At 40.9% G+C, this 144179-nt stretch overlaps 3 protein-coding genes across 13 annotated transcripts; all 3 read left to right on the top strand.

The window, feature by feature from the left end:
- Positions 1 to 822: 822 nt before the first annotated feature.
- LOC130073089 (oocyte zinc finger protein XlCOF15-like) lies at positions 823 to 1829 on the top strand. Its single transcript, XM_056238522.1, has one exon. It carries the CDS (start codon positions 842 to 844, stop codon positions 1535 to 1537), a length of 696 nt encoding a protein of 231 aa, XP_056094497.1. The 5' UTR covers positions 823 to 841; the 3' UTR covers positions 1538 to 1829.
- Positions 1830 to 7025: 5196 nt separating this feature from the next.
- On the top strand, positions 7026 to 91563 carry LOC130073050 (zinc finger protein 239-like). Of its 11 annotated transcripts, none has more exons than XM_056238456.1 (7): positions 7026 to 7066; positions 13391 to 13507; positions 42975 to 43103; positions 59021 to 59149; positions 75073 to 75201; positions 90080 to 90208; positions 90665 to 91563. In XM_056238456.1, the coding sequence occupies exons 2-7, from the start codon at positions 13450 to 13452 to the stop codon at positions 91519 to 91521; spliced, it is 1431 nt and encodes a 476-aa protein (XP_056094431.1). In that variant the 5' UTR covers positions 7026 to 7066; positions 13391 to 13449; the 3' UTR covers positions 91522 to 91563. The 11 variants fall into 11 exon arrangements, with proteins under 11 accessions (XP_056094431.1, XP_056094436.1, XP_056094435.1 ...); XM_056238455.1 differs by lacking the exons at positions 7026 to 7066; positions 13391 to 13507 and adding exons at positions 33695 to 33735; positions 42759 to 42875; XM_056238457.1 differs by lacking the exons at positions 7026 to 7066; positions 13391 to 13507; positions 90080 to 90208; positions 90665 to 91563 and adding exons at positions 33695 to 33735; positions 42759 to 42875; positions 75638 to 76620.
- A 33016-nt stretch (positions 91564 to 124579) lies between these two features.
- On the top strand, positions 124580 to 126630 carry LOC130073125 (uncharacterized). The gene has a single exon (XM_056238556.1). It carries the CDS (start codon positions 124580 to 124582, stop codon positions 125960 to 125962), a length of 1383 nt encoding a protein of 460 aa, XP_056094531.1. The 3' UTR covers positions 125963 to 126630.
- The last annotated feature ends 17549 nt before the right edge of the window (positions 126631 to 144179 follow it).

Raw genomic sequence — 144179 nt, forward strand, 5'->3', positions numbered from 1 at the left:
GAACAGCCCGAACATGTGTAATAATACCGTTTACAAACTTTTTTATTGAAACCGTTATCTATATAATCTACAAATCATTTAATATCTTAAATATGACGCATATGTAGCTATGATTTGTGTGTTCTCATCACTAGAGAGTGGAGAGTCACTACAGTTTAAACGGTGCTGTATCAGGCGAAAGTGTAAACAAGGCTTACGGCTAGGCTAGTATGCTAAAAAGGTTAAGCACCACACAACTATTGACCTATTAAAATACTGTTGAACATGCATGTCTTCCCACAGGAGAAGAAGCAAGGAGGAATTACTGCAGGAGAAACTACTGACATACTATTGAAAATATGGATTTTGAGGAAGAATCCTGGAGAATAAAAGATGAAGATACAGAGGAACAAATAACGTTCGGTCAGTGTCCATTCTTGTTTCTTTATTAATAACTGCTGAAGAACATTAATACTATAAACCCTCATTTACTCAATTATATAAGCAGTAAAATAACATTAGGCTAACTAGGAACAGATATGAAAATACAAGATGAGTTTGGGAAAATGGATTTATTGGCAAAATGTTGTATTGTAGATGTATTTTCCTAAACTCATCTTGTATCTCTTCCTAGTTAATGTTATTTTACAGCTCATATAATATCTTATAGTTTGTCTTCCTAGTTAATGTTATTTTACAGCTCATATAATATCTTATAGTTTGTGTAATTTTAAAGTAGTTGCCAAGATTTGATGACTTATAATTTCAGAAGTATGTTTAGCACCCAATAAATAGCCATAAAGGAAATCACATTCTGCTATTAAACTATGGGTTGCTTTTTATTTTAATATTGAAATGTAATATGTTCGTTTTAGGTCTGATGGAACAGAGTGAAGTGGAGGAGAAACTCCATCAGTTTCAGAAACCTCAACAAAACACTAAAAGAAGAGGAGAGAAATGTCTTTGCATCTGCTCTGAGTGTGGAAAGAGCTTCACAACTAAATCAAGCTTGAAGAATCATATGAGAATCCACACCGGAGAGAAACCCTTCACATGCCGTCAGTGTGGAAAGAGCTTCACATGGGAAACTAGTCTCAAAACTCATCTGCTGTTTCACTCAGGAAAAAGATCATTTCGCTGTGATCAGTGTGACAAGACATTTATTTTGAAAGCGGAACTGAAAAGACACATAAAAATTCATGCAGATGAGAAGCCTCATGTGTGTTCTGTTTGTGGAAAGAGTTTTTCACAACTCCAATATTTAAAAATTCACCATAGTATTCATACTGGTGTGAGACCTCATGTGTGCTTGGACTGTGGGAAAAACTTCACTAGATCCAGTGACTTAAAATCACACCAGAGAGTTCACACTGGAGAGAAACCGTACACGTGCTCACACTGTGGACAGAGTTTCTCTCATTCATCATCCTTGAAAGATCATGAGAGAATTCACACTGGAGAGAAACCGCACCAGTGCTCTTTATGTGGCAAGAGTTTCAGCCAATTATCTGGTCTACGAACTCATGTAAAAAAGCATTGCCCAAAGTTGTGTAAGTGAGCAAAGTTCACATTCAGATCCATCACTTGAAAGAAAATTATTTGATATTCAGATTTGGCAAAAGGTGGAATTTCAACAGAATGACTTCATTTAAAGGGCACCTATTATGCAAAATTCACTTTTACATGGTGTTTGAACATAAATGTGTGTCGGCAGTGTGTGTACACAACCACCCTATAATGGTAAAAATCCACCCACTCCTTTTTTTAATCCCCATAAATCATAAGCAGTGTTTCAGAACAAGCCATTTTTAGATTTTGTAATGTCACACTACATTATTATAGGGTCTATTTACCATGACCTCATGTCCTCCATGTTTATCTCCTTGCCAGAGCATTTAACAGTAGCATTCAAGTAAGAAATGTATTCTTATTAAAGCTATTACATTTTTTTCAATCAAGAGCAGTGAGTGATTTTCTGTTTTTCTTTTGTTGTTTGATTCATATTAACAGCAGATATTGCAGTAGGTTCTATATATTACTCTGCTTTAATACACAGATCTAATATACTCATCTGATTTCTTTCCCCGCTGTTTACACACACATAACTGACTGTTTATGAGAACTTTGAATGTTTTTGACATAACCTTGTGTGTATTTGACAGTTTAAGCGCAATAAGTCCTGAAAGAGAGCTTAGTTTAATACTCACGTCTGACATCCAGCTTTCTGTGCTCGTGCTTCAGATGTGTGTACTCAGAAAACCATATTTCAGAAGTTTAGACTGATATGGCTTTAAAACACATGCAGATAATAAACTAAAAAACTGCAATGTCACTATGACCTTGATAGAGATGAAAATCAAATCAAATAGAAATGATAGCTTTTTGCAGTGTTTCAGAGACAAGGTGGAATGCAAAAGATGGTGTTTTATTTATAGAGGTGCGGACTGCGGAGTATATACAGTTGTGTCCAAAACTGTAGAAAAATAACTCTTCCATTGGCAAAAATATTCAATAAACAAAAAAATATATAAAATGTTAACACGTATCCCCACAATTGCGTTTTGAGCTGAATATCACAACCACTCCTCAAGCCCCAGTTGGCCCACTTTGGACCAAGGTAATCGGTGGGCCAAAAACCCCTGACCATTGGACCATATAAATGCCTCATTCATTCAAAAACACCAGACCATTGGCCCAGATGAGGCCCGATCAAGCCCCGGAAGTGACAGTGGAAAGGCGAGTAGCCCTGGCACGCTCGCTTTTGTCCCGACAGTGCATGGAAACACGGCTGTTGTCTGGGCCTGATCTGTTTCTGGAAGAGCCGACACAAACTTTACACAGATTCTAAGGGCAGGTTGAGTAGGAGTATATATATATATATATATATATATATATATATGCTCATTCAATATATATGTGTGTGTATGTGTATATATATATATGTGTGTGTGTGTGTGTGTATATATGTGTGTGCAGGCCCGGATTGGCCATCCGGCAATTCTGGCACATGCCAGAAGGGCCGGTGTGATTTTCTATTGTTTTGGGCCGAGCTGACCACGTTGCTGCACCTTTATCGCAAAAAAGTTTTTACGCTCGCATGAGGAGGTTTTTCAGGCAATTCGAAAAAGGAATATTTCGCAAAACTGCAATGGAAACAGTTTTTGCGCATTTACAGTCACCCGAAGACGCGGTGTGTTTGGGGTCCGTGATATACGCAAATAATAGGCTAATAAATATCATCATTATTATAACAGTTATTAGGCTACATATTTAGAAGACGCTTTTATCCAAAAAAAGGAACAAAGCAATTCGTCAAATGTCATTCATAATGGTTAGACAATAATAATACAGGGCTAAGATTATCACAAATAAACACAAGATTTTGACGCATATCCAAGTGTTTGCTGAGCGCGCATGGCACGGAGGCGCGGCCGCGAACACTTGCTTTTTCCTATCAACAGTAGAAACAACTTAAAATAGGCCTACTCTATAATTTCTGGTCATACAGAAAATAATAATACATTATTCGCCACTATGATTTTATTTGTGTAAACTCACAATAACAAGAAAACGTTGTGCTTTTGTAAAATAAAATAAAACAATCATGCGCGCTTTCATGATCTCCGTGAACTGGAGCGCGAGAACTGAAACAAAGTATAGCCTAGGCTAAAGCTTGAAGTGTCCACTTTAAAACGAACAAATTCGAATCGAAAGCTAATACATTCTGATGATGTAATCCTTATGAAAGGTGTATTTCTCTCTAAAGGTGCATTCGCGCGGCGCGCCTCAGCGGAGATGGAGATATGTTTTTAGCCGACACTGATTTAGAAAACAATAGTTTATTAATAAAGAATTAAAATGCCTCGTTATTTTTTCAGACAGATTTATTATCATTAGCCTATAACTCACCTAAATCACCTTGTGGTTCCAGAGGCATAAATATGGCTCTTCTCATTCAGCACTGCGGGAAAAATATAATTTCCAGGTTCTAATTTGCCCTTAGAAAACCATTAAAATCTACATTTTTTTCGAGTTGTGAATATTTTAAATGTTTAATAAAGGGGCAAAAAGTCAAAGAAACGTCTGAAATTTAGTCGATATATTATTATTTTTGCACAGCATTTGTGTACAGTTCAAATTTAAAAAAAAATTGCTGGTTAACTTTGCATTTTAAATAAAAAAATCACCGTTCATTTTTCGTTTTGCAATACGGGTTAAAAAAGGAAAAACGAATGGACACAAATGTACACTGACCGTTTGGACAGAGTTCTTTATTAAATTCATAAAATAAACAATAATTAGGCTTCAGGAATACTGGATTCTAAACCTCAAAGAAATGCCACAATCAAGACCTCGGGGCAGAAATGAGAGAGAAACACAGAAACTCCTTAGCAGTATGCGTCTTTCCCTGCCATTAATGCTTGGATAACACACCACGTCTCATTCCATTAATAATAATAATAATGTCTAGTGTGGTGGTGGCTGATAGACCCGTTGCCATGATGTTTAAATGACTTATCGCGAGAGAAAAAAAGGACGTTGTATCGCATAACATCAGTTAATGGAAACGCCGTCATTTCGCAATAGTTTTTTATCGACATTTAGAAAAAATCGCAAAAGTTTTGCGCAAATCTGTAATGGAAACGCGCCTAAATTGCTGCCTTGTATGGTGTGTCTCAGTGGGAAAAATGTTCAGATTCTGGGGACGTTTTTTAACGTCATCAATTAGTTGGGCCGGTGAAAACCACAAATGCCAGGGCCGAATTTTGGTCCCAGTCCGGCCCTGTGTGTGTGTGTATATACATATATATATTTATATTGAATATACAAGCTACAATATAGATTTTTTTTCACAGCAGCTTCACATAGTAACAAATTTAAAATTGCATGAGAAGCAGCTTGGCCAACAAGCCAAAATTATCAATATCCATCAATTGTGCATACATACACTGTCACATATCAATTTGTGCACATACATGTACACATGTAACAAACTCCTGTACACTCCACTGAACACTGAACAAGCAAAAGACACAAGAGATAGTGTTTTACATTTTTCACATCCGTGTATAGTTTGGTGCGTATGGAGCTAATCATAAAGCTATGTTTGTTTCTACGCAAAAACACAATTTTTGGAAGAGTTAAAATAGTTTTGAATGATGTGTTTGCTTTTGCAAAAGATGTCTGATGTTTTGCATGTTATGTGTGTGTTTTGTGTGTACAGTTTCAAGAAAATGAGCCATAGTTTCAGAAATTGTGTCCAAGCAATTTGAAAAAACTGTAATGTTTAGAGTACGATTATTCTTTGTGCACGACACCTCCTCTCTGTAGGCGTACTAATAACCTCTGGTGATCAACCCCAGCACAGTAATGTCGTCCGCAAATTTAATGACATGTTACTGTCATAAGATGGTATACAGTCATGAGTAAACACAGAGTATAGAAACGGGCTCAGCACACAGCCTTGTGGTGCTCCTGTGTTGAGTGTATAGAGTGTAAAAAAAGAGGGATTATGCACCTTCACTCTCTTCCATTAGTGAAAAGTGAAGCCACCAAAGTCCCAATATGGCGCTGACATCTTGCGCTGGTTTGGGACCCAATTCTGCCCTCACTACATTGTCCAGCATCTTTCAGAAACTGAAATTTTTAATCAAGGTTTAATCATTTTTAATCTATCAAAATAAAGTGCCTCAGGACAGGCAAAAATGCAGAGAGAAATGCCTAGTTATCTCAAAGTAATAGGATTAAAAATAGGATTTAAATTACACTTTTATGTTATGTTATGTGTAGCATTCCCGGCTGAACAGATGCAAGGTACTCTCAGGGACTGATGTTTAAAGAATTTTATTCCCAAAAACACCGTAAGAGCTAAATGAAAGCAAACAGACAAATATTAGTCATCTCACTAATCATTATACATGTCCATAACAAACACATGAGAATGCACATGAACAATTTAATTGGCTTTAGTAAATAGTGTCACCTCAAGTGTTTAGTGAGCAGGCTAATGTAATAACCTTGCCTTTATTCTACTATATAAAACCTGAATATGCATTATAAATTGTTTTAATTACAACAATCTCCTTTTAGAGTGCTAAATGGACTAAATGACAACTAAATTAACTGAATTATTTTGTACAGCTGACGATCTTCATTCAGAGAGAAAACTAAAATATATGAAATGACCAAATAAAGGCCTAATTTCCTGCAAACAATCTATAGACGTTCAAATACGAAAAACGAAGCAATAATAGAGAGTTTTGCATGTGACAGTAACAATCAATCACGCACACATTACATAACATATCACTGATTTACACTATTGTATAGTTTAACCTATATCCTAACGACCCACTAACAGCTTCAAACGAGAACGAAACAACACTTTAGTCTCTCAAAATGTAGCATACGACAAATTAACACGGTACCTTGTGCCCTTCATCAGCCAGGAGCTAAGGGGGTAGAAAGAAACCTTTTTTAAAGCTATAATTTCAGAGTTCGGAAAACTCTCGTCTCACTTCTCTGGTAGCTTTGATCAGAATGACGCGTCACACAGAAAGTGCGCCAACATACACACAGCGCGCGCGCCACTGCACTTCCTTTTCACGGACTTCAAAATAAAAGCATGTGAGGTAAGTGACAGATGCTCTTGAAAAACAAAATAAAAATGCAATATCACCATTATGTATTCAGCGAAAATTACTAAACCAAAACAAACAAATAAAGAGTTTCTTTTAGCTCAGGTTTAGCAAGAGTCCCTTTTTAGTGAAAACCTTCAGTTATTCCATGACCACACCGCCCCTCTATGGCTGGAGGTAAAAGTGATGGCCCATTTTAGAGATAGGGAGATTTAATGGTCCTTTACATTATGTTATGTTAAACATAACATGTTAAACGTTATGTTTTTTCCTTCCCCGTTGATGCTTCACACTCCAGTCCAGTTGATGGCGGTAATACACCATAAGTTGGCTTGTCAACCGCCATTATACGCCAGAAGAAGAAGAAGAATCAACAATAGAAGAAGACGTATGGTGCTCGCTCAGCCACAAGTAAAACATCTCGGTGAAATCTTCAGCTGGAGTCTAACGTGAGTTAGTTTTTATGTTGTACCAATTCATGCTCATTTATAATTTCCGGAAATTGTCCAGAAACGGTGCTTTTCTGGCTGTTCACAACATGTCGCGTCTAAAAATACGAGGAAAAAGACGGCTGGGCAGTTGAAACAAATTATCAGCTCTCCGATTCTGTCAATTGTATTACAAAATTCAAACAATAAATATACCGTTTTGGTTTCGCTGTAACGCCTCAGTTCAAGCAGCACGTGAACCGATTATCTCTTACTCTTTACTAACGTTAACGTTACTAGTAGTAAGTTAACTTAAATAAACACGAATCAACAATAGGTATGTTGAAGGATACAGTACAACTTACCAAAATGTATGTGCCACGTACATAATATTGATTAATCAGTATTTTTCAACCGCGGAATGAGGTCAATTAAACGAGAACAATAACGTTACATTTACCTCAGGAAAAGCCATTTGATGACCATAGCACGTAAAATTAGCTATAGAGGAGTATTTTGCTAAATATGTGCGTTTTATTACATATTTATTATAGTTTTACTTGGGCTATATTATTAAAATATACTAATGTTGTTATTATAATAAAAAATGCATTATATTGAATTTGAGTTCATATTTTAACATTTAATAATAATACCAGGGCTCTCTGTACGTTTACAGCATTAGGTGAGATTTAGTTTTTCTTGCGAAAAAATAACATGTAGGCCTATCTGTACCGTAATATTTGTCCAAATGAATCGATATTGAATCAAGATCGGAATCAAATCACAATAATTGATTTAAATTGAAGTTGTGAAATTTGTGTCAAGCTATAATAAAAAAATAGTAGCCTACCAGTAGAACTGCATGATTAATCGTTAAAAAATTGCGATCTCAAATCAAACACCCACGAGATCTCATTCCTAAGGGACTGTTCGTTTTTTATTTAAGGGGCCACCGGAGGAGATTTGAGATCTGTAGTCAAAAAAGACTTGACCCTCCCTTCGCCAGCAATAATTTTTTCTATGACCCTCCAAAATGATTGTGAAAAAAGGCATGACCCTCCCCGATAATTTATTGATTACTTTTGTACTGGTTTTGGCAAAGATGTTCAGATAACCATTCCACGATAAACGACTAAACTCCTGCTTTCTCATCTTGCGGCTGTAACGATAGACCAAACCTACAATTCGGTTCGTATCACGATTTTTGATTTGAAAAAAATAAAAATAATTTAAAAAAAAATCATGTTTTCGGTGCTGATGCCTTGGTGACGCGTTCATGTACGTAAAATGTAAGGGTGGCGCTGCCAATACAGTATCTTAAAGCTGCCACAAAGAACCGGCAAAAGTGATGATTATGAATAATTTCAAGGGGACATTTTAATTGTTTATTAATAAACAAGTCTTTGTCAGTGTGGCTGCAAATATAAAGGTGATGATGCTGACTCGCGATCTTCGCAGAATCGCAGTAGTGAACGCGCCAGAGAGAAATGCACATTTACGGATTACAGAAGCAGAGTCTGTAGTCTGTTTTCTTTCGTTTTGAATTATTCTGTTAAAAAGTAGACATGTCAAGCTTTCTATATATTTATCTGTAAAAGTTTTAAAGTCACTTTCAGAGCGGTCATGTCCGTAACGGAGAACTGTCACGTCAGTAAAAAAAAATTTCCCTCATAAATGCGAACACGAAAAAAATAAAAAGAATATTTTGTGTTATTAACAGTCTCAAACCAGGACAATTCGATGATTGTTGTGGTTATGTCTTATTTCGACATATGTGTGCTGCATGCAACAATGAAGATGTGCATTTGTAAATCCAGCTATATTTGCTTCTTATTAGGCTAATTCAATCCAGGTAATTGGTTGATGAAAAATTGATTAAAATTAAGATACAATTTATACAAAACGAAATTCACTTTAAAGAAAGGCTTTCTACAAAAAACACTTAATGAGGTGGTCAAAATCATGTCTGGCCATGTCTCCCGATATATTGCGTATAGGCTATACTTTTCATAATAAACAGAAAAAATACATTATAATAAATATGAAACTAAATGCGCTTATTACGGCTACAACACATAGGCTAGACTCTATTTGTACATATTGCTGCACATTCATTTAATTCAGAATTTTGCACACAAGTTGAAAGGCATTTGTTTGTGCATAGTAAAACATATCTGCAACATTTATCAAGTTCACTGATAATTGTGCGTGCATTTATTAATCAATATGATACTAAAATCATAATAAAGTAGTAGGGTTCCCGTTCAATAGTCCAAATTTGCGCGCTGCCATTTTCGTCTTTCTTCTGTGGATTTCTTCAGCTCCTGATTGGTCAAATTCAGATAGATCGACAAATCGGCTCATTCAACTGCACAGCGCACACACCTCACGAATTCAAGCCTACTTCTCCTGAACTTTTTAGACATGTTTAAAAATTATCGTGAGGTCGAGAGGTTCGGCTCGGCTCGTATCTTCCTAGCACACACGAGCCGCAACATGCGAGCACAACCGATTTCCACGCGATTTCTCCAGAGTGAAAAAAATCATCTGCGAGCTCGTAAAACAGCAAAAAATCGCACCGTGTAAGCCCGCCTTAAGGGAGTATGAATATATAAACAGACGTTTCAGTATTAAATGCATTTTCTGAGAATTTATATTTCAAGTTTTGACTGCAAATGTCACGTCCACAACGCTGGAATTGCCCAATTTTAAAGAATTTATCCTCAAGTTTTTTTTGGTGTAGGTCTACGTATTGTATTATGTTAACTTCAAATAATACGAATAGTAATTTAAAAATGTGGTAGCCCTATGCAGGCACGGCGCCAGGATTCCAGGTTTGGATGGGCCAGACCAATTGTGGGTGGGCCTTAAATTAAAAACGTTATCCAATCACTGTTTAACCTAATAAAAATTACTGACTAATATATCTGTAGGCTACCTAGGCTATACATAATATAGATTTTAATAGCTTGATGCTCTTTAAATATTTTGTTGCATTGTTAAAAAGTTTCGGTGCATGTGGAGTCAGGACGGACCTCGCGATCGCTCTCCTTGGTTCTGACCAAAAGAAGAGCGCTTTTGGAATCTCCATTACGCATCATAGCTGGGCTGCGTTTCCCGATAAAAGAAAAAGCGGTGTTCTTTATAAAAGAAGCACTTCAGAAATAGTTGAAATTGCATTTATTAGGACTCATGGGATATAGGCAGAGGCGCTGGCGCCCTCCTAGCAACGGCGCTGGTCGCGCTAGCTGCGATAGTCGCACTATATCGGGTGGCAGAGACGAAGATGTGCTAGGTGATGTGGATCTCAGCTCTCCTTCATCTCCTGGTTGCAGCGATGACTCAGAGACTGTACGTGCGCGTTTAAGGTAGGCCTAACAACGACTGTTGCAACATTGTCCTTTACTGGAAATTATTTTCACACTTTCACAAGCTAATGATAAGCGCTGAAATATTTCTGGAGACATGGAGTGGGTAAAACATTATTTTGACCACTTGAGTTTTGTTTTGTAGAAAGACATTTTTTAAAAAGATTTTCGTTTTGTATAAATTGTATCTTAATTTTGATCAATGTTTTATCAACCAAATGCCTGTATTTAATAAATAAGAAGCAAATATATAGCAGACAATGTAATAAGGCCCCGGCACGATCACTTGCATTGCACGACAACTGGAGCATGTTTCCGCCACAGAGTGAAAAATAAAACATGTAATTGCGATTTTTTTAATCTCACAATTCTGACTTTTTATCTCAGAATTACGTGATATAAAGTGGCAATCGCAGGTTAGCTATAAAGTTAAAATTGTCTGATATAGGCCTAAAGTCGCAACTGTATGTTATTAAGTCAAAATTGCGTGATATAAAGTGCGAGAAATATAGCTTGAAATTCTGACTTTTTTTCACAGAATTGCATGTTTATATCTCGCAATTCTGACTTTATAATACGCAATTGGGAGATATAAAGGCAGAATTGCATGATATAAAGTCGCAATTGCGTGTTACAAAGTCAGAATTGAATTGTGAGATATAAACTATTCTGGGGTAAAAAGAAAAAAGAAAAAAAAGAAGCAATTGCGACTTTATTTCACGCAATTCTGACTTTATAACACGCAATCGCGGCTTTATTTCACGCAATTCTGAGAAATAAAGTCAGAATTGTGAGATGTAAACTCATTGTGAAACTCGAGATACATCTCACATTGTGAGATGTAAACTCACAATTGTGAGATAAAGTCGCAATTATCTTTTAAAATGTTTTATATGGCGGAAACAAGCTTCCATATAGCCTAGGCTATATATAGCCTGCCCTTTTTAAGTAGCCTAATTAAATTAATATAAAGGGGCGATTGCCCACTAATGGACAAATGAACAACTAGTCGACTAGGGGAAAAAAAATAGTCGGAGGCCTTATTCCACATATCTTCGAAGTTCGAACCAGCAGGCCACTGGGTTGACTGCGAGACCGAGAGAGCTGTAGCTACATGGAAAGAAATATGCACCAAACAAGCCACTTTGAAATTTAGCTGTTTTGATGAATACAAAAGTTGGATGACCCTCCCCTATAGACTAAAAAAAGTTGGATGACCCTCCCCTCAACAAAGAATAAAAATACATGACCCTCCCCTATTTTCCTCCGGTGGCCCTTTCCATAAATTCCGAACGGTCCCTAAATGACAACGATTCTCCTGTGTCTATTAAACCTTTACAAAACTGTTTCCCCTAGGATTTTTTTTCAGGGGAGGGGGGGAGGGGGGAGGGGGAGGGTGTGTGTGTGTGTGTGTGTGTGTGAAACTGCTAGTATTGCAGAGCGGGCGTGTTACGGATACGTGGTGTAAATTTTTTAGCAATCAAAAAGAGTGTCTAATTAATTGAAATAATGTATTATGAATCATTAAACTTATACAACATTTAAAAAAATATATATGAAAAAAATTTCACACTAACTCTGTGTTGTGTTTTTCTGGTAATAAAATGAAGACATAAAACACAAATTTTATCATTTATCATCAATTTTAATCATATGAAATTAAATAAACTTTTTGTCAAATAACGTGCTGCACAATGAGCATTTTTACTGTTACAATTAAAACATGAATTATTCCTTAAATTCAGTTTTGATGATAATTTATTTGGATTAGTGTTAGTATTATTACATTGGGACATATCTAAATTCTACTGTACAACGGTAATATATTTCTGTCAAGTTAAACCGAACTTTTATTTTGACGGGTTGCCGTGAAGACCTTTTGAGTTTCTGTGTGTTTATGTCATGATGATAGTTTTTCTCAAATGAAGCGGTTAAATGATCACGAAGTGACTTTCGGAGTGGATCTAGAGCCTGGAGAGGAAGTTCATGCATTTGTGTCTTCATATAGGGAAAAAAACAGCGCAAGCGTCACACGTGCTTCAGTGTGTGTGTGTGTGTGTGTGTGTGGTAAATGAAACTACGCGTCGGCGGCATCATTCATTCACACAGAACAAGCAGGATTCGTATTTAAATTGTCTTTGTGGTTTAATATCCACACACACTTGTCTACATCGCGATTTGATTTCAAGTGTACTGAACTGCTTTCTATTTATTCCTCAAAAGATGTACAAATTCCGCGTAAATTCCTTTTTTATGACTGGATTTCGTCAGCATTTTAGGGGGGGCGGGGGGTCGTTTTGGGGGGGCGGGCCGCCCCCCTAAAACAATGGTAGGGGAAACACTGCAAAATCAGAACCAGAGAAAGCAGTTGTCATGTATAGGTATGAAACAGCTTTACAAACAGTCTTTTCAACCACACAGTGTCAGGAACTACTGGGATAAAAGTTTATAGTTTGATATAAACACTGATGTCCACGGAAGCGATCAAAATAGAGTAAATCCCCTATTGAGAATAACATGGTGCTTCAAATAACGATTGTATCAAGTACGTCATTAAGCCGCCAGATGGTGAAAAGTGACTGTTAAAAAAAGTATTTGTTATTGAATCATTCATTCAATTGATTTGTTAAAAAAAAAGCTAATTCATCCAGTAAATAAAACGAAAAAACAAGCGTGTGAGTACTGCCACTGTTTGAAAGTGCAAAAGACGTGACGTGAATGCTGAGACAGCTTTAAAATATTGTTCAACATTTTAAGGCAGTAAGATCATGATCTATGCTAAGGACACAAAAGGCACTGAATCCCAGGAATGACACACTACACAACAGTTTAAATGTATGTTTTCTGTCAGCTGTATCAGGCGAAAGTGTAAACAAGGGGCTAGTCTAGTATGCAAAAATGTTAAGCATCTGTTAAATGACCACACAGCTATTGACATGTTAAAATACTGGGGAATATTCCCATCTTCCCACAGGAGAAGCAGCAAGCAGGAGGAATTACTCCAGGAGAAACTACTGACATACTATTGTAAAGATGGAGATTAAGGAAGAACCCTGCAGAATAAAAGATGAAGATATAGAGGAACACATAGGTTGGTGTCCATTCTTGATACTTCATTAAAGGTCCCCTGACATGGGGTTATTTTATTATTTTATAATGTTTCCTGGGTTTCCCTTATAATGTTAGTATGTTTTTTAGATCAAAAATAGTCATAATTTAGAAATAAAATGCATTTTTCCTAGCCTGATTTTAGCCTCTGATTTGAACGCTCTGTTTGAAGGGGCGTGTCTGCTGTGGGATTCAGTGTAACCGCGGCCACTGCTGTGATTGGCTGACATGCTTGCATATGAAATAGCTACATATTACATGTGAAACTCTCTCGAATACTTTTGCTACAGCTATTATGTTTTTACTATTACAGCTATCGAGATTAACGAATCGTGAGATGTTTTTAAAGTATTTAGATCTATTCCCATTAGGGCTGGGCGATAAAACGATAACGATAATTATCGCGATATAATTTCTCGATAAAACGATATCAAGAGGTCGATAAATGTTCGATAATGTTTATGCGCCAAAAGCGGAACGAAACTCATTTGAACCGCGCGCCACACGGAGCATTTATCCGCTCGGCTCAAAGTCCAAACGGCACAACGGCAGCGCGCGCGAGCACACTAGAGCAGACAGACGCGTTTACTCTCTGATCGGCCTCGCTCACGAGATCCAGTGAGAAGCGCTTGAGTTCAGCGAAGAACACAAATGTCCAGTTTAAACCAGTTTAAAGGCAGATGAAACACCGCTGACAAAAAGGAGAAACACAGCACGCAACGATACAGTCTGAATCTGAATTGATACTGAATCCATTTAGCCTACCATGGATTTACTGTAACGTTAGCGTAATATTAACTGCACCATGAAATGTGGGATATACATATTAGGGGTCAACCGATATGTGATTTTCAGGGCCGATGCCGATACCGATTATTACAGGTCAAATAGACCGATAACCGATATTTTGAACCGATATATATATATATATATATATATATATATATATATATATATATTATAGCTATGTCTGGTGTAAAACTGTAAATTAATGTCAAAATTAAGAATAACAAAGGGTTTTGACAAATACTTTCTTTAAATGATTTTAAACATATCTTTGAATCTGAGAACTGTTATTAATAATAATAATAATAATAATAATAATAACAACTTGTAAAAAGTGCAGGGAGCACCCAGCAGCATTCTGTAAACATTTTGTAAAACTTAAAGACTCTATTTTAATTTTTAAATAAAATTTTAGTAATCAAAAAGCATTTCTAATTAATTAAAATCAAACTTATTCAATTTATTTACAGTTTAACAAAAATTTAATTTTTAGGGCCTTGTGAAAAACCGAACTTTTATTTTGACGGGTTGCCGTGGAGATCTTTGAGTTTCTGTGTGTTTATGATATGTCGATAACTTTTCTCAGTTGAAGCATTAAAAAGCTCATGAAGTGACTAAGCGGCTCTGGAGATGATGTTTATGCAATCATGTCCTCATATAATGATGCAGCTGAGGCTGAAAACAGTGCAAGCGTCACGCATGCTCCAGTGTGTGTGTGTGTGTGGTGCGTCTCTGCGCCATTCATTTAACGTTAGAGACACCCAGGATTCATATTTAAATAGTCTTTTTGCGGTTTGATTTGTACTGACCTGCTTTTTATTAATTCATCAAAAAGTTGACAAATTCCGTGATATTCCGCTTTATACAGTAAATTCCGTTTTTATGACTGGATTCCGCGACTCCGTCTGTTCTGCATTGCGGAAATCACAGGGCTCTATTATATTGAGGTATTTTGCAACTTCAGTGTAGTAATCTATTGCTTCTTCAGCAAAGTCTGCTGCTGCCTTAACTTTGAGAGACAACTGAAGCGTGATCAGTGAAGCAGCTCTAGTCAGCGAGTGCTCTCTCGGTGTGAGAGTGCAACACTTTCAGTGCCTCAGCTTTCCGCGCTGATTGGCCGGACTCGTGACTCCCAACAAATCAGATGTGCGGGGACATTAGTCTAGTCTACAGAGTGGTGAGTTCCGACAAAGGTGGCTGCGTCAGAGCCAAATATAGCGCATTTCAAAATAAAATTATTTTATCGGCAAATCGGTTTTGAAAATGGCCGATACCGATAACCATAAAAATGCTTAATATTGGCGCCGATAATCGGCCAGGCCGATAATCGGTCGACCCCTAATACATATTGAATTGTATAATAGTATTAATGTAGACAATGTATTAAATGACTAATGGAATATAATTACATTATTTAATAATGTATTTAACTGTTAGGCTACTGTTTTTCATACAAATACCATAGAAACCATAAAGTTACATTTTGCCATGATAGTGAGGTGCTAAGTTATAGGCTATGCCTGGTTTTATCTGTGCTTATCATGATCTAAATGCATGATACTGGATGACCAATGGTTAATTTTAATAAAACTCAAACAGTCAGAATATTACATTTTACCAAATAAAAATGTAGTCGTTACATTTAAAAAACAACAACAACAGATGTTACTGTTTTTGTTAATGAATTTAAATTTAACAGTAGTATTAGCTTGAGTTAGGATGCAGATTCACTGTCAACTCACTGTCAAATATGCATTTCGAGACAAAACATGTAATTTGAATATTGCAGCCTGCACTGCAAACTGTGCTGAAGAAATATTTTTCTATTAAGATATTTATTTTGTTAAGGAAAAATGACAAATGTTTGAATGTTCTACCTCATATTTGTGAAATGTTCACCTGTTTGGCAAGTGTTTGTCATGATATGTTCTGACAATAAAGAGTAGTTTAAAACCACAATTAACACTCTGGTTTATACAACTTTCACTTAGGAGCAAAAATCTGTCTTTAAACTTGAAAGAAATAAAGATTTGACATTTATCGTGATAATTATCGATATCGACTGATATAAAAAAAATATCGTGATAATTTTTTTTGGCCATATCGCCCAGCCCTAATTCCCATCACATAAAATGTTGCCGTGATGAGCATTGAGCAGCAGATGACAGTCTGTTGATCGAGAGAATGAAGATCTTATCATTGCAACGCAGTTTCTGCACTCTCTCTAATGCTTTCACCAATGCAAACCCGATGATGTAAATACAGTAAGAGCTTCGTTGTGCAGTGTAACGTGCGTCATTGATTTCATAACGAGTTGTCCAGATAAACTCGCGCTGTGTGGAAAGATTGTTCTTTGATCGCTTTCTGTATAATTTGCTCAGAATTTAAATAAGATTATTTTCATCCTACTAAAAGAAACGATGTGAAGTTGATATTTTAGTCACTGGCTTGACTTACTGATGCATAAACAGTATCGAACGATTTTGAGAGAAAGATTACCTGTCTGAACTTCAACAATTAGGCTACACATCAGAAATTGTTGCTTGGTAGCTCGATCGATTTATTTTCAGACGTTCATCGAGTTGAGGAAACACGAAACAGTCGTCGGTGAAATGTTTGGACCATGCAAAACTTTGGGAAGTTGTGTCGGCGCATTTCCAGAGAAAATAAAATTAACCCATTGTTTCTTCAGAGGCTCGGATGAAGGAACTAAAAAATACTTTTGTGTTCATTTGTACATCCGATCACTGATCAACTGCCATGCTTCGCTCGTTTGCAAGCCATGATATCTCTCGAGGAAAAACTCAAATCTCAAAGCTATTTCTCTAGGAAAAACTAAAATCGCGCCGGCGCGTTCGTACTTCCTGTTCCTAGCTCGTTTTCTCATGGGCGAGCCAAATTCTCCGGGCGGGCAAAGCAGAGAAAGGGGAGGTAACCTTTCCTCCTTATGACGTCATAACGAGGAGATTCAAGATCAGCGCGTCTGAGCTGCAGAGAAGAGAAAAATAGCCAAAGCTCGGTTTACACCGACTGAAAATTCTAGACACGAGGGGACCAAATACAGGCTAGGGGAACTAGCCTAATATTAATGTTAAAAAACCTCAGAAAGTGAAAATTTCATGTCAGGGGACCTTTAATAACTGCTATTAAACTATGGATTACTTTTATTTCAATCTTGAATTGTCTAATGTAATATGTTCATTTAAGGTCTGATGGAACAACGTGAAGTGGAGGAGAAAATCCATCAATTTCAGAAACCTCAACAAAACACTCAAAAGATGGAGTTTAAGGAAGAGCCCTGCAGAATAAAAGATGAAGATACAGAGGAACAAATAGGTTGGTGTCCATTCTTGATTCTTCATTAATAACTGCTATTAAACTAGGGAGAACTTTTATTTCAATCTTGAATTGTCTAATGTAATATGTTCATTTTAGGTCTGATGGAACCAATTGAAGTGGAGAAGAAACACCATCAGTTTCAGAAAGTGAAGAAGAGGAAGAAACTTCAAAGAAGAGGAGAGAAATGTTCTTGCACCTGCTCTCAGTGTGGAAAGAGCTTCAAAACTAAACCAGGCTTGAAGACGCACATGATAATCCACACCGGAGAGAAACCCTTCACATGCCATCAGTGTGGAAAGAGCTTCCCATGGGCATGTAATCTCAAAAGTCACATGCTGATTCACTCAGGAAAAAGATCATTCGGCTGTGATCAGTGTGACAAGACATTTGTTTTGGCAGAGCACTTGAAAAGACACATGAAAATTCATGCAGATGTGGAGCCTCATGTGTGTTCTGTTTGTGGAAAGAGTTTTTCACTGCTCGAATTTTTAAAACAGCATGAGATTATTCATACTGGTGTGAAACCTTATGTGTGCTTGGACTGTGGGAAGAAGTTTACTAGATCCAATGACTTAAAAACACACCAGAGGATTCATACTGGAGAAAAACCGTACACGTGCTCACACTGTGGACAGAGTTTCGCTCAGTCAGGTGACATGAAAGCTCATGAGAGAATTCATACTGGAGAGAAACCACACAAGTGCTCACACTGTGGAAAGAGTTTCACTCGGTCAGGAACCTTGAAAGATCATGAGAAAATTCATACTGGAGAGAAACTGCACAAGTGCTCACACTGTGGAAAGAGTTTCACTCGGTCGGGAACCTTGAAAGATCACGAGAGAGTTCATACCGGAGAGAAACCGTACAAGTGCTCACACTGTGGACAGAGTTTCTCTATGTCAGGAACCTTGAAAGATCATGAGAGAATTCATACCGGAGAGAGACCGTACAAGTGCTCTTCATGTGGGAAGAGTTTCACCACATTATCACATCAACGGACTCATGAGAAAAAGCATTGTCCAAAGTTACCAAAGTGAGCAAAGTTCACATTCACAAGTAAATAATTTGATATTCATGAACCCCCCTAGACTTGTACACTGTTAAACATTGTCATATGCAAGTTATATGTAGGGGTCGCTATGTAAACTGGTTGACTGGGACGTAGAGGTTAATAAGAGAAGACTGTACTTAGCTGGTACGTATGGGGGGATGAATCCCTGCATTTGAGTTGTAACTATAACAACTATAACAGCTTCAACTCTTCTGGGAAGGCTTTCCACAAGGTTTAGGAGTGTGTTTATGGGAATTTTTGACCATTCTTCTAGAAGCGCATTTGTGAGCTCAGGCACTCATGTTGGACGAGAAGGTCTGGCTCGCAGTCTCGCTCTAATTAATCCCAAAGCTGTTCTATCGGGTTGAGGTCAGGACTCTGTGCAGGACAGTCAAGTTCCTCGACACCAAACTCGCTCATCCATGTCTTCATGGACCTTGCTTTGTGCACTGGTGCGCAGTCATGTTGGAACAGGAACATCCTGAAACTGTTCCCACAAAGTTGGGATCATGAAATTGTCCAAAATGTCTTGGTATGCTGAAGCATTAAGAGTTCCTAACTAAGAGGCCAAGCCCAACCCCTGAAAAACAACCCCACACCATAATCCCCCCTCCACCAAACTTGGCACAATGCAGTCAGGCAAGTAATGTTCTCCTGGCAACCACCAAACCCAGACTCGTTCATCGGATTGACAGACAGAGAAGCGTGATTCGTCACTCCAGATAACACGTCTCCACTGCTCCAGAGTCCAGTGGCGGATGCTCGGCCATAGAAACCCATTCCATGAAGCTCTACGCACTGTTCTTGAGCTAATCTGAAAGGCCACATGAAATTTGGAGTAGGGCTGCACGTTTTCAAGTTTTTCATTAACCGTTAACCGAGGCCCTTAGCGGTTAATACTCGGTTAACCATAGTGTGCGCGCCGCAACCCCGAGATACAGACACACGAGAAAGGGGTAGTTCATTTTTAACACCTTTAATAACTGGTTGGACCACATTTGAAACTAAATTAATTTATAGAAATAAAACGCAATGGTAAGGACAGAGCAGTTATGGTGTGTTCACACCGAACGCAAATTTAATTATTTGCGCGAGTGGATTCCATACAAAGTCAATGCAAAGACGCGAATAGACGCATCATTCGCGCCGGGCGTTGCGAATTGGGCGAGTCCGCGTTTGCCGCGAATGTCTTCCGCGCAAGTTGAAAAATTTGAACTCGAGCGAATGTTCAAGCGTCTAACTAGACGCGATAGACGCGTATTTGACACTCTATTCGCGTTCGGTGTGAACACACCATAATGATGCCCGGGTGTTGGCTGTTGAGATGGTACAACAACGAGGTTGAAGTATATCTAAGCACTGCATTGTAATACTTGCATTTTGCCCCGTCATTCTCGATTTTAAAGTGCTCCCACGCTGTGCTTTTCTTTGCCCGCTGCATATTAGAAAACTGGTCATGACTACTTCTTGTGGAGATTACAAATGTCTGGGAGCGCTCTGGTGGTGCAAAAATGTATTACAACTGAATTCAATGCACGCCATTGACGCCACTTAACCGAGCAAAATGTTTCACTCGGTTACGCAATTTTTAACGGTTAATCGGTTAACCATGGACACCCCTAATTTGGAGGTCTGTAGCTATTGACTCTGCAGAAAGTTGGTGATTTCTGCGCACTGTGTGCCTCTGCATCCGCTGACCCACTCGGTGGTTTTACGTGGCCTACCACTATGTGGCTGAGTTGCTGTTGTTCCCAGTTGACTGTGAAATATTTAGTAGTGAGGAAATTTCACGAATGGACTTATTGCACAGGTGGCAACCTTTCACGGTACCACGCTTGAATTCACTGAGCTCCTGAGAATGACCCATTCTTTCACAAATGTTTGTAGAAGCAGTCTGCATGCCTAGGTGATTGATTTTATACAACTGTGGCCATGGAAGATGAACACCCGAATTCAATGATTTGGTGGGGTGTCCCAATACTTTTGGCAATATAGTGTATGTTTGAACTTTATATAAATTGGAGTATGTTCATGGGTTTCAAAAGGAATTCTAAATTCAAATAAATTCAACATGAGAATGAACCTCATTGGTTTTTGCAGAAGCTCAAACGTGCTGCTTTACATGAGAAAGAACCTCATTGGTTATACCAATCAAGCAGGAGTGTCAATACAAGTACATTGGTTACCAGGTTTGAAGATGCACATGATAATCCACACCGGAGAGAAACCCTTCACATGCCGTCAGTGTGGAAAGAGCTTCACAGGGGCATGTAATCTCAAAAGTCACATGCTGATTCACTCAGGAAAAAGATCATTCGGCTGTGATCAGTGTGACAAGACATTTATTGTGGCAGATCACCTGAAAAGACTTATGAAAATTCATGCAGATGTGGAGCCTCATGTGTGTTTTGTTTGTGGAAAGAGTTTTTTTTTACTGATGGACCATTTAAATCAGCATGAGAGTATTCATACTGGTGTGAGACCTTATATGTGCTTTGACTGTGGGAAGACCTTCACTAGATGCAGTTACTAAAAAACACACCAGAGAGAAACTGCACAAGTGTTCAGCCGTTTCATCAAGTCTATAGACTCATGAGAAAAAGCATTGCCCAAAGTTAAGAAAAGTGAGCAAAGTTCACATTCAGGTCCATCACTTACAAGTAAATAATTTGATATTCAAATTTGACCAAAGCTGAAATTTTAAGAGTATTTCGAGTCATGTGCTAAAATTAGTGGTGAAGTTTGATCGTTTGCCAAAGTAACAGTTCAGAAAACTAGTGTTAATGTGAATTTATGAAGGAAAATGTTTTATATTGAAGAGTTAAATTAATTACATTAATTGTGCATATGAGAATTTGTGAATCAATGGCAAATTTAGTCCATGAAATTAATCATCCACATCATGAACAAATCAATATCGTGATTTTTTTTTGTCCAGCTGTTTAGAGGCTGAAGCATTGAGAACATATTAAAGAGACCTTCTTGCATTGAAATCACACAGAAACTCTGTACATTTTAGACTATGAGAAATAAAAAGGAACAAAACGTATGTGACTTATTTTGTTTAAAGAATTTACCTGTATACCTGAAATAAAGGGGTTAAATATTGTAACACTGATCAAGTAATATATTTTTTAAACAAAAAAAGCCACCAGATGGTTTTCAATTTATATTTAAAGAGGCGTTTACAATTAAGATGAAATAAAATATCCTCAGTGTCTGTGACAAATACCTGTTTTACAGCTGCTATCAGGTGTATAGAGATGAACTAACTTTTACTTTACATGGATTTTGGTCAATAATAAGATAAATATGAAATCTTGCTAAACAAATAACTTAATGAATTATCTTATTACCTTGATTCTTTTTTGGAAGCAGATTCTGTGTAGTTTCATCATCAGAATAATTCTCTCTGTGTTTCTATATGAAGTGAACATTAGCAGTGTCACATATTTCATTCTAGATGGCGTCATTTGTTGTCATCGTCAGTCATTTAAATGTTTCATGGATCAAGAAACAGCTCTAAATCTGCTGTGAGTTATTTATCAGCCTGTGAATCCATTTAAATCTGCGTGTCAGCATTTATTCAGAAATTAGCGTTCAGATCAGCTATATCAATTATTGTTTTTATTTTATACGCCACGATGTGCCAACCAACCTCACTCACATCTTTTTCTACATGATGTTGAGGCTGAGAGGACTAATATTAGTGGCTTCCTCAAGCGGTTAAAACAATGTGACAAAAACACACGCAAACCTGACCCAAATGTTTAAAGTCGCAATTGTTTCCATCTATTTGCATTAGTTTATATTAAGCTGATAACTTTTATGCCTATTATTAGCCGTCGAAGTTGCATATTTAAAGCTGCAGTCGGCAAGTCTGGCAGATTGAGTGGATTTAGGCAAAATTTTGAATGTTTACAACTCTCATGCCCCTCCCCCACTATCAACGGATACCCTCCCACCGAGTTCGTGCTCGTCAGTGCGTGCGCACCAGATTTTCAGTGAACGCGTCCGTCTCATCAGCATCCATCAACACCATGGATTATTTGGAGGTATGCTGTCCTGGCTAATCTACCGATAGATTGCAATTGCTAACGTCATTTATACTCTAAATGAGCTTACTTGATTTTCCGCCATCACTCTTCGTTACTGCACGAACTTCAGGCGTGTGCATGTAATTGTAACGTGCGCGAGGGGTGGCGTGTGCCCGATCTGTGATTGACAGTCAGATCTCACATCCCCCTGCGCTGATTGGACCCGATGATCCGGGAGCTGTGGATTTTTGCAAAAAAAATAACACGCTCCTGGTGGAGTTAGAAGCTTGGGTTTTTTTCTAAAACCACTTTATTTATATTGTTCTGTCAGATTATAGTGTCGATTTCACTGAATATGCTCAAAAACATGTTGCCGACGGCAGCTTTAAAGCTAGTGAACATTGATATGTTCATGCAGCCGACAGAAACATAAATACATCAGAAACTCATTCGATTCAATTCTTTTTTATCACTGCAATGCATATTGTTATTTTGATTAGATAATCATCAAGTGTTCTAATATAGAAGCAAATTAAGTGTGAGACTATACATATTGTCTCTACAGTTGCAATCGAAATTATTCAACCCCCATTGCAAATCAGGTTTGTCAAATTTTACAGACTTTCAGCTGTTTGCAATGAACAAATCAAACAAAGGTTATTGAAAAAGCACAACACAACAAATTGTTCAAGTGGTTTCTCCAAATATAACTGAAAATGCAACGTTTAATGATTCCTGCAGTTTCAACCCCTTCATGGCAAGAATCTTCAATACTTGAAACACCCTTTTGCTGTTATGACCTTCTGCAAACGAGATGTGTAACCGGACACCAGCTTCTGGCAGCGTTTCTGAGGAATCTTAGCTTCAGTAATATTCTTGTGTTTGCATGCTGCAACCACGTTCTTCAAGTCTCACCAGGGATTTTCTATGGTGTTCAAGCCAGGTGACTGTGATGGCCACTGTATACTCTTCCAGGACTTCTTCTTAAACCAAGCCTTGGTGGAATTTGAGTTATGCTTGGGATCATTGTCCTGTTGGAAGGTCCAATGACCGCCAAGCTTCAGCTTCCTCACTGACGGCATGACGTTTTCTCCTAGGATATTTCAATAAATCCATCTTGCCTTCCACATGCTGCAGGTTTTCAGTAGGGATGCACCGAAATGAAAATTCTTGGCCGAAACCGAAAAAGAGGAAAGCAAGGCCGAAAACCGAAACACCGAAAGAAATTATGCCAATTATTAGTACCATTGCATTTATGGCTATGACTGTGTACTAACTTTACTAAAATCAAGGCATTGCAATTGCATAAATTAATATTAAAGTTTCAAAGAATAAATCAATTAAAAATTATGCAAATATTTATTTAGCACATTGCAACAATGCACATTGCACAGTATAAAATAAAATTCAAACTAAAATGTTTAACTTGACCCCACTCATGTGTACATTAAATAATAATGTACAGGCCTACTGGCCTGACAAAAGGTTTTAAAATTAAATGTTCTCTCATAAAAACAAAGGTCAAGTGCATTTTAAAGGACTACTACAAGAAAGTGCCTTCAGAACAAGTGCTTAAAGATACACTCACCTAAAGGATTATTAGGAACACCATACTAATACTGTGTTTGACCCCCTTTCGCCTTCAGAACTGCCTTAATTCTACGTGGCATTGATTCAACAAGGTGCTGAAAGCATTCTTTAGAAATGTTGGCCCATATTGTTAGGATAGCATCTTGCAGTTGATGGAGATTTGTGGGATGCACATCCAGGGCACGAAGCTCCCGTTCCACCACATCCCAAAGATGCTCTATTGGGTTGAGATCTGGTGACTGTGGGGGCCATTTTAGTACAGTGTACTCATTGTCATGTTCAAGAAACCAATTTGAAATGATTCGAGCTTTGTGACATGGTGCATTATCCTGCTGGAAGTAGCCATCAGGGGATGGGTACATGGTGGCCATAAAGGGATGGACATGGTCAGAAACAATGCTCAGGTAGGCCGTGGCATTTAAACGATGCCCAATTGGCACTAAGGGGCCTAAAGTGTGCCAAGAAAACATCCCCCACACCATTACACCACCACCACCAGCCTGCACAGTGGTAACAAGGCATGATGGATCCATGTTCTCATTCTGTTTACGCCAAATTCTGACTCTACCATCTGAATGTCTCAACAGAAATCGAGACTCATCAGACCAGGCAACATTTTTCCAGTCTTCAACTGTTCAATTTTGGTGAGCTCTTGCAAATTGTAACCTCTTTTTCCTATTTGTAGTGGAGATGAGTGGTACCCGGTGGGGTCTTCTTCTGTTGTAGCCCATCCGCCTCAAGGTTGTGCGTGTTGTGGCTTCACAAATGCTTTGCTGCATACCTCGGTTGTAACGAGTGGTTATTTCAGTCAAAGTTGCTCTTCTATCAGCTTGAATCAGTCGGCCCATTCTCCTCTGACCTCTAGCATCAACAAGGCATTTTCGCCCACAGGACTGCCGCATACTGAATGTTTTTCCCTTTTCACACCATTCTTTGTAAACCCTAGAAATGGTTGTGCGTGAAAATCCCCGTAACTGAGCAGATTGTGAAATACTCAGACCGGCCCGTCTGGCACCAACAATCATGCCACGCTCAAAATTGCTTAAATCACCTTTCTTTCCCATTCTGACATTCAGTTTGGAGTTCAGGAGATTGTCTTGACCAGGACCACACCCCTAAATGCATTGAAGCAACTGCCATGTGATTGGTTGATTAGATAATTGCATAAATGAGAAATTGAACCGGTGTTCCTAATAATCCTTTAGGTGAGTGTACAACAATATTTTCTCTGTAGGCCTTTAACATAATAGTGTATCAAAACAAAGACTGCCATAGCCAATATGTTATCTGTAGAACTTTAACAACAACAAATGCACCAAGAATTGCAGATGTGCAAAGTGGATAATAAATATTTAAACACTAGACAAGCCCATTCTACTTCTTGAGGTAAAGTGGCAGATTTTTATTGATGAAGAGTAGCGAATTCGCGTCAAACTAAATGCATCAAATAAAATCATTCACGCGTAATTCGCATCTACCGCACCGCGCAAAACGCCTCATTCGCGCCGCAGGACCTCTCTTTATATTGACTTAACATTGAAATCATTCGCGCCAGACGCTCTATTCGCGTTTGGTGTGATTGCACCATCGGATATACTGAAATAGGCCTACGTCCACACCGCAGACATGTTGCTTCAGACAAGCACGTGCAGGTCGCGGTTTCTGTTTGCGCCATCACAACATTTCGGCCGAAAACCGAAAATGCTCTTTTGGGCCATTTTCGGCTGAAAATTTTCGGTGGCCGAATATTCGGTGCATCCCTAGTTTCCAGTGCCGGAGGAAGCAAAGCAGCCACAGAGCATCACCGAAACACCAACATGCTGAACTGTAGGCAGAGTTCATTTCAGCATATGCTTCATTCTTTTTCCTCCAGACATACCGCTGATCCAGAGGCCTGGAAATTTGCAGTTTTGTGTCATCGCTCCACAGAACAGAATCCCAAAATTTCTGTGGCTAATTTATATGATTTTGAGCAAATTGGAGCCGACTTTTCTTGTGTTTTTAGGTCAGTAGTGGTGTACGTCTTGGAATTCTGGCATGCGTTTAGTATGAGACTTACTCTTCAAGCTGAAACCTCAGGGCCTGTTGCCACCAAGTCTTACTGAAGGTCTTTTGCAGTCACTCAAGGGTTTTTCTGAACCTGCCTTCTCAGAAATCTGCTTGCAGCCATTGATAGCTGCCTTTTCTGCCCCGAGCAGGTAGTGCAACTACTGTTCCTTTAACTTTGAACTTGTAAACTATGCTTCCAACTGTCCCTCTAGGAACATTTAGTGCATTCGCTATCTTTTTGTATCTTGTTTGTGAAGGGCGATGAAATCTTCTCTTAACTTTTTGGACCATTCTTTTGACATAACCATATTTCTAACTCCTCAAGTTACACTCGACAAACCATATTTCTAACTCCTCAAACGGGACACTCGACAAACCTATCCACTTCAGATATTTAGTGTGTTCTAGCTCAAGCACACCTGGTGCAACTAATGAATCCCTTGATTAGTTGCATCAGCTGTGTTTAAGACAACACCTTCATTACGTTGTGCGTCAAGTTCAAGTGTTACTCTTTTTGCGTAAATCTGTGCGTACGGTCGTCTGCTGGAAGCTAGTTATTTAAGCCGATAAAGTTTTAAATATGGATATTTTTCTTACTATCCCTTTAACAAATGGGACTTGCATAGTGTTACCTATGAAATTTACATATTTCTAGGTTATAACTAAAGAAACACATTTGACCTGTAATATTTTAATGTTTAAATTATTTTCTGTAGAATCGTTCTGTAGAACTTCTAATTTTATTATATTCATATTAATATATTTATTTAATTTAGCACATTTTTACTTTGCACTTTTTTACTTTGAGTGTTATGTTTGTTTTTTATCCAGTATCCATTTTTTTAAATATCGGTTGATTAATCGGTCATCGCCAAGTCAGTCAAACCTAGTTATCGTATCGGTAAAATCCACTATCGGTCAACCTGTAAATATTAAAATATTTAATTATTATACATGGTCAGTAGAACAATTGAATGTAAATGGAGAGAATGATGAAATAATTGTTGCTTATTTTAGTGCTGTAATAATGTTATAATGTGGAATAAAGGAACTCGGACTTACATGGGCCATTCTACAGAATTGATGCAAACTGCTGTTCACTCTTAAAAATGATGGGTTAAAAATAACACAACTTGGGTTGTTTTATAACCCAACCGCTGGATCAATATTGCACCAGACCAACAGTAGTTATTTTGACCCAGCAAGATGGGTTGGTCATTTTTAACCCAACATTATGAGTTAAATATTTTACCCAAATGCTGGGTCAAATTAAATACAATTCTGAGTTGATTCAACTACATATTTGTTATATTGTGTACCCAAATGCTGGGTCAAATTAATTACAATTATGGGTTGATTTAACTACATATTTGTTATATAGTGTACCCAAATGCTGGGTCAAATTAATTACAATTCTGGGTTCATTCAACTACATATTTGTTATATAGTGTACCCACATGCTGGGTGTAATGAACCAGCAGAATCAACGGGATCCATTTGCAGCTTTTTATTAGAATCGTCAAACAGGCAAAGATCTACACCAGCAAACAGGGCAAGGGAGAATAGGCAGAGAACAAACCAGATAACAGGCAATGGTCGGGGCAGGCGGCGAGAGGCAAGGTCCAGTAAACAATCCAGGTCAGGGTAGGCAGAGATCGATCAGAAAACGGGGTACACAGTCCAAGGTCAAAGGCAATAAACAATCCACAGGAATAAACGCTCGGTAGTGATAGCCAGGGCAAATCAAGACTTCGCACTGGTGTGGTGCGTGGAAGTGGTTTATATGTGTGTGTGTGAATGAGATGCAGGTGTGTGTGAATGAGATGCAGGTGTGTGCGCAATCAGTCCCAGGTAAGAGGCATGATGGGATTTGGAGTTCGTACAGTTCAATATTCCGGAGATGGCTCCCTCCGGTGGTGCAGAGGAGGCGGTACGGGAGCCTCTTCTGTAACACTGGGTCAAATTAATTACAATTCTGGGTTGATTCAACTACATATTTGTTATATAGTGTACCCAAATGCTGGGTGAAATGAACCCATATGCCAGATTAATTCTAACACATTACAGTACAATTTAAGAAAATAAATTGCAATAGACTACCCATAGCTATAAAACTGTTAAACTACAAACCTATAACAGAATACATGCTAGATTTATGCATATATTATGCAATAAACATTTAACAATACAAAAACAAAACAACAATGGAAGCGATATGAATTAATGTAATAAAATAAAAAAAATTCAAAGATTCCATTGTTGTTTTGTTTTTGCCATTTAATTCGGAATTGTTGTTTTGCTCTGAATGTTTTCCTACCTGAGTGATATGAACTGCACCAGTTCTGCTATATTGTTTAATATATTGTATTTTGTACATTTAACAATACAAAAACAAAACAACAATGGAAGCGATATGAATTAATGTAATAAAATAAAAAAAATTCAAAGATTCCATTGTTGTTTTGTTTTTGTATTGTTAAATGTACAAAATACAATATATTAAACAATATAGCAGAACTGGTGCAGTTCATATCACTCAGGTAGGAAAACATTCAGAGCAAAACAACAATTCCGAATTAAATGGCTGAACATTCAACAGGCCAACAGTCTGCTATTAAGAGCCATTAGCTCTACTTGCAAGCAAGTATTCTACTTTGAATAAACTTTACCATTTTAGACTCTCCTCCTGGCATTTGTGGGGGTATGGTTTGCATGCCTTGGCCTCATGGAGGTACTCCACCATGTTTATTCCAGGCTAAAAAAGAAAAAATACAAGAGAGCAAGTGAGAGAGTGCGAGTGAGGACCAAATGTCTACCGACTACTATAGTAGAATTAAAATATTGACATTGTGAGGACCATTTTCCTGGTCCTCACTAGAGAAATTATTGTTTTATGATAAAGTAGCTTTACAATTTGGAAAATATTCAGTGCATCTCTAATTCAAAAAGTTGAACTGTAATAGTCATTTCATTGCACATAACGAAATATTCCAAACCTTTTTGGATTAAGTCTTGATGGTTATGGCATATAGTTCACATTACAGAAAACAATTTAAAAAAGGATTCAGACCTCAATTGACCTAAAAAGGCATAAATCGATTGATGGATCTATCATTACAATAAACATGCTAAGAAAATGCGGGCGACCCACCTATCTGGCCGATAGGCAGCCGGGTTAGTTGGTCAGATAGGTGGCCCGCAAATGCTTTGTAGATTTCGAAGACTTCTTTAGAGTCAACCTCATAGAGTCAGGTCCAAATGGGTTAAAATACAAAAGTGTCAACCTTCTGATAAATATGTAATTTCTGCACTCAATACTTTGTTGGTGCCTGTTTTAGAACAAATGACTGCATCAGTGCGGTGCGGTACAGAGGTCATCAGCATGTGGCACTGCTGAGGTGTTCTAGAAGCCCAGGATGCTTTGATAGAGCTTGTAGAACGGCTATTTTACGAATACTGTCAGGCTATATTTGATGCCTATAGTATAGTAAAACAACCCTGGATATGCATGTGTGCGTGCACACATTCTTGAGCTCAGATATGTTGATAAAATGAATAAAGTTTCCCATTTAGATGTGCTTGAGGACTTACGGGCTTATGTTCGAGGAAGGCCAAGCTGCATTCCTGAATGGTGTGGCGAACCACTTTTGCACCACGGCCAACTTTGTAAGTTGTAGGTGAAAGCAAGGCTGGCAGCTGCCTCAGGGCGAGTTCCTCAACCCCATCTGTAGGAAGACATAGGTGTCAATACGATGTGGAATGGCATACCTGTGATTCCACTACACTGGAAATGTGTTGACGCTGAGTTTACATGGTGTACTGCACGTAATGCATAAAAAGACTCTTGATACCCCCTGAAATTTGCCTTTTGCACTTAACGCAAGTATAAGCCATCTTCCCAATGAAACTATTAAATACTCAGAAATAATAACAGTGTGTGGAAAACTGAAGAATTGAGCCTCTGATGTCTACATTGATCTTACAAGTCCTCTAAATGTTTTGATGAACTTCAGCCTAGGGCCAGCTCTTGGGATCAACTGGTTGATGGTAGCATCATCTAAAATAATCAAACTCTCCTCATCAATCCCCTCGCCTGAAAGACAAAAATAGAAAACACAAAGACATCCTTGTTTTTACAACAGAGTACAAAACAAAAATGTATGGGTAATTAAATGTAAATTTAAAAAGATATAGTAATAAACATGTAGGCCTATTCCATCATTTGTTATTACAAAATAGAATGAAGCACTGAAAGCCTACAAAAGACATGTGCCCTATTCATCTATTGGAGTCACATCTACTGCTCTTAGATACTGATTAATCACAAGTCATCAATTTGGAATTGTTCTTAAATCAAACAAAAGGGGCTCGTGTAAACGCAGCTAGTGAGCCACGCATCTCACCCCATGCAGTGGAGCACAGAAGCATCATCATGCCCACTCAAACAGCACCTGTCGTGCCCAAGGTCGTGGTGATATTTCCCCCTATAAATTGATTTTATATCTATCCAAACCTTATTAAATAGGTAGGCTATACATCATCATATATGTCAAGTTCTTAATATTAATCGATAAACTATTGTTTGATTTAAGAATAATTCCAAATTGATGACTTGTGATTAATCGGTATCTAAGAGCAGCATCTATGTTATCCTAGTTATCTCAAAATAACAGGATTAAAAAATCTAAATGACATATTTATGTTATGTTATGTTATGTTATGTTAAACATAACATGTTAAACGTTATGTTTTTCCTTCCCCGTTGATGCTTCACACTCCAGTCCAGTTGATGGCGAAAATACACCATTTATTGGCTTGTCAACCGCCATTAAACGCCAGAAGAAAAAGAAGAATCAACAATGTGGATTTCGTAAAGGAAGATCTACGATAGATGCATTAGTGAAAGTTAGCAATGAAGCAGAAAAAGCAATTGGTGTGAAAGAGGTTATGAGTATAGTATTTTTTGATATAGAGAAAGCGTATGATTCTATGTGGAGAGAAGGTTTAATGATTAAAATGCAGAGAATGGGGATTGGTGGAAGACTTTACAACTGGGTTTTAGATTTTTTAACTAATCGGATATTTCGTGTTAAAGTTGGGGATGCTATGTCAGAAGATTTTAATATTATAAATGGTATCCCTCAAGGTAGTGCTATTAGCCCGATTCTGTTTAATATTATGATAAATGATATTTTTATGAACGTTGGTAAAGACATTGGATCGTCACTATATGCAGATGATGGGGCTATATGGAAAAGGGGGAAAAATATTAAACATGTGACAAATAGTATACAGAATGCTATATTGAATATTGAAAGATGGTCGTATGAATGGGGATTTAAAATGTCAATTGAAAAGTCATGCTTCATGCTTTTTACTAGAAAGAAAAGGACAGATACGGTACAACTGAAATTATATGGTCAAAGATTGGAAAGGGTAACAAAGTTCAAATATTTAGGGCTATGGTTTGATGAGAAATGTATATGGAGGAATCATATTAATCAGATTGAAACTAAATGTAAAAAGGTAATAAATCTAATGAGAGCAATTACTGGATATGAATGGGGAGCAGACAAACTCTCACTTATGGATATTTATAGGGCATTAATACGGTCGTGTATAGATTATGGGTGTATAGTATATGGAGCAGCAGCTAAAAGTATTTTGGAAAAACTTGATAAAATTCAGTTCAGAGCCTTAAGAATCAGTATTGGTGCAGTTAAAACAACACCTACTAATGCGCTGCTGGTAGAAGCTGACGAGTTACCTCTTTATTTAAGACGTTCAAAGTTATCATTAGTATATTGGGTAAAGCTAAAAGGATCTGGAGAGGATCAACCCGCTGTAAAGGTGTTAAGTGATTGCTGGGAGTATACACAACAAAGAAAATGTAAAGGTTTTGGTTGGAATATTTCTACAGTAGCTGAGGAATATGGACTAAACAGGGTAGAGTATGGACCAAATACTGTATGGGGTAATGTTCCTCCATGGATATTCCCAGTGATCAAGGTTGACTTTCGTCTTATAGAACTAAAGAGAACATGGGCTGAAAGGGAAGTGGATAATATTGGATGTTTGGTTCATAAATATGTGGGAATTAATTATTATAATTACATGACAATATTTACTGACGGATCTAAAGACCCAAGGAGTGAGCATGTAGGAGTAGGAGTATACATTCCAGAGTTTAATGTTGTAATTTGCAAAAGAATTAATGATGGAGTATCTGTATTTACAGCTGAAATTACTGCTATAATCCTAGGATTACAATGGATAGAAGAGGTGAGGCCGGAGAGAGTTGTAATTTGTTCAGACTCTGCTGCAGCTCTTAGTAGCTTAAACTCAAAAGAAACCTCTAGAGATGATTTATTGTTGGAAATATTTACAACATTATTAAGAATACAAAGAGTTGGAACTGATGTACAGTTTTGTTGGGTTCCTGCTCATGCTGGTGTAGAGGGAAATGAGAAGGCAGATGAGATTGCTAAGAGAGCGTTGAATTTAAACAAGAATGATATTATGAAAGTTCCATTTGGAAAAGGTGAGGCTAAATCATTAATTAATAAGGTAGTGAGGGATTTGTGGCAGAAGAAGTGGGACTCAGATAACAAAGGAAGACACTATTATAATATACAAAAATCAATCACAGTGAAAACATATAAAGGAAAGTGTAGAAAAGAGGAAGTGGCTCTTGCAAGACTAAGACTTGGACATACTGGATTAAAGTCAACTTTGTTTTTAATGGCAAAATGCATTTCTGATAAATGTGACAGTTGTAATGTACCAGAAAATGTTGAGCATGTTATTTTGTGGTGTAATAAGTATAGTGCTGAGAGGATCATTTTACGTGGGAAAATGTACGGATTAGAACGTGGATGGAATTTGGAAGGGATTTTAGGAAGGAATGAGAAGATGAGGGAGTGCTGGGAGGCTCTCTTTCGTTTTCTAAGAAATACAGGATTAGATAATATTATATAGGTTAGATATAGTTGAGTTAGATTCTTTTGCATATTTGTGTGAGTATGTGTGTATACATGTATGTGTATGTAAGTATATGGGTGTATATGTGTAAGTGTGTGTGTGTGTTTAATAATTATTATTATTATTATTAGCAATTTTATATATATATAAGTTGTTGTTGTTTTTTTTTTTTTTTTTTTTAAGACCTGAAGTATGTAAAGCCCTGATATTACACACTCCTGTACAGTAGGTGGCGGTATGCACCTATAAACACTGGTTTGCGATCCGCCATTAAACTGAAAGAAGAAGAAGAAGAAGAATCAACAATAGAAGAAGACGTATGGTGCTCGCTCAGCCACAAGTAAAACATCTTGGTCAAATCTTCAGCTGGAGTCTAACGTGAGTTAGTTTTTATGTTGTACTGATTCATGCTCATTTATCATTTCTGTGCAGAAACGGTGCTTTTCTGGCTGTTCACAACATGTCGCGTCTAAAAATGCGAGGAAAAAGACGGCTGGGCAGTTGAAACAAATGATCAGCTCTCCGATTCTGTCAATTTTATTACAAAATTCAAACAATAAATATACTACCGTTTTGGTTTCGCTGTAACGCCTCAGTTCAAGCAGCACGTGAACCGATTATCTCTTACTCTTTACTAACGTTACTACTACTAGGTAGGCTAATAGTAAATAAACACGAATCAACAATAGGTATGTTGAAGGATACAGTACAACTTACCGAAATGTACTTGCCGTTCATAATATTGATTAATCAGTGTTTTTCAACCGCGGAATGAGGTCAATTAAACGAGAACAATAACGTTACGTTTACCTCGGGAAAGCCATTTGATGACCAAAGCGCGTAAAATATATGCGTTTTATTACATATTTGTTAGGCTATAGTTTTACTTGGGCTATATTATTAAAATATATTAACGTTGTTATTATAATAAAAATGAATTATATCGAATTTGAGTTAATATTTTTAACATTTAAAAACATACCATCGTCCCGAGATAACAGCAGAAAAGCAGATGGGAAATAATTAGCATAGCTGCTGTTCATAATATTAATGCATTCGATCTGATTCAACAGTAGTATAAAAGGTAAGCATTATGTGAATGTTTGGCTAAAAAGATGCGTCTTTAATCTAGTTTTAAACTGGGACAGCGAGTCTGAGCCTCGAACAATATCAGGAAGGCTATTTCAGAGTTTGGGTTAGAGTTTCAGAGCATTTTACTCTCGCTTTCAAATTAGCACCAATTCGGGAGCAGCAATTCCTTGGTGGCTTCATTATTATTCTTAATGAAAAACACAACAACATCTATATTTGTTTTTTGCTGTTGTTTTCTTTATGTACTTATTTGTATTGCATTGTTTGCTTAATAAAAAAAAAACCCACAACAACAAAGCAGTACAATGACAAACTCGCTTAAAGGTGCTCTAAGCGATATCACATGTTTTTTAGGCCAAAAAATTTTTTGTCACATACAGAAAACATCTCCTCACTATCCGCTCGCTGCCTGTCCCCTGAACACACTAACAAAACACGGTCTCTATAGACACCCCAGGCTCCACAAACGGCAACTAGGCTTGCTACGATACTCGGTGTTACCGGTGTAACATCTCTTGCCCGCCGCGGCACCGCTCCCCACTGTCGATTTGATTTTTTTTTTTATAAAATGATTTAGTTCAGTTAAGCCTGGAACACACCAAGCTGACGGTCGGCCGTCGGGCAGTTTTTGTGCGTCGGCCGACTAAGTTTCCTCGGTGTGTTCCGCACGGTTCCGTGCCGTCGGCTGAGTTTCGGCCGATTCGACATGTTGAATCGGCGTCGGGCCGTCGGTGAAAGAGGGAACTCTGATTGGCTGTTCAGCTTATAGTGAACGAGTCAGTGCACGAGAATAATAGCAAAACAGCGAGCAAAGAAGTCAAAACGGTACAGATAGAAGGCTGTTCTTATGTTACGTCATCTTACCTGAGTGTTCCTTGGCGAATATTTCAATATTAACACGAGCAGAGTGGAATAAAGAAAGTGTTTAGCAGGATTGATATTTAAAACGGTAAGCACGCACTGCTTTGTTTACGGTATGTGTATCTGCAGCCGACAGCGTCGGTTTCCCCTTTTTGAATGACGAATATAGAGAATATATCTGCAGAAATAGACAGTTGTCTCATTTACACGCAGGCGCAGAACGCGCATTCTAGCTGACAGTCGGCAGTAGTTCTCTCGGTGTGTTCAAGTGCAGCTTTTTACCCCGACGAGAGGCGACAAAACAGTCGGCTTTCATCGGCGCTAGTTCGTCGGCGTCGGCTTGGTGTGTTCCAGGCTTTAAACTGAACATGTCTGCTTAATAAATCGTGAGCCGAACGAGAGTCGCCACACAGATCAGCAACAGGAGTCAGGTTTCATTCATCATGAGAGTGAGGAGCTGACTGACAAGTTGATGGAGGAATATTTGGTGTCAAAGCGAAATGTAAAAGCGCCTATTTAAGCAAATTTGTCATTGCACTGTTTTGTTGTTGTGTTTTTCGTTAAGAATAATAGGATAATGGACTAACCATTCAAGTAATCCGCCCCGAATTGGCGCTAATTTGAAAACAAAACTAACGTGCACGTGACAACGGGAGCGGAGCGAGCAGAACAGAGCGAGCGTTTTCAGTTTATTCCTATGGAAAAATTCTCCCGTTGACGTGAAACGACAGTGGGGGCAAGTGATGTAACTGGTGTTGCGGTAACACCTGCAACACCAAGCCTAGAGTAAAGGAATGCATTACAAGTAACACATTATGTAATCGGAATGACTTTTTTATGTTACGAGTAAAGTTATCCATTACAAATAACATGTTACGTAATCAATTACTTTTTGATTTAACGAGTAAAGTAATGCATAACAAGTAACATGCATATATAGAAGGAATGGATGGATATTCCGGAGCAACTTGGCATTTCTGACTGGCCATCGGCCATCTTGGTTTGAATGAAAATAAAATCGACATGCAATGTCTTTCCACTTGGTGGCAATAGCCGCTTTCCGACCAGAGGGATTTTTGCAGTTCCTAGAACCTAACGTTCCTATAACCCTTTTTTTCTCGTGTTCCGACCAGACTAAGTTGGGGATTTTTTAGTTCCTCAGACCGTAGTTCCTATAACTCTTTCAGTACCTAGTCTAGAGCGAGGACTTTTTTAGTTCCCTTTCCCTAGGTCTACGTTGATTGGTTCAACTTATAAGTCACGCCCACTGTCAACACGGAACTTGCAGCGCGCTGTCTGCAGAAACACTGCCTGTTGCAATTCGCCTATGTATGCTAACTCATAACTTAAGACAAACATAACGCATTCAACCAGCTAATTGCTAATGCTAGCTAAACTTACCCGTCGTTTTGTTTGCCTCCTGCGCTCTGCTCTTCTATCTTCTTCCATCATATTACTTAAGATCATATTATGCTGGAGCCTTCGTCTTCTGTGTTTCTCTGTACAGAACTCAAGCATAGTCTTTAAACGCCGCCGTTCGTACTCCGTTATTAAGGTCCCGGCAAGGCAGAACAGGAACATTCCGATAGCCTCCTCCATGCTGGTTTTTTGTTGTTGTATGTGGCCGCGCTACGTCTAGTGATGACGCCATAAAGACTGTCGCCGTGCTTGCGTCACTCCCTTACCCCTCCTACCAGTTCCTATGGCCACTTGGCCAGTGTGAACGCAAACAGCAAAACCGAGTTTGGGGGAGAGTAGTTTTTAGAACTGTTTAGAAGTGGACAGTTCCTATTAGGGTTGTGCCGATAGACGATATCATCGTCCATCGTGATGGCTGACAGACATCACGATGTTAAGCCAGCATCGCGATCCCCCCCCCCCCATGTTTCCATGGTGACGCGTCATGCTTGGCACGTGATTCACCACAGCCAAAATAGTATGTATGCACGCTGTATGACAGATGTAACGTTAGCGCTTTTATTTCTAAATATTACAGTAACAAACCTGATTACCATGTCATTAACTATCTTCTATTCCGATTCTCAAATACGTGTAAGTGAGTTTGTTTTGTTGTTTAAAAAACCTTTATAAATGATTTTGATCTGTAACGCGAGATGGGCGCCGTAATGTTTGTTCAGACCGCAGTTCAGAGATTCATGTCTATTGGGTTTATTACAGCACGTGAATTCATCAGTTTCTCCCGAAATACATGGCCGGTGAACTGGGAGAAGAATATAGTTAACTTTATAGTTACTTAAACTGTGTGTCTGATATGAATGAAATCCGTCGGCAAATATATTTGAATGGGTTGTGCTGCTTCCATAGACACCATTGTGTATTTTACAAACTATAAATGTATTGTTTTGCTATAAATTATATGCATTTAAATGTCTGAAACCTAAAATAAACATTATGTGGTTAAAAACACTGAATAGTTGTGATATATGACAAGCGATGAGCGCGTCCGTCTCTGGCTCCGCGCAGCCACAGCGCGAAAGCACAGTTTGAATCTGGCAGTTATGCCACGTCACTGTACATTCGCTCTTAGTGCTCAGCTGCTGCAGAGCGTGCCGACATCGAAATTGCTGATGAGATGTAGAGGAAAATATCTCCGCGTTGTGCCTACGCCCCTTAGCTGTTCTAAATCCACTGTAAAACACGGCTTTGCGGGGCTTATTGCTTAAGTGAAAAATTAGAATGTTAGCCCCGCCCCTCCTCCCGATATCATCGTCCGTCGCGATGTTTCACTGTACACATCGTCTGATGCCAAATTGGTAGACATCGCACAACCCTAGTTCCTATAACTAAGTTCCTGTAACTACTTGATCGGAAAGCGGCTAATGCATAGGATGATGCACTAGGGTCCACTGTAGAGGTTGATGTACAATAAGGGTGCTCCGATTGATCGGTCGCCGATCACAATCGGCCGATAATTGCTTTGGGATGTGTGATCGGCAGTCTCTATAAAGGCCGATCAAGAAAAGCCGATCAGATGACGCAAAACTCGCGAGACCATTTTTTATGCCGGGTTACGGGTTCTAATCCGTCAAGCAGGGACACGTTTCTGTGCATGCATTTTATTTTGTGATTTCACCGGAATGAATAGAGAGTCTCCTCCACAACGGTGATAGATTGAAGCGCGCGTCTGAGTGAAGATTGCGCGAGGCCGCGAGCCACAGAGAACACTGTATCCATGCAACTGATCGCCGCGGCAACGAGCGCTCAGCTTGAGTTAAAAACAACACATTTTAGCGCTAGATCTCTTATTTAATAGCGAACTAAATGAATGCTCTGCTAGTTAACTGGAGATGTTTTATTTATTTGTATTAGGTACATCCGTGCGTGCCTCAGTGTTACAAAAATTGGTGGGACAATATCAATCCTTAGAAACAGTGGTGAGACACGACTTCACTGGATCTAAACAAATCAATCTAACCATAGATGTGACCAGTAGTGGTGGCTTTCTTAATCTGTTTAAAATAATTGTGCAAGGGTTCTCGCAAAAAAGAAAAGAAAAAAAAGACCAAAATATTGATGCTTAAGAAGTATTTGTATTTGTTGTTTTTTTGTGTGTTTTTTCTGCTGTGCACTTTACTACCTGTGGTCCTTTAAGTGTATTAGAAAAACTGATGGCTGACTGACTCAAAACATTATTTTGGCTATAGCCTTTTTTGTTGTAGTTTTTAGTTTAAAGTAGTCTAAAGCTAAATTTAAAGAATGAATCAAATGTTCTGTCTATTTTATATTCTACAGGAAAGTTGTATTTGTCAAGCCCTAAGCTGTTCCCAATAACCAAGCACAGGCTGGTAAGTTAATATGCTGGACATGTTGCTTGCAAATAAATACACAGGTGTCAATTCATGATACGTTGTATTCTCTTAATTGTAATACTTAATGTACAATGATGTTAAATATAGTTGAATAAATAATGCTACATGATAAATAGAAGGCTTCAAATAGACCCTGTAATCGGTGATCGGTATCGGGTGATACAGCTTCCAGTAATCGGGGATCGGTGATCGGCCCCAAAAATCCTGATCGGAGCACCCCTAATGTACAACTATGTAATCAAAACCCATGAAAGAAATTGCTTTTTGAATAGCTGTCCGTGTCCACTGTAGTGACCTCAATGCAGGAAAGGGTTAAGACTGTAATTTTTTAAATATGACTTTTCTACTAACTTTATCCACATTAAATTTGAAAGATTAAATTGGTAAAAATAGACAATTAAAATAACCCAATTTGTTTTTCCTCCAAAGAAGTGATGACTCCTTTATGATGTGTCATTTAATACAATTTTTCCAACTTTCATTTAAAGGGAAAGTAATCAAAAATAACAGTGTGGACAATAAATTGAGGGACATGCAAAAAACCTTTATTATAATTGTTAAAATAAATTTAATAATTGAAGAAAATATATAAATTAGAGATAATCATAATCATTAATCTTGAAATATAATCATTACTGATATACCCAACAATGTAAAAGAAGGAAGGAAAAAAAAAATGTATAGTAAGTGAGGTATTACTCATGAAATTGGAACACACAGGCTTATGATCATCAACTTTCAGTGTTACGGAAAGGGTGAAGCTCAGTTTTTGTCACATGACCTGGGGTGCTCTTGCGGTATTCTGATTAGTTGAGATTTTTTCATCTCTCCGCGGTGAAGACGCATGCGCCTGGAAAAAACGAGCGAGTGAGTACTGCCACTGTTTGAACGTGCAAAAGACGTGACGTGAATGCTGAGACAGCTTTAAAATATATATTGTTCAACATTTTAAGGCCGTAAGATCATGATCTATGCTACGGACACAAAAGGCACTGAATCCCAGGAATGACACACTCGTCGGCAGCCGTCCGTCTCGGGAGACGATGGTGTAGCTCGGTGTGTCTATCTGCACCGCCGGGAATGGCTGTGCAGACCAATTCTAGAGTGGCAGTCCTTGCCGCACTGGGCGCAGGAGAAGGGGGATGGCTGGTCAGGCTGCTGTTGCCGCTGCTTCCGCCTAGCTCTCTTTGCCACGGCAGTGTCGTTTCGTGCCGCTTCTGCTTTGATTGTTGCCTGCCGGACTGCTTGTCGCCAAGCGGAGCGATCATCAGCCAGGCTCTCCCATGCGCTGGGGGCAATGCCGCATTGCTTCAAGTCCTTTTTGCAGACGTCTTTGAAGCGCAATTTGGGGCGCCCTGTGGTTCTGGTGCCTTCAGCCAGCTCGCCGTAGAGGAGGTCTTTGGGGATGCGGCCTGCGTCCATCCTCCTGACATGCCCAAGCCACCGCAGCCGTCTTTCGCTGAGCGTTGCATGCATACTGCTCATGTTGGCTCGTTCCAGCACCTCGGTGTTGGGGATCTTGTCCTGCCACTTGATATGCCGTATGCGACGCAGGCACCGCATGTGGAAGCTGTTGAGTTTCTTCTCGTGCTTTGCGTAGGTGGTCCATGACTCGCTGCCATAGAGGAGCGTACTGAGCACGCAGGCTTGGTACACGCGCAGTCTGGTCGTCTCAGTGAGGCTGGAGTTGTTCCACACTCGCTGATTCAACTTGGCCATGACTGCGGCTGCCTTGGCGATTCTGCTGTTGATCTCAGAGTCGATGGATAGCGAGCTGGAGATCGTGGACCCAAGGTACGTGAAGTTCTCAACAACGTCCAGGCTGTACCCATCGATGGCGGTGTTTGGAGGGGTCTCTGCTCCCTGCATCATGACGTTGGTCTTCTTCAGGCTGATGGTCAATCCAAACTCCTTGCAGGCGTGTGAGAGGCGGTTGACAAGCTGCTGAAGTCCGTCTGCCGTGTGTGAGGTCAAGGCTGCGTCATCAGCGAAGAGCATCTCACGGATGAGTACCCCTGTGACTTTGGTCTTGGCACGGAGACGGGCTATGTTGTAGAGCTTGCCGTCCGACCTGGTGCGGATGTAGACACCCTCGCTGCAGTCTTTGAAGGCGTATTGGAGGAGCATGGAGAAGAAGATACCAAATAGTGTGGGCGCGAGGACGCAGCCTTGTTTCACTCCGCTGCTGACTGGGAAGGCTTCGGATGTTGCGCCGTTGTAGCATACTGTGCTGTGCATATTCTCGTGGAAGGACGTGACCACTGCAAGCAGGTGTGGGGGGCAACCAATCTTCTGCAGCAACCTGAAGAGTCCGCTTCTGCTGACCAGATCAAACGCCTTTGTGAGGTCGATGAAGGCGATGTAGAGTGGCATGTGCTGCTCCTGACACTTCTCCTGCAGCTGGCGTAGTGAGAAGTTCATGTCTACTGTTGATCGGCCATCCCTGAAGCCGCACTGGGACTCGGGGTAGACGCGGGAGGTGAGGGTCTGCAGGCGGGCCAGAGCGACGCGGGCGAACACTTTGCCTACAATGCTGAGGAGGGAGATGCCCCGGTAGTTGTTGCAGTCACTACGGTCTCCCTTGTTCTTGTACAAGGTGACAATGTTAGCGTCTCGCATGTCCTGGGGGATGTAGCCCTGTTCCCAGCAGAGACAGAGGAGGTCGTGGAGTGGTTGTAGCAGGGCTGGTTTCCCGCTCTTTAGAACCTCTGGAGGGATTCCATCGCTCCCTGGCGCCTTCCTGCAGGCAAGGCAGTCGATGGCTTTGCTGAGCTCGTCCATGGTTGGTGGGGTATCTAGCTCCTCCATGACTGGTAGGTCTGGGATGGCGTTGAGAGCCGTGTCAGTCACCACGTTCAGCGTCGCGTATAGCTCGAGGTAGTGATCCGTCCATCGCTTCATCTGCTTTTCCTGGTCGGTGATGACCTCGCCCGTCTTGGACTTGAGGGGGGCGGTCTTGGAGGGGGTTGGGCCTGTTGCCTTCTTGATGCCCTCGTACATCCCTCTTGCGTTTCCTGTCTCGGCAGCTCTCTGTATGCTGCTGCAGAGGTTTAGCCAGTAGGTGTTGGCGCAGTGGCGGGCGGTCTGCTGGGCTTTGTTCCTGGCAGTCCGGAGGGATTGTAGGGTACTAGGGCTTGGATTGGCCTTGTAGGCCAGAAGGGCTTTCCTCTTTGCCTCAGTCACGGGCTCCATTTCTTCCCAGTGGGCCTCGTACCAGTCGGCATTTTTCCGCTCCTTCTTCCCGTAGGCGGTGATGGCGGCGTTGTAAATCGCGTCGCGGAGGCGGGGCCACTTGGAGTCGATGGTGTCATCTGCTGACACTCCCTCGCTGAGGGCGTGTTCCAGCCTGCTGATGAACTGCTGGGTTTTCTCAGGATTGCTGGCGCAGCAGGCATTTATGCGTGGGCGACCCTTCTTCTTGGAGTGGTGCAACCTTTTGGGTGTAGTGTAATGACACACTACACAACCGTTTAACTTTGTTTTCTGTCAGCTGTATCAGGCGAAAGTGTAAACAAGGCTTATGGCTAGTCTAGTATGCAAAAATGTTAAGCATCTGTTAAATGACCACACAGCTATTGACATGTTAAAATACTGGAGAATATTCCCATCTTCCCACAGGAGAAGAAGCAAGCAGGAGGAATTACTCCAGGAGAAACTACGGACATACTATTGTAAAGATGGAGATTAAGGAAGAACCCTGCAGAATAAAAGATGAAGATACAGAGGAACACATAGGTTGGTGTCCATTCTTGATACTTCATTAATAACTGCTATTAAACTATGGATTACTTTTATTTCAGTCTTGAATTGTCTAATGTAATATGTTCATTTAAGGTCTGATGGAACAACGTGAAGTGGAGGAGAAAATCCATCAGTTTCAGAAACCTCAACAAAACACTCAAAAGATGGAGATTAAGGAAGAACCCTGCAGAATAAAAGATGAAGATATAGAGGAACAAATAGGTTGGTGTCCATTCTTGATACTTCATTAAAGGTGGGGTATGTGATTTGCAAAACGGCCGGCAGATTTTGAAAATACACAACTCAAAAGGTCCTACCTTCTTTCCTCCAACGCTGGCCCTGACTCGCTCGAGGGGAATGGGGGGAGGGGGGGATGGTACGACCGTTTGATTGACGCATTTTCTGTCCATTGATTCTAGGTGGTCTTGGAAATGATTGGCTGGAGTTTTTCGAGTCCTGCCCGTTTCACAGATTAGTAAATTGCTTAATTTTCATTTCAGTGCTTCTAACTCAATGGCTGTAAGTGGGTTAGGAATAGGATTTCAAGTGATTTAAAAAAAAAAAAAATCACATACCCCACCTTTAATAACTGCTATTAAACTAGGCATAACTTTTATTTCAATCTTGAATTGTCAAATGTAATATGTTCATTTTAGGTCTGATGGAACAAATTGAAGTGGAGGAGAAACGCCATCAGTTTCAGAAAGTGAAGAAGAGGAAACTTCAAAGAAGAGGAAAGAAATGTTCTTGCACCTGCTCTCAGTGTGGAAAGAGCTTCAAAACTAAACCAGGCTTGAAGACACACATGATAATCCACACCGGAGAGAAACCCTTCACATGCCATCAGTGTGGAAAGAGCTTCCCATGGGCATGTAATCTCAAAAGTCACATGCTGATTCACTCAGGAAAAAGATCATTCCGCTGTGATCAGTGTGAAAAGACATTTGTTTTGGCAGAGCAGCTGAAAAGACACATGAAAATTCATGCAGATGTGGAGCCTCATGTGTGTTCTGTTTGTGGAAAGAGTTTTTCACTGCTCGAATTTTTAAAACGGCATGAGATTATTCATACTGGTGTGAAACCTTATGTGTGCTTGGACTGTGGGAAGAAGTTTTCTAGATCCAATGACTTAAAAACACACCAGAGGATTCATACTGGAGAAAAACCGTACACGTGCTCACACTGTGGACAGAGTTTCGCTCTGTCAGGTGACATGAAAGCTCATGAGAGAATTCATACTGGAGAGAAACCACACAAGTGCTCACACTGTGGAAAGAGTTTCACTCGGTCAGGAACCTTGAAAGATCATGAGAAAATTCATACTGGAGAGAAACCACACAAGTGCTCACACTGTGGAAAGAGTTTCACTCAGTCAGGAACCTTGAAAGATCATGAGAGAGTTCATACCGGAGAGAAACCGTACAAGTGCTCACACTGTGGACAGAGTTTCTCTATGTCAGGAACCTTGAAAAATCATGAGAGAATTCATACTGGAGAGAGACCGTTCAAGTGCTCTTCATGTGGGAAGAGTTTCACCACATTATCACATCAACGGACTCATGAGAAAAAGCATTGTCCAAAGTTACCTAAGTGAGCAAAGTTCACATTCACAAGTAAATAATTTGATATTCATGAACCCCCCTAGACTTTTACACTGTTAAACATTGTCATATGCAAGTTATATGAAGTATCGTAGTTACCCTGTAGGGGTCGCTATGTAAACTGGTTGACTGGGACGTAGAGGTTAATAAGAGAAGACTGTACTTAGCTGGTACGTATGAGGGGATCAATCCCTGCATTTGAATTGTAACTATAACAACTATAACAGCTTCAACTCTTCTGGGAAGGCTTTCCGCAAGGTTTAGGAGTGTGTTTATGGGAATTTTTGACCATTCTTCTAGAAGCGCATTTGTGAGCTCAGGCACTCATGTTGGACGAGAAGGTCTGGCTCGCAGTCTCCGCTCTAATTAATCCCAAAGCTGTTCTATCGGGTTGAAGTCAGGACTCTGTGCAGGACAGTCAAGTTCCTCGACACCAAACTCGCTCATCCATGTCTTCATGGACCTTGCTTTGTGCACTGGTGCGCAGTCATGTTGGAACAGGAACATCCTGAAACTGTTCCCACAAAGTTGGGATCATGAAATTGTCCAAAATGTCTTGGTATGCTGAAGCATTAAGAGTTCCTAACTAAGGGGCCAAGCCCAACCCCTGAAAAACAACCCCACACCATAATTTCCCCTCCACCAAACTTGGCACAATGCAGTCAGGCAAGTAACGTTCTCCTGGCAACCACCAAACCCAGACTCGTTCATCGGATTGACAGAGAGAAGCGTGATTCGTCACTCCAGAATGTGAATTTATGCAGGAAAATGTTCTATGTTGAAGAGTTAAATTAATTACATTAATTGTGCATATGAGAATTTGTGAATTAATGGCAAATTTAGTCCATGAAATCATCATCCACATCATGAACAAATCAATATCGTGATTTTTTTTTTTGTCCAGCTGTTTAGAGGCTGAAGCATATTATTAAAGAGACTTTCTTGCATTGAAATCACACAGAAACTCTGTACATTTTAGACTATGAAAATTAAAAAGGAACAAAACTTGTGTGACATTTTATTTAAAGAATTTACCTGTATACCTGAAATAAAGGGGTTAAATATTGTAACACTGATTAAGTAATATATTTTTTAAACAAAAAAAGCCACCAGATGTTTTTCAATTTATATTTAAAGAGGCGTTTACAATTAAGATGAAATAAAATATCCTCAGTGTCTGTGACATACCTGTTTTACAGCTGCTATCAGGTGTATAGAGATGAACTAACTTTTACTTTACATGAATTTTGGTCAATAATAAGATAAACATGAAATCTTGCTTAACAAATAACTTAAAGGTGAACTAAGTAACTTTTTTACCTTAACCGAACAGCTTTGGAGTCATTGTAATGTTTATATTAGGGGTGCAACGGATTAAAAAACTCACGGTTCGGATTGTTTCTCGGATCAGAATCACGGATCGGATCATTTTTCGGATCAGCAAAAAAGACAAAACTTATGTTTATTTGTCTTAAAAAATGAATTAAATTAAAATATATAAAATCAACTTAAAGTGCACAAGGCATAATATCTTATTTTTAGAGATATTAGGGGGGTTGACTGGTTGAGTTACCGAAACAGGCCAATCAGGATGCTCTCTGTCTTACATGCGCACACACGCAAGGTCTCTCGCTCTCTCCCTCTCTGCCGTTCGCGCGCTATGTATGTTATGCGCGCAGTATGTTCCGTCTCGCACGCGCGCTCTAGATTCCGGGAGATTTTAACTAATTTGAGGGCATCAGGGAGTCCCTGACAGGGAGCCGCAATCAATATGCAGGATTTTTATAAGTTAATTTTTTTAGGTCAATTCAGCGCAACTCCGGACTGTCCGGTCAAAATCCGGACGTATGGCCACCCTACTACACACACCGTCATGGTTTTATCCACTATTTTTAAATATCGGTTGATTAATCGGTCATCGCAAGTCAGTCAAACCTAGTTATTGTATCGGTAAAATCCACTATCGGTCGACCTGTAATTATTAAAATATTTAATTATTATATATGGTCAGTAGAACAATTGAATGTAAATGGAGAGAATGATGAAATAATTGTTGCTTATTTTAGTGCTGTAATAATGTTATAATGTGGGATAAAGGAACTCGGACTTACATGGGCCATTCTACAGAATTGATGCAAACTGCTGTTCACTCTTAAAAATGATGGGTTAAAAATAACACAACTTGGGTTGTTTTATAACCCAACCGCTGGATCAATATTGCACCAGACCAACAGTAGTTATTTTGACCCAGCAAGATGGGTTGGTCATTTTTAACCCAACATTATGAGTTAAATATTTTACCCAAATGCTGGGTCAAATTAAATACAATTCTGGGTTGATTCAACTACATATTGGTTGTACCCACATGCTGGGTCAAATTAATTACAATTCTGGGTTGATTCAACTACATATTTGTTATATAGTGTACCCAAATGCTGGGTGAAATGAACCCATATGCCAGATTAATTCTAACACATTACAGTACAATTTAAGAAAATAAATTGCAATAGACTACCCATAGCTATAAAACTGTTAAACTACAAACCTATAACAGAATACATGCTAGATTTATGCATATATTATGCAATAAACATTTAACAATACAAAAACAAAACAACAATGGAAGCGATATGAATTAATGTAATAAAATAAAAAAAATTCAAAGATTCCATTGTTGTTTTGTTTTTGTATTGTTAAATGTACAAAATACAATATATTAAACAATATAGCAGAACTGGTGCAGTTCATATCACTCAGGTAGGAAAACATTCAGAGCAAAACAACAATTCCGAATTAAATGGCTGAACATTCAACAGGCCAACAGTCTGCTATTAAGAGCCATTAGCTCTACTTGCAAGCAAGTATTCTACTTTGAATAAACTTTACCATTTTAGACTCTCCTCCTGGCATTTGTGGGGGTATGGTTTGCATGCCTTGGCCTCATGGAGGTACTCCACCATGTTTATTCCAGGCTAAAAAAGAAAAAATACAAGAGAGCAAGTGAGAGAGTGCGAGTGAGGACCAAATGTCTACCGACTACTATAGTAGAATTAAAATATAGACATTGTGAGGACCATTTTCCTGGTCCTCACTAGAGAAATTATTGTTTTATGATAAAGTAGCTTTACAATTTGGAAAATATTCAGTGCATCTCTAATTCAAAAAGTTGAACTGTAATAGTCATTTCATTGCACATAACGAAATATTCCAAACCTTTTTGGATTAAGTCTTGATGGTTATGGCATATAGTTCACATTACAGAAAACAATTTAAAAAAGGATTCAGACCTCAATTGACCTAAAAAGGCATAAATCGATTGATGGATCTATCATTACAATAAACATGCTAAGAAAATGCGGGCGACCCACCTATCTGGCCGATAGGCAGCCGGGTTAGTTGGTCAGATAGGTGGCCCGCAAATGCTTTGTAGATTTCGAAGACTTCTTTAGAGTCAACCTCATAGAGTCAGGTCCAAATGGGTTAAAATACAAAAGTGTCAACCTTCTGATAAATATGTAATTTCTGCACTCAATACTTTGTTGGTGCCTGTTTTAGAACAAATGACTGCATCAGTGCGGTGCGGTACAGAGGTCATCAGCATGTGGCACTGCTGAGGTGTTCTAGAAGCCCAGGATGCTTTGATAGAGCTTGTAGAACGGCTATTTTACGAATACTGTCAGGCTATATTTGATGCCTATAGTATAGTAAAACAACCCTGGATATGCATGTGTGCGTGCACACATTCTTGAGCTCAGATATGTTGATAAAATGAATAAAGTTTCCCATTTAGATGTGCTTGAGGACTTACGGGCTTATGTTCGAGGAAGGCCAAGCTGCATTCCTGAATGGTGTGGCGAACCACTTTTGCACCACGGCCAACTTTGTAAGTTGTAGGTGAAAGCAAGGCTGGCAGCTGCCTCAGGGCGAGTTCCTCAACCCCATCTGTAGGAAGACATAGGTGTCAATACGATGTGGAATGGCATACCTGTGATTCCACTACACTGGAAATGTGTTGACGCTGAGTTTACATGGTGTACTGCACGTAATGCATAAAAAGACTCTTGATACCCCCTGAAATTTGCCTTTTGCACTTAACGCAAGTATAAGCCATCTTCCCAATGAAACTATTAAATACTCAGAAATAATAACAGTGTGTGGAAAACTGAAGAATTGAGCCTCTGATGTCTACATTGATCTTACAAGTCCTCTAAATGTTTTGATGAACTTCAGCCTAGGGCCAGCTCTTGGGATCAACTGGTTGATGGTAGCATCATCTAAAATAATCAAACTCTCCTCATCAATCCCCTCGCCTGAAAGACAAAAATAGAAAACACAAAGACATCCTTGTTTTTACAACAGAGTACAAAACAAAAATGTATGGGTAATTAAATGTAAATTTAAAAAGATATAGTAATAAACATGTAGGCCTATTCCATCATTTGTTATTACAAAATAGAATGAAGCACTGAAAGCCTACAAAAGACATGTGCCCTATTCATCTATTGGAGTCACATCTACTGCTCTTAGATACTGATTAATCACAAGTCATCAATTTGGAATTGTTCTTAAATCAAACAAAAGGGGCTCGTGTAAACGCAGCGAGTGAGCCACGCATCTCACCCCATGCAGTGGAGCACAGAAGCATCATCATGCCCACTCAAACAGCACCTGTCGTGCCCAAGGTCGTGGTGATATTTCCCCCTATAAATTGATTTTATATCTATCCAAACCTTATTAAATAGGTAGGCTATACATCATCATATATGTCAAGTTCTTAATATTAATCGATAAACTATTGTTTGATTTAAGAATAATTCCAAATTGATGACTTGTGATTAATCGGTATCTAAGAGCAGCATCTATGTTATCCTAGTTATCTCAAAATAACAGGATTAAAAAATAGGATCTAAATGACATATTTATGTTATGTTATGTTATGTTATGTTAAACATAACATGTTAAACGTTATGTTTTTCCTTCCCCGTTGATGCTTCACACTCCAGTCCAGTTGATGGCGAAAATACACCATTTATTGGCTTGTCAACCGCCATTAAACGCCAGAAGAAAAAGAAGAATCAACAATAGAAGAAGACGTATGGTGCTCGCTCAGCCACAAGTAAAACATCTTGGTCAAATCTTCAGCTGGAGTCTAACGTGAGTTAGTTTTTATGTTGTACTGATTCATGCTCATTTATCATTTCTGTGCAGAAACCGTGCTTTTCTGGCTGTTCACAACATGTCGCGTCTAAAAATGCGAGGAAAAAGACGGCTGGGCAGTTGAAACAAATGATCAGCTCTCCGATTCTGTCAATTTTATTACAAAATTCAAACAATAAATATACTACCGTTTTGGTTTCGCTGTAACGCCTCAGTTCAAGCAGCACGTGAACCGATTATCTCTTACTCTTTACTAACGTTACTACTACTAGGTAGGCTAATAGTAAATAAACACGAATCAACAATAGGTATGTTGAAGGATACAGTACAACTTACCGAAATGTACTTGCCGTTCATAATATTGATTAATCAGTGTTTTTCAACCGCGGAATGAGGTCAATTAAACGAGAACAATAACGTTACGTTTACCTCGGGAAAGCCATTTGATGACCAAAGCGCGTAAAATATATGCGTTTTATTACATATTTGTTAGGCTATAGTTTTACTTGGGCTATATTATTAAAATATATTAACGTTGTTATTATAATAAAAATGAATTATATCGAATTTGAGTTAATATTTTTAACATTTAAAAACATACCATCGTCCCGAGATAACAGCAGAAAAGCAGATGGGAAATAATTAGCATAGCTGCTGTTCATAATATTAATGCATTCGATCTGATTCAACAGTAGTATAAAAGGTAAGCATTATGTGAATGTTTGGCTAAAAAGATGCGTCTTTAATCTAGTTTTAAACTGGGACAGCGAGTCTGAGCCTCGAACAATATCAGGAAGGCTATTTCAGAGTTTAGGAGCTAAATGTGAGAACGCCCTCCCTCCTTTAGTGGAGTAAAGTTTTTGATGTAAGGAGTAAAGTAATGCATTACAAGTTACATGGTTTACTTGCTCTAAATGAAAGAGAAAGTAAAATGCTCACTGCCGCACAGTTATGAATGTCTGTGCGGCAGTGAGCATTTTACTCTTGCTTTCAAATTAGCACCAATTCGGGAGCAGCAATTCCTTGGTGGCTTCATTATTATTCTTAATGAAAAACACAACAACATCTATATTTGTTTTTTGCTGTTGTTTTCTTTATGTACTTATTTGTATTGCATTGTTTGCTTAATAAAAAAAAAACCCACAACAACAAAGCAGTACAATGACAAACTCGCTTAAAGGTGCTCTAAGCGATATCACATGTTTTTTAGGCCAAAACATTTTTTGTCACATACAGAAAACATCTCCTCACTATCCGCTCGCTGCCTGTCCCCTGAACACACTAACAAAACACGGTCTCTATAGACACCCCAGGCTCCACAAACGGCAACTAGGCTTGCTACGATACTCGGTGTTACCGGTGTAACATCTCTTGCCCGCCGCGGCACCGCTCCCCACTGTCGATTTGATTTTTTTTTTTATAAAATGATTTAGTTCAGTTAAGCCTGGAACACACCAAGCTGACGGTCGGCCGTCGGGCAGTTTTTGTGCGTCGGCCGACTAAGTTTCCTCGGTGTGTTCCGCACGGTTCCTTGCCGTCGGCTGAGTTTCGGCCAATTCGACATGTTGAATCGGCGTCGGGCCGTCGGTGAAAGAGGGAACTCTGATTGGCTGTTCAGCTTATAGTGAACGAGTCAGTGCACGAGAATAATAGCAAAACAGCGAGCAAAGAAGTCAAAACGGTACAGATAGAAGGCTGTTCTTATGTTACGTCATCTTACCTGAGTGTTCCTTGGCGAATATTTCAATATTAACACGAGCAGAGTGGAATAAAGAAAGTGTTTAGCAGGATTGATATTTAAAACGGTAAGCACGCACTGCTTTGTTTACGGTATGTGTATCTGCAGCCGACAGCGTCGGTTTCCCCTTTTTGAATGACGAATATAGAGAATATATCTGCAGAAATAGACAGTTGTCTCATTTACACGCAGGCGCAGAACGCGCATTCTAGCTGACAGTCGGCAGTAGTTCTCTCGGTGTGTTCAAGTGCAGCTTTTTACCCCGACGAGAGGCGACAACACAGTCGGCTTTCATCGGCGCTAGTTCGTCGGCGTCGGCTTGGTGTGTTCCAGGCTTTAAACTGAACATGTCTGCTTAATAAATCGTGAGCCGAACGAGAGTCGCCACACAGATCAGCAACAGGAGTCAGGTTTCATTCATCATGAGAGTGAGGAGCTGACTGACAAGTTGATGGAGGAATATTTGGTGTCAAAGCGAAATGTAAAAGCGCCTATTTAAGCAAATTTGTCATTGCACTGTTTTGTTGTTGTGTTTTTCGTTAAGAATAATAGGATAATGGACTAACCATTCAAGTAATCCGCCCCGAATTGGCGCTAATTTGAAAACAAAACTAACGTGCACGTGACAACGGGAGCGGAGCGAGCAGAACAGAGCGAGCGTTTTCAGTTTATTCCTATGGAAAAATTCTCCCGTTGACGTGAAACGACAGTGGGGGCAAGTGATGTAACTGGTGTTGCGGTAACACCTGCAACACCAAGCCTAGAGTAAAGGAATGCATTACAAGTAACACATTATGTAATCGGAATGACTTTTTTATGTTACGAGTAAAGTTATCCATTACAAATATCATGTTACGTAATCAATTACTTTTTGATTTAACGAGTAAAGTAATGCATAACAAGTAACATGCATATATAGAAGGAATGGATGGATATTCCGGAGCAACTTGGCATTTCTGACTGGCCATCGGCCATCTTGGTTTGAATGAAAATAAAATCGACATGCAATGTCTTTCCACTTGGTGGCAATAGCCGCTTTCCGACCAGAGGGATTTTTGCAGTTCCTAGAACCTAACGTTCCTATAACCCTTTTTTTCTCGTGTTCCGACCAGACTAAGTTGGGGATTTTTTAGTTCCTCAGACCGTAGTTCCTATAACTCTTTCAGTACCTAGTCTAGAGCGAGGACTTTTTTAGTTCCCTTTCCCTAGGTCTACGTTGATTGGTTCAACTTATAAGTCACGCCCACTGTCAACACGGAACTTGCAGCGCGCTGTCTGCAGAAACACTGCCTGTTGCAATTCGCCTATGTATGCTAACTCATAACTTAAGACAAACATAACGCATTCAACCAGCTAATTGCTAATGCTAGCTAAACTTACCCGTCGTTTTGTTTGCCTCCTGCGCTCTGCTCTTCTATCTTCTTCCATCATATTACTTAAGATCATATTATGCTGGAGCCTTCGTCTTCTGTGTTTCTCTGTACAGAACTCAAGCATAGTCTTTAAACGCCGCCGTTCGTACTCCGTTATTAAGGTCCCGGCAAGGCAGAACAGGAACATTCCGATAGCCTCCTCCATGCTGGTTTGTTGTTGTTGTATGTGGCCGCGCTACGTCTAGTGATGACGCCATAAAGACTGTCGCCGTGCTTGCGTCACTCCCTTACCCCTCCTACCAGTTCCTATGGCCACTTGGCCAGTGTGAACGCAAACAGCAAAACCGAGTTTGGGGGAGAGTAGTTTTTAGAACTGTTTAGAAGTGGACAGTTCCTATTAGGGTTGTGCCGATAGACGATATCATCGTCCATCGTGATGGCTGACAGACATCACGATGTTAAGCCAGCATCGCGATCCCCCCCCCCCCATGTTTCCATGGTGACGCGTCATGCTTGGCACGTGATTCACCACAGCCAAAATAGTATGTATGCACGCTGTATGACAGATGTAACGTTAGCGCTTTTATTTCTAAATATTACAGTAACAAACCTGATTACCATGTCATTAACTATCTTCTATTCCGATTCTCAAATACGTGTAAGTGAGTTTGTTTTGTTGTTTAAAAAACCTTTATAAATGATTTTGATCTGTAACGCGAGATGGGCGCCGTAATGTTTGTTCAGACCGCAGTTCAGAGATTCATGTCTATTGGGTTTATTACAGCACGTGAATTCATCAGTTTCTCCCGAAATACATGGCCGGTGAACTGGGAGAAGAATATAGTTAACTTTATAGTTACTTAAACTGTGTGTCTGATATGAATGAAATCCGTCGGCAAATATATTTGAATGGGTTGTGCTGCTTCCATAGACACCATTGTGTATTTTACAAACTATAAATGTATTGTTTTGCTATAAATTATATGCATTTAAATGTCTGAAACCTAAAATAAACATTATGTGGTTAAAAACACTGAATAGTTGTGATATATGACAAGCGATGAGCGCGTCCGTCTCTGGCTCCGCGCAGCCACAGCGCGAAAGCACAGTTTGAATCTGGCAGTTATGCCACGTCACTGTACATTCGCTCTTAGTGCTCAGCTGCTGCAGAGCGTGCCGACATCGAAATTGCTGATGAGATGTAGAGGAAAATATCTCCGCGTTGTGCCTACGCCCCTTAGCTGTTCTAAATCCACTGTAAAACACGGCTTTGCGGGGCTTATTGCTTAAGTGAAAAATTAGAATGTTAGCCCCGCCCCTCCTCCCGATATCATCGTCCGTCGCGATGTTTCACTGTACACATCGTCTGATGCCAAATTGGTAGACATCGCACAACCCTAGTTCCTATAACTAAGTTCCTGTAACTACTTGATCGGAAAGCGGCTAATGCATAGGATGATGCACTAGGGTCCACTGTAGAGGTTGATGTACAATAAGGGTGCTCCGATTGATCGGTCGCCGATCATAATCGGCCGATAATTGCTTTGGGATGTGTGATCGGCAGTCTCTATAAAGGCCGATCAAGAAAAGCCGATCAGATGACGCAAAACTCGCGAGACCATTTTTTATGCCGGGTTACGGGTTCTAATCCGTCAAGCAGGGACACGTTTCTGTGCATGCATTTTATTTTGTGATTTCACCGGAATGAATAGAGAGTCTCCTCCACAACGGTGATAGATTGAAGCGCGCGTCTGAGTGAAGATTGCGCGAGGCCGCGAGCCACAGAGAACACTGTATCCATGCAACTGATCGCCGCGGCAACGAGCGCTCAGCTTGAGTTAAAAACAACACATTTTAGCGCTAGATCTCTTATTTAATAGCGAACTAAATGAATGCTCTGCTAGTTAACTGGAGATGTTTTATTTATTTGTATTAGGTACATCCGTGCGTGCCTCAGTGTTACAAAAATTGGTGGGACAATATCAATCCTTAGAAACAGTGGTGAGACACGACTTCACTGGATCTAAACAAATCAATCTAACCATAGATGTGACCAGTAGTGGTGGCTTTCTTAATCTGTTTAAAATAATTGTGCAAGGGTTCTCGCAAAAAAGAAAAGAAAAAAAAGACCAAAATATTGATGCTTAAGAAGTATTTGTATTTGTTGTTTTTTTGTGTGTTTTTTCTGCTGTGCACTTTACTACCTGTGGTCCTTTAAGTGTATTAGAAAAACTGATGGCTGACTGACTCAAAACATTATTTTGGCTATAGCCTTTTTTGTTGTAGTTTTTAGTTTAAAGTAGTCTAAAGCTAAATTTAAAGAATGAATCAAATGTTCTGTCTATTTTATATTCTACAGGAAAGTTGTATTTGTCAAGCCCTAAGCTGTTCCCAATAACCAAGCACAGGCTGGTAAGTTAATATGCTGGACATGTTGCTTGCAAATAAATACACAGGTGTCAATTCATGATACGTTGTATTCTCTTAATTGTAATACTTAATGTACAATGATGTTAAATATAGTTGAATAAATAATGCTACATGATAAATAGAAGGCTTCAAATAGACCCTGTAATCGGTGATCGGTATCGGGTGATACAGCTTCCAGTAATCGGGGATCGGTGATCGGCCCCAAAAATCCTGATCGGAGCACCCCTAATGTACAACTATGTAATCAAAACCCATGAAAGAAATTGCTTTTTGAATAGCTGTCCGTGTCCACTGTAGTGACCTCAATGCAGGAAAGGGTTAAGACTGTAATTTTTTAAATATGACTTTTCTACTAACTTTATCCACATTAAATTTGAAAGATTAAATTGGTAAAAATAGACAATTAAAATAACCCAATTTGTTTTTCCTCCAAAGAAGTGATGACTCCTTTATGATGTGTCATTTAATACAATTTTTCCAACTTTCATTTAAAGGGAAAGTAATCAAAAATAACAGTGTGGACAATAAATTGAGGGACATGCAAAAAACCTTTATTATAATTGTTAAAATAAATTTAATAATTGAAGAAAATATATAAATTAGAGATAATCATAATCATTAATCTTGAAATATAATCATTACTGATATACCCAACAATGTAAAAGAAGGAAGGAAAAAAAAAATGTATAGTAAGTGAGGTATTACTCATGAAATTGGAACACACAGGCTTATGATCATCAACTTTCAGTGTTACGGAAAGGGTGAAGCTCAGTTTTTGTCACATGACCTGGGGTGCTCTTGCGGTATTCTGATTAGTTGAGATTTTTTCATCTCTCCGCGGTGAAGACGCATGCGCCTGGAAAAAACGAGCGAGTGAGTACTGCCACTGTTTGAACGTGCAAAAGACGTGACGTGAATGCTGAGACAGCTTTAAAATATATATTGTTCAACATTTTAAGGCCGTAAGATCATGATCTATGCTACGGACACAAAAGGCACTGAATCCCAGGAATGACACACTCGTCGGCAGCCGTCCGTCTCGGGAGACGATGGTGTAGCTCGGTGTGTCTATCTGCACCGCCGGGAATGGCTGTGCAGACCAATTCTAGAGTGGCAGTCCTTGCCGCACTGGGCGCAGGAGAAGGGGGATGGCTGGTCAGGCTGCTGTTGCCGCTGCTTCCGCCTAGCTCTCTTTGCCACGGCAGTGTCGTTTCGTGCCGCTTCTGCTTTGATTGTTGCCTGCCGGACTGCTTGTCGCCAAGCGGAGCGATCATCAGCCAGGCTCTCCCATGCGCTGGGGGCAATGCCGCATTGCTTCAAGTCCTTTTTGCAGACGTCTTTGAAGCGCAATTTGGGGCGCCCTGTGGTTCTGGTGCCTTCAGCCAGCTCGCCGTAGAGGAGGTCTTTGGGGATGCGGCCTGCGTCCATCCTCCTGACATGCCCAAGCCACCGCAGCCGTCTTTCGCTGAGCGTTGCATGCATACTGCTCATGTTGGCTCGTTCCAGCACCTCGGTGTTGGGGATCTTGTCCTGCCACTTGATATGCCGTATGCGACGCAGGCACCGCATGTGGAAGCTGTTGAGTTTCTTCTCGTGCTTTGCGTAGGTGGTCCATGACTCGCTGCCATAGAGGAGCGTACTGAGCACGCAGGCTTGGTACACGCGCAGTCTGGTCGTCTCAGTGAGGCTGGAGTTGTTCCACACTCGCTGATTCAACTTGGCCATGACTGCGGCTGCCTTGGCGATTCTGCTGTTGATCTCAGAGTCGATGGATAGCGAGCTGGAGATCGTGGACCCAAGGTATGTGAAGTTCTCAACAACGTCCAGGCTGTACCCATCGATGGCGGTGTTTGGAGGGGTCTCTGCTCCCTGCATCATGACGTTGGTCTTCTTCAGGCTGATGGTCAATCCAAACTCCTTGCAGGCGTGTGAGAGGCGGTTGACAAGCTGCTGAAGTCCGTCTGCCGTGTGTGAGGTCAAGGCTGCGTCATCAGCGAAGAGCATCTCACGGATGAGTACCCCTGTGACTTTGGTCTTGGCACGGAGACGGGCTATGTTGTAGAGCTTGCCGTCCGACCTGGTGCGGATGTAGACACCCTCGCTGCAGTCTTTGAAGGCGTATTGGAGGAGCATGGAGAAGAAGATACCAAATAGTGTGGGCGCGAGGACGCAGCCTTGTTTCACTCCGCTGCTGACTGGGAAGGCTTCGGATGTTGCGCCGTTGTAGCATACTGTGCTGTGCATATTCTCGTGGAAGGACGTGACCACTGCAAGCAGGTGTGGGGGGCAACCAATCTTCTGCAGCAACCTGAAGAGTCCGCTTCTGCTGACCAGATCAAACGCCTTTGTGAGGTCGATGAAGGCGATGTAGAGTGGCATGTGCTGCTCCTGACACTTCTCCTGCAGCTGGCGTAGTGAGAAGTTCATGTCTACTGTTGATCGGCCATCCCTGAAGCCGCACTGGGACTCGGGGTAGACGCGGGAGGTGAGGGTCTGCAGGCGGGCCAGAGCGACGCGGGCGAACACTTTGCCTACAATGCTGAGGAGGGAGATGCCCCGGTAGTTGTTGCAGTCACTACGGTCTCCCTTGTTCTTGTACAAGGTGACAATGTTAGCGTCTCGCATGTCCTGGGGGATGTAGCCCTGTTCCCAGCAGAGACAGAGGAGGTCGTGGAGTGGTTGTAGCAGGGCTGGTTTCCCGCTCTTTAGAACCTCTGGAGGGATTCCATCGCTCCCTGGCGCCTTCCTGCAGGCAAGGCAGTCGATGGCTTTGCTGAGCTCGTCCATGGTTGGTGGGGTATCTAGCTCCTCCATGACTGGTAGGTCTGGGATGGCGTTGAGAGCCGTGTCAGTCACCACGTTCAGCGTCGCGTATAGCTCGAGGTAGTGCTCCGTCCATCGCTTCATCTGCTTTTCCTGGTCGGTGATGACCTCGCCCGTCTTGGACTTGAGGGGGGCGGTCTTGGAGGGGGTTGGGCCTGTTGCCTTCTTGATGCCCTCGTACATCCCTCTTGCGTTTCCTGTCTCGGCAGCTCTCTGTATGCTGCTGCAGAGGTTTAGCCAGTAGGTGTTGGCGCAGTGGCGGGCGGTCTGCTGGGCTTTGTTCCTGGCAGTCCGGAGGGATTGTAGGGTACTAGGGCTTGGATTGGCCTTGTAGGCCAGAAGGGCTTTCCTCTTTGCCTCAGTCATGGGCTCCATTTCTTCCCAGTGGGCCTCGTACCAGTCGGCATTTTTCCGCTCCTTCTTCCCGTAGGCGGTGATGGCGGCGTTGTAAATCGCGTCGCGGAGGCGGGGCCACTTGGAGTCGATGGTGTCATCTGCTGACACTCCCTCGCTGAGGGCGTGTTCCAGCCTGCTGATGAACTGCTGGGTTTTCTCAGGATTGCTGGCGCAGCAGGCATTTATGCGTGGGCGACCCTTCTTCTTGGAGTGGTGCAACCTTTTGGGTGTAGTGTAATGACACACTACACAACCGTTTAACTTTGTTTTCTGTCAGCTGTATCAGGCGAAAGTGTAAACAAGGCTTATGGCTAGTCTAGTATGCAAAAATGTTAAGCATCTGTTAAATGACCACACAGCTATTGACATGTTAAAATACTGGAGAATATTCCCATCTTCCCACAGGAGAAGAAGCAAGCAGGAGGAATTACTCCAGGAGAAACTACGGACATACTATTGTAAAGATGGAGATTAAGGAAGAACCCTGCAGAATAAAAGATGAAGATACAGAGGAACACATAGGTTGGTGTCCATTCTTGATACTTCATTAATAACTGCTATTAAACTATGGATTACTTTTATTTCAGTCTTGAATTGTCTAATGTAATATGTTCATTTAAGGTCTGATGGAACAACGTGAAGTGGAGGAGAAAATCCATCAGTTTCAGAAACCTCAACAAAACACTCAAAAGATGGAGATTAAGGAAGAACCCTGCAGAATAAAAGATGAAGATATAGAGGAACAAATAGGTTGGTGTCCATTCTTGATACTTCATTAAAGGTGGGGTATGTGATTTGCAAAACGGCCGGCAGATTTTGAAAATACACAACTCAAAAGGTCCTACCTTCTTTCCTCCAACGCTGGCCCTGACTCGCTCGAGGGGAATGGGGGGAGGGGGGGATGGTACGACCGTTTGATTGACGCATTTTCTGTCCATTGATTCTAGGTGGTCTTGGAAATGATTGGCTGGAGTTTTTCGAGTCCTGCCCGTTTCACAGATTAGTAAATTGCTTAATTTTCATTTCAGTGCTTCTAACTCAATGGCTGTAAGTGGGTTAGGAATAGGATTTCAAGTGATTTAAAAAAAAAAAAAATCACATACCCCACCTTTAATAACTGCTATTAAACTAGGCATAACTTTTATTTCAATCTTGAATTGTCAAATGTAATATGTTCATTTTAGGTCTGATGGAACAAATTGAAGTGGAGGAGAAACGCCATCAGTTTCAGAAAGTGAAGAAGAGGAAACTTCAAAGAAGAGGAAAGAAATGTTCTTGCACCTGCTCTCAGTGTGGAAAGAGCTTCAAAACTAAACCAGGCTTGAAGACACACATGATAATCCACACCGGAGAGAAACCCTTCACATGCCATCAGTGTGGAAAGAGCTTCCCATGGGCATGTAATCTCAAAAGTCACATGCTGATTCACTCAGGAAAAAGATCATTCCGCTGTGATCAGTGTGAAAAGACATTTGTTTTGGCAGAGCAGCTGAAAAGACACATGAAAATTCATGCAGATGTGGAGCCTCATGTGTGTTCTGTTTGTGGAAAGAGTTTTTCACTGCTCGAATTTTTAAAACGGCATGAGATTATTCATACTGGTGTGAAACCTTATGTGTGCTTGGACTGTGGGAAGAAGTTTTCTAGATCCAATGACTTAAAAACACACCAGAGGATTCATACTGGAGAAAAACCGTACACGTGCTCACACTGTGGACAGAGTTTCGCTCTGTCAGGTGACATGAAAGCTCATGAGAGAATTCATACTGGAGAGAAACCACACAAGTGCTCACACTGTGGAAAGAGTTTCACTCGGTCAGGAACCTTGAAAGATCATGAGAAAATTCATACTGGAGAGAAACCACACAAGTGCTCACACTGTGGAAAGAGTTTCACTCAGTCAGGAACCTTGAAAGATCATGAGAGAGTTCATACCGGAGAGAAACCGTACAAGTGCTCACACTGTGGACAGAGTTTCTCTATGTCAGGAACCTTGAAAAATCATGAGAGAATTCATACTGGAGAGAGACCGTTCAAGTGCTCTTCATGTGGGAAGAGTTTCACCACATTATCACATCAACGGACTCATGAGAAAAAGCATTGTCCAAAGTTACCTAAGTGAGCAAAGTTCACATTCACAAGTAAATAATTTGATATTCATGAACCCCCCTAGACTTTTACACTGTTAAACATTGTCATATGCAAGTTATATGAAGTATCGTAGTTACCCTGTAGGGGTCGCTATGTAAACTGGTTGACTGGGACGTAGAGGTTAATAAGAGAAGACTGTACTTAGCTGGTACGTATGAGGGGATCAATCCCTGCATTTGAATTGTAACTATAACAACTATAACAGCTTCAACTCTTCTGGGAAGGCTTTCCGCAAGGTTTAGGAGTGTGTTTATGGGAATTTTTGACCATTCTTCTAGAAGCGCATTTGTGAGCTCAGGCACTCATGTTGGACGAGAAGGTCTGGCTCGCAGTCTCCGCTCTAATTAATCCCAAAGCTGTTCTATCGGGTTGAAGTCAGGACTCTGTGCAGGACAGTCAAGTTCCTCGACACCAAACTCGCTCATCCATGTCTTCATGGACCTTGCTTTGTGCACTGGTGCGCAGTCATGTTGGAACAGGAACATCCTGAAACTGTTCCCACAAAGTTGGGATCATGAAATTGTCCAAAATGTCTTGGTATGCTGAAGCATTAAGAGTTCCTAACTAAGGGGCCAAGCCCAACCCCTGAAAAACAACCCCACACCATAATTTCCCCTCCACCAAACTTGGCACAATGCAGTCAGGCAAGTAACGTTCTCCTGGCAACCACCAAACCCAGACTCGTTCATCGGATTGACAGAGAGAAGCGTGATTCGTCACTCCAGAATGTGAATTTATGCAGGAAAATGTTCTATGTTGAAGAGTTAAATTAATTACATTAATTGTGCATATGAGAATTTGTGAATTAATGGCAAATTTAGTCCATGAAATCATCATCCACATCATGAACAAATCAATATCGTGATTTTTTTTTTTGTCCAGCTGTTTAGAGGCTGAAGCATTGAGAACATATTAAAGAGACTTTCTTGCATTGAAATCACACAGAAACTCTGTACATTTTAGACTATGAAAATTAAAAAGGAACAAAACTTGTGTGACATTTTATTTAAAGAATTTACCTGTATACCTGAAATAAAGGGGTTAAATATTGTAACACTGATTAAGTAATATATTTTTTAAACAAAAAAAGCCACCAGATGTTTTTCAATTTATATTTAAAGAGGCGTTTACAATTAAGATGAAATAAAATATCCTCAGTGTCTGTGACATACCTGTTTTACAGCTGCTATCAGGTGTATAGAGATGAACTAACTTTTACTTTACATGAATTTTGGTCAATAATAAGATAAACATGAAATCTTGCTTAACAAATAACTTAAAGGTGAACTAAGTAACTTTTTTACCTTAACCGAACAGCTTTGGAGTCATTGTAATGTTTATATTAGGGGTGCAACGGATTAAAAAACTCACGGTTCGGATTGTTTCTCGGATCAGAATCACGGATCGGATCATTTTTCGGATCAGCAAAAAAGACAAAACTTATGTTTATTTGTCTTAAAAAATGAATTAAATTAAAATATATAAAATCAACTTAAAGTGCACAAGGCATAATATCTTATTTTTAGAGATATTAGGGGGGTTGACTGGTTGAGTTACCGAAACAGGCCAATCAGGATGCTCTCTGTCTTACATGCGCACACACGCAAGGTCTCTCGCTCTCTCCCTCTCTGCCGTTCGCGCGCTATGTATGTTATGCGCGCAGTATGTTCCGTCTCGCACGCGCGCTCTAGATTCCGGGAGATTTTAACTAATTTGAGGGCATCAGGGAGTCCCTGACAGGGAGCCGCAATCAATATGCAGGATTTTTATAAGTTAATTTTTTTAGGTCAATTCAGCGCAACTCCGGACTGTCCGGTCAAAATCCGGACGTATGGCCACCCTACTACACACACCGTCATGGTTTTATCCACTATTTTTAAATATCGGTTGATTAATCGGTCATCGCAAGTCAGTCAAACCTAGTTATTGTATCGGTAAAATCCACTATCGGTCGACCTGTAATTATTAAAATATTTAATTATTATATATGGTCAGTAGAACAATTGAATGTAAATGGAGAGAATGATGAAATAATTGTTGCTTATTTTAGTGCTGTAATAATGTTATAATGTGGGATAAAGGAACTCGGACTTACATGGGCCATTCTACAGAATTGATGCAAACTGCTGTTCACTCTTAAAAATGATGGGTTAAAAATAACACAACTTGGGTTGTTTTATAACCCAACCGCTGGATCAATATTGCACCAGACCAACAGTAGTTATTTTGACCCAGCAAGATGGGTTGGTCATTTTTAACCCAACATTATGAGTTAAATATTTTACCCAAATGCTGGGTCAAATTAAATACAATTCTGGGTTGATTCAACTACATATTGGTTGTACCCACATGCTGGGTCAAATTAATTACAATTCTGGGTTGATTCAACTACATATTTGTTATATAGTGTACCCAAATGCTGGGTGAAATGAACCCATATGCCAGATTAATTCTAACACATTACAGTACAATTTAAGAAAATAAATTGCAATAGACTACCCATAGCTATAAAACTGTTAAACTACAAACCTATAACAGAATACATGCTAGATTTATGCATATATTATGCAATAAACATTTAACAATACAAAAACAAAACAACAATGGAAGCGATATGAATTAATGTAATAAAATAAAAAAAATTCAAAGATTCCATTGTTGTTTTGTTTTTGTATTGTTAAATGTACAAAATACAATATATTAAACAATATAGCAGAACTGGTGCAGTTCATATCACTCAGGTAGGAAAACATTCAGAGCAAAACAACAATTCCGAATTAAATGGCTGAACATTCAACAGGCCAACAGTCTGCTATTAAGAGCCATTAGCTCTACTTGCAAGCAAGTATTCTACTTTGAATAAACTTTACCATTTTAGACTCTCCTCCTGGCATTTGTGGGGGTATGGTTTGCATGCCTTGGCCTCATGGAGGTACTCCACCATGTTTATTCCAGGCTAAAAAAGAAAAAATACAAGAGAGCAAGTGAGAGAGTGCGAGTGAGGACCAAATGTCTACCGACTACTATAGTAGAATTAAAATATAGACATTGTGAGGACCATTTTCCTGGTCCTCACTAGAGAAATTATTGTTTTATGATAAAGTAGCTTTACAATTTGGAAAATATTCAGTGCATCTCTAATTCAAAAAGTTGAACTGTAATAGTCATTTCATTGCACATAACGAAATATTCCAAACCTTTTTGGATTAAGTCTTGATGGTTATGGCATATAGTTCACATTACAGAAAACAATTTAAAAAAGGATTCAGACCTCAATTGACCTAAAAAGGCATAAATCGATTGATGGATCTATCATTACAATAAACATGCTAAGAAAATGCGGGCGACCCACCTATCTGGCCGATAGGCAGCCGGGTTAGTTGGTCAGATAGGTGGCCCGCAAATGCTTTGTAGATTTCGAAGACTTCTTTAGAGTCAACCTCATAGAGTCAGGTCCAAATGGGTTAAAATACAAAAGTGTCAACCTTCTGATAAATATGTAATTTCTGCACTCAATACTTTGTTGGTGCCTGTTTTAGAACAAATGACTGCATCAGTGCGGTGCGGTACAGAGGTCATCAGCATGTGGCACTGCTGAGGTGTTCTAGAAGCCCAGGATGCTTTGATAGAGCTTGTAGAACGGCTATTTTACGAATACTGTCAGGCTATATTTGATGCCTATAGTATAGTAAAACAACCCTGGATATGCATGTGTGCGTGCACACATTCTTGAGCTCAGATATGTTGATAAAATGAATAAAGTTTCCCATTTAGATGTGCTTGAGGACTTACGGGCTTATGTTCGAGGAAGGCCAAGCTGCATTCCTGAATGGTGTGGCGAACCACTTTTGCACCACGGCCAACTTTGTAAGTTGTAGGTGAAAGCAAGGCTGGCAGCTGCCTCAGGGCGAGTTCCTCAACCCCATCTGTAGGAAGACATAGGTGTCAATACGATGTGGAATGGCATACCTGTGATTCCACTACACTGGAAATGTGTTGACGCTGAGTTTACATGGTGTACTGCACGTAATGCATAAAAAGACTCTTGATACCCCCTGAAATTTGCCTTTTGCACTTAACGCAAGTATAAGCCATCTTCCCAATGAAACTATTAAATACTCAGAAATAATAACAGTGTGTGGAAAACTGAAGAATTGAGCCTCTGATGTCTACATTGATCTTACAAGTCCTCTAAATGTTTTGATGAACTTCAGCCTAGGGCCAGCTCTTGGGATCAACTGGTTGATGGTAGCATCATCTAAAATAATCAAACTCTCCTCATCAATCCCCTCGCCTGAAAGACAAAAATAGAAAACACAAAGACATCCTTGTTTTTACAACAGAGTACAAAACAAAAATGTATGGGTAATTAAATGTAAATTTAAAAAGATATAGTAATAAACATGTAGGCCTATTCCATCATTTGTTATTACAAAATAGAATGAAGCACTGAAAGCCTACAAAAGACATGTGCCCTATTCATCTATTGGAGTCACATCTACTGCTCTTAGATACTGATTAATCACAAGTCATCAATTTGGAATTGTTCTTAAATCAAACAAAAGGGGCTCGTGTAAACGCAGCTAGTGAGCCACGCATCTCACCCCATGCAGTGGAGCACAGAAGCATCATCATGCCCACTCAAACAGCACCTGTCGTGCCCAAGGTCGTGGTGATATTTCCCCCTATAAATTGATTTTATATCTATCCAAACCTTATTAAATAGGTAGGCTATACATCATCATATATGTCAAGTTCTTAATATTAATCGATAAACTATTGTTTGATTTAAGAATAATTCCAAATTGATGACTTGTGATTAATCGGTATCTAAGAGCAGCATCTATGTTATCCTAGTTATCTCAAAATAACAGGATTAAAAAATAGGATCTAAATGACATATTTATGTTATGTTATGTTATGTTATGTTAAACATAACATGTTAAACGTTATGTTTTTCCTTCCCCGTTGATGCTTCACACTCCAGTCCAGTTGATGGCGAAAATACACCATTTATTGGCTTGTCAACCGCCATTAAACGCCAGAAGAAAAAGAAGAATCAACAATAGAAGAAGACGTATGGTGCTCGCTCAGCCACAAGTAAAACATCTTGGTCAAATCTTCAGCTGGAGTCTAACGTGAGTTAGTTTTTATGTTGTACTGATTCATGCTCATTTATCATTTCTGTGCAGAAACCGTGCTTTTCTGGCTGTTCACAACATGTCGCGTCTAAAAATGCGAGGAAAAAGACGGCTGGGCAGTTGAAACAAATGATCAGCTCTCCGATTCTGTCAATTTTATTACAAAATTCAAACAATAAATATACTACCGTTTTGGTTTCGCTGTAACGCCTCAGTTCAAGCAGCACGTGAACCGATTATCTCTTACTCTTTACTAACGTTACTACTACTAGGTAGGCTAATAGTAAATAAACACGAATCAACAATAGGTATGTTGAAGGATACAGTACAACTTACCGAAATGTACTTGCCGTTCATAATATTGATTAATCAGTGTTTTTCAACCGCGGAATGAGGTCAATTAAACGAGAACAATAACGTTACGTTTACCTCGGGAAAGCCATTTGATGACCAAAGCGCGTAAAATATATGCGTTTTATTACATATTTGTTAGGCTATAGTTTTACTTGGGCTATATTATTAAAATATATTAACGTTGTTATTATAATAAAAATGAATTATATCGAATTTGAGTTAATATTTTTAACATTTAAAAACATACCATCGTCCCGAGATAACAGCAGAAAAGCAGATGGGAAATAATTAGCATAGCTGCTGTTCATAATATTAATGCATTCGATCTGATTCAACAGTAGTATAAAAGGTAAGCATTATGTGAATGTTTGGCTAAAAAGATGCGTCTTTAATCTAGTTTTAAACTGGGACAGCGAGTCTGAGCCTCGAACAATATCAGGAAGGCTATTTCAGAGTTTAGGAGCTAAATGTGAGAACGCCCTCCCTCCTTTAGTGGAGTAAAGTTTTTGATGTAAGGAGTAAAGTAATGCATTACAAGTTACATGGTTTACTTGCTCTAAATGAAAGAGAAAGTAAAATGCTCACTGCCGCACAGTTATGAATGTCTGTGCGGCAGTGAGCATTTTACTCTTGCTTTCAAATTAGCACCAATTCGGGAGCAGCAATTCCTTGGTGGCTTCATTATTATTCTTAATGAAAAACACAACAACATCTATATTTGTTTTTTGCTGTTGTTTTCTTTATGTACTTATTTGTATTGCATTGTTTGCTTAATAAAAAAAAAACCCACAACAACAAAGCAGTACAATGACAAACTCGCTTAAAGGTGCTCTAAGCGATATCACATGTTTTTTAGGCCAAAACATTTTTTGTCACATACAGAAAACATCTCCTCACTATCCGCTCGCTGCCTGTCCCCTGAACACACTAACAAAACACGGTCTCTATAGACACCCCAGGCTCCACAAACGGCAACTAGGCTTGCTACGATACTCGGTGTTACCGGTGTAACATCTCTTGCCCGCCGCGGCACCGCTCCCCACTGTCGATTTGATTTTTTTTTTTATAAAATGATTTAGTTCAGTTAAGCCTGGAACACACCAAGCTGACGGTCGGCCGTCGGGCAGTTTTTGTGCGTCGGCCGACTAAGTTTCCTCGGTGTGTTCCGCACGGTTCCTTGCCGTCGGCTGAGTTTCGGCCAATTCGACATGTTGAATCGGCGTCGGGCCGTCGGTGAAAGAGGGAACTCTGATTGGCTGTTCAGCTTATAGTGAACGAGTCAGTGCACGAGAATAATAGCAAAACAGCGAGCAAAGAAGTCAAAACGGTACAGATAGAAGGCTGTTCTTATGTTACGTCATCTTACCTGAGTGTTCCTTGGCGAATATTTCAATATTAACACGAGCAGAGTGGAATAAAGAAAGTGTTTAGCAGGATTGATATTTAAAACGGTAAGCACGCACTGCTTTGTTTACGGTATGTGTATCTGCAGCCGACAGCGTCGGTTTCCCCTTTTTGAATGACGAATATAGAGAATATATCTGCAGAAATAGACAGTTGTCTCATTTACACGCAGGCGCAGAACGCGCATTCTAGCTGACAGTCGGCAGTAGTTCTCTCGGTGTGTTCAAGTGCAGCTTTTTACCCCGACGAGAGGCGACAACACAGTCGGCTTTCATCGGCGCTAGTTCGTCGGCGTCGGCTTGGTGTGTTCCAGGCTTTAAACTGAACATGTCTGCTTAATAAATCGTGAGCCGAACGAGAGTCGCCACACAGATCAGCAACAGGAGTCAGGTTTCATTCATCATGAGAGTGAGGAGCTGACTGACAAGTTGATGGAGGAATATTTGGTGTCAAAGCGAAATGTAAAAGCGCCTATTTAAGCAAATTTGTCATTGCACTGTTTTGTTGTTGTGTTTTTCGTTAAGAATAATAGGATAATGGACTAACCATTCAAGTAATCCGCCCCGAATTGGCGCTAATTTGAAAACAAAACTAACGTGCACGTGACAACGGGAGCGGAGCGAGCAGAACAGAGCGAGCGTTTTCAGTTTATTCCTATGGAAAAATTCTCCCGTTGACGTGAAACGACAGTGGGGGCAAGTGATGTAACTGGTGTTGCGGTAACACCTGCAACACCAAGCCTAGAGTAAAGGAATGCATTACAAGTAACACATTATGTAATCGGAATGACTTTTTTATGTTACGAGTAAAGTTATCCATTACAAATATCATGTTACGTAATCAATTACTTTTTGATTTAACGAGTAAAGTAATGCATAACAAGTAACATGCATATATAGAAGGAATGGATGGATATTCCGGAGCAACTTGGCATTTCTGACTGGCCATCGGCCATCTTGGTTTGAATGAAAATAAAATCGACATGCAATGTCTTTCCACTTGGTGGCAATAGCCGCTTTCCGACCAGAGGGATTTTTGCAGTTCCTAGAACCTAACGTTCCTATAACCCTTTTTTTCTCGTGTTCCGACCAGACTAAGTTGGGGATTTTTTAGTTCCTCAGACCGTAGTTCCTATAACTCTTTCAGTACCTAGTCTAGAGCGAGGACTTTTTTAGTTCCCTTTCCCTAGGTCTACGTTGATTGGTTCAACTTATAAGTCACGCCCACTGTCAACACGGAACTTGCAGCGCGCTGTCTGCAGAAACACTGCCTGTTGCAATTCGCCTATGTATGCTAACTCATAACTTAAGACAAACATAACGCATTCAACCAGCTAATTGCTAATGCTAGCTAAACTTACCCGTCGTTTTGTTTGCCTCCTGCGCTCTGCTCTTCTATCTTCTTCCATCATATTACTTAAGATCATATTATGCTGGAGCCTTCGTCTTCTGTGTTTCTCTGTACAGAACTCAAGCATAGTCTTTAAACGCCGCCGTTCGTACTCCGTTATTAAGGTCCCGGCAAGGCAGAACAGGAACATTCCGATAGCCTCCTCCATGCTGGTTTGTTGTTGTTGTATGTGGCCGCGCTACGTCTAGTGATGACGCCATAAAGACTGTCGCCGTGCTTGCGTCACTCCCTTACCCCTCCTACCAGTTCCTATGGCCACTTGGCCAGTGTGAACGCAAACAGCAAAACCGAGTTTGGGGGAGAGTAGTTTTTAGAACTGTTTAGAAGTGGACAGTTCCTATTAGGGTTGTGCCGATAGACGATATCATCGTCCATCGTGATGGCTGACAGACATCACGATGTTAAGCCAGCATCGCGATCCCCCCCCCCCCATGTTTCCATGGTGACGCGTCATGCTTGGCACGTGATTCACCACAGCCAAAATAGTATGTATGCACGCTGTATGACAGATGTAACGTTAGCGCTTTTATTTCTAAATATTACAGTAACAAACCTGATTACCATGTCATTAACTATCTTCTATTCCGATTCTCAAATACGTGTAAGTGAGTTTGTTTTGTTGTTTAAAAAACCTTTATAAATGATTTTGATCTGTAACGCGAGATGGGCGCCGTAATGTTTGTTCAGACCGCAGTTCAGAGATTCATGTCTATTGGGTTTATTACAGCACGTGAATTCATCAGTTTCTCCCGAAATACATGGCCGGTGAACTGGGAGAAGAATATAGTTAACTTTATAGTTACTTAAACTGTGTGTCTGATATGAATGAAATCCGTCGGCAAATATATTTGAATGGGTTGTGCTGCTTCCATAGACACCATTGTGTATTTTACAAACTATAAATGTATTGTTTTGCTATAAATTATATGCATTTAAATGTCTGAAACCTAAAATAAACATTATGTGGTTAAAAACACTGAATAGTTGTGATATATGACAAGCGATGAGCGCGTCCGTCTCTGGCTCCGCGCAGCCACAGCGCGAAAGCACAGTTTGAATCTGGCAGTTATGCCACGTCACTGTACATTCGCTCTTAGTGCTCAGCTGCTGCAGAGCGTGCCGACATCGAAATTGCTGATGAGATGTAGAGGAAAATATCTCCGCGTTGTGCCTACGCCCCTTAGCTGTTCTAAATCCACTGTAAAACACGGCTTTGCGGGGCTTATTGCTTAAGTGAAAAATTAGAATGTTAGCCCCGCCCCTCCTCCCGATATCATCGTCCGTCGCGATGTTTCACTGTACACATCGTCTGATGCCAAATTGGTAGACATCGCACAACCCTAGTTCCTATAACTAAGTTCCTGTAACTACTTGATCGGAAAGCGGCTAATGCATAGGATGATGCACTAGGGTCCACTGTAGAGGTTGATGTACAATAAGGGTGCTCCGATTGATCGGTCGCCGATCATAATCGGCCGATAATTGCTTTGGGATGTGTGATCGGCAGTCTCTATAAAGGCCGATCAAGAAAAGCCGATCAGATGACGCAAAACTCGCGAGACCATTTTTTATGCCGGGTTACGGGTTCTAATCCGTCAAGCAGGGACACGTTTCTGTGCATGCATTTTATTTTGTGATTTCACCGGAATGAATAGAGAGTCTCCTCCACAACGGTGATAGATTGAAGCGCGCGTCTGAGTGAAGATTGCGCGAGGCCGCGAGCCACAGAGAACACTGTATCCATGCAACTGATCGCCGCGGCAACGAGCGCTCAGCTTGAGTTAAAAACAACACATTTTAGCGCTAGATCTCTTATTTAATAGCGAACTAAATGAATGCTCTGCTAGTTAACTGGAGATGTTTTATTTATTTGTATTAGGTACATCCGTGCGTGCCTCAGTGTTACAAAAATTGGTGGGACAATATCAATCCTTAGAAACAGTGGTGAGACACGACTTCACTGGATCTAAACAAATCAATCTAACCATAGATGTGACCAGTAGTGGTGGCTTTCTTAATCTGTTTAAAATAATTGTGCAAGGGTTCTCGCAAAAAAGAAAAGAAAAAAAAGACCAAAATATTGATGCTTAAGAAGTATTTGTATTTGTTGTTTTTTTGTGTGTTTTTTCTGCTGTGCACTTTACTACCTGTGGTCCTTTAAGTGTATTAGAAAAACTGATGGCTGACTGACTCAAAACATTATTTTGGCTATAGCCTTTTTTGTTGTAGTTTTTAGTTTAAAGTAGTCTAAAGCTAAATTTAAAGAATGAATCAAATGTTCTGTCTATTTTATATTCTACAGGAAAGTTGTATTTGTCAAGCCCTAAGCTGTTCCCAATAACCAAGCACAGGCTGGTAAGTTAATATGCTGGACATGTTGCTTGCAAATAAATACACAGGTGTCAATTCATGATACGTTGTATTCTCTTAATTGTAATACTTAATGTACAATGATGTTAAATATAGTTGAATAAATAATGCTACATGATAAATAGAAGGCTTCAAATAGACCCTGTAATCGGTGATCGGTATCGGGTGATACAGCTTCCAGTAATCGGGGATCGGTGATCGGCCCCAAAAATCCTGATCGGAGCACCCCTAATGTACAACTATGTAATCAAAACCCATGAAAGAAATTGCTTTTTGAATAGCTGTCCGTGTCCACTGTAGTGACCTCAATGCAGGAAAGGGTTAAGACTGTAATTTTTTAAATATGACTTTTCTACTAACTTTATCCACATTAAATTTGAAAGATTAAATTGGTAAAAATAGACAATTAAAATAACCCAATTTGTTTTTCCTCCAAAGAAGTGATGACTCCTTTATGATGTGTCATTTAATACAATTTTTCCAACTTTCATTTAAAGGGAAAGTAATCAAAAATAACAGTGTGGACAATAAATTGAGGGACATGCAAAAAACCTTTATTATAATTGTTAAAATAAATTTAATAATTGAAGAAAATATATAAATTAGAGATAATCATAATCATTAATCTTGAAATATAATCATTACTGATATACCCAACAATGTAAAAGAAGGAAGGAAAAAAAAAATGTATAGTAAGTGAGGTATTACTCATGAAATTGGAACACACAGGCTTATGATCATCAACTTTCAGTGTTACGGAAAGGGTGAAGCTCAGTTTTTGTCACATGACCTGGGGTGCTCTTGCGGTATTCTGATTAGTTGAGATTTTTTCATCTCTCCGCGGTGAAGACGCATGCGCCTGGAAAAAACGAGCGAGTGAGTACTGCCACTGTTTGAACGTGCAAAAGACGTGACGTGAATGCTGAGACAGCTTTAAAATATATATTGTTCAACATTTTAAGGCCGTAAGATCATGATCTATGCTACGGACACAAAAGGCACTGAATCCCAGGAATGACACACTCGTCGGCAGCCGTCCGTCTCGGGAGACGATGGTGTAGCTCGGTGTGTCTATCTGCACCGCCGGGAATGGCTGTGCAGACCAATTCTAGAGTGGCAGTCCTTGCCGCACTGGGCGCAGGAGAAGGGGGATGGCTGGTCAGGCTGCTGTTGCCGCTGCTTCCGCCTAGCCTTCTTTGCCACGGCAGTGTCGTTTCGTGCCGCTTCTGCTTTGATTGTTGCCTGCCGGACTGCTTGTCGCCAAGCGGAGCGATCATCAGCCAGGCTCTCCCATGCGCTGGGGGCAATGCCGCATTGCTTCAAGTCCTTTTTGCAGACGTCTTTGAAGCGCAATTTGGGGCGCCCTGTGGTTCTGGTGCCTTCAGCCAGCTCGCCGTAGAGGAGGTCTTTGGGGATGCGGCCTGCGTCCATCCTCCTGACATGCCCAAACCACCGCAGCCGTCTTTCGCTGAGCGTTGCATGCATACTGCTCATGTTGGCTCGTTCCAGCACCTCGGTGTTGGGGATCTTGTCCTGCCACTTGATATGCAGTATGCGACGCAGGCACCGCATGTGGAAGCTGTTGAGTTTCTTCTCGTGCTTTGCGTAGGTGGTCCATGACTCGCTGCCATAGAGGAGCGTACTGAGCACGCAGGCTTGGTACACGCGCAGTCTGGTCGTCTCAGTGAGGCTGGAGTTGTTCCACACTCGCTGATTCAACTTGGCCATGACTGCGGCTGCCTTGGCGATTCTGCTGTTGATCTCAGAGTCGATGGATAGCGAGCTGGAGATCGTGGACCCAAGGTACGTGAAGTTCTCAACAACGTCCAGGCTGTACCCATCGATGGCGGTGTTTGGAGGGGTCTCTGCTCCCTGCATCATGACGTTGGTCTTCTTCAGGCTGATGGTCAATCCAAACTCCTTGCAGGCGTGTGAGAGGCGGTTGACAAGCTGCTGAAGTCCGTCTGCCGTGTGTGAGGTCAAGGCTGCGTCATCAGCGAAGAGCATCTCACGGATGAGTACCCCTGTGACTTTGGTCTTGGCACGGAGACGGGCTATGTTGTAGAGCTTGCCGTCCGACCTGGTGCGGATGTAGACACCCTCGCTGCAGTCTTTGAAGGCGTATTGGAGGAGCATGGAGAAGAAGATACTAAATAGTGTGGGCGCGAGGACGCAGCCTTGTTTCACTCCGCTGCTGACTGGGAAGGCTTCGGATGTTGCGCCGTTGTAGCATACTGTGCTGTGCATATTCTCGTGGAAGGACGTGACCACTGCAAGCAGGTGTGGGGGGCAACCAATCTTCTGCAGCAACCTGAAGAGTCCGCTTCTGCTGACCAGATCAAACGCCTTTGTGAGGTCGATGAAGGCGATGTAGAGTGGCATGTGCTGCTCCTGACACTTCTCCTGCAGCTGGCGTAGTGAGAAGATCATGTCTACTGTTGATCGGCCATCCCTGAAGCCGCACTGGGACTCGGGGTAGACGCGGGAGGCGAGGGTCTGCAGGCGGGCCAGAGCGACGCGGGCGAACACTTTGCCTACAATGCTGAGGAGGGAGATGCCCCGGTAGTTGTTGCAGTCACTACGGTCTCCCTTGTTCTTGTACAAGGTGACAATGTTAGCGTCTCGCATGTCCTGGGGGATGTAGCCCTGTTCCCAGCAGAGACAGAGGAGGTCGTGGAGTGGTTGTAGCAGGGCTGGTTTCCCGCTCTTTAGAACCTCTGGAGGGATTCCATCGCTCCCTGGCGCCTTCCTGCAGGCAAGGCAGTCGATGGCTTTGCTGAGCTCGTCCATGGTTGGTGGGGTATCTAGCTCCTCCATGACTGGTAGGTCTGGGATGGCGTTGAGAGCCGTGTCAGTCACCACGTTCAGCGTCGCGTATAGCTCGAGGTAGTGCTCCGTCCATCGCTTCATCTGCTTTTCCTGGTCGGTGATGACCTCGCCCGTCTTGGACTTGAGGGGGGCGGTCTTGGAGGGGGTTGGGCCTGTTGCCTTCTTGATGCCCTCGTACATCCCTCTTGCGTTTCCTGTCTCGGCAGCTCTCTGTATGCTGCTGCAGAGGTTTAGCCAGTAGGTGTTGGCGCAGTGGCGGGCGGTCTGCTGGGCTTTGTTCCTGGCAGTCCGGAGGGATTGTAGGGTACTAGGGCTTGGATTGGCCTTGTAGGCCAGAAGGGCTTTCCTCTTTGCCTCAGTCACGGGCTCCATTTCTTCCCAGTGGGCCTCGTACCAGTCGGCATTTTTCCGCTCCTTCTTCCCGTAGGCGGTGATGGCGGCGTTGTAAATCGCGTCGCGGAGGCGGGGCCACTTGGAGTCGATGGTGTCATCTGCTGACACTCCCTCGCTGAGGGCGTGTTCCAGCCTGCTGATGAACTGCTGGGTTTTCTCAGGATTGCTGGCGCAGCAGGCATTTATGCGTGGGCGACCCTTCTTCTTGGAGTGGTGCAACCTTTTGGGTGTAGTGTAATGACACACTACACAACCGTTTAACTTTGTTTTCTGTCAGCTGTATCAGGCGAAAGTGTAAACAAGGCTTATGGCTAGTCTAGTATGCAAAAATGTTAAGCATCTGTTAAATGACCACACAGCTATTGACATGTTAAAATACTGGAGAATATTCCCATCTTCCCACAGGAGAAGAAGCAAGCAGGAGGAATTACTCCAGGAGAAACTACGGACATACTATTGTAAAGATGGAGATTAAGGAAGAACCCTGCAGAATAAAAGATGAAGATACAGAGGAACACATAGGTTGGTGTCCATTCTTGATACTTCATTAATAACTGCTATTAAACTATGGATTACTTTTATTTCAGTCTTGAATTGTCTAATGTAATATGTTCATTTAAGGTCTGATGGAACAACGTGAAGTGGAGGAGAAAATCCATCAGTTTCAGAAACCTCAACAAAACACTCAAAAGATGGAGATTAAGGAAGAACCCTGCAGAATAAAAGATGAAGATATAGAGGAACAAATAGGTTGGTGTCCATTCTTGATACTTCATTAAAGGTGGGGTATGTGATTTGCAAAACGGCCGGCAGATTTTGAAAATACACAACTCAAAAGGTCCTACCTTCTTTCCTCCAACGCTGGCCCTGACTCGCTCGAGGGGAATGGGGGGAGGGGGGGATGGTACGACCGTTTGATTGACGCATTTTCTGTCCATTGATTCTAGGTGGTCTTGGAAATGATTGGCTGGAGTTTTTCGAGTCCTGCCCGTTTCACAGATTAGTAAATTGCTTAATTTTCATTTCAGTGCTTCTAACTCAATGGCTGTAAGTGGGTTAGGAATAGGATTTCAAGTGATTTAAAAAAAAAAAAAAAATCACATACCCCACCTTTAATAACTGCTATTAAACTAGGCATAACTTTTATTTCAATCTTGAATTGTCAAATGTAATATGTTCATTTTAGGTCTGATGGAACAAATTGAAGTGGAGGAGAAACGCCATCAGTTTCAGAAAGTGAAGAAGAGGAAGAAACTTCAAAGAAGAGGAAAGAAATGTTCTTGCACCTGCTCTCAGTGTGGAAAGAGCTTCAAAACTAAACCAGGCTTGAAGACACACATGATAATCCACACCGGAGAGAAACCCTTCACATGCCATCAGTGTGGAAAGAGCTTCCCATGGGCATGTAATCTCAAAAGTCACATGCTGATTCACTCAGGAAAAAGATCATTCGGCTGTGATCAGTGTGAAAAGACATTTGTTTTGGCAGAGCAGCTGAAAAGACACATGAAAATTCATGCAGATGTGGAGCCTCATGTGTGTTCTGTTTGTGGAAAGAGTTTTTCACTGCTCGAATTTTTAAAACGGCATGAGATTATTCATACTGGTGTGAAACCTTATGTGTGCTTGGACTGTGGGAAGAAGTTTTCTAGATCCAATGACTTAAAAACACACCAGAGGATTCATACTGGAGAAAAACCGTACACGTGCTCACACTGTGGACAGAGTTTCGCTCTGTCAGGTGACATGAAAGCTCATGAGAGAATTCATACTGGAGAGAAACCACACAAGTGCTCACACTGTGGAAAGAGTTTCACTCGGTCAGGAACCTTGAAAGATCATGAGAAAATTCATACTGGAGAGAAACCGTACAAGTGCTCACACTGTGGAAAGAGTTTCACTCAGTCAGGAACCTTGAAAGATCATGAGAGAGTTCATACCGGAGAGAAACCGTACAAGTGCTCACACTGTGGACAGAGTTTCTCTATGTCAGGAACCTTGAAAAATCATGAGAGAATTCATACTGGAGAGAGACCGTTCAAGTGCTCTTCATGTGGGAAGAGTTTCACCAAATTATCACATCAACGGACTCATGAGAAAAAGCATTGTCCAAAGTTACCTAAGTGAGCAAAGTTCACATTCACAAGTAAATAATTTGATATTCATGAACCCCCCTAGACTTTTACACTGTTAAACATTGTCATATGCAAGTTATATGAAGTATCGTAGTTACCCTGTAGGGGTCGCTATGTAAACTGGTTGACTGGGACGTAGAGGTTAATAAGAGAAGACTGTACTTAGCTGGTACGTATGAGGGGATCAATCCCTGCATTTGAATTGTAACTATAACAACTATAACAGCTTCAACTCTTCTGGGAAGGCTTTCCGCAAGGTTTAGGAGTGTGTTTATGGGAATTTTTGACCATTCTTCTAGAAGCGCATTTGTGAGCTCAGGCACTCATGTTGGACGAGAAGGTCTGGCTCGCAGTCTCCGCTCTAATTAATCCCAAAGCTGTTCTATCGGGTTGAAGTCAGGACTCTGTGCAGGACAGTCAAGTTCCTCGACACCAAACTCGCTCATCCATGTCTTCATGGACCTTGCTTTGTGCACTGGTGCGCAGTCATGTTGGAACAGGAACATCCTGAAACTGTTCCCACAAAGTTGGGATCATGAAATTGTCCAAAATGTCTTAGTATGCTGAAGCATTAAGAGTTCCTAACTAAGAGGCCAAGCCCAACCCCTGAAAAACAACCCCACACCATAATTTCCCCTCCACCAAACTTGGCACAATGCAGTCATGCAAGTAACGTTCTCCTGGCAACCACCAAACCCAGACTCGTTCATCGGATTGACAGAGAGAAGCGTGATTCGTCACTCCAGAATGTGAATTTATGCAGGAAAATGTTCTATGTTGAAGAGTTAAATTAATTACATTAATTGTGCATATGAGAATTTGTGAATTAATGGCAAATTTAGTCCATGAAATCATCATCCACATCATGAACAAATCAATATCGTGATTTTTTTTTTGTCCAGCTGTTTAGAGGCTGAAGCATTGAGAACATATTAAAGAGACTCTCTTGCATTGAAATCACACAGAAACTCTGTACATTTTAGACTATGAGAATTAAAAAGGAACAAAACTTGTGTGACATTTTATTTAAAGAATTTACCTGTATACCTGAAATAAAGGGGTTAAATATTGTAACACTGATTAAGTAATATATTTTTTAAACAAAAAAAGCCACCAGATGTTTTTCAATTTATATTTAAAGAGTCGTTTACAATTAAGATGAAATAAAATATCCTCAGTGTCTGTGACAAATACCTGTTTTACAGCTGCTATCAGGTGTATAGAGATGAACTAACTTTTACTTTACATGAATTTTGGTCAATAATAAGATAAACATGAAATCTTGCTTAACAAATAACTTAAAGGTGAACTAAGTAACTTTTTTACCTTAACCGAACAGCTTTGGAGTCATTGTAATGTTTATCTTAGGGGTGCAACGGATCAAAAAACTCACGGTTCGGATTGTTTCTCGGATCAGAATCACGGATCGGATCATTTTTCGGATCAGCAAAAAAGACAAAACTTATGTTTATTTGTCTTAAAAAATTTATTAAATTAAAATATATAAAATCAACTTAAAGTGCACAAGGCATAATATCTTATTTTTAGAGATATTAGGGGGGTTGACTGGTTGAGTTACCGAAACAGGCCAATCAGGATGCTCTCTGTCTTACATGCGCACACACGCAAGGTCTCTCGCTCTCTCCCTCTCTGCCGTTCGCGCGCTATGTATGTTATGCGCGCAGTATGTTCCGTCTCGCACGCGCGCTCTAGATTCCGGGAGATTTTAACTAATTTGAGGGCATCAGGGAGTCCCTGACAGGGAGCCGCAATCAATATGCAGGATTTTTATAAGTTAATTTTTTTAGGTCAATTCAGCGCAACTCCGGACTGTCCGGTCAAAATCCGGACGTATGGCCACCCTACTACACACACCGTCATGGTTTTATCCACTATTTTTAAATATCGGTTGATTAATCGGTCATCGCAAAGTCAGTTAAACCTAGTTATTGTATCGGTAAAATCCACTATCGGTCGACCTGTAATTATTAAAATATTTAATTATTATATATGGTCAGTAGAACAATTGAATGTAAATGGAGAGAATGATGAAATAATTGTTGCTTATTTTAGTGCTGTAATAATGTTATAATGTGGGATAAAGGAACTCGGACTTACATGGGCCATTCTACAGAATTGATGCAAACTGCTGTTCACTCTTAAAAATGATGGGTTAAAAATAACACAACTTGGGTTGTTTTATAACCCAACCGCTGGATCAATATTGCACCAGACCAACAGTAGTTATTTTGACCCAGCAAGATGGGTTGGTCATTTTTAACCCAACATTATGAGTTAAATATTTTACCCAAATGCTGGGTCAAATTAAATACAATTCTGGGTTGATTCAACTACATATTTGTTGTACCCACATGCTGGGTCAAATTAATTACAATTCTGGGTTGATTCAACTACATATTTGTTATATATGGCCAGCAGCCATATCACCCTGTAGCCCAAGACTGGTTGCCCACTGAAGCTAAGCAGGGCTGAGCCTGGTTAGTACATGGATGGGAGACCTTCTGAGAAAACCAGGTTGCTGCTGGAAGAGGTGTTAGTGAGGCCAGCAGGGGGCGCTCACCCTGTGGTCTGTGTGGGTCCTAACGCCCCAGTATAGTGACGGGGACACTATACTATCAAAGAGCACCGTCCTTCGGATGAGACGTTAAACCGAGGTCCTGACTCTCTGTGGTCATTAAAAATCCCAGGATGTCTTTCGAAAGAGTAGGGGTGTAACCCCGGCATCCTGGCCAAATTTGCCCAGTGGCCTCTGTCCGTCATGGCCTCCTAATCATCCCCATATATATATACACTGATTGGCTTCATCACTCTGTCTCCTCTCCACCAGTAAGCTGGTGTGTGGTGAGCGTTCTGGCGCACTATGGCTGCCGTCGCATCATCCAAGTGGATGCTGCACATTGGTGGTGGTTGAGGAGATTCCCTCTTCCATGTAAAGCGCTTTGAGTGCCTAGAAAAGCGCTATATAAATGTAATGAATTATTATTATTATTATATAGTGTACCCAAATGCTGGGTGAAATGAACCCATATGCCAGATTAATTCTAACACATTACAGTACAATTTAAGAAAATAAATTGCAATAGACTACCCATAGCTATAAAACTGTTAAACTACAAACCTATAACAGAATACATGCTAGATTTATGCATATATTATGCAATAAACATTTAAAAATACAAAAACAAAACAACAATGGAAGCGATATGAATTAATGTAATAAAATAAAAAAATTCAAAGATTCCATTGTTGTTTTGTTTTTGTATTGTTAAATGTACAAAATACAATATATTAAACAATATAGCAGAACTGGTGCAGTTCATATCACTCAGGTAGGAAAACATTCAGAGCAAAACAACAATTCCGAATTAAATGGCTGAACATTCAACAGGCCAACAGTCTCCTATTAAGAGCCATTAGCTCTACTTGCAAGCAAGTATTCTACTTTGAATAAACTTTACCATTTTAGACTCTCCTCCTGGCATTTGTGGGGGTATGGTTTGCATGCCTTGGCCTCATGGAGGTACTCCACCATGTTTATTCCAGGCTAAAAAAGAAAAAATACAAGAGAGCAAGTGAGAGAGTGCGAGTGAGGACCAAATGTCTACCGACTACTATAGTAGAATTAAAATATAGACATTGTGAGGACCATTTTCCTGGTCCTCACTAGAGAAATTATTGTTTTATGATAAAGTAGCTTTACAATTTGGAAAATATTCAGTGCATCTCTAATTCAAAAAGTTGAACTGTAATAGTCATTTCATTGCACATAACGAAATATTCCAAACCTTTTTGGATTAAGTCTTGATGGTTATGGCATATAGTTCACATTACAGAAAACAATTTAAAAAAGGATTCAGACCTCAATTGACCTAAAAAGGCATAAATCGATTGATGGATCTATCATTACAATAAACATGCTAAGAAAATGCGGGCGACCCACCTATCTGGCCGATAGGCAGCCGGGTTAGTTGGTCAGATAGGTGGCCCGCAAATGCTTTGTAGATTTCGAAGACTTCTTTAGAGTCAACCTCATAGAGTCAGGTCCAAATGGGTTAAAATACAAAAGTGTCAACCTTCTGATAAATATGTAATTTCTGCACTCAATACTTTGTTGGTGCCTGTTTTAGAACAAATGACTGCATCAGTGCGGTGCGGTACAGAGGTCATCAGCATGTGGCACTGCTGAGGTGTTCTAGAAGCCCAGGATGCTTTGATAGAGCTTGTAGAACGGCTATTTTACGAATACTGTCAGGCTATATTTGATGCCTATAGTATAGTAAAACAACCCTGGATATGCATGTGTGCGTGCACACATTCTTGAGCTCAGATATGTTGATAAAATGAATAAAGTTTCCCATTTAGATGTGCTTGAGGACTTACGGGCTTATGTTCGAGGAAGGCCAAGCTGCATTCCTGAATGGTGTGGCGAACCACTTTTGCACCACGGCCAACTTTGTAAGTTGTAGGTGAAAGCAAGGCTGGCAGCTGCCTCAGGGCGAGTTCCTCAACCCCATCTGTAGGAAGACATAGGTGTCAATACGATGTGGAATGGCATACCTGTGATTCCACTACACTGGAAATGTGTTGACGCTGAGTTTACATGGTGTACTGCACGTAATGCATAAAAAGACTCTTGATACCCCCTGAAATTTGCCTTTTGCACTTAACGCAAGTATAAGCCATCTTCCCAATGAAACTATTAAATACTCAGAAATAATAACAGTGTGTGGAAAACTGAAGAATTGAGCCTCTGATGTCTACATTGATCTTACAAGTCCTCTAAATGTTTTGATGAACTTCAGCCTAGGGCCAGCTCTTGGGATCAACTGGTTGATGGTAGCATCATCTAAAATAATCAAACTCTCCTCATCAATCCCCTCGCCTGAAAGACAAAAATAGAAAACACAAAGACATCCTTGTTTTTACAACAGAGTACAAAACAAAAATGTATGGGTAATTAAATGTAAATTTAAAAAGATATAGTAATAAACATGTAGGCCTATTCCATCATTTGTTATTACAAAATAGAATGAAGCACTGAAAGCCTACAAAAGACATGTGCCCTATTCATCTATTGGAGTCACATCTACTGCTCTTAGATACTGATTAATCACAAGTCATCAATTTGGAATTGTTCTTAAATCAAACAAAAGGGGCTCGTGTAAACGCAGCGAGTGAGCCACGCATCTCACCCCATGCAGTGGAGCACAGAAGCATCATCATGCCCACTCAAACAGCACCTGTCGTGCCCAAGGTCGTGGTGATATTTCCCCCTATAAATTGATTTTATATCTATCCAAACCTTATTAAATAGGTAGGCTATACATCATCATATATGTCAAGTTCTTAATATTAATCGATAAACTATTGTTTGATTTAAGAATAATTCCAAATTGATGACTTGTGATTAATCGGTATCTAAGAGCAGCATCTATGTTATCCTAGTTATCTCAAAATAACAGGATTAAAAAATCTAAATGACATATTTATGTTATGTTATGTTATGTTATGTTATGTTATGTTATGTTAAACATAACATGTTAAACGTTATGTTTTTCCTTCCCCGTTGATGCTTCACACTCCAGTCCAGTTGATGGCGAAAATACACCATTTATTGGCTTGTCAACCGCCATTAAACGCCAGAAGAAAAAGAAGAATCAACAATAGAAGAAGACGTATGGTGCTCGCTCAGCCACAAGTAAAACATCTTGGTCAAATCTTCAGCTGGAGTCTAACGTGAGTTAGTTTTTATGTTGTACTGATTCGTGCTCATTTATCATTTCTGTGCAGAAACGGTGCTTTTCTGGCTGTTCACAACATGTCGCGTCTAAAAATGCGAGGAAAAAGACGGCTGGGCAGTTGAAACAAATGATCAGCTCTCCGATTCTGTCAATTTTATTACAAAATTCAAACAATAAATATACTACCGTTTTGGTTTCGCTGTAACGCCTCAGTTCAAGCAGCACGTGAACCGATTATCTCTTACTCTTTACTAACGTTACTACTACTAGGTAGGCTAATAGTAAATAAACACGAATCAACAATAGGTATGTTGAAGGATACAGTACAACTTACCGAAATGTACTTGCCGTTCATAATATTGATTAATCAGTGTTTTTCAACCGCGGAATGAGGTCAATTAAACGAGAACAATAACGTTACGTTTACCTCGGGAAAGCCATTTGATGACCAAAGCGCGTAAAATATATGCGTTTTATTACATATTTGTTAGGCTATAGTTTTACTTGGGCTATATTATTAAAATATATTAACGTTGTTATTATAATAAAAATGAATTATATCGAATTTGAGTTAATATTTTTAACATTTAAAAACATACCATCGTCCCGAGATAACAGCAGAAAAGCAGATGGGAAATAATTAGCATAGCTGCTGTTCATAATATTAATGCATTCGATCTGATTCAACAGTAGTATAAAAGGTAAGCATTATGTGAATGTTTGGCTAAAAAGATGCGTCTTTAATCTAGTTTTAAACTGGGACAGCGAGTCTGAGCCTCGAACAATATCAGGAAGGCTATTTCAGAGTTTAGGAGCTAAATGTGAGAACGCCCTCCCTCCTTTAGTGGAGTAAAGTTTTTGATGTAAGGAGTAAAGTAATGCATTACAAGTTACATGGTTCACTTGCTCTAAATGAAAGAGAAAGTAAAATGCTCACTGCCGCACAGTTATGAATGTCTGTGCGGCAGTGAGCATTTTACTCTCGCTTTCAAATTAGCACCAATTCGGGAGCAGCAATTCCTTGGTGGCTTCATTATTATTCTTAATGAAAAACACAACAACATCTATATTTGTTTTTTGCTGTTGTTTTCTTTATGTACTTATTTGTATTGCATTGTTTGCTTAATAAAAAAAAACCCCACAACAACAAAGCAGTACAATGACAAACTCGCTTAAAGGTGCTCTAAGCGATATCACATGTTTTTTAGGCCAAAACATTTTTTGTCACATACAGAAAACATCTCCTCACTATCCGCTCGCTGCCTGTCCCCTGAACACACTAACAAAACACAGTCTCTATAGACACCCCAGGCTCCACAAACGGCAACTAGGCTTGCTACGATACTCGGTGTTACCGGTGTAACATCTCTTGCCCGCCGCGGCACCGCTCCCCACTGTCGATTTGATTTTTTTTTTTATAAAATGATTTAGTTCAGTTAAGCCTGGAACACACCAAGCCGACGGTCGGCCGTCGGGCAGTTTTTGTGCGTCGGCCGAATAAAAGTTTCCTCGGTGTGTTCCGCACGGTTCCTTGCCGTCGGCTGAGTTTCGGCCAATTCGACATGTTGAATCGGCGTCGGGCCGTCGGTAAAAGAGGGAACTCTGATTGGCTGTTCAGCTTATAGTGAACGAGTCAGTGCACGAGAATAATAGCAAAACAGCGAGCAAAGAAGTCAAAACGGTACAGATAGAAGGCTGTTCTTATGTTACGTCATCTTACCTGAGTGTTCCTTGGCGAATATTTCAATATTAACACGAGCAGAGTGGAATAAAGAAAGTGTTTAGCAGGATTGATATTTAAACGGTAAGCACGCACTGCTTTGTTTACGGTATGTGTATCTGCAGCCGACAGCGTCGGTTTCCCTTTTTGAATGACGAATAGACGAATATATCTGCAGAAATAGACAGTTGTCTCATTTACACGCAGGCGCAGAACGCGCATGCTAGCTGACAGTCGGCAGTAGTTCTCTCGGTCTGTTCAAGTGCAGCTTTTTACCCCGACGAGAGGCGACAAAACAGTCGGCTTTCATCAGCGCTAGTTCGTCGGCGTCAGCTTGGTGTGTTCCAGGCTTTAGAGAACAGACACTATTAAGCCTGGAACACACCAAGCCGACGGTCGGCCGTCGGGCAGTTTTTGTGCGTCGGCCGACTGAGTTTCCTCGATGTGTTCCTCACGGTTCCGTGCCGTCGGCTGAAATTGGTCCTCGTCGGCTTTGTTTCGGCCGATTCGACATGTTGAATCGGCGTCGGGCCGTCGGTGAAAGAGGGAACTCTGATTGGCTGTTGTTCATCTTAGTGAAAGAGTCAATGCACGAGAATAATAGCAAAACAGCAAGCAAAGAAGTCAAAACTCTACAGATAGAAGGCTGTTCTTATGTTACATCATCTTACCTGAGTGTTCCTTGGCGAATATTTCAATATTAACACGAGCAGAGTGGAATAAAGAAAGTGTTTAGCAGGATTGATATTTAAAACGGTAAGCACGCACTGCTTTGTTTACGGTATGTGTATCTGCAGCCGACAGCGTCGGTTTCCCCTTTTTGAATGACGAATATAGAGAATATATCTGCAGAAATAGACAGTTGTCTCATTTACACGCAGGAGCAGAACGCGCATTCTAGCTGACAGTCGGCAGTAGTTCTCTCGGTGTGTTCAAGTGCAGCTTTTTACCCCGACGAGAGGCGACAACACAGTCGGCTTTCATCGGCGCTAGTTCGTCGGCGTCGGCTTGGTGTGTTCCAGGCTTTAAACTGAACATGTCTGCTTAATAAATCGTGAGCCGAACGAGAGTCGCCACACAGATCAGCAACAGGAGTCAGGTTTCATTCATCATGAGAGTGAGGAGCTGACTGACAAGTTGATGGAGGAATATTTGGTGTCAAAGCGAAATGTAAAAGCGCCTATTTAAGCAAATTTGTCATTGCACTGTTTTGTTGTTGTGTTTTTCGTTAAGAATAAAATAGGATAATGGACTAACCATTCAAGTAATCCGCCCCGAATTGGCGCTAATTTGAAAACAAAACTAACGTGCACGTGACAACGGGAGCGGAGCGAGCAGAACAGAGCGAGCGTTTTCAGTTTATTCCTATGGAAAAATTCTCCCGTTGACGTGAAACGACAGTGGGGGCAAGTGATGTAACTGGTGTTGCTGTAACACCAAGCCTAGAGTAAAGGAATGCATTACAAGTAACACATTATGTAATCGGAATGACTTTTTTATGTTACGAGTAAAGTAATCCATTACAAATAACATGTTACGTAGCCTAATCAATTACTTTTTGATGTAACGAGTAAAGTAATGCATAACAAGTAACATGCATATATAGAATGAATGGATGGATATTCCGGAGCAACTTGGCATTTCTGACTGGCCATCGGCCATCTTGGTTTGAATGAAAATAAAATCGACATGCAATGTCTTTCCACTTGGTGGCAATAGCCGCTTTCCGACCAGAGGGATTTTTACAGTTCCTAGAACCTAACGTTCCTATAACCCTTTTTTTCTCGTGTTCCGACCAGACTAAGTTGGGGATTTTTTAGTTCCTCAGACCGTAGTTCCTATAACTCTTTCAGTACCTAGTCTAGAGCGAGGACTTTTTTAGTTCCCTTTCCCTAGGTCTACGTTGATTGGTTCAACTTATAAGTCACGCCCACTGTCAACACGGAACTTGCAGCGCGCTGTCTGCAGAAACACTGCCTGTTGCAATTCGCCTATGTATGCTAACTCATAACTTAAGACAAACATAACGCATTCAACCAGCTAATTGCTAATGCTAGCTAAACTTACCCGTCGTTTTGTTTGCCTCCTGCGCTCTGCTCTTCTATCTTCTTCCATCATATTACTTAAGATCATATTATGCTGGAGCCTTCGTCTTCTGTGTTTCTCTGTACAGAACTCAAGCATAGTCTTTAAACGCCACCGTTCGTACTCCGTTTTTAAGGTCCCGGCAAAGCAGAACAGGAACATTCCGATAGCCTCCTCCATGCTGGTTTGTTGTTGTTGTATGTGGCCGCGCTATGTCTAGTGATGACGCCATAAAGACCGTCGCCGTGCTTGCGTCACTCCCTTACCCCTCCTACCAGTTCCTATGGCCACTTGGCCAGTGCGAACGCAAACAGCAAAACCGAGTTTGGGGGAGAGTAGTTCTTAGAACTGTTTAGAAGTGGACAGTTCCTATAACTAAGTTCTAGAGATGTTCCGATACCCTTTTTCCCTTCCCGATACCGATTCCGATACCTGGACTCAGGGTATCGGCCGATACCGAGTACTGATCCGATACCTGGGTCTGTACAGTATCTATACAGCTGCAATTCATACTAGCACTGTATGAATTGATAGAATTTTTTTATGGTGTGCTTCAGACTTATCCCTTAATTAAACATGAACAAATACATACAGTGAACTATAGTATTTTTATTATATTACATACATTTCACAGCAATATATTATTTATCTTTCTTAAATGAAAAAGAACTTAAAATGCAGCCACACATCTAATACTGTAAACTGAAAAAAGGTATTTTAGTTTTACAATATATAACTGTATAAAAAAGTGCAACAAATAAATCTAGGAATCAAAAAAAATGATATATGAATAATATAAGAAAATGATCTCTTTATAATTTAAGGTCCATAAACAGTTTTGTTAAATAAGCGGCATTTCAGTTTTGACATCGGCTGGTCATCCAGAATAATAAACTTAATAACTTACATGTTGTCGGTTATATTTATCGCTCGTTGGCTGTCTTTTGAAAACATTTCTCTTCGTTTGAATGAAGCTTTCAGAGATTGTTGATTCTGGCGCGGCTCATCCTTCTCTGCCCTTGCCTTTGTGTAATCGTGTTCTGCGGGGTTACTCGGTGTTACTTGAAGTTGCTAATACTTGTTCCACCCCTCGAAATTGCAGTATGGCATATGACACATGTCGCCGTTTTACTAGCTGGTTGTCCAGTCTGAAATACTGCTAAACTGCGGACATACTGCAGGGCGCGCGCGCGTTTTCTTCTTCGCTGCTCTAAACAGTGGTTGCTTGTGTGGCAACAGCACGACTTCCTGTGTTGCCACAAGCAACCACTGTTTAGAGCAGCGAAGAAGAATTGAGCTCCGATTTGCAGCGTTACGCAAAGCTAGCGTGCATAACTAGTTATTGTTTAAGAAAATGGTATCGGATCGGTACGCGGATAGAAGTACTCGCCGATACCGATGCCAGAATTTTTATTGGTATCGGCGGCATTTCCGATACTAGTATCGGAATCGGAACAACTCTACTAAGTTCCTGTAACTACTTGGTCGGAAAGCGGCTAATGCATAGGATGATGCACTAGGGTCCACTGTAGAGGTTAATGTACAACTATGCAATCAAAACCCATGAAAGAAATTGCTTTTTGAATGGCTGTCTGTGTCCACTGTAGTGACCTCAATGCAGGAAAGGGTTAAAGGTGCCCTAGAATGTGAAATTGAATTTATGTTAGCATAGTTAAATAACAAGAGTTCAGTACATGGACATGACATACAGTGAGTCTCAAACACCATTGTTTTCTCCTTCTTAGTTAAATCTCGTTTTTGAAAAACACCCCTGAAAAACAGGCGAATCTCCACATATACTCGACTGTGACGCAACAGTCGGGATCATTAATATGTACGCCTCCAAATATTTGCATATGCCAGCCCTCAATGCCAGGCGGAACTGCGCAGCCGAAGCATGGCAGTTGTTCAGTGTTTGGATGTACACATGAACACAAAAGTATTTTTTAGTTCCTTCATCTGAGCCTCTGAAGAAACAATGGGTTAATTTTATTTTCTCTGGAAATTTCCAAACATTTCACCGACGACTGTTTCCTCAACTTGGGCCAATACAGAGCTGGCCTCGGATCGAGCTACCAAGCAACACTTTCTGATGTGTAATTGTTCAAGTTCAGACAGGTAATCTTTCTCTCAAAATCATTCAATACTGTTTATGCATCAGTAAGTCAAGCCAGTGACTAAAATATCAACTTCGTTTCTTTTAGTAGGATGAAAATAATCGTATATAAACTGTGAACAAATTATATACAGAAAGCGATCAAAGAACAATATTTCCACACAGCGCGAGTTTATCTGGACACTTGCCAAACTCGTTATGAAATCAATGACGCACGTTACTGCACAACGAAGCTCTTACTGTATTTACATCATCGTGTTTGCATTGGTGACAGCATTAGAGAGAGTGCAGAAACTGCTTTGCAATGATAAGATCTTCATTCTCGCGATCAACACACTGTCATCTGCTCAATGCTCATCACGGCAACATTTTATGTGATGGGAATAGATCTAAATACTTTAAAAACATCTCACGATTCGTTAATCTCGATAGCTGTTATAGTAAAAACGTATAATAGCAGTAGTAAAAGTATTCGGGAGAGAGTTTCACATGTAATGCGTTGCTATTTCATATGCAAGCATGTCAGCCAATCACAGCAGTGGCCGCGGTTACACTGAATCCCACAGCAGACACGCCCCTTCAAACAGAGCGTTCAAATCAGAGGCTAAAAGCAGGCTAGGAAAAATGCCATTTATTTCTAAATTATGATTATTTTTGATCTAAAAAACATACTAACATTATAAGGGCAACCCAGGAAACATTATAAAATAATAATAAAAAAACATTCTAGGGCACCTTTAAGACTGTAATTTTTAAAATAGGACTTTTCTACTAACTTTATCCACATTAAATTTGAAAGATTAAATTGGTAAAAATAGACAATTAAAATAACCCAATTTGTTTTTCCTCCAAAGAAGTGATGACTGCTTTATGATGTGTCATTTAATACAATTTTTCCAACTTTCATTTAAAGGGAAAGTAATCAAAAATTACAGTGTGGACAATAAATTGAGGGACATGCAAAAAACCTTTATTATAATTGTTAAAATAAATTTAATAATTGAAGAAAATATATACATTAGAGATAATCATAATCATTAATCTTGAAATATAATCATTACTGATATACCCAACAATGTAAAAGAAGGAAGAAAAAAAAAAAAGTATAGTAAGTGAGGTATTACTCATGAAATTGGAACACACAGGCTTATGATCATCAACTTTCAGTGTTACGGAAAGGGTGAAGCTCAGTTTTTGTCACATGACCTGGGGTGCTCTTGCGGTATTCTGATTAGTTGAGATTTTTTCATCTCTCCGCGGTGAAGACGCATGCGCCTGGAAAAAACGAGCGTGTGAGTACTGCCACTGTTTGAACGTGCAAAAGACGTGACGAGAATGCTGAGACAGCTTTAAAATATATTGTTCAACATTTTAAGGCAGTAAGATCATGATCTATGCTACGGACACAAAAGGCACTGAATCCCAGGAATGACACACTACACAACCGTTTAACTTTGTTTTCTGTCAGCTGTATCAGGCGAAAGTGTAAACAAGGCTTATGGCTAGTCTAGTATGCAAAAATGTTAAGCATCTGTTAAATGACCACACAGCTATTGACGTTAAAATACTGGGGAATATTCCCATCTTCCCACAGGAGAAGCAGCAAGCAGGAGGAATTACTCCAGGAGAAACTACTGACATACTATTGTAGAGATGGAGATTAAGGAAGAACCCTGCAGAATAAAAGATGAAGATACAGAGGAACACATAGGTTGGTGTCCATTCTTGATACTTCATTAATAACTGCTATTAAACTATGGATTACTTTTATTTCAGTCTTGAATTGTCTAATGTAATATGTTCATTTAAGGTCTGATGGAACAACGTGAAGTGGAGGAGAAAATCCATCAGTTTCAGAAACCTCAACAAAACACTCAAAAGATGGAGATTAAGGAAGAACCCTGCAGAATAAAAGATGAAGATATAGAGGAACAAATAGGTTGGTGTCCATTCTTGATACTTCATTAAAGGTGGGGTATGTGATTTGCAAAACGGCCGGCAGATTTTGAAAATACACAACTCAAAAGGTCCTACCTTCTTTCCTCCAACGCTGGCCCTGACTCGCTCGAGGGGGATGGGGGGAGGGGGGGATGGTACGACCGTTTGATTGACGCATTTTCTGTCCATTGATTCTAGGTGGTCTTGGAAATGATTGGCTGGAGTTTTTCGAGTCCTGCCCGTTTCACAGATGATTAAATTGCTTAATTTTCATTTCAGTGCTTCTAACTCAATGGCTGTAAGTGGGTTAGGAATAGGATTTCAAGTGATTTAAAAAAAAAAAAAAAAAAAAAAAAAAAAAAAAAAAATCACATACCCCACCTTTAATAACTGCTATTAAACTAGGGATAACTTTTATTTCAATCTTGAATTGTCAAATGTAATATGTTCATTTTAGGTCTGATGGAACAAATTGAAGTGGAGAAGAAACGCCATCAGTTTCACAAAGTGAAGAAGAGGAAGAAACTTCAAAGAAGAGGAGAGAAATGTTCTTGCACCTGCTCTCAGTGTGGAAAGAGCTTCAAAACTAAACCAGGCTTGAAGACACACATGATAATCCACACCGGAGAGAAACCCTTCACATGCCATCAGTGTGGAAAGAGCTTCCCATGGGCATGTAATCTCAAAAGTCACATGCTGATTCACTCAGGAAAAAGATCATTCGGCTGTGATCAGTGTGACAAGACATTTGTTTTGGCAGAGCAGCTGAAAAGACACATGAAAATTCATGCAGATGTGGAGCCTCATGTGTGTTCTGTTTGTGGAAAGAGTTTTTCACTGCTCGAATTTTTAAAACAGCATGAGATTATTCATACTGGTGTGAAACCTTATGTGTGCTTGGACTGTGGGAAGAAGTTTATTAGATCCAATGACTTAAAAACACACCAGAGGATTCATACTGGAGAAAAACCGTACACTTGCTCACACTGTGGAAAGAGTTTCACTCGGTCAGGAACCTTGAAAGATCATGAGAAAATTCATACTGGAGAGAAACTGCACAAGTGCTCACACTGTGGAAAGAGTTTCACTCGGTCAGGAACCTTGAAAGATCATGAGAGAGTTCATACCGGAGAGAAACCGTACAAGTGCTCACACTGTGGACAGAGTTTCTCTATGTCTGGAACCTTGAAAGATCATGAGAGAATTCATACTGGAGAGAGACCATATAAGTGCTCTTCATGTGGGAAGAGTTTCACCACATTATCACATCAACGGACTCATGAGAAAAAGCATTGTCCAAAGTTACCTAAGTGAGCAAAGTTCACATTCACAAGTAAATAATTTGATATTCATGAACCCCCCTAGACTTTTACACTGTTAAACATGGTCATATGCAAGTTATATGAAGTATCGTAGTTACCCTGTAGGGGTCGCTATGTAAACTGGTTGACTGGGACGTAGAGGTTAATAAGAGAAGACTGTTCTTAGCTGGTACGTATGAGGGGATCAATCCCTGCATTTGAATTGTAACTATAACAGCTTCAACTCTTCTGGGAAGGCTTTCCACAAGGTTTAGGAGTGTGTTTATGGGAATTTTTGACCATTCTTCTAGAAGCGCATTTGTGAGCTCAGGCACTCATGTTGGACGAGAAGGTCTGGCTCGCAGTCTCACTCTAATTAATCCCAAAGCTGTTCTATCCGGTCGAGGTCAGGACTCTGTGCAGGACAGTCAAGTTCCTCGACACCAAACTCGCTCATCCATGTCTTCATGGACCTTGCTTTGTGCACTGGTGCGCAGTCATGTTGGAACAGGAACATCCTGAAACTGTTCCCACAAAGTTGGGATCATGAAATTGTCCAAAATGTCTTGGTATGCTGAAGCTTTAAGAGTTCCTTTCACTGGAACCAAGGGGCCAAGCCCAACCCCTGAAAAACCAAACTTGGCACAATGCAGTCAGGCAAGTAACGTTCTCCTGCCAACCACCAAACCCAGACTCGTTCATCGGATTGACAGACAGAGAAGCGTGATTCGTCACTCCAGATAACACGTCTCCACTGCTCCAGAGTCCAGTGGCGGATGCTCGGCCATAGAAACCCATTCCATGAAGCTCTACGCACTGTTCTTGAGCTAATCTGAAGGCCACGTGAAATTTGGAGGTCTGTAGCGATTGACTCTGCAGAAAGTTGGTGATTTCTGCGCACTGTGTGCCTCTGCATCCGCTGACCCACTCGGTGGTTTTACGTGGCCTACCACTATGTGGCTGAGTTGCTGTTGTTCCCAGTTGACTGTGAAATATTTAGTAGTGAGAATTTCACGAATGGACTTATTGCACAGGTGGCAACCTTTCATGGTACCACGCTTGAATTAATTGAGCTCCTGAGAATGACCCATTCTTTCACAAATGTTTGTAGAAGCAGTCTGCATGCCTAGGTGATTGATTTTATACAACTGTGGCCATGGAAGTGATTGGAACACCCGAATTCAATAATTTGGTGGGGTGTCCCAATACTTTTGGCAATATAGTGTATGTTTGAACTTCATATAAATTGGAGTATGTTCATGGGTTTCAAAAGGAATTCTAAATTCTATTAAATTCAACATGAGAATGAACCTCATTGGTTCTTGCAGAAGCTCAAACGTGCTGCTTTACATGAGAAAGAACCTCATTGGTTATACCAATCAAGCAGGAGTGTCAATACAAGTACATTGGTTACCAGGTTTGAAGACACACATGATAATCCACACCGGAGAGAAACCCTTCACATGCCGTCAGTGTGGAAAGAGCTTCACACGGGCATGTAATCTCAAAAGTCACATGCTGATTCACTCAGGAAAAAGATCATTCGGCTGTGATCAGTGTGACAAGACATTTATTGTGGCAGAGCACCTGAAAAGACTTATGAAAATTCATGCAGATGTGAAGCCTCATGTGTGTTCTGTTTGTGAAAAGAGTTTTTTACTGCTGGACCATTTAAATCAGCATGAGATTATTCATACTGGTGTGAGACCTTATATGTGCTTTGACTGTGGGAAGACCTTCACTAGATGCAGTTACTAAAAAACACCAGAGAGTTCATACCAGAGAGAAACTGCACAAGTGTTCAGCCGTTTCATCTAGTCTATAGACTCATGAGAAAAAGCATTGCCCAAAGTTAAGGAAAGTGAGTAAAGTTCACATTCAGGTCCATCACTTACAAGTAAATAATTTGATATTCAAATTTAACCAAAGCTGAAATTTTAAGAGTATATCGAGTCATTTGCTAAAATTAGTGGTGAGGTTTGATCGTTTGCCAAAGGCCAAAGTAACAGTTCAGAAAACTAGTGTTAATGTGAATTTATGAAGGAAAATGTTTTATGTTGAAGAGTTAAATTAATTACATTAATTGTGCATATGAGAATTTGTGAATCAATGGCAAATTTAGTCCATGAAATTATCATCCACATCATGAACAAATCAATATCGTGATTTTTTTTTGTCCAGCTGTTTAGAGGCTGAAGCATTGAGAACATATTAAAGAGACTTTCTTGCATTGAAATCACACAGAAACTCTGTACATTTTAGACTATGAGAATTAAAAAGGAACAAAACTTGTGACATTTTATTTAAAGAATTTACCTGTATACCTGAAATAAAGGGGTTAAATATTGTAACACTGATTAAGTAATATATTTTTTAAACAAAAAAAGCCACCAGATGTTTTTCAATTTATATTTAAAGAGGCGTTTACAATTAAGATGAAATAAAATATCCTCAGTGTCTGTGACATACCTGTTTTACAGCTGCTATCAGGTGTATGTGAACGTCTCTGGTTACTCACGTAACCGTGGTTCCCTGAGAGGAGGGAACGAGACATTACGTATGGGGAAATCCATTTTCCTCGAATCATGAAGTCTGATAGAATAACTCTTTTGCTTGCAAATAGCCAATGGCGGTCCCGCCATCACCTAATTGGCTGACACTGCTCAATATAGGTGACGGCGGGCGCCAAAAACCTCAGAATCTTAGCTGAACGAGAGTAAGGAGACTGAGAGTCCCTCCCACACGGCAGGTTACGTAATGTCTCGTTCCCTCCTCTCAGGGAACCAACTACGTGAGTAACCAGAGACGTTCCCTTATCGAGTCGGTCTCTCGACATTACGTATGGGGAACAATAAAACCCCCGCCGCGTGGGAGAAACCCCGCCCAGCTCTCAGGAACAGACACCGGACCTGGTTGAAACATCTATTGGCACAGAGCCAACTCGGCATCTGCACCAACGAAGGCCCCTCCCATCAAGCTAAGCACGCTGAACTGAATGGAGGGAGATTGCAGCAAGTGATTGGTGCTTAGGAAAATACTGCCGGCTATGAATGCGGACATAACAAAGGGCACAATATAGTGAACATGATAGCTATGCTAATAATAACTCGCACTGTCTGACGACTAGTCGAACCGTGGCTAGAGCGCGCGCCATCGGGGCAGTCTAGCCTAGTCCAACGACAGCTCAGCTTTCTCTCCCTGCACTGACAGACATGTGGTGCGAATGAAGGGATATTCAAGTTATAGAATCTCGCGAAGGTATTACGAGACGACCAACCTGCCGCGAAACAAATGTCTTGAATAGACATGCCTTTCGCCCACGCCCATGATGACGCCAACTCCTAGTGGAGTGGGCGTGCACCCCTATAGGGAAACGGCTTCCCGTGAAGCATAAGCCAGCCAGTGCACGGCCTCCACTATCCCGTGAGATAGCCTCCGTTTCGACAGCGTGCCGCCTCTTAGCACCCGCGTAGCAGACGAAGAGCTGCTCTGAAGTTCGAAACTGGCTAGTTCTGTTCACATAAGCATGCAGGGCACGCATGGGGCACAAGCGTACTTCTGAGACTCTGAAACACTGACCTCATCCGGGCAAAATGCTGGAATTGCAACCACCTGGGCTCTGATGAATATACGCAGTAGATAATAGCCCCATAATAGCATAGCACCTCAGTAAACAACAAACACATAGCCGTAGCTACAACTGTGAGTAGACGAGTTAGCACAGAATAGCCAGTTGTACTGAAGGAAACGGGGCAACATAACAGCATAGCACATGTACGTAACAGCATCGGTCGCTGTAGCGCATCCATGCATGTACATAACGCAGCATAAGTCGCCGTAGCGACAGAACTGCGTAGAGACAGAAACTGAGATGTTCAGTTCGATCAGGATGGCTAGCTGCACGGAAACGGGGCAGCATTACAGCATAACACATGGTAAATTGCACATCCGTGTACGTACATACATTCAGAAACTGTGAGTATGCACGGTAGATTAAGATAGCTAGTTTTGCACTGAAAGAAACAGAGCAACAAAATAGCAACACGTGTCCTTATACGTACATAAGTGCAGTGTAGTCGCTGTAGCGACAAACTGAATATGCAGTTAGATAGGATAGCTGGTTGTTGCACTGAATGATAGAGGGCAACATAACAGCATAACACATCAGTGTGCACATTTTAAACATCTGTGTGTATAATGCAGCTCAAGTTGCTGAAGCGACCGAAACTGCATGAATATGCATACACAATGGCCCATTACATTGAAGGGCAGCATAACGCTTCAATATCTACACAGATGCAATGCAAGTCGCCGTAGCGACGACTGAGACTATGCACAAGCGTAGTTACATTTTTGTGTACAAAAAACACAGCGTCAGAGGCATAGCGACATCGACTGTAAATACGTAGTTAATCGGAATAGCCGGCTGCACTGAGGATACAGGGCAACGTATAACGGCATAAATCATAGACACATATCAATGTACATAACACAGCGTCTGTGGCATCGCGCAACAACTGTGACTACACAGTAAAAGAGTAGCCAGTTGCACTGAAGGATACAGGGCAATATATAGCGGCGTAATAGTTACACATATCAGTGCGTTGTGTGTACACAGCGTCAGTTGCATCGTACAACAATTGTGAATACGTAGTGATCAGAATAGCCATTTGCACTGAAGGATAGGGCAAAATATGACGGCATAGATCATAACACATATCAGTGTGTAGTGTGCACAAACACAGCGTTAGTTGCATCCCACGACAACTATGAATACGCACTGCGTAGTAATCAGGATAGCCATTTGCACTGAATGACACAGGGCAATATATAATGGCATAAAACATTACACATAACAGAGTGCGGTGTGTACGTAACACAGCATCAGATGCATCGCGCACGAACTGTGAATACGTAGTAATCAGAATAGCCATTTGCACTGAATGACACAGGGCAATATATAAGGCATAAATCATTACACATATCAGTGTGTAGTGTGCACAAACACAGCGTTAGTTGGATCGCACGACAACTGTGAATACGTACTGCATAGTAATCAGAATAGCCATTGCACTGAAGGACACAGGGCAATATACAACGGCAAATTCATATAGTGTGCAGTGTGTACACAAACACAGTGTCAGTTGCATCGCGCAACAACTGTGAATACGTACTGCATAGTAACCAGAATGGCCATTGCACTGAAGGACACAGGGCAATATACAACGGCAAATTCATATAGTGTGCAGTGTGTACACAAACACAGTGTCAGTTGCATCGCGCAACAACTGTGAATACGTACTGCGTAGTAACCAGAATAGCCATTGCACTGAAGGACACAGGGCAATATATGGCATAAATCATTACACACAACAGTGTGTAGTGAGTACGTAACACAGCGTCAGTTGCATCGCACAACAACTGTGAATACGTACTGCGTAGTAACCAGAATAGCCATTGCACTGAAGGACACAGGGCAATATATAATGGCATAAATCCTTACACATAACAGTGTGGTGTGTACGTAACACAGCGTCAGTTGCATCGCGCAACAACTGTGAACACGTACTTGTAGTAATCAGCATAGCCATTGCACTGAAGGACACAGGGCAATATATAATGGCATAAATCCTTACACATAACAGTGTGGTGTGTACGTAACACAGCGTCAGTTGCATCGCGCAACAACTGTGAACACGTACTTGCAGTAATCAGAATAGCCATTGCACTGAAGGACACAGGGCAATATATAATGGCATAAATCCTTACACATAACAGTGTGGTGTGTACGTAACACAGCGTCAGTTGCATCGCGCAACAACTGTGAACACGTACTTGCAGTAATCAGAATAGCCATTGCACTGAAGGACACAGGGCAATATATAATGGCATAAATCCTTACACATAACAGTGTGGTGTGTACGTAACACAGCGTCAGTTACATCGCGCAACAACTGTGAATACTTACGGTGTAGTAATCAGCATAGCCATTGCACTGAAGGACACAGGGCAATATATAATGGCATAAATCCTTACACATAACGGTGTGGTGTGTACGTAACACAGCGTCAGTTGCATCGCGCAACAACTGTGAACACGTACTTGCAGTAATCAGAATAGCCATTGCACTGAAGGACACAGGGCAATATATAATGGCATAAATCCTTACACATAACAGTGTGGTGTGTACGTAACACAGCGTCAGTTGCATCGCGCAACAACTGTGAACACGTACTTGCAGTAATCAGAATAGCCATTGCACTGAAGGACACAGGGCAATATATAATGGCATAAATCCTTACACATAACAGTGTGGTGTGTACGTAACACAGCGTCAGTTGCATCGCGCAACAACTGTGAATACACACTGTGTAGTAATCAGAATCGCCATACAGGGCAATGAATGCTGCGGCGGGGGCTGGGCGCCAGCCACCGGGAAAGCATTGACTGCTATTTGAAATGGTATAGCTCGTCCGCGGCATCATGCACGGGGACATAGATAGCCATCTCCTCGGGTTTCCCCGAGCTTCCGCTCTGCGATGCGTCTCCCGTCTATGAGGCGGGTAATAATGTTGGGGAGAGAAGCTCTTTTGCTGAGACATGTAATGTACCTTGTTATTGAAACAGAACACAGCGGTTTCAGAAACAACACATTCTCGTCGAACTCTGGGCGGGAACACGCCCTCTTCGCACCGGTCCGACGAACACGTCCCGCGCTCTTTCCTCCCTGACACGCACATCAGGAGCGCTGTTTTTTTTTTTTTTTAGCGACTTCCTGAACTGCCTCTCGCTTCAGCTTTACGGCCCGCGCCGAGGCCACCTTTCCGACGGCAGCTCCTTGGGCGCTGTCCACTCCAGCACCATATCTGCCACCGCCTCAGTGAGAATGGCCATAAGCTCCGCATCCAAAGAGGCGAGGGCGCCTTCAGACGGAGACTCGGACCATTGGCGTCGTCATCGTCGTAACCGAACGAGATAATTCCCGTGCTTCCTCAAGAGGGCGGTAAATGGCCTCAAGAGTAACTCACGGGCTCTGCCACGTGAGGATGGCGTGGACCTTGGGCCGACGTCAGCGCCTCAACAGAACCCGCGAATGGAGATCTCTGCCGTCTCCCGGTCCGCGGCTCGAAGGCGGCAGACTGGGGAGAGGCAGGAGACACAAGGTCGTCGCTACGTGTAACGACCAGCCTTGCACGAAGGATCTGATGGGAAGCTCCTCACAGGCGGGACATCCCGATCCCTCGAGTGCCGCCTCTGCGTGGTCCCGACCCAGGCACAGCACACAAGTTGTGTGCGTCCGGGGATTCAATGGGTCCACCACACGGGCGACAAAGAGACATAATATAATCCACCGGAACGCGAGAGGGGAATTAAAACTCCTTAATATACTCCGCTCTGAATGCGTACATCAACGGTGAAAACAGACTCGAGTGAAGAAAAAAGATTCTGAGGTTTTTGGCGCCCGCCGTCACCTATATTGAGCAGTGTCAGCCAATCAGGTGATGGCGGGACCGCCATTGGCTATTTGCAAGCAAAAGAGTTATTCTATCAGACTTCATGATTCGAGGAAAATGGATTTCCCCATACGTAATGTCGAGAGACCGACTCGATAAGGGAACTAACTTTTACTTTACATGAATTTTGGTCAATAATAAGATAAACATGAAATCTTGCTAAACAAATAACTTAATGAATTATCTTATTACCTTGATTCTTCTTTGGAAGCAGATTCTGTGTAGTTTCATCATCAGAATAATTATCTCTGTGTTTCTATATGAAGTGAACATTAGCAGTGTCACATATTTCATTCTAGATGGCATCATTTGTTTTCATTGTCAGTCAATTAAATGTTTCATGGATCAAGAAACAGCTCTAAATCTGCTGAGTTATTTATCAGCCTGTGAATCCATTTAAATATGCGTGTCAGCATTTATTCAGAAATTAGCGTTCAGATCAGCTATATCAATTATTGTTTTTTATTTTATACGCCACGATGTGCCAACCAACCTCACTCACATCTTTTTATACATGATGTTGAGGCTGAGAGGACTAACATAGTGGCTCCCTCAAGCGGTTAAAACAATGTGACAAAAACACACGCAAACCTGACCCAAATGTTTAAAGTCGCAATTGTTTCCATCTATTTGCATTAGTTTATATTAAGCTGATAACTTTTATGCCTATTATTAGCCGGCGAAGTTGCATATTTAAAGCTGCAGTCGGCAAGTCTGGCAGATTGAGTGGACTTAAGCCTAGTTCACACTACATGATTTTAAAACGTCGGGCTGAACTGTCCGGTTCACACTACATGACTTGCTCTCTGTGAAATCAGGAGTGTTCAAGTTGTTGAGCTGTTCACACCACACGACACAACGTGATTGATCCGCAACAGGAGGTAACGCACTACACGAGTTGACAACAACTCTGTCACCCAACGATTCAATCTTGTCTACAAACCACGTTTTGTCACAAAAAATCACGCGATAAAACGAACCGGAAATGACGCGAAACAGCACGCGCGCCAATACCCGGCGAAGAAGACGAAGACCCATGCCTTGCTCTGATTGGAGCAACCCATGCCTTGCTCTGATTGGCTGTAGCTCATGACATCACTGAGGTTGAGTCGTGCGACAGCTCTGGATATCTAGCATGCTAGATATTTTTCTGGGCTCGGCGACGCGTCTGCGAGGCGTCAGCGAGCGTCTTTGAAGCGTTGTTGGCTCTTTCATACTAACAGATTGTCGAGCGTTCATCGTCCGCTAATCCCCCGCGATTTGCACGCGATAACACCCTGACCTGTCGGCGAGCTCAACGATTTGCAAATCGGGCTTAAATCGGGCTTATAATCCTGTAGTGTGAACTAGGCTTTAGGCAAAATTTTGAATGTTTACAACTCTCATGCCCCTCCCCCACTATCAACGGATACCCTCCCACCGATGTTCATGCTCGTCAGTGCGTGTGCACCAGGTTATCTGTGAACGCGCCCGTCTCATCAGCATCCATCAACACCATGGATTATTTGGAGGTATGCTGTCCTGGCTAATCTACCGATAGATTGCAATTGCTAACGTCATTTATACTCTAAATGAGCTTACTTGATTTTCCGCCATCACTCTTCGTTACTGCACGAACTTCCGCGAACCTCAGGCGTGTGCATGTGATTGTAACGTGCGCGAGGGGTGGCGTGTGCCCGATCTGTGATTGACAGTCAGATCTCACACCCCCCTGCGCTGATTGGACCCGATGATCCGGGAGCTGTGGATTTTTGCAAAACAAATAACACGCTCCAGGTGGAGTTAGAAGCTCAGGTTTTTTTATAAAACCACTTTATTTATGTTGTTCTGTCGGGTTATAGTGTCGATTTCACTGAATATGATCAAAAACATGTTGCCGACGGCAGCTTTAAAGCTAGTGAACATTGATATGTTCATGCAGCCGACAGAAACAAATAAATCAGAAACTCATTCGATTCAATTCTTTTTTATCACTGCAATGCATATTGTTATTTTGATTAGATGATCATCAAGTGTTCTAATATAGAATCAAATTAAGTGAGAGACTATACATATTGTCTCTACAGTTGCAATCGAAATTATTCAACCCCCATTGCAAATCAGGTTTATTGTCAAATTTTACAGACTTTCAGCTGTTTGCAATGAACGAATCAAGCAAAAGTTACTGAAAAATCACAACACAACAAATTGTTCAAGTGGTTTCTTCAAATTTAACTGAAAATGCAATGTTTAATGATTCCTGCAGTTTCAACCACTTCATGGCAAGAATCTTCAATACTTAAAACACCCTTTTGCTGTTATGACCTTCTGCAAACGAGATGTGTAACCGGACACCAGCTTCTGGCAGCATTTCTGAGGAATCTTAGCCCATTCCTCATGAGCAATGGCTTCCAGTTCAGTAATATTCTTGTGTTTGCATGCTGCAACCACCTTCTTTAAGTCCCACCAGTGATTTTCTATGGTGTTCAAGCCAGGTGACTGGGATGGCCACTGTATACTCTTCCAGGACTTCTTCTTAAACCAAGCCTTGGTGGAATTTGAGTTATGCTTGGGATCATTGTCCTGTTGGAAGGTCCAATGACCGCCAAGCTTCAGCTTCCTCACTGACGGCATGACGTTTTCTCCTAGGATGAGCTGATATTTCAATAAATCCATCTTGCCTTCCACATGCTTCAGGTTTCCAGTGCCGGAGGATGCAAAGCAGCCACAGAGCATCACCGAAACACCAACATGCTGAACTGTAGGCAGAGTTCATTTCAGCATATGCTTCATTCTTCTTCCTCCAGACATACCGCTGATCCAGAGGCCTGGAAATTTGCAGTTTTGTGTCATCGCTCCACAGAACAGAATCCCAAAATTTATGTGGCTAATTTATATGATTTTGAGCAAATTAGAGCCGACTTTTCTTGTGCTTTTAGGTCAGTAGTGGTGTACGTCTTGGAATTCTGGCATGGGTTTAGTATGTGACTTACTCTTCAAGCTGAAACCTCAGTGCCTGTTGCCACCAAGTCTTACTGAAGGTCTTTTGCAGTCACTCAAGGGTTTTTCTGAACCTGCCTTCTCAGAAATCTGCTTGCAGCCATTGATAGCCATTGCCTTTTTCTGCCCCGACCAGGTAGTGCAACCACTGTTCCTTTAACTTTGAACTTGTAAACTGTTTTCAACTGTGCCTCTAGGAACATTTAGTGCATTCGCTATCTTGTTTGTGAAGGGCGATGAAATCTTCTCTTAACTTTTTGGACCATTCTTTTGACTTAACCATATTTCTAACTCCTCAAGTTACACTCGACAAACCATATTTCTAACTCCTCAAACGGGACACTCGACAAACCTATCCACTTCAGATATTTAGTGTGTTCTAGCTCAAGTACACCTGGTGCAACTAATGAATCCCTTGATTAGTTGCATCAGCTGTGTTTAAGACAACACCTTCATTAAGTTGTGCGTCAAGTTCAAGTGTTACTCTTTTTGCGTAAATCTGTGCGTACGGTCGTCTGCTGGAAGCTAGTTATTTAAGCCGATAAAGTTTTAAATATGGATATTTTTCTTACTATCCCTTTAACAAATGGGACTTGCATAGTGTTACCTATGAAATGTACATATTTCTAGTTTATAACTAAGGAAACACACATTTGGCCTGTAATATTTTAATGTTTAAATTCTTTTCTGTAGAATCGTTCTGTAGAACTTCTAATTTTATTATATTCATATTTATATATTTATTTAATTTAGCACATTTTCACTTTGCACTTTTTTACTTTGAGTGTTATGTTTGTTTTTTATCCAGTATCCATTTTTTTAAATATCGGTTGATTAATCGGTCATCGCCAAGTCAGTCAAACCTAGTTATCGTATCGGTAAAATCCACTATCGGTCGACCTGTAAATACTAAAATATTTGATTATTATACATGGTCAGTAGAACAATTGAATGTAAATGGAGAGAATGATGAAATAATTGTTGCTTATTTTAGTGCTGTAATAATGTTATAATGTGGGATAAAGGAACTTGGACTTACATGGGCTATTCTACAGAATTGATGCCAACTGCTGTTCACTCTTAAAAATGATGGGTTAAAAATAACACAACTTGGGTTGTTTTATAACCCAACCGCTGGATCAATATTGCACCAGACCAACAGTAGTTATTTTGACCCAGCAAGATGGGTTGGTCATTTTTAACCTAACATTATGAGTTGAATATTTTACCCAAATGCTGGGTCAAATTAAATACAATTCTGGGTTGATTCAACTACATATTTGTTATATAGTGTACCCACATGCTGGGTCAAATTAATTACAATTCTGGGTTGATTCAACTACATATTTGTTATATAGTGTACCCAAATGCTGGGTGAAATGAACCCATATGCCAGATTAATTCTAACACATTACAGTACAATTTAAGAAAATAAATTGCAATAGACCATAGCTATAAAACTGTTAAACTACAAACCTATAACAGAATACATGATAGATTTATGCATATATTATGCAATAAACATTTAACAATACAAAAACAAAACAACAATGGAATCTTTTAATTTTTTTTATTTTATTACATTAATTCATATCAACAATATAGCAGAACTGGTGCAGTTCATATCACTCGGGTAGGAAAACATTCCAACCAGCGCGTATATGTCCCGGATGTAACTCATCACAGTGTTATTTAGATCAGAGAGTGCGGCAAATTAACAAAGTTGAGTCAAATATGTTTCTAGAACAGTGAATAAAATGTTGAAAATTGGCTGGAATATATTTTTCTATATGTGACATGAACTCTGGTGGTGATATGCATAAGAATCACTTTGACATTAAGGAAAATTTTGTAGGTTAAGAATAGTATACTATCTTAGCCCCTTCAGACCTGAATTATGTTTCAAGTTTCTGAAAAATATAAAAGTACATTTTCCCAGCTCATGAGGCTTCTATTAATGAGACCAAATGAAAAAAAAAATAAAAAAAATATTGGCTTTCATTGTAATTTTTTTTGTCCATTCCAATGGACGTCAGGTCAAAACAGGTGTACTTCCCAAAAATTTACCAACATGAAATAAATTAATAAACATAAAATTTGTTGGTCTATACTTTAAGCTTTTTCTCAAGGTCAAAAACTTTTCAGCAGTATACCATTTCAAATTTAATTTTGAGGTTTTTGTTTTACAGATTGCACATTGTTTGTAACAAACTAAATATCTTTGAATCAATCAATATGGTCATATTAAAGTCATTTTCTGTATGCATCTTTCTTTTTTTTAGATCAAAAACTTGAACATTATAACATTGCAACTTTAATTGTAAGGTTTTTGCTTTATAGATCGCACATTTGTTTATTCATAACAAAATAAACCTAGGAATCAATGAATGCATTCACGTTAGAGTCATTTCCAGTGTGCATCTTTGAAACAATTTCTCTGTTAACGGTTTTCTTGTATTTTTACAGTACATTACTGGCAGCACGGTTGCCAGCAAGTTACTGTATTTCGATTTCCAGTAACTGTAGTGTAATTCACTTTACAGTGCACAAGATCAGTACTGTAGACTACAAAATAGTACTTTACTGTATTTTTACTGTATTTCGTAATTTGGTCTGCTTCTGCTGTAATTAATTATACGGTATTGTACTGTAATATCTATATTGATACATTACTGCTAAATATTATTGTAATTTTCAAAATAGTTTCTAATAATGATAATATTATATTATAATAATATAATATAGTTATTAGGAAAATATATAGTAGGAAAAAAAATACTATGGAAGTCAATGGCTACTGTCAACTGTCTTGTTACCGACATTCTTTAAAATATCTTATTTTGTGTTCAGCAGAATACAGAAACTCATACAGGTTTGAAACAACATGAGGGTGAGTAAGTGATGACAAATATAATTTTTGGCCAAAAATTCAAATTAGCCCATGATTTACTCACCCTCTAGCCATCCTAGGTGTATATGACATTCTTCTTTCAGACGAACACAATCAGAGTTATATAAAAAAAATGCCCTGGCTCTTCCAAGCTGTATAATGGCAGTGAATGGTTGTTTCTGTTTTGAAAGTCCATAAAAGTGTATCTATCCATCATAAAAGTGCATCTATCCATCATAAAAGTGCATCTATCCATCATAAAAGTGCATATCCATAAAAAAATATGAATATAAAATAAAATATGAAAAATATTCATATTCAAGTTGGGCTTTAGATTGAAGTCAAATCCGTATGTTCATTTGGCCGGAAGCTAGTTATTTTACTTTATAAAGTTTTAAATACGGATATTTTTCTTACATCTCCATCTTCCTCATCACTCCACATAAAGTCAACATCTGAGATATTTCCATCAGCTATATGTTCAAGCACTTCAAGAACTGTATATTCTGCATATGAAAAAGTTTCAAAAATGTATCGGTACTGTGATATAGATTTTTTTATATAAGAAATTTCAATCAGCATTACTGGACATGTGATTTCAGTAACAGGCTTTCGAACCCACTGTCCATTCTAATGGACAGACACATTTGAAAAAATCCTGATTTAAAATGTGCAATTCTACAATCGATTTTTAACTTTAATTAATAAGTTCAATCTTTCTATTTTACATACAAACTATGAAATAATGGCAAAAATATATAAAAAATGTCAATAAAACCATAGAAAATGTTGCTTGCTTCTGTGCTTGGAGTGAAGTGCTGCCATGCTTCTCTTCAATGAAGTGTATTTTTTTATAATTACTACATGCAGAGCTTTACTGCCATTTGATTGGATGACAAACGTCCAATCTCATGGACTGCAGGCTTTAAACTAGGTGAAATGCTCCAGAAGTAAAAAAAAAAAAGGAGGCTGACATGTGATGTCCATTGTAATGGACGCAGGGTCTGAATGAGTTAGTACTGTGATTTAGAGAAATTGTCACAAATGAAAATGAAATCTGGTGATGCAGAATTTAAAATAAAAAACTAGTGATATGTAAAATATTCAACTGTATCTTATAAATCATTTTTGTAATTAAAATGTGTGCTTGTGTGTGTGTAGTTTTAAATATTGTGTTTCATCTAATGTTGATTATACAGTATGACCATGATGATTGTTGGAACTGCACTTGGTCACCGGGACATAAAAACTGCATGTATAGAAACAGCAGTAAAATATGATAAAAATCGCTGAAAAAGTTTAATGACTTTGCCCCAAAATAAGGTTTAAAACGCCTTTTCCCCACAGGTTATACTTTTACTATGCGCAAGGGTTCTCTCCCTCGGTCGTGCGCGCGCTACACAGTTTGAAGCACAGTATGTGCGAGCTCTCGCTCGCTCGCTCTAGTTTCCGGGAGATTTGAACTAATTTGCGGGCATCAGGGAGCCGCTATCAATCTGCGGGAGACTTCTGATGTCTGATATTTACACAACTTACACATACACTGCATATCAAATCTGCCGCCTTTTCAAACAGTAACGTATTTTGCGCTGTCGTAAACCTCAACTGTGCGCATGCGTCAGTGGAACCAGACGATAGGCTTAAATGTTTCCCGGCTTGACTGTTAAAAGCAGACGATTGGCTTTCCAGCCGGAGGGGCGGGACATGTGCATACAACCGCCATCTTTGGCGTTACGGGTTTTCCCTATATAGTTGTATTAAGGATTGATGATGAAGTGGCATGTCTCTATATAAATAGTCTCTGCTATAGTATAGTTAAACAACCCTGGATATGCATATGTGTGTGCCAACCCAGTCTCACGGCAGTTCGTGATGTGGTCACGTAATTTAATCTATTTATTCGTGGCAGGGCCACGTTAATTTACTTATTTTCGTAACTCCAGCACGTTTTTTAAAGTAATGCATTCCAATTGGGTGCATCTTTCGTGCAACAGCACGATTCTTTCTGACGTTATTTTCGTAACTCCAGCACGTTTTTATACTAATGCATTTCAATTGGATGCATCTTTCGTGCAACAGCACGATTCTTTCTGGAACCCTGCAGCGTTGAAATTTGACGTCTTGGGTCAGCACGACCCCCCCCAAACCCCCCCCCAAGACCCAGGGGTGCAGCCAGGGATTTTGGGCCCCATGAAAAAATAGGTACTGCTGCACCCGTTCAATTAATAAAATCGATTTATGGGGCCCCTAAAAGTGTGTGGGCCCTTAGAATCGTCCTAACTTTCCCCCCCTTAGCGGCGCCCCTGCCAAGACTACATCAAGGTGGGGGGGGGGGGGTCAAATGGGCGAGTCCATTTGGGGCGAGTCCATTCAGGGCGAGTCAAATGGCTGCCACTAGATCATTTTTATCTGGCCCTCCAACTGGTTTTTGATGTTTAAAAACCCTCGCAATCTGATTACAAAGTGCCCTCTGCGCAAAGGTTTGGCGCGTTCATCAACGGTGAGTTTAACAACGCACACGATGTGAAACCGCATTCAGCGGTGAGTTTAACAACACTCAACTGCAGGTAAACCTTCAATCAGAGGTGAGTTTGACCTAACCAACGTTCAACTGCAGGTAAAACGGCATTAAGGTGAGTTTAACAACGTTCCAAAGCGCGTGTAGGTAACGTTAATATAAGCAGTTAACGTTAAATTATTTTCTTTTCATATGTAAGCTGACTGCTTTAAGCATGCTCCAGTATTTTTATCGGAGGTTTGCTGATTTTAATAAATATATATCTTATGCTACGATTGTGTTCAATTAATCAGTTTCATTTGTATTTTTTATTATTATTAAATCTTCTAATTAATAACGCTGACGTCACCGTATGGGTCGATCCCAAGGTCCATTGCGATTTTCAACTCGGTAAGTAGAAGAGTTAAAGTCCCTGTAAAGGCAATTTTAACAAAACATTCTAAACACATTCTAAAGGTTAGAAATGTATTGCTAAAACATATTACAAAGACTGTGAACTGTGAAGTACTGAATTGTGGAGTTAGACCGTTAAACAGTTTTTCACCCTGGCAATTTCACGGATTTTTTGGGCGGGTCTAAAACAGGGCTCGATGACGCACTGGAGCTCTTGGACACGCCCCTACTCGATGACGCACTGATACTGATCCCTCTAACAATATAAATAGAGCACATTCGCATCAGTTTGGCGCTCATTTGCGAGTTACTGTCAGTACTATTATCAGTTACTACAGCCTACAGTTTGCTATCTAGCCATGCCTTCGTCACGGAAATGCGTACTACTTGGATGCAATCATTTGCAAAACAGATCGGTGTCCTTGTTTAAATTTCCTAAAAACGACGACATCAAGAAGAGGTGGATTAATTTTGTGAAGAGCCACCTTGATGGAGAGCTGAGGATCACCAGCCAAACCCGCCTCTGTAGTGATCATTTTACTCGTGATAGTTTTATAAACTTTCGTCGGAGACAACTGGGATTCACAGATAATCCGTTGTTACTGGTGAAAGGTGCCGCACCGACTATCTCTCGCCTCGGCCTTCATCCTCCCGTCCCGCCGACAACTGGCGCCATCATCGGCAATGCGTGCCCACCAATGAGTGTAAGTTGCCTTGTCTAACTTTATTTGTCTAAGTTAGGTTAAGCTAGTTAACGTTTACTTACATATAACTTAGCTAACTTGCATAAAAGGGAGAGAAAAAAATTACCATTCTGTTGCAGAGCGAGGGGGACGATGTTGACTTCCTTGGTCAATGTCTTCTGAATCGGATTCAGGCTCTGGAGGCTCAAACAAATATGGCTTGGTATAACCTAATAACCTAATAAGCTGCTAGGAGCATCCATTTCGGCTGTAGCGGGTCCCGTCGAGTGCAGCTTTCCCGCGAGTGGGCGTGGTTTCAGCGCAGCCAGCGGACACGCCCCCAGCGTTTGAGAGCAGAGAAAACTGCTCATTTTTTCAAGATTTTGATAGCTTATTTTATGTACTTGCCGGCTTTTTTTATCATTCAAATTTGGCTGGGTGGCTAATAACACATTTTTCTGTGGTGTGACAAACTCAGAACACATACTTAATTTTGACTTTACGGGGACTTTAATTAATAGAGATGGATACTATTCTTACATGTCCACATCAAAAACTGTTGAATTAGGACAAGAAATTGTGTTTAGAAACTTTGTAAGGTGGCCATTTCATTCTTATGACGATAAATGATAGAAGACGTTATAGTTTTCTGCACCAAAATGCGATTTTTGCAGGCTAGCAAAGTTAGCTAACGTTAATTGAATTCAAGTTCATTTTTGTCGCATATAATCATGTAACGTTAGGCTAAGGTAGCCTACAATCATTGGGGAATATAAGATTTTCAGTATTACGTTACATTAGCCCACAATTATTAACCAACATTATAAATGTTCAGAATGATGAACGGTGTTGCCAGATTGGTTAACGTTAGTTTTACAGCCTAACGTATCATTGTTAAAAATCCACGCAAAATTATATAATAAACTATACAAATTCATAACTACTATTGTGGCGAATCACAATTTTTCAATATGGAAAAAAAAGGTGCTCATTAAAAAAAAGGTATATTTAGCTCTGTGCATAAGTCACAAAAATGCTATATTTTATCCATCAAGTCATTTCATTGTCTCTGTCACATTAACTCCCTCCTCGTAAACAAGTGTTTTTTTTTTTTAGATTCTTCCAACGTTACCCACCTACTAGTAGATTACCAGTACACCACCACAACCAAAGGCCCTTTTAAGCGCCAACCTCTCTGGATTTGTGCACTGTTTGTCTTTCAGTCTGTCTCTCATTTTTGTCTGTTTCTCTTATCTCTGTCTGTCCATCTCTGTGTCTGTCCTTTTTCTGTCTTACCCTCGTTTCTGTGATGACAACTACACGTGTCACCGATTGTCAAGATGACAATTACATGGAGGGGAGACGGGTGGCTCTTGAAATGAGCTTAGAACATGCTCTGACTGAAGCCAGGGTAGGTGTTTTTTAGGCGTTTAATTTTTTTAAAATTAATTTTCAGATGCAATGAAGTAGAGTGCCTACATTGGGTCCTAGTCCTATTCTATGTATTAGTACGTACGTACAAAAAAAATGAGACTGTCCTCCTCCGAAAAACGACCCCATATGTCGTTTGTGCATGCAGCGTATTACGACCTATAGTGGCGTTTTAAAATGAAGCGCCCTCTAGCAGTCTTATATATGACCGTCTCGTTTATCGGGTGTGTCGTCATCAAATGACCTTTGACTGTCGTTACCAATAAAAACAAAATGCGGCAAGAAAAAGAATGTCCCTGAACGCCGTAATCAATATCTGTTTTATTTTATTTAAAGATCTATTTAATGTATCGTTGTGACTGTCGGGAATTCATGTGTAAGTATAAGTGTAGTTTGATGTTTTTTTCTTTACAAATCAGTTGCGAATGCCACTGAATGAATGTGATTTTACCACAGTATATTAGCTCGATCCTGCTAGCACAGTGCCCATAAATTTTACCATAGTAATTAGTTTTACTGTGGTATTTTTAGTTAAATAAGACAACGCCATGCTTTTAAGACTGTGGTTTTACTGTGGTATTTGTAAACACAGTAACACAACAGTTACAATGGTTTTACCCAAGTTAAGTAGTTTTACTGTGGAATTTGTATAAAGCACAGTACCACAATACATACCTTGGATTTAGCACAGTAACTGTAACGTTAGATTTACTGTGGTATTTGTAGTTAAAGCACTGTAACTTGCATGCTTTTACCACAATAACTGTTTTTACTGTCTACTATTTGTAGTTAGAGCACATGAGTAACCACAGCACTTACCATGGTTTTACCAGAGTAACTGTCGTTTTACTGTGGTATTTGTAGTTGAAACAGTAACAAATCACTTGCCATGGTTTTACTACAGTAACCATAGTTTTACTGTGGTGTTTGTAGTTGAAACAGTAACAAATCACTTGCCATGGTTTTACCACAGTAACCATAGTTTTACTGTGGTGTTTACAGTTGAAACAGTAACAAATCACTTGCCATGGTTTTACCACAGTAACCATAGTTTTACTGTGGTGTTTGTAGTTGAAACAGTAACAAATCACTTGCCATGGTTTTACCACAGTAACCATAGTTTTACTGTGGTGTTTACAGTTGAAACAGTAACAAATCACTTGCCATGGTTTTACCACAGTAACCATAGTTTTACTGTGGTATTTGTAGTTAAAACAGTAACACAACACTTGCCATGGTTTTACCACAGTAACCATAGTTTTACTGTGGTGTTTATAGTTGAAACAGTAACAAATCACTTGCCATGGTTTTACCACAGTAACCATAGTTTTACTGTGGTATTTGTAGTTAAAACAGTAACACAACACTTGCCATGGTTTTACCACAGTAACCATAGTTTTACTGTGGTGTTTATAGTTGAAACAGTAACAAATCACTTGCCATGGTTTTACCACAGTAACCATAGTTTTACTGTGGTATTTGTAGTTAAAACAGTAACACAACACTTGCCATGGTTTTACCACAGTAACCATAGTTTTACTGTGGTGTTTATAGTTGAAACAGTAACACAACACTTGCCATGGTTTTACCACAATAATCACAACACTGGCCATGCCTTTAATACTTTTTTGTAATGTAATTGTAATTCAATATTCTTTTTCTGTCTTGCAGTTACTTCAGATCACATACTCCTCCATCTCCATCTCCCACAACAACCTTTAATCCAACAGTTCTTTTAAGAGGCCATATCTCGCTAAAACTCTCTCTCTCTCTCTCTCTCTCTCTCTCTCTCTCTCTCTCTCTCTCTCTCTCTCTCTCTCTCTCTCTCTCTCTCTCTCTCTCTCTCTCTCTCTCTCTCTCTCTCAGTTTTTTTTAACTGTAATTAATTTACAATTTTTTTTGCTGTCTTTCTTTCTCTTCTTCATCATGGAATATTTAAAAAAATCAAAATTTGATAAATTCTGTCAAAAAGCTGCTAATAACAGGGAACTTGAACTCAAAGCTCCCAGTGCTGATCTTGAAGAAGCTGCCAGGGAGGCTGAACAGGTCCTTCAAATTAGGTAATGTTGAACACATAGTTATAGCTGATTTGCTTTAATGAATGTATCCTTATTTTATGTTTTATTAACTTTCCTTAAAGTCCTTCCTCTCAAATAATTTGGTCACGGATCATTTTTAACACACTGTCTCAACATGTATATATTTCTCTTTGTTTCAGCTGAAAAGGAAGTGCTGTCAAGGGCTTGTTAAACCTGTCTTCGTGGAGAGGGATGAATTCGGCCATCTTGTGCGTTTATGGAGAAGGAAAAAAGCTGCAAAGGCAAATGTTTCCAATGGTATGTCTGTGTTGGTCTTAACCCTTGATTGAACATTACTGCAGTTACATTTTGCACAGCATTTGATGTTTCTTAAACTTTGTTTTACATACTACACTACCCCATCAGTAAGAACCCACAATAAAGCGTCATGTTGATGTAGTAATAGTTCATACAATTGGCCAAGTCAGCAAATTCATCTGATATTATGCAAGTGTACTCGTACAAAATTCTATGACTTTTACTCCAGCTGCTGTCATTGGCCATTGCCTCAACTCTCTTGCAGATTGTAAGTAGTTGGACCGTTTATATCAGAAAGTTCATATCAAATCCATTGTATTCTTTATTAACCTTTACATATTGGCGCCGTCTCTTCTTGTACCAACAGTACATGATATCTTTGCACATGTTGATTTTTATTGACCACATCTGTTTAAGAAGCAAGAGTCTGGAAATGCTAGTTTAACAAGTTACGTGACACATCAGATCTTCAAATAACTTGTCCTAATCAGATCACTTAAACAATTAGTTCACCCATAAATGAAAAGTCTGTCAGTAATTGCTCACCCTCAACCTCATGTTGTTCCAACCCCGTAAGACTTTCGTTCATCTTCAGAACACAAATTAAGATATTTTTGATTAAATCTGAGAGCTGTCTCACTCCTCCATAGAAGCTAAGGGATCGAAACTTGCCGGCCTAGAAAGTTAGAAAAGACAATGTTTAAAATAGTCCAAGTGACTACAGTGGCTCAACCTTGAGTTTATCCAGCGACGAGAATACTTTTTGTGCGCAAAAATAACGACTTATTTAACTCTTCATTTTCTTCTGTGTGGGCCTCTGAGTGAGTTTACGTAGTGTAAAGGGGGTCGCACACCGGACGAGAAGCGCAGCGCCACGTCTAGGACAACTCCAGGTATCGCACACCGGACGCGCACATTCTAATCGCGTGAGCACAATTTTGAATCAACTCCTGGTAGAAGAGCTGCACGATGTGTGTTTTATCTTGATTTATTATTTATTTTTTTATGTTCATTGAATAATAGCTGATGTTTGAACGTTAATCAAGTAAAAGTGTCTATTACGTTGAGTCTGTTATTTTGTTGTAACGTTATCCGTTGTCTAGGCAACTATGTCACATAAAACAATAGTATTTATTTAGCTAGCGTTTAGCTAACCCGAGTGAAAACAGCACGGGGTGAAGCCATGTACATTAACGACGATTTGAGACAAATAAATGTAAATTTAATATAAAACTATGCAAATGGCGCTCTGTGGCGTGGCAGGGTTTTGAACAAGGTCCTGAGCCGTAGCTGGGCGCCGCGGACAGACGCCGAATGGCGCCGCCGGTGTGTGTACACTCAAAGAGAATAATGTGTTCGAATTTTAAAGACCTGGCGCTGCGCTGTTAAGGGGGTCGCACACCGGACGAGAAGCGCAGCGCCGCGTCGCGCAGCGCCAGGTCTTTAAAATTCGAACACATTATTCTCTATGAGTGTACACACACCAGCGGCGCCATTCGGCGTCTGTCCGCGGCGCCCAGCTACGGCTCAGGACCTTGTTTAAAACCCTGCCGCCGGTGCGCACAGCACAGCGCTTCTGTGTTGTACGTCAGAACGTAGGCTCGCTATTGGCCGACGCAGGTCATGTGTGTGATGCGTGTGACGTACAACACAGAAGCGCTGCGCTGTTACACTACGTGGCTCACTCAGAGGCCCACACAGAAGAAAATGAAGAGTTGAATAAAGTCATTATTTTTGCTTGTTTTTGCGCACAAAAAGTATTCTCGTGGCTTGATAAACTTATGGTTGATTGACGAAAGTCTTACGGGGTTGGAACTTGGAACAACATGAGAGTGAGTAATTACTGACAGAATTGTCATTTTTGGGTGAATTAACCCTTTAAGTTCGTTCATAACACCAAGAACAATAACTATAATGATAACTATTCTAACATCCACAACAAACGGTTAAAGTTGGATAGATCCTGATTGGCTGTCAGTGTTTTTATAGTTCATCATGTGATTTAATAAAATTATCTTTTGTCCTTTCTTGCAGGATTAGTCACGAATTACTTAGTCCTGCTCCATCAGCTCTCTACAATATCAAACTCCATCAGCTCTCTACAATATCAAACCCAATGGCTCTTTTAAGACCCAACCCATCCAAAAGCTTTCACATCGCTTGTCTTGTGTGGCACATCGGCTCTCAGCCCTTCTTCACTCTTATTGCTAATTTCCACTCTGACCATGTCTACTTGTAATCCATTTCTTTTCTACAGTGAACACTCAGATTCTACTGTGAGCACTCCTGTCACCATCCCTCCCACTGTATTCTACTTGCCAACACAGAGAAGGGGGGGGGGGGGTATAACACCGTAAGTATAACACCGTTGCCATGAAAAACAGAGCGTTGCAATGGATTCTAACCATAGAGACGTAGCGCTAAACGCTATTTTCTTTAGCGAAAGCAATACAATCATTTTTAAATCAATAAACTCCTTTTTAAATCAATATTTTGAGTCAAATTATTGATTTATTTGGTAGGTAGCCATGTAATAAGCGGGATAATGTCCCTTACACATTATCCCTTACATATATCTTTCCAGTTCAGTTTTCTCCATCCATCTGAAATGCCAATCAAAATTAAATGTTAAATACGGTACTATTCATTGTTGTTTTAAAGGGGTTTCGGTTACATATCAGTTACTTTATCAATCAGTGTTTTTTTTAAGAGTTTTCTATTTTTCACTATAATTGATTACCTCAATGCAGATATTTTTTTATATAACCAACCTATTTTTATGTTTTCTTTTCTACATAGTGGCGCAAACTGGAGAATTACCTGTGTGACAGAGGATGCTGTGCTGGGCGCTTATCTTTGTATTTAAACAGTTTGACATATAAATAAACATTGGGAAATTACTACAAAATGTGTCCAATCATTATGCTTTTTTTGACCTTTTTTTTTTTTCTTCCTATATTTATACTAGCTAATAATGGTAATGGGGTCCATTTCCTGGAAACACAGAAGTGATTAAATATATACCTTTAATACATTGTAAATGTTATAGAAGCACTTCATTTGAATAGTAGCTGAACTTATCTTTGTTTAAGAAATACTGAATGCTTGAATAATTATCAGAGGATTAGTTTTTTGTAAGCAAATGAAACTTTTTGAATTATTTTAATACTTATTTGTCATACAGTATCCAACTGCAACATTTTTCTATTGCGTGTAATCTATTGTTGCATCGGGTTATGCAATGCAATCTGTCATTTTAGTTTTATATTTAATGGGGACAAATAAATGTTTAATTTGTCCATTCACCACAAGAACCTGGAAGATCCTGTCATAAATGACCATATATGGACAAGTAAGTGTGACACATCTGCTCAACTGGGTTGTCATTGGCTTTGACATTTCCTTGGCACCTACAGGACTGGCTGTGGTTGGACAATCTTTAAACCCATATTACTAAACGTTTAATGTTGCAAAGTACGTTTTGCTGTTATAATTACGTCAGTAATACATAAAGTTAACAATGTGGTGTTGATTTGTTGTGAGAAATTACCCCTTTACCGAGATCCTAACCCTAACCCTAAGTATAAGTTAACTGAACTACAAACAAAGACTATTGCCAAATAGCTTATAATGATAGAGGCTCATGGGTAATGTAGTTTAAAACGTTTAATAAAGAAATTAAAAAAAATACTATCTTTACTGAACATAGGGATATCTAATCATGGTCATTGTGCAAACCTCTAAGACATACTTGAGAGGCAGGCTAAAATTTGGTATTTTACTATAAGCACTTTTTAAAACGCCTTTATACCACCGTTTCATATATATATATATGATTTTTGAAAAAGTGGTCAACATCATTATGTAAACATAGTATAAGTATAGTGTTGACAATGAACAAAGACATCAATTTAAACAACCAATACACTTGTGACACTTCATTGTACAACATTGTTTTACTGAATGGCATACTGTCTAAGTACACACAGTGTGTAATTTATGGCTCAAAAGTCTTAACAAAAAATTAATGCACTGCAAAGCATCATAATGTAAAAGTTCTGGACATCAGAAATTTGAATGCTCATCCTGCTTATAGTACAGGATCCATGTTGATCTTTCCCTGGTACATCATCCTCAGTGTGCCTGAAGTGCCCATTACCCATTACAATATAGCCCATGCAGTCTCTTGTGATGCATCTTTCAGCCTTTCACCTCATCTAACTGAAATTTGGCATATTTACTGTATTTGACACAGCATCTTAGTCCTAAAACATATACAATGGTAACATTCTAGCAAATGATTTTCCCAAATGTCATTAATATGACCAATCTTCATGTCTCAATTAAAACAATCATGGTTATTATGTCTTATTACAAAATCTAATTGTGTATTTACCAAACACAATCCTTAATAAATAATATTCACCATATGTTGTTATCCAACACCATGTACAAAACTTTACTGGATAATACAGCATAAATACAGCTAAAGTAGCATATAAAGACTTATGATATTTGAGAGAAATAAAAAAGGGTTGTTATAATCATGATATTTATCTCCCTATCAAAATCTTCTTCCATGTATATAAGCAATTTGCAATTGTTATCGAGCAGTGAGCACAGTACAGTACAAATGATGGACAAAAGATGTGATCAAATCAAATAATTTTATTGTCACAAAACCATGAACCCAAGTGTGCACAGGTGATGAAATTCTTTTTTGCAAACTCTGCAGAATGACAGTATGGATGACAAGTATAGAATATTTACACAACACATACAGTATTAATATACACAGTATATGTTAGGGACTCAATACAAGTAGAGAACAATATATGGTACAATATTATACTATACACAGATTGAAAAATGAAAAAAATAACAAACAAAATAATCACAGTATACATATACAGTGCAGTACGGTATGAATGAGTGAAAATAGAATGTCAGGGTCCAGAATAATACTGAGTAAGAGTCCAGTCAGTGTAATTGAAAAAATGTAGAGCATATGAGGTTGGGGGGTGGGGGTTGCTGTGTGTTTTACTGGTATGAGTCCAGTCTGCTGGTGCGGGTTCTACGATAACCTCTGCCTGATGGTAACGGTGAGAGCAGTCCATGGCTCGGGTGTCTAGATTCTCCGTGCTTTCCTCACACACACCTGTAGGAAGGGAAGTTTCCTCACACACTCCCTTGTCCTGGAGGGAGGGAAGCTCACCTTCAACAGTGTTCTGTGCAGTTCGTAGAGCTTTGCAGTGATGCAGCCAGTCAGGATCCTCTCCACAGTGTAAAATTGAGGGTTGATTTGAGGGTTTTGGTGCTCACACTGAACTTCCTCAGCTGTCTGAGGAAGAAAAGACACTGATGAGCCTTCTTCAGCACAGCATCAGGGTGGATGGGTGAAGTTCTAACCAAAGAAAATATGTATTTAGGAGGTGGTAAATCAGCAAACCATATATAATAGTATTATTTAAAATTGTTGCACTAGACCAGGGGTAGGCAAGTTCGGTCCTAGAGAGCCACTGTCCTGCAGAATTTAGTTCCAACCCTAATCAAACACACCTGAACAAGCTAATCAATGTCTTCAGGATTACTAAGGCTATAGGCAGGTGAGGTTTTTCTCAGTGTTGGAGCCAAACTCTGCAGGACAGCGGCTCTCTAGGACCGAACTTGCCTACCCCTGCACTAGACTTACCACTGATTCCATGGGCCATAACTCTGACCTGTCAATGTAGAGCTGGAATGTATTCTTCACAGTGGATAACTGATGCAGTGCTGCACTTGGTGGCCACAGAATCGTCTCCTGTCAACAAAAACTCCATCTCTGGCCTCAGACCCATTTCTCCTTAGTCTGGACCATGTGAACTGACCAACTGCGTGAAGACGGACCTGAGCATTGAGTGTGTTCAGTGCCAGCTATCGGCTCCTCTTGATGTAGTCTTTCTGTACAAGTAGAAAATGAGAACATAATACAAGCAGTCATAACAAATTAATAATGTATTTAAAACTAGTGCAACATGCCTATTTCTTCATCAACTGGCTTCATCGTCCTTCAAACAATCAGACAAAAAAAACAAAAACAATTTAATAATAACTCCAGAAAAACTGTCAGTACTCACCATATAAAGTAATTTCCAGCTATAAACATGTATGTATGAGTATCTATGAATACATGAGAAGGCCATGTTCATTTCTCATCCCCAACAGGACTGGTTGTCCTGGTGAATACTGGTTTGCCTGGCTTGCTCTTTTTCAGCTTTAAAACAAGAAATGTCTATTGAACCCATGTTTAAATATATACATTAAGACAGGAACTGAGACGGGCAGAATTTTGGGTGTAAGTTTTAATAATGAGAGAAAGGTGGTACTAGAAAAAGCTGTATCTTCAATAGCAAGCTATATTAATAAATTAATTCCTTTAAACATGATTACTTGCTGCCAGTATTGTTGTAAGCAGTTTAAAGGCCTCTTCACACAAAGGATGAGCCCACACTGCAGCTATTTAACATATAACGACACAGAGGAACAATTTCGTTGGAATGACTTTCAAAAATGTTGTTTTTTTCCAGCTGATGAACTATAAAATCTTTGACAGCCAATCAGAATCTACTCGACTTTAAAAAACTTAAGCACTTAAAATTAGACAACATTACCACAGCACACACTTTTGATAATAAACAGAACTTTATCGTTCGTTTGTTGTGGATGTTAGAATAGTTATCATTATAGTTATTGTTCTTGGTGTTATGAACGAACTTAAAGGGTTAATTCACCCAAAAATGACAATTCTGTCAGTAATTACTCACTCTCATGTTGTTCCAAGTTCCAACCCCGTAAGACTTTCGTCAATCAACCATAAGTTTATCAAGCCACGAGAATACTTTTTGTGCGCAAAAACAAGCAAAAATAATGACTTTATTCAACTCTTCATTTTCTTCTGTGTGGGCCTCTGAGTGAGCCACGTAGTGTAACAGCGCAGCGCTTCTGTGTTGTACGTCACACGCATCACACACATGACCTGCGTCGGCCAATAGCGAGCCTACGTTCTGACGTACAACACAGAAGCGCTGTGCTGTGCGCACCGGCGGCAGGGTTTTGAACAAGGTCCTGAGCCGTAGCTGGGCGCCGCGGACAGACTACGGCTCAGGACCTTGTTCAAAACCCTGCCGCGCCACAGAGCGCCATTTGCATAGTTTTATATTAAATTTACATTTATTTGTCTCAAATCGTCGTTAATGTACATGGCTTCACCCCGTGCTGTTTTCACTCGGGTTAGCTAAACGCTAGCTAAATAAATACTATTGTTTTATTAGCGATTAGAATGTGCGCGTCCGGTGTGCGATACCTGGAGTTGTCCTAGACGTGGCGCTGCGCTTCTCGTCCGGTGTGCGACCCCCTTTACACTACGTAAACTCACTCAGAGGCCCACACAGAAGAAAATGAAGAGTTAAATAAGTCGTTATTTTTGCGCACAAAAAGTATTCTCGTCGCTGGATAAACTCAAGGTTGAGCCACTGTAGTCACTTGGACTATTTTAAACATTGTCTTTTCTAACTTTCTAGGCCGGCAAGTTTCGATCCCTTAGCTTCTATGGAGGAGTGAGACAGCTCTCAGATTTAATCAAAAATATCTTAATTTGTGTTCTGAAGATGAACGAAAGTCTTACGGGGTTGGAACAACATGAGGTTGAGGGTGAGCAATTACTGACAGACTTTTCATTTATGGGTGAACTAATTGTTTAAGTGATCTGATTAGGACAAGTTATTTGAAGATCTGATGTGTCACGTAACTTGTTAAACTAGCATTTCCAGACTCTTGCTTCTTAAACAGATGTGGTCAATAAAAATCAACATGTGCAAAGATATCATGTACTGTTGGTACAAGAAGAGACGGCGCCAATATGTAAAGGTTAATAAAGAATACAATGGATTTGATATGAACTTTCTGATATAAACGGTCCAACTACTTACAATCTGCAAGAGAGTTGAGGCAATGGCCAATGACAGCAGCTGGAGTAAAAGTCATAGAATTTTGTACGAGTACACTTGCATAATATCAGATGAATTTGCTGACTTGGCCAATTGTATGAACTATTACTACATCAACATGACGCTTTATTGTGGGTTCTTACTGATGGGGTAGTGTAGTATGTAAAACAAAGTTTAAGAAACATCAAATGCTGTGCAAAATGTAACTGCAGTAATGTTCAATCAAGGGTTAAGACCAACACAGACATACCATTGGAAACATTTGCCTTTGCAGCTTTTTTCCTTCTCCATAAACGCACAAGATGGCCGAATTCATCCCTCTCCACGAAGACAGGTTTAACAAGCCCTTGACAGCACTTCCTTTTCAGCTGAAACAAAGAGAAATATATACATGTTGAGACAGTGTGTTAAAAATGATCCGTGACCAAATTATTTGAGAGGAAGGACTTTAAGGAAAGTTAATAAAACATAAAATAAGGATACATTCATTAAAGCAAATCAGCTATAACTATGTGTTCAACATTACCTAATTTGAAGGACCTGTTCAGCCTCCCTGGCAGCTTCTTCAAGATCAGCACTGGGAGCTTTGAGTTCAAGTTCCCTGTTATTAGCAGCTTTTTGACAGAATTTATCAAATTTTGATTTTTTAAAATATTCCATGATGAAGAAGAGAAAGAAAGAAAGCGAAAATATGTAAAATAAAAGAGAGAGAGAGAGAGAGAGAGAGAGAGAGAGAGAGAGAGAGAGAGAGAGAGAGAGAGAGAGAGAGAGAGTGAGTTTTTGCGAGATATGGCCTCTTAAAAGATCTGTTGGATTAAAGGTTGTTGTGGGAGATGGAGATGGAGGAGTATGTGATCTGAAGTAACTGCAAGACAGAAAAAGAATATTGAATTACAATTACATTACAAAAAGGTATTAAAGGCATGGCCAGTGTTGTGATTATTGTGGTAAAACCATGGCAAGTGTTGTGCTACTGTTTCAACTATAAACACCACAGTAAAACTATGGTTACTGTGGTAAAACCATGGCAAGTGTTGTGTTACTGTTTTAACTACAAATACCACAGTAAAACTATGGTTACTGTGGTAAAACCATGGCAAGTGCTGTGGTTACTGTGCTTTACCTACAAATAGTAGACAGTAAAAACACAGACTGTGGTAAAATCATGGTAAATTACTGTGCTTTAACTACAATAGTACACAATACAAACACAGTTACTGTGGTAAAAGCATTGTGTTGTGGTTACCGTTACAGTTCCGGTGGAAGAAGCATGGTATAACGTTACTGTGCTTTTACTACACTACACATGACATAGCGGAACGAGAGTTACTGGTAAAACATAGTAAATGTGTGGACTTTTTGCATGATACCTTTCCCAACACAGGCAAATTTCAATGTTTGAATGTCACAATGAAAACTAACTTTATAATGCTGGCGTCCGTTTGAATGAACGTCACACAGCTTGAAATATAAATACCGATTTGAAACACGACATCATTTAATTCATAAACACGGGACTTTATACGGATGGAAACCCTACCTGTACGTGTGATGAAGTCATCAAAAAGATATATTTTTATAGCAATAAACTACGTTGAATAGCTGGGAGAGTTTGACGTAAACTGGTAACGTTAGCAGGTAGATAAAAAAAAACCATAATGCATTGAGGCGAAAGTCAAAGTTTATAATGCATTTCTCCATATCTCCAGCTGCCGGTAGGGGCGCAAATTTAGGAAACGCTCTTATGTGTCGTATTTGAAGGTAGTCACAAACGACCTAAATGGTCGTATGGGTTGGAGGACTTGTTGTCAAAAATAGTATACATCCGTTTCGCTTTTTTATTTCTTACATCTTTTAGGGAGACTTTCACTTTCCGTAACGGACTGAAGTGCGCGTCCGAGTGAAGACAACACATTTCAGCGCTAGATCATCTCTTATTTAACAAACGAATGAAACGAATGCTGCTAGTTAACTGGATATGTTTTATTTGTATTGGTACATCCGTGCCGCGAGATGTTTTAAAAGTGTTTCAAAACCGCCCTGTAGGCTAAATGACGCCTAGGCTACTATTTCATATACCGGTAGGCTACATGTTCTACGATATGATATTTTATATTAATATTAGGAACCTGAGACTCGCGCTTGGGACTGCACGTGCGTATTGGATCGTCTGGCCTGGTGGGACTCCGAATGAAGGTGGAATGGATTTGAGCAGCAGCGTGGAAATCAATGCTGTACCTAAAACGCCCATGCATTCAAATTAATGAAGTTTTATGTAAACAAAGTTCGGGAGGAGCATGTTCAGGTAATCATCCAATCAGCGCAAGAAGAAGCCAGTATAAATAAAGCCTTCCCTTACCTCCTGTCTCATGACTAATTTCTCAGCATCTGACTCCGCCTCCGTGCAGTCATGTCCGAGTTAGAGCTCTTCCCCTCCGACGATGAATCTTTCATCTCGGAGTCATCTCAACCGCAAAACGCAGATCCAGCAACCCTTCCTTCTCCAGCAGCCAACGACAACATCGAGCCTCCATCCTCAACCAGGGGACGTCGGCCCTCCAGATCCTCTCCACATACTCCAAGGCGTCGAAGACTCCCCTCACCACCGCCAGCGAGGAACTCATCATCTTCATCATCGTCTTCCTCCGCGCCTTCCCACCTGCCAGCTCCCCCTAACATCCCTCCCATAGGGAAGTGGACAGTTAAGGGGCTAAGACAAGCCCTAATTAATTCTGATACAAATTTCTCCCGCAGGATGAAAAAAGCAGAATTATTTAATTTATATGTCACCTTACAATCTTCTCACCCTTCTGTTTCAGCTCCAATTCCTTCGGCTCGAACGAGCAAGGCTCGCCGGGCCCCGATCGCTCGTCCCGCAGTACCTCCTTCCTCACTTGCAGCGCTAGGCTCCGCCCCCGCGCCACGGCGTCACAGACCTTCCGCTAGCATGGGCCGCGCCCCGGAACCAGTCACGGATGGGCGCCAATCTCCTCCAGGTCAAATCCCTTCCTCAGCCCCTCCCATCGTGGTACCTCACACTCTAGATCCCGGCAGCTCCACTTTCTTACACGATCCCCAAACGTTTTTCTTCCCTTCTACTTCTTTCAGTTTTCCTCCTTCCCAAGCGTCAGGTGCTTACCCTAACGTGAGGATGCCTCCGTTAGCCGGTCAATCACCGGCGCATTTCTTTCCCCTTCCACACTATGCTCCTCCTATTCCTCCTCCTCCACCTAACCCGGGGGCCGATCTCCGCGTGAGGATGCCTCCGCAAACGGCCACAGCCCCGATTTCCCATCCCTTTAACCCTCTCCAAGTGCGTTCTCCTTTCTCTCTCTTCTCAGCCACTCCTCAACCAGCCCCTCCGAATGCAGTAGCATCTGAACCTCCTCCAGTGACGAACAACATCAGAGCTCAAATCCTTGCAGGTGCAGATGTTGATTTGGGTTCTCTCCTGTCCTTGTTTCCTCCGGCTGAGTCCAATCGCCAAGTAGACTGCGGCGACATTTCAGTCACTCTAAAAAATAACTCACAGGTTACATCACGTTCATTGTCACTAGCCGAATTCTGTATTGCCTTCAGCCGTTATACAGAAATCATATGCTCGTCTTTTCCCCATAGACGGCGCGAGCTGAACGACTATCTGTCTATCATAGCGGAGCTCGCGTTGTCTTACGGGGGTAGTCATTTTTATACGTACCACAAGCTGTTTTCCGCAAAATGCGCCGTCCGCGTTTCCCAATGGAATCAGTGTCCCTATTGGGGAGCGTTGGACACCGATCTCCATAACCGAGTCTTCCTTGGGTGCAGAAATATCTCCTGCGCAATCTGCAGATCCACAATCCATGCCACCACGGCATGCCCACAAATTAACCCGTCGATCCCTCCCGGCCCAGAGCAGAATGCCATAAAATCCACAAGTTACGTTCCGCGTCACGCAAGAGAAGATTTTTCAATCAGAGCACCATACTCGGCACCCGATAGACAAGTTTGTAGGAACTTCAACGAAGGGAGATGCCCAAGACAACGCTGTCGTTTTCTCCACGTCTGCGATTTCTGCGGCGGCGCACACGCCCGCGTGATATGCCCAGTCAAAAAATCTGTCAATAAAAATGCTAAAAACTATCTCTCGACTCCTGTGAATGTTTTCCGTCTAGCCGAAGAATTATCACACCACCCAGATGCCAACTTCACAAATTATTTACTGACAGGTCTTAATCAAGGCTTTAAACCCGGTGTAGAAAGCCATCCCACGCAAAATATTATCTGCGCTAACCTTCAGTCCGCCTTAGCAGAGCCCGGAGTAGTAGATAAGCTAATTAAAAAAGAAATTGAATCCGGTTTCATGATCGGTCCATTCGAGGCCCCCCCGTTCGACAAATTTCGCATCAGCCCCATAGGCGTGGCTACCAGGAAATTCTCCGGAAAAAAGCGGCTGATAATCGACCTTTCAGCCCCCCATAATTCTCCATATCCGAGCATCAATAGTCTCATCCCCCTCGAAGAGTATTCTCTTAACTATCACGATATCGAACAAGCCATAACCATGATTAAAATAGCTGGACGAGGCGCATGGCTTGCAAAAGTAGATATCTCCTCTGCTTTTAAAGTAATGCCAATCCACCCCGATTCATGGCACTTATTCGGCGTAAACTGGCAGAAAAAGTATTATTTCGCCGTGCGCTTAACTTTCGGCTGCAAAAGCAGCCCAAAAATCTTTGACACTCTCTCTGAAGCCATATGTTGGATCCTTTCCAATAATTATGCAATTCCTCAACTTCTCCATCTGCTCGACGATTTCCTAATAATTTCACCTCACGACATCATCCCCGAGGCTCACCTCCTCATAGTGAAAAAAGTTTTCGCCGAACTAGGGATTCCGTTAGCCCACGAGAAAACATCGGGTCCAACTACATCCATCGAGTTCTTGGGCATCAATCTGGACTCAGCAAAATTCCAGGCCTCACTGCCTAAGGAAAAAATCGATCGCATCATTTTAATCGCATCCAATTTTACAGACAGCACAGATTGTTCAAAACGCGAACTTCTCTCGCTGCTGGGCCACCTAAATTATGCGATGCGCATTATTCCACAGGGCCGACCCTTTATCGCGCATCTCCTAGCCCTCTCTTCATCTGTTCATGGGCTGGAAGATCGGATCATCCTTTCTGACGAGTCAAAAAACGAGCTAAAATTATGGATTAATTTCCTCAATCAGTGGAACGGCTTAACTTTTTTTTACGACGACTTTATCTCTCTCCCCCTCGATATCAAACTGTTCACAGACGCAGCTCCCTCGATCGGCTTCGGCGGCTATTACCAAGGACGCTGGTTCGCGTCTCCCTGGCCCCCTCAGCTCCTGGACACACCCCAGGCTTCAGCCTCCTCTGCCCTTTTCGAGCTCTACCCAATCGTCGTCGCAGCTTCCCTATGGGGGAAAGAATGGTCAACCAAAAGCATCCAAATCCATTGCGACAACGAAGCAACTGTACACTGTATCAACAAAGGTCGTTCTCGCTCACCTGCGCTTATGCCACTCCTCAGACGCCTCATATGGATCTCCGCATGCGACCAGTTCTTAATAACTGCAAGTCACGTTCCAGGGGCTCAAAATCAAATTGCTGACTCTCTCTCCCGTTTCTCTTTTCAGAAGTTCAGGATGCTGGCACCAGAAGCAGACCCCACTCCAACTCCAGTACCTCCTTATTTTCAGCTGATCTTCCCATAAACCATCCGCTAAAATCGCTCCTGGACACGTCCATCGAATCCATCCTCCAAGCCGTCTCTCCCAGAACCCTGCAAACTTATTACACCGCATGGAAATCGTTCAAATCATTCCACCTCTCTCACAACCTGTCGTTTCCCGAATTTTCTCTTTTAACAGTTACTTCATTCATATCTCATCTTCATAGTATTAAAGGTCTCCAAGCCGGATCCATTAAAAGCTATCTAAGCGGCATTCAATTCTTCCATAAATTAATCCACGGTAAACCTACACCTGCAATAAATAACTCCCAAACGTCCCTTCTAGTTAAAGGAATCCAAAGATCCCGCCCCACGCGCCCAGATACCAGACAACCAATCACAATCGATATACTCACCAGATGCATCTCATCACTCCGTCTTGGATACCACTCCATCAACACCGCATATACATTAGAAGCTATGTTCATCCTAGCATTCTTCGGTTTCCTCCGCTGTTCCGAACTGACCATTACTTCCTTATTCGACCCAAATATCCATCCCTCCATTTCAGACCTCCAGATCGTAGATAATGAAACCATATCATTTTTCATTAAACAAAGCAAAACGGACAGAGATAAAAGAGGTCACTTCGTTTATATTTTCAATCTACAAACTCCCATCCAACCGTACCATGCGCTTTTTAATTACCTGCAGTATAAACGTTCCTCGTCCAAATCCCCACTCGACCCTCTTTTCACTAACGACTCCAATCATCCAGCGACGAGATTCTGGTTCCAAAAGCATCTTAAAGCAGTCCTCATCAAATCCGGCGTCTCAGCAGAGCATTTCTCTAGCCACTCATTCCGCATCGGAGCAGCTACCACAGCCGCTCAAAAAGGTCTCTCCCAACAACAAATCAAAACCCTCGGTCGCTGGTCATCGAATGCCTTCAAAACCTATATTAGGTCTAGCCGGTTTTTCATCAGAAATGCTCACCAAGCCCTAACTAATTAATTAATGATAATTATCACCTGCTGCGCCTCATTTCAGTTACATCCGTTTACACCAAACCTTCCGATTACATCTGGGCTCGCCGCTTGCACGCTCGCTTAATATTCATAGTGTACGTTTTTCAATCATATGCAGACTCCCCCGTTCGCACGCAGCGATGACTCACCCGTTCGAAGGCCGGGTTCCGTCCCCCTTCCAAACGCTGGTTGAACCTCCCGTTCGAATTGCAGTGAGAGTCTGCCCGTCTTAGTCGTCGCCGGACGACCGCGCTCGTGTCGCCAGGCGGGCTCCCCATTCGTCGGGACGTGAGGGGTCTTTCCCGTGCCCCAGCCCCCCTTCGAAGCGCCGGTCGAGCCCTCCCGACCGAGTCCAGCGGCCGCCCTCCGTCCAACCTGGCGAGGCTTACCCGTCCGATGCCGTGAGCATATAAGTTCCCGTCGGACGCTGCGAGAGCCCTCCCGGGTGAACGGTTAAACTCGTCCACAAATTCACGCTCGCATAATTCTTGCGTCAGCGAGCTGTCAGTTCAACTGCAGAATGGGCTTATCCGTCCGATGCCGTGAGCATCCAAGTTCCCGTCGGTCGTTGCGAGAGCCTTCCCAGTCGAACAGGCAAGCTCGTTCCTTGGTAAATACATACCCTTCACTTTTTGGGGGGTTAAATTCTACGCTCGCTGTCCTTCGTTTATCTGGCATTTTGGGGAGTACTCTGGGGTCGGGCCGAATTCTGAGCTCGGAGCCCTCCCCCCGGACAGCAAGCCAAATACGCATTATAATATTACATCTGATTTCATTAACATGTAAACTCGTGAAATGAAGTTTTATGTAAACAAAGTTCGGGAGGAGCATGTTCAGGTAATCATCCAATCAGCGCAAGAAGAAGCCAGTATAAATAAAGCCTTCCCTTACCTCCTGTCTCATGACTAATTTCTCAGCATCCCACCACCACCCCTTCACCCCACATTCGGCTGGGTCCGCTCATAGTTACCTATGATCTCTAAAGTTATGGGGGGAGTACTCTGGGGTCGGGCCGAATTCTGAGCTCGGAGCCCTCCCCCCGGACAGCAAGCCAAATACGCATTATAATATTACATCTGATTTCATTAACATGTAAACTCGTGAAACATTGTATGTGTTGTCAGAGGCTTAAAAAAGTTGTGATAATAACAGTGAGTATATAGTGCCACAGTCAGACATAACGCCCCCCATTTGTGCCTGAGCGCCCCCCTCTCAGCTGCCTCGTTCCCAACGCCCCCCGACACTGTCCAAACGCCCCCAAGGGGGCGGTACCGCCCCCGTTGAGAAACGCTATTCTAGATGGTGTAATTTGTTGTCATCGTCAGTCATTTAAATGTTTCATGGATCAAGAAACAGCTCTAAATCTGCTGTGAGTTATTTATCAGCCTGTGAATCCATTTAAATCTGTGTGTCAGCATTTATTCCGAAATTAGCGTTCAGATCAGCTATATCAATTATTGTTTTTATTTTATACGCCACGATGTGCCAACCAACCTCACTCACATATTTTTATACATGATGTTGAGGCTGAGAGGACTAACATTAGTGGCTCCCTCAAGCAGTTAAAACAATGTGACAAAAGCACACGCAAACCTGACCCAAATGTTTAAAGTCGCAATTGTTTCCATCTATTTGCATTAGTTTATATTAAGCTGATAACTTTTATGCCTATTATTAGCCGGCAAAGTTGCATATTTAAAGCTGCAGTCGGCAAGTCTGGCAGATTGAGTGGACTTAGGCAAAATTTTGAATGTTTACAACTCTCATGCCCCTCCCCCACTATCAACGGATACCCTCCCACCGATGTTCATGCTCGTCAGTGCGTGTGCACCAGATTTTCAGTGAATGCGCCCGTCTCATCAGCATCCATCAACACCATGGATTATTTGGAGGTGTGCTGTCCTGGCTAATGTACCGATAGATTGCAATTGCTAACGTCATTTATACTCTAAATGAGCTTACTTGTTTTTCTGCCATCACTCTTCGTTACTGCACGAACTTCAGTTGTGTGCATGTGATTGTAACGTGCGCGAGGGGTGGCGTGTGCCCGATCTGTGATTGACAGTCAGATCTCACACCCCCCTGCGCTGATTGGACCCGATGATCCGGGAGCTGTGGATTTTTGCAAAACAAATAACACGCTCCAGGTGGAGTTAGAAGCTCAGGTTTTTTTCTAAAACCACTTTATTTATATTGTTCTATCGGGTTATAGTGTCGATTTCACTGAATATGATTAAAAACATGTTGCCGACGGCAGCTTTAAAGCTAGTGAACATTGATATGTTCATGCAGCCGACAGAAACATAAATCAGAAACTCATTCGATTCAATTCTTTTTTATCACTGCAATGCATATTGTTATTTTGATTAGATGATCATCAAGTGTTCTAATATAGAATCAAATTAAGTGAGAGACTATACATATTGTCTCTACAGTTGCAATCGAAATTATTCAAACCCCATTTCAAATCAGGTTTATTGTCAAATTTTACAGACTTTCAGCTGTTTGCAATGAACAAATCAAGCAAAAGTTATTGAAAAATCACAACACAACAAATTGTTCAAGTGGTTTCTTCAAATTTAACTGAAAATGCAATGTTTAATGATTCCTGCAGTTTCAACCCCTTCATGGCAAGAATCTTCAATACTTAAAACACCCTTTTGCTGTTATGACCTTCTGCAAACGAGATGTGTAACCAGACACCAGCTTCTGGCAGCGTTTCTGAGGAATCTTAGCCCATTCCTCATGAGCAATGGCTTCCAGTTCAGTAATATTCTTGTGTTTGCATGCTGCAACCACCTTCTTTAAGTCCCACCAGTGATTTTCTATGGTGTTCAAGCCAGGTGACTGTGATGGCCACTGTATACTCTTCCAGGACTTCTTCTTAAACCAAGCCTTGGTGGAATTTGAGTTATGCTTGGGATCATTGTCCTGTTGGAAGGTCCAATGACCGCCAAGCTTCAGCTTTCTCACTGACGGCATGACGTTTTCTCTTAGGATTTCCTGATATTTCAATAAATCCATCTTGCCTTCCACATGCTGCAGGTTTCCAGTGCCGGAGGATGCAAAGCAGCCACAGAGCATCACCGAAACACCAACATGCTGAACTGTAGGCAGAGTTCATTTCAGCATATGCTTCATTCTTCTTCCTCCAGACATACCGCTGATCCAGAGGCCTGGAAATTTGCAGTTTTGTGTCATCGCTCCACAGAACAGAATCCCAAAATTTATGTGGCTAATTTATAATTTTTTTCCAAAATTATGGCTAATTTTTTTCCAAAATTATGGAAAAAATTATTACCATGAGATTAGGATATATAATTGAAAAAAGAGGAATGCTCTGCCCTCACCAAAGTGGATTTCGAAATGGGCGCACAACAATGGACCCAATTATTTGAATGTCGGTGTGACGTGTGCGAGATGGCGCCAGTGTGTTTGTCGGCTTGCCGTCAGCTCCGTCAACTTTTACTATGTTTGTTTGTGTTGTCACTTACGCTATGTCGGTACTGTTCTGTTGCTGCTACTGTTGCTGCTCCAAGGTCCTACGATCAGAAAACTTTGTTGGATCTCAGAAACGCACTTGAGACCCCTGTTCTCTACGACGGATGTCACCCTCTGTTTATTTACCCCATCGCTGAGTGCGTCATTCGGCTACCTTGCTGTATCTCCAACCGAAGGAAGCGTCGGAGGCGCCGAGGCAAACGTGGAGGCGTCCGGGTGAAGATCAGGAGAGGAGCGAGTGCCTCTCCCTCACAAATCGGTCCCTGCCAGCTCTCTGCAGACATTCTAGGTCGGAAAGATCTCTACCTGGCTCGACGTTCGTGGGATCTGAGGTACTCTTGTCATGTTTACATCACCCTGCATCGACTCCAAATGCCTGTTAGCCCTGCTCAACCGAGATTGCGTATCCGTAGCGGCGGGGTAAACTCGCTGAACATCCGCTCGTTGGAATACTCTCGTTGCCCCCAGGCTGCGGTTTATTCAAATGCAAAAGTGGCCCTGGTAAACAGCAGGTCAGCGTCTAACAAGACTTTCGTTCTGAATGACTTTTTTTCTCGTCATAATCTGGATTTCCTGTTTTTAACCGAGACATGGATTAGCGCTGGAGTTGGCCAGTCTTCTGTTTTCAGTGAACTTTGTCCAACAAATTGTTCATTTATTAGTACGCCGAGGTGCGTTGGAAGAGGTGGTGGTGTGGCTCTTGTTTTTAGGAACGCTTTTAAACTACGGTCACTGTCTGCAGGGAGTTTTTCCACTTTCGAACTGCAATGTATAATTGTAGAATCTGTTATGCCACCACTGGTTTGTGTACTGATCTATAGGCCCCCTAAGCCAGACAAAGACTTTATAACCGAATTCTCAGACTTACTTTCCCATTTTGTGTCACTGTATGATCGTCTCCTTATACTTGGTGACTTCAATATCCATGTTTGTTGTCCAGATAGACCTATGGTTCGCGAATTCTGTGGTGTAATAGATGCCTTTGGCCTTACACAACATATAGATAAAGCTACTCATAAACTGGGACATACACTTGATCTAATTTTATCTTATGGTTTTAATGTTGATAATATTGTGATTGAAGAGGCTACTTTCTCTGATCATAAACCCATTATATTTGACATCACCCTTATCAGTCCCTTGCAAACTGTCAGAGTTCAGGATCATTACTCTCGCCAGATACATTCTTTTACTGCAGCTCAGTTTTCTGATAGTTTTTTGAGTGAAAATGTTGCATCTACTATTGCAATAGCGGCATCGTTCTCCTCTAGTGCGGATGAATTAGTTACCCTTTTTCACTCATCTTGTTTTTCCATACTTGACTCTGTAGCACCTTTCACATACTCTCGCCCCAAATTAAAGTCCCATTACTGGTTAGACGAGGATACGCGCTCTCTTAGGCAGGCCTGTCGTAAAGCTGAAAGGAAATGGAAAAAGGATCATCTCAATGTTTCCTTTCAAATTTTTAAATCTGCACTAGCTTCCTTTCAGACAGCTGCAAAAATAGCCAGAGCAAAGCACTTATCTGACTTGATCAGTAAACACTCAAACAGACCAAAGATTTTATTTAGCACTATAAACTCTGTTATCAATCCCTCAAATTCCCCAGTTGTTGATGTATCCACTGATACCTGCGAGAAATTTCTTAAGTTTTTTACTAATAAAATTGAGAACTTTAGATCAGTGTTTAACCCCACCTCACCTGTTACTCCGCCTGGTTGCTCAGGTGTACTAGCCACTTTTAACCAATTTCAGCCCATCTCTCTTACTGAATTGAGGAATTTAGTTTCACATATGAAACTTACTACTTCATCTTATGATTCTATCCCCTCTTCTATTTTAAAGGATGTCTTTGATGTAGTTGGCCCCTCCATACAGGTCATCTTAAATTCATGTCTTGATTCCGGTACTGTCCCTATGTGTTTTAAGCATGCGGTCGTCCAAACACTGCTCAAAAAACATAATCTCGATGTTAATTGCCTAAATAATTACCGTCCCATTTCTAAGCTTCCTTTTATTTCTAAAGTTCTGGAAAAAGCTGTTTTGTTACAGCTGCTACCCTTCTTAACCACCCACAATATACTAGAACCTTTTCAATCAGGTTTTAGATCACTTCATAGTACTGAAACAGCTCTGCTCAAAGTAACCAATGATCTTCTTCTTACACTAGATTCAGGTGATAATGCCATCCTGATATTATTGGATCTTAGTGCCGCCTTCGACACCATTGATCACAACATCCTCCTTTCTCGTCTTGATCAGCAGGTGGGCATTAGGGAGACCGCGTTACTTTGGTTCCGTTCCTATCTCAATGATAGGACTTTTTCAGTATCTATCGGCAATGTCTCCTCATCTTCTGCTTCCGTTTCATATGGGGTCCCTCAAGGGTCCATCTTGGGTCCTATGCTTTTTAGTCTGTATATGCTCCCACTGGGTAACATCATAAGGAAGCATAACATCTCTTTTCACCTCTATGCGGATGACTCTCAGCTCTACTTGCCTCTAAAATCTAGGGACTCCATACAATCTTTTCTCGTCTGTCTCGAAGACATCAAAACTTGGATGGCTAACAACTTTCTCCAGTTAAATAGTGATAAGACAGAAGTCATTATTTTTGGTTCTCCCAAGGCAAGATGCACTATGGTGCAAAATTTAGGTCACCTCGCCCCATTTATCAAACCTCATGCCAGAAACTTGGGTGTCATTCTTGACTCAGAACTCTGCCTTGACAAACAGATTAGTTCTGTTGTCAAGAATAGTTTTTATCAGCTCAGAATGATTTCCCGTCTGAAGTCATTCCTATCTCGTGACGATCTTGAGAAAGTTATCCATGCCTTTATTACATCACGGCTGGATTATTGTAATTCCCTCTACCTTGGCCTCCCACAATCATCACTCAGACGTTTGCAGTTGGTACAAAACGCAGCAGCGCGTCTTTTAACTGGCACTAGGAGGCGTGAGCACATCACCCCCATTCTGGCCTCCTTGCATTGGCTCCCAGTACATTTCAGGATTCAGTTTAAAGTTTTATTGTTGGTTTTTAAGGCACTTAATGGGCTCGCCCCAACTTATATCACTGACCTTGTACAGCTATACTCAGTTCAAAGGTCACTGAGATCCGCAAACAAAGGGCTCCTGCTTGTGCCGCGCTCACGGCTTAAACAGAAGGGTGACAGAGCTTTTGCAGTTGCTGCTCCACGATTGTGGAACCAGCTCCCTCAGGATATAAGATCTGCCCCCTCCATTGCTGTATTCAAGTCAAGGTTAAAGGTGCCATATATAAAAATTGAGGTAAAAATATCCAACAAATGAGCTACACGTATCAAAAGAATGAGAAGAAATAAATGCAATGATGTCATAAAAAAAATGACAAGTTATAGTGCTGCCGAGATATAAACCTGAATTAGCATGCTAAATTACTAGCCCCGGCCCGGCCGGTGTCATAATACCAGTTTCGGCCATGGGAGGCGGTATGCGGGCAACATATATAACCACCAGCCAAACTCCAATACACGAATAACTCGCACGGCTTGTGGGCGTGCTTGAACCTGATGTCAATCGCGTCTATATGAGACCGGCCTTTATAATTTAGTGTTGAGATGTTGTTCATTGAGTCTCTAATCTCTAAAAATCTCCAAATGAACTGCGGTCTTACGATCGTGTCAATTGATTTGATTAATATGCGCGAGGGAGAGAGAGAGCAGGAGGACTGCGCTCGTGTTGTTTGAAGACGTGAGAGTGCGCGCGCGCGGCCGGGGCGCTCTCTCTCTCTCTCTGCTCGTTATGCGCCCTGTCAAGCGCAGCAGTCATTATATTCTACATCACTCACCGATCAAAATAGGCTTTGGCGGGACAAAGCGGACGATTTGACGGTTTTAGAAGATTAACAACCCGAAACTAAAAAACAGACTAGAGTAGGCCAACTTTCTGGAGGTATACTGCCCCCATCTGGTATGGAATATGTGGATTTTGAATAGATTTTTTTACACAAGGCACCTTTAAAAACTCATTTTTATTCTATGGCTTTCCTTGTCCCCTAACCTGGCACTCTGGTTTGCTCTTTGTATTTCTGTGTTGTGTGCCCTGATATTGAATGTCTTCTTTTTACTCATGTTTTATATGTTTTTGACCTTTGGTTCCATGTGTTTTTAATTTCTGTCTTTTTAGTTATTCATTGTACAGCACTTTGTTCAGCTCTGCGCTGTATGTAAATGTGCTTTATAAATTAAAATTACTTACTTACTTACTATTTGTTTAGAAAATGAAATCAGGAAAGCTCAAGTAAGTAAAGAAGCTGTTTTGGTTATATTATTTGACATTGAAAAAGCATATGACATGCTGTGGAAGGAGGGGCTTTTAATTAAAGACCCACTCCGATGAAAATAATGTTTTTCTAGGTGTTAACATGTTCTTGTGGCATTTTTCTGTTGTTAGAGGACATATCTTGAGAAAAATAAGCTCAAAGTTGTATTTCTGAGTATTTCTACATTCAAATGGCTGTGAATCAGTAGCAGACCCAAAAATGCAGGCTAAAATAGACTGGAGTTGTGACGTAGTAACTCCACTGGGCGTCTCCACACGCGACGTCTTGGAGTGAAATAATGATCGGTGATCGGTAATAACGTTGATTAACTTCGGATAATAATAATTAACGTGTATATAATACTGTTGCCCCACCGGTATTGGGGGTGTAAGCTAGCGGGAGAGACAGAGCTCTCAGCAACGGGCAGGGGGAGGGGCGTCTCCGTGCCAACGGCTCCGCCCACAACGCAGAGGCGAATTGCTAATGAGCTACTGCCGCTCTGCTGAAGCGAAGTCCCAGAAAACGGCACAGGTTTTGTGATTTTGGCTAAAAATGGCATAATCATAATTTAAAGACCACTGGGAATGTTTAAAAATAGCTCAAAATATGATCGGAGTGGGACTTTAAGTTAAATAAGATGGCCATTTTTTGAATAACAGAACCATAGAGGTAAGAGTAGGGATGGAATTTTCAAGTATATATCCAACAGAGAATGGTACCCCACAAGGAAGCGTATGTAGCCCAATGCTTTTTAATATAATGATTAATGACATTTTTGATGGAATAGATCAGAGGATAGGTAGAGCTTTATATGCTGATGATGGGGCATTATGGGTGAGAGGAAGGAATATTGACAACCTGAAGGTTAAAATGCATAAAGCAATTGTTAAGGTTGAAAAGTGGTCATATGAGTGGGGCTTTCATCTATCTATTGAAAAGACACAATTTATATGTTTTTCTAAAAAAAGAATGAATCCTACTATAGATCTTAAACTGTATGGGAAGCATCTTAAGCAAGTTGATAGTATAAGATATTTGGGGGTATGGTTTGACGTTAAGCTAAATTTTAAAACGCACATTCAAAAAATGATAGATAAGTGCAAAAAAAGTATAAATATATTGAAGTGTTTTGTTTAGCAGGGTTTAGATGGGGAGCTTCAGGAATGTCCCTAAAAAGGATTTATACTGCACTGATTCAATCTGTTTTTGATTATGGAAGCATAGTTTATAGTTCAACAACTAAAACCTTAATGCAAGAACTAGATAGAGTACAGGCTAAGGCACTTCGGATATGTTGTGGTGCGTTTAGGACAACACCTATTCCATCTTTACAAGTAGAAGTAGGAGAAATGCCTTTAGATCTAAGGAGATTACAACTATCCATGTCTTACTGGACAAATCTGCAAGGTCATGAGGAAACACACCCCACAAAGCAGGTGTTATTAGAATGTTGGGAATATGGGCGCCCATCATGCAGTTTTGGATGGCATGGGAATAGAAAGGCAAAGGATATGGAAATTGACAGTATTGCGTGTTGCAAAACGGTTAGCACATCAACAATCCCACCATGGATTTTTGTTCTCCCAGGGTAGATCTGGAAGCTAAGAACATAATCATATGTTACAAGAACTGCCTTTTTCCACCTTAGAAACATTGCTAAATTACGTAACATGCTATCTGTTTCTGATGCAGAAAAGTTAGTTCATGCATTCATGACCTCGAGACTAGATTACTGTAATGCTTTATTAGCTGGTTGTCCTGCATCTTCAATAAACAAGCTACAGTTAGTGCAAAATGCAGCCGCTAGAGTTCTTACTAGGTCAAGAAAATATGATCATATAACACTGATTTTATCATCTCTGCACTGGTTACCTATTAAGTTCCGTATCAATTACAAAGTACTACTACTGACCTATAAAGCCCTAAATGGTTTAGCTCCTGTGTATTTAATGGACCTTCCATCGCCCTACAATCCATCGCGTTCTTTAAGATCACTAAATTCGAGGCTTCTGGTCATTCCTAGGATATCTAAGTCCACTAAAGGAGGGAGGGCGTTCTCACATTTAGCTCCTAAATTCTGGAATAGCCTTCCTGATACTGTTCATGGCTCAGACTCGCTCTCCCAGTTCAAAACTAGATTAAAGACGCATTTCTTCAGCCAAGCATTCGCATACCTTTTATACCACTGTTGAATCAGATCAAATGCATTAATATTATGAACAGCAGCTACGCTAATTATTTCCCATCTGCTTTTCTGCTGTTATCTCGGGATGCTAGTCCCGAGGTAAATAGCGTTCGTCAGCTCCAGTTTGTATCCAGCCTCTCACGGAGACTTCAGATGCCCCAACACCTGCGATGAGACGACTCGACGCCTGTAAATGTCACGGTAGACAATTTCTCTGTTCCTTCTTGTCTCGTGTTTACGTTGTTGTATGAACGCACGTGTGTGAGGGGCGTGTCTGTATGGCATTACCTGATCCGCTCCAGCTGTTCATCATCACATCACCAGCTGCAGTTGATCATCACCACTACTTATACTCACCGCTGTTCTCTCATCCTTGTCAGATCTTTGTTTGGTGTGTCCCTGTCTGGTTCCTGTTCCTGATCGTGTCGTGTTCCGTGGAGTGTTTTCGTGCCTAGAGTGTGTTCTTCGTTCACCGTGGATTCTTCGCACCGTCTGTCTTCACTCACCGAGTTGACCATCCAGTCCCTGCGTCACCATTGCTGGCTTTTGCCGTGGACTGAGACAATAAAGATTATTCACTCGCATTTGCTTCCTGTGATCCATTGCACCATGACAGAAAGATCTGACCAGGAAATGGGAGCAGCGAGTGCGTCACCGTCCATAGAAGAATTTGTACATCACAGCATCCAGAGAATGAATTCCCAGGAGAAGGAGATCGGCGACACGGGTCGCGCTGTTCAAGCTTTGGTGACGCAGGTGTCTGAGCTCACCCAGCAGATCCAGCGCCTACGTGTCCCCGCTGCGCCCCCCACACCAGCCGTTCCCCCCGCACCACCAGGAAGCCCCTCCCAGTCGGATCCTCGACTGCCGGTTCCGGAGGCTTATTCGGGTGAGCCGTCTCATTGCAGAGCATTCTTAACCCGGTGCTCTATGCACTTTGCTTTACAGCCTCGCACCTTTTTCAATGAACAAACGAAAGTGGCATTTGTATTGACGCTGCTGACTGGGAGAGCGGCACTCTGGGGAACGGCGGTGTGGGAGAACCAGAACCCATGCTGTTCCTCGTTCCAGTCCCTCGCGGAGGAGATGAGGAAGGTCTTCGATCGCGCGGTGTCCGGAAGAGAAGCGGCCAGGACGTTGGCTGAACTCCGCCAGGGCGAATCCTCGGTATCCGATTACTCGATCCAGTTCAGGACCCTGGCGGCGGAGTGTGGCTGGAACGAGGAGGCGCAGTGGGACATGTTCCTGCATGGGCTGGCTGACCACGTCCAGAAGGAGATCTATGCCCTGGATCTCCCCACCAGTCTCAATGGCCTAATCGACCTTGCCCTGCGGGTGGACGCTCGACTGTCCAGAGTCGAGCGCAGAACAACTTCCACCCGCCCTCTCGGAGATTTCGACGGCCGGCGGTCCAGCGGCAGGGGCGTGGTCAGCCCTGTCGACGATCACGAGCCCATGCAGGTGGGTCGAGCTCGGCTTTCCCGAGAGGAGAGGGAGAGGCGGAGATCCCAGGGCCTTTGCCTTTACTGTGGAGGGACTGGTCACTTTGCATACAACTGCCCGGTAAAAGGCCAAGCCCGACAGTAAACATGAGGCTACTGTCGGGTGGGATCTCCGCCAGGAAGACCTCACCAGCTACATCTACCTCCACCCTCCTCTCGGTAAGACTGAGATGGTCAACCAACCAGCACGACTGTTCTGCACTGTTGGATTCCGGGGCGGAAGGTAATTTTATGGATTCTAATTTCGCACGCACCTTCCAGATTCCCCTTCGACCCCTCACTCACAGGATTTCTGTTCATGCATTAACTGGTCAAGAACTTCCCATCATTTCACACACCACTGAAGATATCACGCTCATCACTTCTGGCAATCACACCGAGACTATTTCTTTTTTTATTTTGGACTCACCTTTGGCACCTGTTGTTCTCGGACATCCTTGGCTGATCAAACATAACCCCCATGTGGACTGGATTCATAAAGCTGTGCTGGAGTGGAATAAGGAATGCCATAAGTCTTGTCTTGTGTCTGCTTGTTCGTCTGTACCTGTTTCTGTGTTGCAGGAGGAAACAGGGGATTTGTCTAACGTGCCCGCGGAGTATCTGGATCTGAAGGAAGTGTTCAGTAAGTCTCGTGCTGCTTCTCTCCCTCCGCATCGTCCCTATGACTGTGCTATAGATTTACTGCCAGGTAAGTCTCCGCCTAAAGGCAAGTTATATTCACTTTCGATTCCTGAAAGAGAGGCTATGGAGAAATATATTTCTGATTCTCTAGTAGCCAAATTCATTCGCCCTTCCTCTTCTCCAGCGGGGGCGGGGTTCTTTTTTGTGGGGAAGAAGGATGGATCTTTGCGACCTTGCATTGACTACCGAGGGTTGAATAACATCACGGTAAAGAATACGTATCCTTTGCCGTTGATGTCTTCAGCCTTCGAGAGGTTGCAGGGAGCATCTGTCTTCACAAAATTGGACTTACGTAACGCTTATCATTTGGTTCGCATCAGGGAGGGAGATGAATGGAAAACTGCTTTTAACACCCCCAGGGGGCATTTTGAATATTTGGTTATGCCGTTCGGGCTGTCCAACTCCCCAGCAGTTTTCCAGGCACTGGTCAACGACGTGCTGCGAGACATGATCGATCAGTTCATATATGTCTACCTGGATGACATATTGATTTTTTCTTCGTCTCTCCAGGAGCATGTGCAGCACGTCCGACGAGTGCTTCAGAGGCTGCTAGAGAATGGGCTTTTTGTCAAGGCGGAGAAATGCGATTTTCATGCACAGTCTGTTCCTTTTTTAGGTTACATCGTGTCGTCCGAGGGAATGCGGATGGACCCTGAGAAGATCAAGGCTGTGGTGGATTGGCCAAGTCCAGATTCCCGCAAGGCCCTGTTGAGGTTTCTGGGGTTTGCCAATTTTTACCGGCGTTTCATTCGCAATTTCAGCCAGCTAGTCGCGCCTCTGACTGCCTTGACCTCCCCCCGAACTGCGTTCAGGTGGTCCGAAGCAGCCGAGGCTGTGTTCGTTAAACTGAAGAGCCGCTTTGTTTCAGCTCCAATTCTTATAACCCCTGATTCTTCACGTCAGTTTGTGGTGGAGGTCGACGCGTCAGAGGTGGGAGTAGGGGCAGTGTTATCCCAGCGTTCACCTGTGGACGACAAGGTGCATCCTTGCGCGTTTTTTTCACATCGATTATCCCCAGCCGAACGCAATTATGACATTGGTAACAGAGAGTTGTTGGCAGTCAAGTTGGCATTGGAAGAATGGCGACACTGGTTAGAAGGGTCGGGGGTACCTTTTATCGTCTGGACTGATCACAAGAATCTAGAATACATCAGAACTGCCAAAAGATTGAACTCCAGGCAGGCTCGGTGGGCGCTTTTTTTCGGTCGATTTGATTTTACTCTATCTTACCGTCCGGGTTCTAAGAACATCAAGCCGTATTCTTTATCTCGCATATTTGATTTTTCCGAACGCCCGTCTACTCCCGAGTGTATTTTACCTGAGACCAGATTTGTCTCAACACTCACATGGGAGGTCGAAGCGAAGGTCAAGAGAGCCTTAGAAGGGGTAACGCCTCCGCCCGGGTGCCCACCGAATCGTTTGTTTGTGCCGGAGGGATTACGGTCAGACGTTATCCAGTGGGGCCACAATTCCAACGTTGCTTGTCACCCAGGAGTTAATCGCACTGGTTTTTCAGTCAAGCAACGGTTTTGGTGGCCACGTATGGCTCGCGACGTTCACGATTTTGTTTTGGCTTGCTCAGTTTGTGCCATTGGTAAGTCTTCCAATCGACCTCCAGATGGGTTACTTCAGCCGCTGCCGGTGCCTTCGAGACCCTGGTCCCATATCGCTCTAGATTTTATTACCGCCCTCCCACCCTCTCAGGGTAACACAGTGATTTTAACTGTGGTGGACCGATTCTCGAAGGCAGCACATTTCATCCCCTTACCCAAATTACCTTCAGCTAAGGAGACAGCGGTAACTGTCGTAGATCACGTCTTTCGGTTACATGGCCTCCCGATGGACGTGGTTTCTGACAGGGGTCCCCAATTTGTGTCCAAATTTTGGCGAGAATTTTGTAGATTACTGGGGGCGACTGTTAGTTTGTCCTCTGGATTTCATCCCCAGAGCAATGGTCAGACTGAGAGAGCCAACCAAGATGTGGAAAGAATGTTGCGATGTATGGTTTCCAAGAACCCTTCCTCTTGGAGTCAGCAACTGTCTATGGTGGAGTACGCCCACAATACGTTACCAGTGTCATCTACGGGCCTATCTCCGTTTGAGTGTAGTGTAGGTTACCAGCCACCAATGTTTCCTAGTCTGGAATCCGAAGTCGCGGTCCCCTCCGCTCACGCCTTTGTCCAGAGGTGTCAGCGCACTTGGACTAGAGCCCGTGAGACTCTACTCCAAGTGGGAGCTCGCACCAAGGCCAAGGCCGATCGCCACCGGCGGAGGCCTCCCGTATACGTCGTCGGTTCCAAAGTGTGGCTTTCTACCAAGAACATTCCTCTCCGGTCCGTCTCGAATAAACTTGCTCCCAAATTTATTGGCCCGTTTGCTGTCACCAAGATTGTTAGTCCGGTGGCAGTCCGCCTTAAACTTCCTCTTGCGTACAAGAGAATTCATCCCGTGTTCCATGTATCCAAAGTCAAACCCGTGTTTTATGCTCGCATTAATCCGCCAGTCCCGGTTCCCCCACCGCCGCGACTCGTAGATGGGGAACCATCCTATTCGGTCAATCGCATCCTGGACTCTAGACGGAGGGGACGCGGGTTCCAGTACTTGGTGGACTGGGAAGGTTACGGTCCGGAGGAGAGAAGTTGGGTTCCTGCTAGAGACATTCTGGATCACTCTCTTATCGATGATTACAATCGACAGGTAAGGGAGTCTGAGAACGCCAGGAGGCGTTCTTAGGAGGAGGGGTACTGTCACGGTAGACAATTTCTCTGTTCCTTCTTGTCTCGTGTTTACGTTGTTGTATGAACGCACGTGTGTGAGGGGCGTGTCTGTATGGCATTACCTGATCCGCTCCAGCTGTTCATCATCACATCACCAGCTGCAGTTGATCATCACCACTACTTATACTCACCGCTGTTCTCTCATCCTTGTCAGATCTTTGTTTGGTGTGTCCCTGTCTGGTTCCTGTTCCTGATCGTGTCGTGTTCCGTGGAGTGTTTTCGTGCCTAGAGTGTGTTCTCCGTTCACCGTGGATTCTTCGCACCGTCTGTCTTCACTCACCGAGTTGACCATCCAGTCCCTGCGTCACCATTGCTGGCTTTTGCCGTGGACTGAGACAATAAAGATTATTCACTCGCATTTGCTTCCTGTGATCCATTGCACCATGACAGTAAAGAGACGACTCAACGCCGGCGATATGTTATGCCCTAAATTAATACATGATGATTAACTAACTATATTCTTCTATGTACATTTCTGAAATGCAATTTCTGTAAAGCTGCTTTGAAACAATATGTATTGTGAAAAGCGCTATACAAATAAATTTGAATTGAATTGAATAATTAAATCAGGGATATATCAAAACGTTCAGAAATATATTGATATAAATTATGATGACACAGTTCAAATTTTTACAGATGCATCGAAAGATCAGAATGGGAAAACAGGGGTTGCAGTTCACATTTTAAAATATAATGTTAATATTAAAAAAAGGACAACAGACCTTCTGGCCATTTTTACAGCAGAAATGGTAGCAATAATTCTGGCTTTACAATGGGTGGAAGAAGTTAAACCCAATAAGGTGATCATCTGTTCAGACTCAATGTCATCACTAGAATGCATTCAGAGTGGAAAGACTAAATGTAGACCGGATCTATTAGATGAAATTAATCAACTCATTTTTAAAATAAACCAACAGAGCATAAGCGTAGGGTTTATATGGGTTCCAGCACACAGGGGAATAGAGGGGAACGAGAAGGCAGACATGATGGCGAAGGAAGCTGTTACATCAGAACTGGTTGAACTGGATATCAAATTAAGTAGGTCAGAAATTAAAAGTATTATTAAGGACAAAATTAACAGAATGTGGCAGGAGAGATGGGATAAGGAGGGAAAAGGCAGACATTTATATAACATACACAAAGAGGTTACAGCTAGTAAAATCAGTGGATTGGAAAGGCAGGAGGAAACATGGATTACTAGACTGAGGATGGGACATACAAGTTTAAATAGTGGATTACATACTATAGGGAAACATCAGACTGGAGTATGTACAAATTGTGGAGCAATAGAAAATGTAAAACACATACTGATAGATTGTATACAATACACCAGAGAAAGGGAAAATATGAAGAGAGCGGTAAAGAAAGAATTAACAATTAAAAATTTATTGAGTATAACCAGCACACAGTCCACAGTTAGGGCGGTTATAACTTTTCTTAAAGAAACCCAATTAGCAAGTAGAATTTAGTTGTTGTTTTTTTAGCTGGAAGAACTGAACACGCAGCGCCAGCTGAAGCAGGTTTTTATTTATTTAATTATTATATATATATATATATATATATATATATATATATATATATATTTTTTTTTATGATGTCCCAATGTGATCACTCCTCAGTCCAGTAGATGGCGGTAATGCACAATGATTGCAAACTGCCAAATAAAATCTATCGAAGAAGAAGAAGTATATTGAATTAACAATAAATTATATGTTATTATATATGTTATTATAGTGTTTGGTTCAATGTATATTTAAACTAATGAATCCTTAGCTTTGAAATCATTATGATAAACAGTATGCCTTTTAAAAAGAAAGATTGGATTCAAAATATTATTGATTTAGAAAACTGTTTTACTAAAATAGCAAAAAAATGTATTTACAAGGTAGATGTTAACAAAATCTTAATAGGTCAATATAAGCCGCCTTATAAAATGATTTATTATTGTGTTTCGGTATTTGAGGGGAGGAACAATATTCCAAAACTTTCTGAAAATACAATATGAGAATTAACTTCACAATTACTATGTTTCCCTTGGATATTAGCCTATACAATTTGCATTTATACCAAATTAAAAATAAATTACAAAATGAATTCTCTTCTCACTCCAGCACAGTAGATGGCAGAGTGTTTAATCACAACCCGCCATTAATCCAACAATAGATGAAGACGAATAGTGTTCCCTCGTATGGTTCCCTCAGAGATCTTGGTGAAATCTTCAGCTGGAGTCTATAGTGAGTTAGTGTTTATGTTGATACAATTCATACTTATTTATAACTGTTG

The sequence above is a fragment of the Rhinichthys klamathensis genome, unplaced genomic scaffold (assembly GCF_029890125.1).
Source record: "Rhinichthys klamathensis goyatoka isolate OS25496 unplaced genomic scaffold, OSU_Roscu_1.1 h1tg000523l_1, whole genome shotgun sequence".
Taxonomy (NCBI): domain Eukaryota; kingdom Metazoa; phylum Chordata; class Actinopteri; order Cypriniformes; family Leuciscidae; genus Rhinichthys; species Rhinichthys klamathensis.

Coding starts and splice junctions, on each gene's coding strand:
- LOC130073089 (XM_056238522.1), top strand. CDS start 842: ATGTTCGTTTTAGGTCTGATGGAACAGAGTGAAGTGGAGGAGAAACTC.
- LOC130073050 (XM_056238456.1), top strand. CDS start 13,450: ATGGAGATTAAGGAAGAACCCTGCAGAATAAAAGATGAAGATATAGAG. Junction 13,508..42,974: donor AGATATAGAGGAACACATAG/GTTGGTGTCCAT, acceptor TGTTCATTTAAG/GTCTGATGGAACAACGTGAA. Junction 90,209..90,664: donor AGATATAGAGGAACAAATAG/GTTGGTGTCCAT, acceptor TGTTCATTTTAG/GTCTGATGGAACAAATTGAA.
- LOC130073125 (XM_056238556.1), top strand. CDS start 124,580: ATGATCGGTCCATTCGAGGCCCCCCCGTTCGACAAATTTCGCATCAGC.